This window comes from Ceratotherium simum, chromosome 27 (genome assembly GCF_057802395.1).
Source record: "Ceratotherium simum simum isolate JZ-2026a chromosome 27, ASM5780239v1, whole genome shotgun sequence".
NCBI classification, from domain to species: Eukaryota; Metazoa; Chordata; class Mammalia; order Perissodactyla; family Rhinocerotidae; genus Ceratotherium; species Ceratotherium simum.
The window spans coordinates 29,794,282-29,938,460 of NC_141926.1; the positions used below are offsets into that span (position 1 = coordinate 29,794,282).

The 144,179-nt window shown below is 35.4% G+C and overlaps 2 protein-coding genes across 3 annotated transcripts; one reads left to right on the top strand and one right to left on the bottom strand.

Annotated features, from left to right (window-relative positions):
• Positions 1-1,984: 1,984 nt before the first annotated feature.
• RBM11 (RNA binding motif protein 11) lies at positions 1,985-14,190 on the bottom strand. Of its 2 annotated transcripts, none has more exons than XM_087418198.1 (5): positions 13,879-14,190; positions 10,218-10,380; positions 8,551-8,623; positions 4,536-4,632; positions 1,985-2,868 (listed from the first exon to the last, which is right to left on the bottom strand). In XM_087418198.1, exons 1-5 carry the CDS (start codon positions 14,134-14,136, stop codon positions 2,578-2,580), a joined length of 882 nt encoding a protein of 293 aa, XP_087274324.1. In that variant the 5' UTR covers positions 14,137-14,190; the 3' UTR covers positions 1,985-2,577. The 2 variants fall into 2 exon arrangements, with proteins under 2 accessions (XP_087274324.1, XP_004440800.1); XM_004440743.3 differs by having other exon boundaries at positions 14,041-14,186.
• Positions 14,191-19,382: 5,192 nt separating this feature from the next.
• On the top strand, positions 19,383-80,127 carry LIPI (lipase I). Its single transcript, XM_004440727.3, has 10 exons — positions 19,383-19,491; positions 32,446-32,831; positions 35,066-35,174; positions 37,357-37,458; positions 45,388-45,477; positions 46,453-46,620; positions 48,565-48,669; positions 58,790-58,901; positions 64,719-64,895; positions 79,995-80,127. The coding sequence occupies exons 1-10, from the start codon at positions 19,383-19,385 to the stop codon at positions 80,080-80,082; spliced, it is 1,446 nt and encodes a 481-aa protein (XP_004440784.2). The 3' UTR covers positions 80,083-80,127.
• Positions 80,128-144,179: the final 64,052 nt, after the last annotated feature.

A 144,179-nucleotide genomic window follows, 5' to 3' on the forward strand; every position in this document is an offset into this window, starting at 1 on the left:
AGTCTTGGGATACAATTTTGGAAGTATTGGCAAGAGAGATGAATCTCACTTTCTAATCACTCATAAATTTATTAGTATTTAGCTATACAAAGGAAGAGGTTGACTACATGTCAGTGTCAAATGTCCCCGTACCCGGACAGTGCTAAAGAAAGTGTAATAATTCTTAATCCTTTTCTGTCATTAAACTCTAAGCAGGTAGCCAAAAACATTATTACATCAGAATTTTATAATAATCATGTTACAATCAAGTAGTTATTGCTTATAATAACTGCATTTAACGCTAAGATTTCAAAGGTGATATACTTGTCTTAACAGCTACACATTTGAAATCATAGCTCAGGATGCGTCATTTCAGCAAAGATTTCCAGGGTGTGTTTCACACTCATCTTTTTGATCAACTTTAATTCTAAGTAATTTTTCTCGTTTTGCCACTGCCTGATGCATTACAGAAACTCATTAAAAAAAAAATAGTGACTATGAGAATAAAAAGATGACTAACTTTGTTCTCAAATTCCAAGCTTCTTCTAGCATTTGAAGTAGAATGTGTATGTACATACAAATAGATTTTGAAAGTGGTGAATTAAAATTGGAAAAATAAAACCCTCTAAGGCAAATAATTTAAATAATTTTTAACTCAAAGACATAGCATTGGGAAAATTGATAATTTAAAATTATATAGGATTGTAGATGACATTAACATTTTAAGGGAAGTTTTATATTTTCTAGCAATGAAATATACCAGGGTAAATAGCTGAATTTGCCTTCGTTGGTTCAAATTTGTTGACATGCTAAAGTTGATATCCAGGTAATTCCTGCCTGTGATGGAAGAAGTTGCAAGAATTCCTTGCAGTTCTAAGATATTAGTTCATGTAACAGTATTTCAATATAATTTTCTTATAAATATGACACTCTTATTTGCTAAGAGATATTTCTTATATACATATTTCCTATAATGCCAATTACAGTGAAATAATTTAGGGCTAAGCTAAACTGTAAGGTATAAGAATTGAAGAAAAGGCTGAGGTGAAGTTAACGTGTTTAAATACATATTATTTTCTATTTACACAGAAACATATTTTTCCCTTTGGCATGATTCTACATTGCAAAAATGTGAATTCAAAAAGAAAAAAATGTCATCTTTTTTTCGTTTGAATATTCAAGAACATAAAGGTATACACATCCAGCTACAACAAGCAGAATTTAGTTGCATGATTCTACATTGCAAAAATGTGAATTCAAAAAGAAAAAAATGTCATCTTTTTTTCGTTTGAATATTCAAGAACATAAAGGTATACACATCCAGCTACAAAAAGCAGAATTTAGTTACATGATTCTACATTGCAAAAATGTGAATTCAAAAAGAAAAAAATGTCATCTTTTTTTTGTTTGACTATTCAAGAACATAAAGCTATACAGATCCAGCTACATCAAGCAGAATTTAGTTTTTCATGTTGATCAGATGAAGATAGACTAATATTTACACTTAAAACTCTACTGCATTGTATATTTATAACCATAAGTTAAATTCAGTTACTCATTTTCCTAAAAACATCTTTATTATTTTAAATAATAAAGATCTATGAAGTTTTATGCAACATGCAAAAGAAATATCGAAGCATGGCTTTTCCTACTGAATTGGGTGGTTAACTCTCAATGAAGTTGCATGATTCTTTCAATTAGCTTTAGTAAATAATTATTTTCATGATTCTAGTCTATGATGAGCTACGAAGTTAACAGAAATGTCCAAATAAACCATTAATTTTACATGTAGTCTATTTATCTTCTAAAAATAAATGAACCAGAAATAGGAAACTTAATTTGATGATAAATATTAAATATCATACATTAATGAAATATCGTTCTATTTATCATCAAGATTTAAATATGTCAAATATACCCTCTCAAACCCAGTTGGCAAAAGAGGTGGATAATAAATACTGATACAGCCAACTAATTTTCATGAAATACAATTAATATATGAGAAGTAAAGAGGCAGATATTCTTATTTATATACAATCATGTAAAAAGGAAATGATCCAAAAACTAGTCCCATGATAATCATCTTTCCTTTGGTATCACTCTCATATATCCTTGTTTTATGAAATAAAACTGTAGGAGAGTAAGGCTCAGAAACAACGTATTTAGACACAAAAAATAAAATGTTAGTAACAAAGGAAACTAAAGCCTGCTTATTTTGTCTTCATTAGGAACAACATGCAACTCTTAAATATTTGCACTAGTTTCATTCAGAAAATCCCACTCCACTTCCAATCTCAGCCTATTTTACAGTTGAGGGTTATAGGCGACAATCTAGGAGAGCATGGTGCCTTATCTGTAAGTGCAGAGTAAGTGACTTTTGATAGTTTAATGCAATTTCATCATCAGTATTAAAATATAACAACTCACAGTGTATTTCTTGTTATCAAGACAAAAATTGAATAGCAAATCAGATGTCATATTATTATATATTTCAAAAAAGACAAGAAAGCCATGAAACTGGTCATTTAGTAGAATACAGATTTTTTTTCTTTTAAGAGAATTATGTCCTGTGTAGATAAATTTCATCTGAAGGTAATACTAACATCTTTTCTTCTTCTTACACTTTCGAAACTTTTGGCTATTATATTCTTTTCCTCTACTGTTTTCTGAGCTACTATCACTATCACTGGTTTGTTTTTGCCTCTTCCGTTTATTCATCTGATAAATGTCAGAGTCACTTGGTGGTTGGTGAGTCCATTCGTAAGAGCTGGGTCCAGCCTCAAGATCTGGAACGTGGTTTAGTGAGGAAGACACGGATGCGCTATTAGCAAGTGGTGCTGTCATCTCATAGTAAGGAAGCTGCAGTGCTGGATTATATGCTTGCCACTGCTGTGAAAAAAAAGACATTCATCTACCAAAACAAGCCCCAAAAGTTAAGAAAAGAAGTTAACAGTTTACATGCATTATACACATAACCACAAACCCTGTGTCAGTATTAGAAGGACAGTGACTTTTGACAGCAGGGACGTGGTAGTTTCCTTAAATGGTTAACAGAAAGATTCAAGGTAGTGTATAGCCCACTACAATAGAGATTAGTGCTGTCCTTTAGAAATACAACGGAAGCCACATATGCAGTTTTAAATCTTCTAGTAGCCACAATATGAAAATAAAAAAGAAATAAGTACAATTAAATAACGTATTTTATTTATCCCAAAACATCCAAAATACTGTCATTTCAATGTGTAACAAATATAAAAATTACTAATGAGATATTTTACTTTCTCTTTTTTTATACTAAGTCTTCCAAATCTGGTGTGCATTTTATGTTCACAGCATATCTCAATTTGGATGTTCAATTTTCATTTAAATACTTGATGTGAATTTAGATTACATACATTTTACAGTTGAAAAAGATTTGTATACCCAAGTTCTTTCAAATATACTTAAAAGTTTCCCAATAACTTAACCAAGTACCTGTTTTTAAATTTTAATTAAAATTAAATAAAATTAAAAACTCAGCTCCTTAGTCTCACACATGGCTGACGGCCACCGTATTGTACAGCACAATTGTCAACTCTTACGATAAGGAGACACTTCCTTGTTTTTAACTCAAATTTCTAACTATTCAAAGTAGATTCAAGACAAACAGAAATAACATGAGCTTGTCTGTGTGTGTGTGTTACTCTCTTCTCTACCAAAGATAACAAATGATGGGAAGAAGACCTTGAGAGTTTCAGATAAGAACTGGTTGTTTACTAATATCTTACTATAACAAAGAAACGTTTTTTCCAAAAGTTAAATTATCAATTTTCCTTATGTTTACAAAGTGAAAATGGCTATTTGAAAAATCTGAAGCTCACACGTATAGTGGATGTTTGTAAAAATCATACCCTGTGAATCGGCATACCTATGTTAGAGGCCCACATCTGTCACTAATGAATTGTATAATCTTGGGCTTGTTGATTAATATCCCTGGACCTCAATTTTATTATGTATAAAAGGGAGGAGTTGGAAGAAAAAAAATTTCCTAAGTTCTCCTTTAACAATAAAGACCATAATTATGATTTTTAGGTCAGAATCATATTTTTGAGAGTCTTTAGAAATCATGTAGTTTACTCTACCAATTGAGAATCTTTGCCTTTAGTTAAAAAAGAGAAATGTATTTTTAAAAAAATCATGTGCAAAAGCAGTATATTTGTGATTAATGATTACATTATATACAAATGCGTCACTAAATAAAATTATTCAATTCTAAAAAACGTCTTTTATAAAAGTCATTTAAATGAGAACCCTCTACTCAGATTTTACTTGGACCCCAGTGCATGATGACTACCATCTGCTCCTTTTCTGTTGACACACTGGCTGTTTGCTGAGGTACTGTGTGTGGGATTTAAGATGATCGTGTTGGAGCAGACTGCCACTGGGGGACAGCGCTCAGCGCAGCTTCTGCCTGCATCTCAGGTTTAGATTTGAGCACCATTAAGTTCCAAGTAGTTTCCATATTCTTCACAGTTCGTGTCATATCGTATATTGAACCAAAGGCATATCAAACTTACCATATTCTGAAAGAAAAAATATTCTTGAGGTAAAGCTGCATTATTAAATGGAAAGAACTGCATGGGAAAGGAAGATCTGCCCATGATTTCTTCATTTCTTTGGGGAGATAAAAGAAGTAATAAAAAGTTAAAATTCCTACACACTCATGGCCTTTTTTCTTAAAAAAAAAGACAGCTCTTCATAATTACAAAAAAGAGCTTCTCTGAGAGAGCTCAGTTAACATTAATTAACTTGAAACATACACACATAAATAATCAGTTATTATACTGATAATGTAGTGACATAGCAGTACCTTAAATCTTATTAATTACTATATATTTAAATCTCAATATTTAGAGTCAGACTTAGCTTTCTGATAGAAAAATGGTAACCAATGTTACAGTTATACAAAGACAAAGACCACTTACATATGAAAAGAGCAAAGCAAGTCATTAATAATCACCCAAGGTACATTCAATCTTTTAGATATAAAAAGTCAAAGAAAGGTAGAAATTTTCCTCAATTTATTTTTGAAGGTATCTTCACTGTTTAACTGTAAAAATTATGCTCTTTTCTAAATGGACTGCTGATGTTAACGTGAAGACACATTTGCTGATTTCTTCCACATACTAATTAAGATAATAAAAATCCCTAAAGACTGCTGTGTCCTAAAGTTTCATTTATAAGTGTGATATTCGCTTCTATGAAGATGTTCAATAAACTCCAATGTTACAAATACTGGCTAGATTCGCTAGCTAGTCTTCATTAGTCTTCTTGCTCCATAGTATTCCATCATTTTAATGCTACTACTACTAATCCTTAGGACAGGAAGGGTCCTGTGGGGAAGAGTGAAATTAACACAGGCAAGTAGAGGCAAGATGCGGGCAGGAGGACAGAAGACAGGAAGCAGTCAGATGGAGGCGGAGGTCCCAGTGACAAGTGGTGAGAGTGGCACCACAGAAGCCAGTGGAAGAGTGAATTTCATTAAAGAAGGAATTAGACAAGTGTCAGTTGTTACAGAAGAGTAAACTGGATAAGCATTAAAGCCACTGAATTGCTGGTCACAGGGTTCCTGATAACCTTTAAAAAAGCAGCTTCCATATACCACAGAGGTTAAGAAGTGAATAGGAAGTAAAGATGTCAAGGATGAAAGATTCATCAGTGAAAGGAAGGGGAAAAACATAACACCCTGATCTGGAGACCGGGTTCAGGAAGACCATAAGATCTGTGTGGGGTACGAGATAGTAAAGAAACAAGACAAAAAGTGCAATGAGGTTAGAGAGTGGGGAAGACATGACCTCAGTAGTAGAGGTGGGGAGATTAGCACCGTTACGAAAACAGCTACAGATTCTCTAAAACCACTGTCTTCCCTATGTGAATCTTAGGGTATGCATAGTTGTCTGCATAGAGGAAACACATGTAAGACTTATGAGTTAAACTGTGTCACCCCAAAATTTATACAGTGAAGTCTTAACCCCCAATACCTCCGAATGTGACCTTATTTGGAAATAGGGTTGTTGCAGATGTAGTTAGGTAAGAGGAGGTCATACTGGAGTAGGATGGGGCCCTAATCCAACTGACTGGTGTCCTAATAAAAAGGGGAAATTTGGAGACAGATGTACACAAGGAGAAGATGAAGGCAGAGATCTGTGTGATGCTTCTACAAGTCAAGGAAAATCAAAGATTGCCAACAAACCAGGAGAAGCTACGGAACAGACACAGAACAGATTTATTCTCATAGCCCTCAGAAGGAACTAACTCTGCGGGCACCTTAATCTTGGACTTTCAGCCTCCAGAAATGTGAGACAATACACTTCTGTTGTTTATGCACTCTGTGGTACTTTGTTATAGCAGACCTGGCAAACTAATACAGGGACTATTTATTAAAAACATAAGGTATAAAAGGCAATAAGAAGCACAAAAACCCATTTCCAAGGAAGACCAGTGAAAGACTAGGACATGACATGTGCACCATTTTTCTCCGCACGAGACTTCTAGGACACGGTAACCTATTCTCATTCTTCCTTTATAATGTAACAAATGCTAGAAGAATACGGCACCACCAATGAAGTGTAGTATTATGGAATATACACACAATTCTGACTTTATATCCTAGAACTTGTGATGATTTAGAGTGTATCAAACATAAGTAGAGAACACAAGAGACACTGCCATCTTCTAGTGCCTTTCTTCCTCTGCCCAAATCCTGGCAACAGCTTGTTCCTTCTTAACTCCTGAGGAAAAAGAGGTATCTTTTCCCACTAGAAAAAGAGGGGAAGCTCTTATATTATATATATGGCTCAATTCATGAGTCTATAGTGGTTCCCCTACCAAGCAGTAAATCACTACCCCTTCTTGCTAACATTTGCTGAAAGTACTCATTGAACTCAGTATTTTAAATACCTAGAATTTATTATAAAATTTGATTTTCATAATAAGCTTTTGAGGTATTACCCTCATTTTAGAGACAAGGCACAGAGTGGTGAAGTAACTTGTTTAAGGTTGTACCGTTAATAAAGTGGCACAGACAGAATTCAAATTCAGGCACTCTGACTTCAGCACCTACTTTCTTAACATCTCCTGATTTCACTGATATAGAAATGCTGGGCAGAATGAAGATGTTCAGCACACTGTGTTTTATGTGGGGTGTAATACTTCTCCTAAAGATAAACCTGGGTAATTGCCAGTCACAAGAGTCCCCTCTCCTATGCCTCAAAGGGATATATAATTAACAGGGATAGGAGGTTCAGCTATTGTTAGTTTACTTGAGAATATTCAGTCCTGCTACAGGAGACAAGAAAACAAACAGGATGGATGAAACTCAGAAGAAATGCTTGGAGTAGTAGGTAAGCTAGTCATTTACGAGAGAGTGATGAAACTGTGTTAGGGACAGAATAAGTAAGTTACTTGGGAGATACAGGCAGAATTCATATTATATACTAAACACAGATAGTAAATAGGTTAGTAGGCTGTAAGACATGCCACAGATAGATTCAATAGATAATACGATGGTACAAATAAGAGTGTTACTTACAGATAGGGAGGGAAGGAAATATCAAGTCCAGATCAGGCCACCTCCAGGCTAACAGTTATGCTTTGCTCTAAGAAACTCAGACAAAACTTGTGGGCATCTGGCAGACTAACCTGCAAGATACTTCTGTGGCCAGGTGTATTTGCCCCTATGTCTCTTTCAGAGCAAGTGAGTGAGACTGGCTCCAGGAATTTTCCATCTGAATGGACAGTCTTACTCAAACCTCAACTCTAGTCCTCATAACCACACTATCAGTGAGGAAGGCTGATGAGCAGAGAGAGATAGGGCATATGAATATTAGCGTAACCAGAACTCAGCTAGTATGGCCCTTCTGCCCTATAGTGCTAACCTATCCAACATCTTTCCTTTTGCTTTACACTTTATCTTTTAAACTGGTTTAATAAATGGTGTGATTCAAGCATCTTAATTTGATTTGGGAGCCTTTCTGTTCCATGACCTCTGGAATAACTTGCCTTGCAGGCTACAGTTACATCAAGAAATTAGCCTATAAAAAATTATAGAATATTTTGAAAATTACCACAGAGAAGTTCTAAAAAACAGTAAAATAAATAATAGAATGGCTTAATGTCAGAAGGTTTAATTTCAAGCCTAGCACTATCACTTTTTCATCTTTGTGACCTTGGAAATTGGTTAACTTTTGCATCTCCATTTATTTGAATATAAAATATGGATAACAGTATCTCTATGATCCATCACAATGAGACCCTGGATGCTTAAATGATTTAATAGCTATGAAAAGCATATGGTAAACTATGAAGAACACTACAAATATAAATCTCTCCCACCTACGACTGAAAATATTAAGACTGAACTTTAAACGAAATTATTTTCCATTGCTTTTCATGGTTTCAGAAAAATGAATTCCTTAATTTTATCGTGTCTAAATAGTAAGGTTTTACAATAGTCCAGAATATATAAAAACTCTTCCTGGCATAAGAACGTATTTATTTGCTTTACCTTTATGAAAAAATATTTTTAATTACCTGTAGCTGTGTGAATTTATCTTAACACAGCTCTCAAAACTTTGGTTAGCTGGTTCAGAAGAGCGAGAACTCCCTTTAAAAGAAACAGAATAACAGATTACTTCATGGTACAGTTTTTTGGAGTTCTAATATTAAACCATAAAAAAACTCCAAACCAGGGGCCGGCCCAGGGGCGCAAGCGGTTAAGTGCGGGCACTCCGCTGCGGTGGCCCGGGGTTCGCCGGTTCGGATCCTGGCCGTGCACCGATGCACTGCTTGGCAAGCCATCCTGTGGCGGTGTCCCATATAAAGTGGAGGAAGATAGGCACGGATGTTAGCCCAGGGCCAGTCTTCCTCGGCAAAAAAAGAGGAGGATTGGCAGATGTTAGCACAGGGCTGATCTCCTCACACACAAAAAATAAATAAATAAAATAAAATAAAAAAAAACTCCAAACCTAAAAGAACGAAGTATTGATTAAAATTCCATACTCATAAGATACATGAATGTCTTTGATCTCCCAAGTAATATTTACAGATTGTTTACATTACTATAAATAACTGAATGATAATCAAGCTTTGTCCAAAGCAATGGATGTACAGAAATATTACATTGACAAGGGACCATATAAGATATATGATGTTGTTTTGTTTTGCTCTACACACCTGTAAACTTAAAATGGCAAATTTGCCTCCCGTGTAGAAAGCATGAGTTTTCTAAACTGCACTGACAAAAGCCAATGCAACCTTACAGAGGATGCTGAGCGGCTGGCTAGGGAAGTCTCAGAACATAATGTCCTGGCCTGTTCTACCAGCCTGTTTGAGTTAACCGGACAGTGCTTGAGTGCATGAAGCAGCCAATTTTCCTTCCAAAGACATTAAAAAAAAATGAAACACAGAGAGAAGCATATTTCCTTTGCAACAAGGCACTGTTTTGTTATTCTTATTTATTTGTTTTTAGTATAGCAAAAGGAATAAAAAACAAACAAGGGATACATCAATAAGCCTGAATCATTTAGAAAAGGGGGGCAACATAAGCACTGCCTCTGTCAGTCTCCCAAAACGTGAAAGGGCTAGAGTATCAGTGCAGTGTTCTCTGGGCATCTAATCAAAGATAATCAGTTTTTGACGTGCAGGAAAAGGCATTTGAGGCCATTCACGTCAGGAAGCTTTCCTCCACACTATTAAGGGTCACTCTGCAGCTGCCTTTGGCCAGCTGCTCTTACAGGGGCTGAGATCCAGGGCCATATGTATAACATGGTTGCCCTAGAAGGACTAAAGCACATACTCTTTTTTCCAAAGAGTAGGTATTTAACACCATACATTAGCAACGACAAGAAGATCAGTAAATAGCCTTGCCATATAAAAGATGAAGTTGTGTGTCCCCAGTTCATTTAGATTTGCTTAATTTATAACAGCCAATAGCAACTACCATAGCTACTTGCTGGCTGATACTAAGATAGAACATTTATAATCTTAATACAGAAGAGATGCTACAGAGTTGGCAGCGTAGTCGGCAATACTAATGAATTATATACCTTTATGAATTAGACACGTTCTGGGAAGATTTGATAGATCCAACAGGGGCACTTTTTTGATGTTATTCTATATAGAGAACAAAATGCTTACACCTCTGTGAACACCACCAACAACAAAAGACACTTGGAAGATTCATCAGTGATGGGACCTACCAAATCGATACTGCACATAAATCGGTCTTCCATATAAACGGATTCCATTCAGCAAAGCTATGGCATAAGACACCGATTCTGGGTGTTTAAAGCAGACAAATCCAAAAGACTTCGGCTTTCCTTCTCTGTCTTTGCATATAGTCACTTTGGTTAATGGCCCAGCCTATAAGAAACTTAAAAATTATTTTCTCATAAATCTAAAGTTTTTTTATACTCAGAAAATCAAGTATATTCAACTTTAGACTAAAAAAATCTGTTAGCAATAACAGCTTTATGTAGCTCTGCTAATAATGCATTCTCCTAACAATAAATATCATATTTTATCATAATTTCCTGGTATTTTCTGGCTCATCAAGAAACATTCAGGGTATTAAGAACAGGAAATTCTAGGTAAGAGTTCCAAATCTTAAAAGGATTTTAAGCATAACTCTTCTGTTATGCTTAACAAAACAATTTAGAGAGCATTTAAACCTAAGATTAAAATACTACTGTGTCTCCATACATGTTAACAGTGTATTAACTCAAACATAAATTGAAATGACAAAGCCAACGTAATAACTTGAAAGGACAAAGCCAACGTTTGTTGAGTTATCACAAAAAAACTATTAACATTATATTGCAGCCTAACTTTTTTCTGTCAAGATGTTTTTCTGTCAAGAAATGTTTTGATATGTTGAAGACTTTTAAGTAGGTGCATTATTTATAATAGTGAAAAGTTAGAAAGGCTCTAAATCCAACTAGAGAATATTTTTCCATGGTATATTATTAAAATGGAAGAAAATAGCATATATTGAAAATATTCACATTGCATCAATAGTAAAACCTATAATTAGCAGTACAGAGTAAAAAAGCAGAGTCAAATATTCTAAAAAACAGTGTTAATTACAACCAAGAAAATATTTACATCTCCAGCATGATAGTGATTAGTGGAGGCACTCACAAAGACTTACAAACAGCTAAGATTTAATGGTGAAATGGCTCATACTTTTTAATTGTACAATTATTAAAGATTGATTGCTTTTCTCTGTAGAGTTGGATAAATATATTAAGAAATTGCTTTAATCTAAAGAAAAATGTTAATTATCATCTTTAAAATGACGCTCTATTTTAGGATTCAGTCTTTCTCTTCTCATTCTCTGCTTTCCCAGGGCCTAGCTCATCCTCCCTTCTAGCTTCAAAGACCACCTCACCAACAAAGCTATTTTTCCTACTCATGCCTCATTCATGGAGACAGTCTCCTAGAGACCTCCCTGTGACTGTACTTCAAACTCAACATATCTGAAACTGAATTTTATTATCTTTCCCCTTGAAGTCTCTACTCCAGTATTCCTTAGTTAAAAGTACAAAGATCTTAAACCTTACTTTCTCACTTCAAAGGATAATCAGAAATTTGAAAGAAACTAGTAAAAGGATAAATATACAGTAATAAAATAAAACCAATTTTAACCAATACTTTTCCACTACTAATATTAAATATATGAAATCCCAAAGGGACAGAACCCACTTAAATGCTTTGAATTTTACAAATTCAAAGCTATGCCAAAGCATTTTTTACGATGAAATTCGACAAGACTTGCTTGTGTCAACAATCACATCATCTTATAGTCTTTTTAAAATCAGAAGGAAACACACAGTATTGCAGTTGTCAAGATTTGCTAGGTTTTGCTGGGTTGAAGCCTTTCTAAAAGATACCTCACTTTAGCAAATCCTTCCAGAATATAGAAGAACCTAGGAAAAAATTAAAACATATGCTTGGTTGCCTGATCTGTTAAAAGAGATGAACATTTTGTTTAGGTAGAGACTACGAAAAATGAGAAGATAATATATATATAGTCTTGTAAATCCATACAACTGATATAGATCCCGTTCCTACTGACTAGAAAATGTATGTGCATGCGGGTCTTCATGCCTATCCCCATCCCCCTCACCAACTCTCCCCTCCTTTTTGGAGGCTAGACATGAAAGAAGTCTTCAGGAGAAAAAGAACTGTAAGTTTTTTTATTTTTGTCTTTTCCCTCCTTCCTTCCTTCCTTTCTTTTTTTAGAGTGGTAAGTTTCAAATGCTATTGGGGAAAAAATAACTATATGAAAAGAGAAGCATTAGAGCAAATTAAAAAGAGCAAGTTTAAAAAGATGTCAAATTAGAAGAATAAGCATAGAAACCTTAAAATCAACAATATTTTCAAATAATAGGAAGGGTTTTTTTTTTTTTCTGGTGAACAAGATTGACCCTGAGCTAACATCTGTTGCCAATCTTCCTCGTTTTGCTTGAGTAAGATTGTCCCTGAGGTAGCATCTGGGCCAGTCTTCCTGTATTTTGTATACGGGATGTCACCACAGCATGGCTTGACCAGAGGTGTGTAGGTCCGCACCCAGGATCCAAACCTGCGAACCCAGGGCCACCACCCAGGCACGCAAACTCAACCACTATGCCACCAGGCCAGCCCCTCAAATTATAGAGAGTTTTATGTCCAGGAAAGGAAACTGTGTTCCTGGAGGGAATTCTCTCTATCAAATTGCATGTATCTACAATTAACAGAGAGGTGCTTTGGTTTAGGGACAAAGGTAGGGCCTTTCCAAAACTAAATAAAGAACTCCTTTCACTGTGGGACTCCTACTGAATCCTGGAAACGTAGCTTTGCTGTTGTCTCCCTTGGAACTTGCCCTTTTCTGACAGGAGAAAGTCACTCTTTCTTGGTTTCTCTTGATGTTAGTATTAGTATTACTAATTACTAGTATTACTAATTACTAGCTGGCAATTAGTATTACTAATGGTAGTACTATTAGTAGTAGAAGCAGCAGTCTCAGACACAGTAAGTGCCAGGCTCAATTCTAACTGTTTTACCTGGATTAGTTTATTTAATCTTCATATCACATCATATTGTAGATAGTATTGATCCCATTTGAGATGTGAGGAAACTGAAGCACTGAGATATTCATTTACTTGCCCCAAGTCACAGGGCTGACATCAGAGTTCACACTCTAAACAACTTTGCTATACTATGTATCCCTCATGGTAATTAACTTTAAATTTCCCATTTTAGAAAGACCAAAGGCTGTCTCTTACATTTGTAGGCCCAGTACCTTACTTGGTGTTTGGTGTCTGGATCATTAAACGGTTACAAGAATGGCTGAATGAGGGTGTCTCCTTAGCAAGTGAGACCTAGGTGTGTACAACAGGGGAGTTGCTTACAGGAGACAGGAGGTTTAATCCTGGGAAGACCAGGTCGCCAAAAATTTCCAGAAGGTCCTCTTGGTATGAAACGAAGGCAACTGGCCAGGGAATCAATTGGTCGCAGTCGCGATTTGGCTGCCCAAATCATCTCAAACCTCATTTATCATATTGGAGTAAAAACACTCGCCACATAAAAGGCCTTGGGGAATAAGTAACGTATAGGGAAACATTTTAAAATCTATACCTCTCATTTCGCGGGACGTAAGGCGTGAGGGTGCTTATTACCTGCAGGAAGACAGTGACAGGGCTGTGTCACCCCCCCTCCTCCCCTCACACTCAAGGCCCAGGCAGCCTCCGCGAAGCCCTTACTCAGGGCTGGGGCTTGGGGGTAGCTCAGTTACTGTCCACCCCCAGGACTCTGCAGCGGGGGGGTGGGGAGGATGGGGATGGGGCGCACACCATGTCACTTCACTACCCAGCTGCTCACCTGGAGACAGGTGCGCCAAGGCGGAACTAAATTAAAACCAAGGCATAGGACGGGGCGGGAAGCGGGCCGGCTCCGGGTGGTCCAGGTGCGCCCTGCCCCTCCGGCTGAGCTTCCGGCTCGACGCGCCCCGCCCCTCCGCCGCCCCTTCCCCGCCGCCGGTACCTGAAGGAACAGCTCGTAAAGAATCTCTTCCCGCACACGGGCCTCTAAATTCCCCACAAACACCGTCCTGTCGGCCTCCTCCTGAGCGGGGAACATCCCTCCGCTCTCGGCCCGAGGATGGAGGAGGCGCCGAGACCCCGCCCCCACTCGCCGCTTTTACTGCGCCGCCCGGGCGAGGGGGCGGGGCCGGCGACGAGCACGCGCACGCCTGGGGCGGAGCGAGGCTGCGAGGCCACGCCCCCGGCGCCCCGCGGGAACCGCCCACCACGCCGCCGCCCCGCCCCGGATCCAGCTGGGACCGTGGGAGAGTGAGTAAGAGTGAGAGACGTTAGTGTGCCAGGGCCTTTGCCCTCTTCCTTGTGGAGTACCCTCCATTTTCCCGGGCACGACGTTATTACTTGATTCTGGATTTATTCAACCAACATTTTAAATAAAATGTCTATGGAGATGATTTAAGACATACTAACTGCATTACCGAAGCTCCAAGGCTAATGGGGGGAAAGATTAATTTCTTTGTTTCCAAAGAGTCTGTGAATAAATCATTAGAATTTTAAAATTATATTCTTTATGAAACGACTTTTTGGAAGAATGAATGCATGCATGCATGGATAGGGAAAAAGTAGAGTACTAGAATTAAAGTTTATTTACCTAGGAAGCGCTCCTAAAGAAGGCTTTGAAAATGGCCGTAGAAGTTTTAGGTGGTACCAAGGAATACCAAGAAGAGTATAGCAAGTTTTGTGGCTGAAGCCGGAATTTTTGAGGATGGCTGTTGGGCGCTTGTAGCAGGATCCACTATGTGTACTATGTATCAGGGCTGTACTTGGTATATTGTGTACCAGGGTGAAGAACTGCTTCTTACCTGAGGAGGATTTAAAAAAAAAACTAAAAACAATAAAGATAATTAAAAGAAAGAGGGAAGAAAACTTACTGAAAATCTCAGTACTTTGATAAATCAATGATCAACTGTTAAGTTGGCTTCCTTTCTGACGATACCCTATGTCTACTTAGGACCCTGAAGTCATCCTGTAAATGTCATACAAGTAATCAGGACACCATTTAGCCTTTAGTTAGGCGTGGTGATAATTCATTTTGAAGTGAAGAGCTATGCTTTCATTTGGCTGGTGGACCCAAAGCACCATCTTTTCTAATGAAAAGGGACACATGTTTGGAATCCTGGTTTCTAATTGAACTCTGACATTACTTAATTTTATGACTTTAAGTAAGTAATTTCACTTTCTGGAATTCAAGTCCTATTTCTTAAGGGATGGATTGGACTAATATAATTAAATTCATTTAATAGGTATTGTCTAAGTGCTTACTGTGTGCCAGGCACTGTCTTTAATCCTTGGGAAACAAAGGTAAGGATAATGATCTGCTCTCTGAAAGTTTACAGAATAATGAGAAAGACTACATATAAATACAAAGTAATGTGTCAGTAACTTCACTAGTCACCTTCAGTTGATGTATTCTGAGTCTGTAAGTACTGCCTCTGTTTTTTCTTTCTTTCCTCTGTCATCAACATTGTTGTAGAGTAGGAGGGAGTTAAAGAAACTAGAACATTGTAGGCGTACAACAAATATATATTGATCAAGTGAGTGGATACCTGCAAGTCTCTATTATGTGTAGATCTATTGATTTTTTATTTATTCATTTACCGCGTAAATCTTATCCAAACCAACCTATTTCTTCTTAAACTTCCCCTCAGACACTGCCTATCTGGGAGATGCATCTTTAGGTTTCACTGTAAAATATGCAGTGCATATATATGATTGTGAATGCTCTAAACCTTTAACTATATTTGTAAATAATTAATGATCATATTATCTTGCTATATTGAAATTGCATCATTCTTTGTCTACAAATGTGTATGATTCTGGAGTTCTTATCACATCCTCTTTTCTTTTGGCAGTGTGTAAGTTTATGGGGCTTGTACTTGTAGAGTACTTACTTAATGTAATTAGTTCTGAAAGTCAGCTCATGCAGTTAGCTGTTTGTTCAGATTTGACCTCAAAATATAATTTTTCTAATGTAAGTGTACTTTATTTCCTAACTCATATCAAATGCATGCATGGTAATAAACCTAGCAGTAGCTAAAAAATAATTCACTTTACTCTCATATTTACTGGACTGTGAGTCACATATAAGGTTTAATGGATTAAATATATGAAACACTCTGTAAAGAATTAATCTTTCCTCACTCACATCAGGATGTCTTTTACCCCTAACTGTATGAAGACATCAAAAATGAAAATGTTGGGCTGGCCCCGTGGCTTAGTGGTTAAGTGCGCGCGCTCCGCTACTGGTGACCCAGGTTCGAATCCTGGGTGCACACCGACGCACCGCTTCTCCGGCCATGCTGAGGCGGCGTCCCGCATACAGCAACTAGAAGGATGTGCAACTATGACATACAACTATTTGCTGGGGCTTTGGGGGAAAAAGGAGGAGGATTGGCAATAGATGTTAGCTCAGAGCCGGTCTTCCTCAGCAAAAAGAGGAGGATTAGCGTGGATGTTAGCTCAGGGCTGAACTTCCTCACAAAAAAAAAAAATGTTTACATATAAATATATATATAATACATAATACTATATCTAAAACTATAAACTATGTTTATATATATATATTTTTAAAATATGTATACACACACACACACTCACAAAACTAGAGCGCCTTTCTCCCCTTCTTTGCCCAGCTGACTCACTGTCGTCTGTAGTTTGGCTGAGGAGCATTTCCTGCAAGTCTTCCCTGAACTCTGCACTCTAGATTAGCTGGCTGCCCTACCTGTGTGATGCCACAGTTTCCTAGGTATACCTTTTTCAAGCCCTCCTCACTGGGAAGTACTATGGGATAAATATATCTTAGTACCTGGGGCAATCCTTGACTCGTCTGTGGGTGTATAATAAATAGTTGTTGAAATAATACAGTTTGAATAAATGAATGTCTCTACTTTGTATATCCAATGATGAAGTTATGCCTGGGAATCTGTGAATGCTTAATAAAAGTTTCATAACTGAATAAATGAATGGAGAAACTTGGTAAATTAGTGTTAAGGGACTCTAATGGATGCTTTTTTAAAAATCGACCTCACTTTTGTCTTCATTTTTTTTCTTACCCTTATTTTTTCTTTATTCTGATTTTCCTAATCATATTTTTCCCAAGTAAATATAGCTTTTTCGTTTTACTTTTATTAGATGTTTATTATAAAGAAATATTTTTAATATTTAAACAAAAAATAGAAAAGTGAAAATCACCAGTAAGTCTATCATGCAGAGGTAAACATTTGTAGGAAGACCTTCTCAACTTTGACTTATACATATATACATGAAACATATTTTAGGAAAATAAACCTTGCTATACATATTATTTTTTAGCTTTCCTTTTCCCCTCTAAAACCATGTAATGGAGGCTTTCTATACCAATAAATATTGATTTATCCACATCACTAATTTTAATCCACAGTATGTACATAATTAGACTAATCTCCCACGATTAGACATTTACATTGTTTCTATTTTTTGGCTGTTATAAAAATACTGAGATGAACCTCCTTGCTTATATGTCTTTGTGCATGTGTGTTAGTATTTCTGTAGGAAAGTATCTTGGATGTTTAATTGCTGAGTCAAAGGGTAAGATCATTAAACATTTTGACATATATTGCTAAATTATACAAAAAGTTCATGCCAAATATATTCTGATAAACAATGACTTCCCCATCTCAATAAATACTACTCAACTACCTATTATACTTACCTGTAAAGTGCTAGAAGCGTGCCTGGTGCACGGGGCTCAATCTGTGTTATGTCTTCGTCATCCTCATCCTCATTATCACTTTTATTTTATTGTTTATAGTGTGTGCATGTCTGTAAGCTTAAAATCATTTTTTATATCTAAGGAAGACTAAATAAGTGCATAAATAAATATTGTCTTACTAAACTATAGCCATTTTATATAATATTTTCGTTCCTTAATGTTTTTCTATTTAATGCAATGACAATAATCCCAACTTTCTCACTATTGCCAGTAAGTAAAAAATATGAAAGTGAAATGTAATTTCATATTTTGAAACTCTGTTATGTAAGTACTGTCTTAAATGCCAAGTTGATATTTTCAATATGAGCTCTTTAGAATGGTAAAGATGAAAATAATGTGCAGGATTCATATTAGAGTGTCACATCAGAAGCATAAAGCAAAAGGAAAATTCTGTGTTAAATAGCAAAGACTTATTTAAGTTGAGTATAAACTTGTTAAGAAGAATCTCTTTTAACATGTAAGACAATTACATTATCTTTCTTCCCACATTCTGAAATGATGTGGTTTATTTATGTCTTGTTAGAGAAGTAGTTGTTAGAGCCAAATGATGTAGAAGGACCTAGGTTATTTGGTGGTCTCCAGTCAAAATATAGTGTTGGCACCCTTTTAAAAATGAAGTCTCACATAAAGTCCCCAGAGATCAAACAGGTTAAAATAATGATGAGGTTTCATCAGTAGTTAAATTTTTCGTGATTTTTAAATGAATACCTTATTTTGGTTGTGGATCTTCTGAAACACCTCCCCAGACCTCAGACTAGTTTCTGCTGATTGATGATGTAAATTAAATGCTTCTGTTCGTAAAGTATCTTTGGAAATTTATGGAGACTTGAATTTCCAAAAAACAGATTTAATTTTTGAACTTAAAATGCATGTACTTAGAGGAATTTTCTATTTTCTTTGCCTACTAAAGTCCATTGCTTGAAGGAAAAATTAAGTAAACGTGAAAAGAAAACTTATAATAATTTAAAAATGTTTGTTATATTAAAAACAAAAATACTTTTTATTTTCAAATTGCAGATCTCAAGGGACAGGCTAGCATTTTGAATTTTAAAATAGCCACTGAGTTTGGGTTGCAAAATGACATAAGCATGCAAGGGCTATATTTTATACTTGCCAGCTTGATGGATATGGATTTCATCATTGATTTTATGGTGTATAAAGACAGCTTAGTTTGTAATCAAAATGAACATACACCACAACTTTTTCTAACTCTTTCCATTTCTAGCATTTTCTAACATCACATTTGCTGTAGGCTTTTAACAAACATATTCTTCCTGACCACTTCTGAAATCCTGAGGTTAAGAGGAATAAAGAAAGATAGAATTAGCTTTTTCTTTCCCTTAAATTCAACCTGTGTAGCTGAACGTTTGTGACTTATTACAGTCTTTGACTTAAAAATCCTTCTCACAACCACAAGCTAAATGAGAGAAAACGAAGTACTTCACCTTTTCAACAAACAGGGAGGAGCGAAAGGTCAAGGGCCTTTTACACCAAGACCTACCGGACTGTGACAATCTTACCCAAGAGAAACCTTAATGAATTGCGCTATTTCTTTTCTGGCGAATCCGAGTGCTTCTTTTACTTTTATCAGATTCCAAATGAGAGTTTACATTTTTCTCTGTTTGATGTGCTGGGCAAGATCTGGTAAGAACTTAATAATTTGATTTGTCATAAAAAATTGGGTATAAAATAATCAGTCTGGTCTGTATTCTGGGGTAAAGAATGCTATGACATCATAATATGAAAAAAATGTACTATGATTATGGGTGTTAATTACATCAAACAAATTAGATTATTCTGAGGAAAGACTGTGTATATATGTATGTGTGTGTGTGTTTGGTAAATTGTATGTTCTGTGTTTTATTAACTTTTCAGATAAATAGTAACTAGAAAACCTTTTACAAGAAGATGTAAATAGAGGAAAAATAGACATATTCAAGAGAAAGTTAGAATAATTCAGAAATAAATTAATTCAGTATTTTAAAATCATGACTTAATAAATATCTTATTTCAATTTCATTTGTTCAAATAACCCTACTTTTGAGGAAAATTTTTATGTAGGTAAATTGTCAATTGCAAAGTAAAGTAAACATTACTACAACTTTCTCTTTTTTTTTGTCCTGTTGTGCTAAGGCATAACAAAAACTGAAACTGGTTTATGATAATAAAGTAGAACTTTTATTTTCCTGGTTTACTGGTGTATGGTAATAAAGTTTACTAATTTTAGTAATATCATTTACTACTTCATGGTAATAAAGTAGAACTACTTGTTCTACTTTATGATGATAAGAAAAGTAACAAATTTAAAATTCATGATGAATAGTTTTCTGTAGGCTTTTTGCCAAAGCCGGTCATTTTCTTTGTTTTAAATTTCTTTTTAAAAAAGTTCTTGAATGTATACTTGAATAACCTTAAAATATCAGCTAGAAGTTCAGATTATTTCTTGTTTCTTTTCAATTGGATATTTAAGCTAATCATAAATTCTGAAAATGTTTGAGTCTTATATTCAAATACAGAATCTAAATGGTACTAATATACAATTTATTTATATTTTGGAATGTAATTATTTTGCAATAATTTTGATATTAGTATCATTTATATTTGGAGGTTTCTTGATAGACACTTTATGTTTGTGTAATGTATATAATAGTGGCATCTTAATTTGAAAGTCAGAGAAATTTGAAGTCTAGGCCCCTAAACTTTGTGTCATATCATAGTTGACATCATTTTACATTATCTTAATATCGTAGTTTATACTACAAACTTATGTGGGAGACTTTCTGAGATTATTGTTTTGATTAGTAGTTAGTTAGGCAGTTGCCTAAATTTTCAACTGGGAAAACTCAGATATAATTGCTAAGTATGTTGCCATCTCTGTTGACCAAAGTAGAATATCAGACCTGTTAGATAATAATGACAGTAAACAGGAAATAAGGAAATTAAAGATTTGGTGAATCTCAAAATCATTCTTAACCCATGGAAGCTCTTCTGCTTTCTCTCCTTTTCCTTAAATTCCGAACTGCCGAGGAAATTTTCTGTAATTTATTTCATATAAGTATGTTTTATTCAAATTATACATGCTCCTCTCTTCTCCGCTAGAGATTCTAATATGTATCTCTTGGAGGGCATGTGTTACACTCCTCAACGTGAAAGTCATTACATGATTACATCTGCCTTCAAAAAAGGAAAAACATTCTGAAAAATTGAGATTAGTCATATGTTTTTAAAATTTTTAAATAGAATAAAATGGGAGTGGAGAGGTAGCTGAGCAAACTATATACAAATATATATCTATATGCATATATATTCAAATAATATGCATATATATTCTTAGTATAGTTTCGGGTTCATAGTAACTGCTTAATGGCAATTGTGTTGTTGTTATAATTATAGCAAGAGTCAGCAAATATTTCTGTAAAGGGCCGGATAGTAAATATTTTAAGCTTTGAGGGCCATGCAATCTCTGTTACATCTGTTCAACTCTGCCATCATAGCATGAAAATAGCCATAGACAATTCGTAAACAAATGAGTGAGGCTGTGTTCTAATAAAAATTTATTTATGGACATTAAAATTTGAATTTATTATAATTTTCAAATGTCGCAAAATATTATTTTTATTTTTGTCAACCACTTAAAATGTCAAAACCATTCTTAGTTTGCCACCAGATTTAGCCCACAGGCCATAGTTTGTTGACTCCTGTGTTCCAGTAAACTAGATGAGATGTTAAAGATAGATGAATTCATCTTTCTCATTTCACAGTTGAGGAAAGTGAAATTCCAAAAAATGGAGTCATTTTTCTAAGATGATAGAACTTACAATATGTGATATAGGACACCTGGGAATCTTGTTTAAAATGCAGATTCTTACCCTTGGACTGGAGATGATTCTGTAAATCTAATAAACTCCCAGGGGATGCTCTTGGGTTTGTTGACAACATTGAGTAGTAAGAGTATAGAAAGTTATACTATACATAGTAGGCTGTTTGTAGGGCTATGATCTTTTCAAAACCCATGGAATTCTGAGCTTACAGCCTAAACAAATTCATCATTAATTTTCTTTAAATTGTATAAAAATCTTTCTGATGTAACTAGCAATTTGTTTCTATTGATTTACTGAAATCAGATGCCCACAAGCAACTTTAATTTATTGTGCCAAAGTTTCTTTAATGTAAGGGTGATGTGAAAGAACATGAAATTTGCAGTTAAAAGACCCAGATTCAAGTCCTGGTGGCTTATTATCCTAGGCCAAATCACTTAACCTTATTTTTAATAGAAATAAAAGTCATAATACTATCTCTCTGCATTGTGAAGTTCAAAGGAGATGATAACATATATCTGTGACTTGGATAATTATAGACAATATAAATGAGGTTAGAGTAATCCAGTGTTTCCTTCCATGTGCATTTGCTCAGATAATTTCCAGATGTAGAGCTTCACCAGTGTGGCCCGTGGGCTGTCTGTATCAGAATGGGTTATGCGTTGACTGAGTTGCAAGACAGAGTAACTTCTCTCAGCAGTTTACCAAGAATGAAAATAGGTTTGAAATCTAAGAATGTTACAATAACATGAGTCATAGGGACCATTTGTTTCAATTCCTTCCCTTTAAAGAAACCGGGGCTCAGTGATGAGAGGAGAAAGAATTTCCTGAGTCACAAGAGATGTTTGAGAGAGGCTAGAGGCACTTGGGTCTCAACTGCCCGTGTCCAGGGCACGTCCAGGGCTCTGGACTCTGTCCATTTTGATCTCCTTTTCCTCTTCTTCACAGCCATTGTCCCTATAATGGAAATATATTTCAGAGATATAGCTGAACAACCTAGAATGATTATTCCTAACTTCACCACGTCTTTGTTATTTTTAACAATTTTACTGCTTCTGTAATTTGAAACCTAAGATTTTCGACGAGTCATTATCTTCCTACGTATTTGGCAATAAAATTCAATATTGCGCTCCTGCTACTGAATTTCAAATCACAATAGAGTTACTTAGTCTAGTCCTCAGACCTTCAATTTGTTAATTTTTTAAACAGGATTTTAAAAAATCAATACTTATCTGTTCTAGATATCTTCACCTTTTTGCTGGTCACATTTTTTGCTATTATCATTTTTTAATTAACTGAAGTCTATTTAAACCATTTTTTCTTCATTATAAAACTAAGAAATAAGTATTTCAGATCTAAAACACTCAGAAAATATTAAAATACAGAAAAATAGAAAGCACAGCAAAATATAGAAAAAAGAGAAAAAAATCTATTGTAATACCATCAGCACAAACAACTGTTAAGTTATTGGTTTATTTTTTACCAGTTCTATTACAATAAGTATGTGTGTGTGCATGTGCACAAATGTGCGCCTGTGTTTATAGTGTACTGTATATATGCTGTATTTTATAGATAAAATTACAACTATACATGTATATGTTTATGGACTATATAGATTTCTTAATTGCTGCATAGAGTCCCCATCTTATGGATAGACCATAATTTATTTTTCTAGTCTCTCATCACCATATATTTAGTTGATTGCTAAATAATCACTTTTAAAAACCCTGTGATATACATTGGTGTTAATGGTCAATGACTATAATGGTAAAAATGATATGGTAATATTATTTATGGACTCTTCATTTGATTTTAAGAAAGTTGAGCACATTTTAATATGTTTAAGCACCATTTGAATATTTTATTTTGTGAAATATCTGTTTATACCCCTCACTTGGTATTCTATTGGGGTATTCTTTTTCTTCATTTATAATTCTTCATATGTAAGTATATTAATTCCTTTTCTACCTTATATTGAAAATATTTCCCTAGTTTATTTATTTATTTTTCTTGTCTTTTGGCTAGTTTATAGTGTTAAGTACAGAATTTTTACTTTTATGTGCTGTGAAATCAATTGGTCTGATACTTTACATTTTCTTCCTTTGTTTTTATCCTGAAAAAGTCTTTCCTCAATCTGAGAACATGTACATATTAACTGTATTTTTCTTCTAGTTCATATAATTTTACTTTTACATGGAGTGTTTTAATATAACTAGAATCAAATAGTTATCCTAGCCATTGTTTATTTTAAAATCCATTACCTTTGACTACTTTGAGTTACCATAGTTATCATGGATAGTATAGTATATTTCTGGGTGACCCCATTCTGTTTCATTAATCTGTCTATCAATTCTTGATTCAGTTTCACAGGCCTCTTTTTACTCGATTTATAATATAAACATAATTTTAATCCTGCCGCCTTATTGTCTTTAAAATATTATTGATTTTTCTTGGGTACTTTTCCCCTCCCCCAAGACATCTCATCAATCAACATATAAAACATTCTCTGCATCCCATAATGTTAACTCCTTCCAGTTAATCCACTTCCCACCTCTGGCTCCATACAACCCTGATGTGCTTTCTGACACTGGATTAGATATCCCTTTTCTAGAATTTCACATAAATGGAATTAAACAATATGTACCTTTTTGTTTCTGGAGTCTTTTGCCCAGCATAATGTTTTTGAGATTCATCAGAATTGTTGCGTGTATAAGCAGCTTATTCCTTTTTATTGCTGGGTAGTATTACATCATATAGATACATCACAACTTGTTTATCCATACTCTTGATTGATATGTAGCTTCTTTCCAATTTGGGGTCTTTATGAAAAAAACTATGAACTTGTTATACATGTTATGGATAAATGTTTTCATCTATCATGGGTAAACAGCTAGAAGTGAACTTTGGGTCCTATAAGTGCATATTTAACATTATAAGAAATTATCAAACTGTTTTCCAAAGTATTGTATCATTTTGTCATTTCCCTCAGCACTGTAGGTCGCTTCAAGTTGTTTTACATCCTCACCAATCCTTGGTTTTGTCAGTCTTTTTCATTTTAGCCATTCTGGTGATTGTATAGTGGTCTATTATTTTGGTTTAATTTACATTTTCCTGATGACTAATGATGTTGAGCATCATTCTTGAGCTTAATTGGCCACTAGACCATCTCTCATGAAATGTCTTCAATTCTTTTGCCAATTTTTACAAATTGACTTGCCTTCTTATTTTACGTATATTTGTGTGTATACACGCACACATAAACACACACACATATGCTGGATACAGGTACTTTATCAGATGTACATATCGCAAACCTGCATATTCATATTCTTAGCAGTGTCATTTTAGGAGTAGACATGCTTCATTATGACAATTTCCAATTTATCACTTTTTTCTTTTCATGCTTGCTGTATCTTATCTGAAAAATCTTTGCTTACCTCAAGATTGTTAATATTTTTTCTCAGTATTTCATACACATAGCCTGTTGCCTGCCAGAGAATAAAGCCGAATCAAAGCAAGCAGAGCTGAGAGAATGAGAAGGAGAAAGGATGGGCTAGGTCTCTTTTACCCTAGAGCTGGTTTAGCTCCATTACAACTAAGTCTGACCCTTCTAGAGTCTCTACTGAATGTCCCTGCTGTTCGTTAAGGTCTTTCTACTCTGGCTAGTTGGAGCTTCAGTGTCTCCCAGCACATTGTGACCTTTGGAGTTATTCAGCTCACAGCTTTTTGTGGAGTTTCACCGTAGGCGTGCTTACGTTTGTATCCAGCAGCAGACGTGAGGGGATCTGTCCGCAGATTTCAGAGCTCTGCCTCTGCATAGCTCCTTCCTTTGTAGCTCTCTGCGATACAAATTCTAGTTGTTTCAGCCCCCCTAAACTCAAATTCAGCTCCCTAAACTCCAGTCTTTCTCCTCCCTAAACTTGGCAATACCGCCATGCTCTCCTTGGGTTAAATCTGACTCCGCTGCAGTCTGGAAACCGCCTCCAGCTGGAAAGCTATTAGATTATAGGGTTCAAATCACTTGTTTCTCTTCTTTCAGGGATCACAGTCCTATGCTTCTCGTTGTCCAATATATAAACTTCTTTTTTCCATATATATATTTTTGTGTGTGAGGAAGATTAGCCCTGAGCTAACATCTGTTGCCAATCCTCCTCTTTTTGCTGAGAAAGATTGGCCTAGGCTAACATCCGTGCCCATCTTCCTCTACTTTATATGGGATACCACCACAGCAAGGCTTGACAAGCAGTGCGTCGGTGTGCACCTGGGATCTGAACCTGCGAACCCTGGGCGGCAGAAGCGGAGAACGCGAACTTACCCGCTATGCCACTGGGGCGGCCCCCCTTTTTTCCATATATTTTATCTAGTGTTCAAGTTGTTTACAGAAGTAAGGCAAGCCTGGAATCAGATATCCATGATGACAGGAATTGGATTCTGTAAGTTTTTGTTGTTGTTTTTTTCTTTTAGTTGTGGTAAGACATACATAAAATATTACCATTTTAACCATTTTTAAGTGTACAGTTTAGTGGCATTAAATATATTCGCATAGTGTGCAACCACTGCCACTATCCATCTTCAGAATTTTTTCATCTTCCCACACTGAAACTCTATACACATTAGACAATAACTCTCCATTTTCCCCTTCTTCCCAACCCCTGGCAACCACTGTTCTACTTTATGTCTCTATGAATATGACTACTTTATGTACCTCCTATAAGTGGAATCATACCATATTTGTATTATTGTGACTGGTTTATTTTACTTAGTATAATGTACTCAGAGTTCTTCCCTGTTGTAGCATGTGTCAGAATTTCCTTCCCTTTTAAGGCTGAATAATATTCCATTGTACATTATGTATATACCAGATTTTGTTATCCATTCATCCATCTATTGATGGATACTTGGGTTGCTTCTATCTTTTGGCTATTGTGAATAATGCTGCTATGAACCTGGATGCGTAAATGTCTCTTTGAGTCTTTGCTTTTGATTCTTTTGGGTTTATATCCAGAAATGGAATTTCTGCATTATATGGTAATTCTATTTTTAATTTTTTGAGGAAACGCCATACCATTTTCCACAGCAGCTGCACCATTTTACATCCCCTTTAGTAATGTCATGAAGTTTTCTCCTTAAGTTTCCTTCTAAGAATTTTATAATTTTAGCTCTGTGATGTCTTGATTTGTCTCTTGTAAGAGTTTTGGACTTAAAGCCTGTTTTCTCTGTTATGAGTATAGCCATCTCTGCTCTCTGCTCCCTCTTTTTTCCCCCAATTTTATTGAGGAATAATTGACAAATATAATTGTATATATTTAAAGTGTACAACATGATGATTCAATATACATATACTTTGTGGAATGATTACAAATATCAAGATAACATGTCCATCACCTCATATGATTAACTCTTTTTGTGTGTGTGTGATGAGAATGCTTAAGATCTACTCTCAGCAACTTCCAAGTATACAGTATCATATTAACTATCAAGTATACAATATCATATTATTAACTGTAGTCATCGTGTTGTATATTAGATCTTTAGAACTTATTCTTCTTACAACTGAAAGTTTGTACTCTTTGACCTACGTCTCCCTATTTCCCCATCTCCCCCTTGCCCCAGCCCCTGGCAACCACCATTTTATTCTCTATTCTATGAAATTGGCTTTTACTTTTTAGATTCCACATATAAGTGATACCATACAGTATTTGTCTTTCTCTGTCTAACTTATTTCACTTAGCATAATGTCCTCTAGATTTTTCCAGGTTGCCACAAATGGCAGGATTTCCTTCTTCTTTGTGGCTGAATAATATTCCATTGTCTATTTATACCACATTTTCTTTATCCATTCATCTGTCGAAGGACATTTAGATTGTTTCCATATCTTGGCTATTGTGCATAGTGCTGCAGTGAAGATGGGTGCAAATATCTCTTCGTATCCCTGTTTTCTTTTGGTTACTTTTTGCATTGAATATCTTTTTCCATCCTTTCACTTTCAACCTGTGGATGTCTTTAGATCTCAAGTGAGTCTCCTGTGGATAGCATATAGTAGGATGCTGCTGTTTTTTATCCATTCTGTCAATCTATGTCTTTTGATTGAAGGGGTTGACTATTTATATTTAAAGTAATTACTGATAGTGAAGCACTTACTTTTGCCATTTTGTTGTTTTCTGTGTGTCTTACAGCTTGTTTTGTCTCTCATTTCCTCCATTACTGTCTTCCTTTGTGTTTAGTCGATTTTTTTAGTGACACATTTTGATTCCCTTCTCATTTTCTTTTGTTTATATTCTATAGTTATATTCTTTGTGGTTATCATGGGGATTACATATAACATCCTGAAGATAGATGATGATCTATCTTTAATTGATACTAACTTAACTTCAATAAAAACAATAAAGACTTGAATAAAAACTTAACTTTCACATGAAAAACTCTACTCCTTTACAGCTCTGCTTCCCTCACTTTATGTTATTGATGACACAAATTATATCTTTGTATATTGCATACCTAGTAACATAGATTTATAATTATTTTTGTGCATTTGTCTTTTAAATCTTGTAGAAAATAAAAAGTAAAGTTACAAATCAAAATTATAATAGTACTGGTTTTTATATTTGTTCATATGTTTGACTTTACCAGGGAACTTTTTATTTTCATATGACTTCGAGTTGCTGTCTAATGTCCTTTCATTTCAACTTGAAGGGCTCCCACTAAGGGCTCCCTTCCATGTAGAGCAGGTCTAGTGGTAATGAACTCTCTCAGCTTTTGTTTGTCTGGGGATGTCTTAATTTCTCTCATTTTTTGAAGGACAATCTGGCTGGATATAGAATTCTAGGTTGAAAGTTTTTCTCTTTCTCCACTTTAAATGTATCATCTCACTGGCTTCTGGCCTGCAAAGTTTCTGCTGAGAAATCCACTGATAACCTTATTGGGGATTCTCATAAGTTTTTGATGCCTAGAACACTATTTTTCTTTCTAGTCCTAAAATCTACCATAATTGAGTCAGTTCAATGTTCTTTAAGAGTTTTACAATACACCAGTTCAACTTTTTTGTATCATATGAAAACTTTATTTTCTTTACCTGATATTAATATTACTGGTGAAATTGATTATATGATGTCACAATAAAGGTAAATAAAACAAAACAAAATAAAAGCCCAGCCCCTCAGAGGCATTTGACACAAAGCAGTTATTACTCACACTTGTGGAGTCAGGTGGGCATTGGGTGGGCAGCACTGCTCGTCTTAGTTCAGTTCACTAGCATGTTGGCTGTTAACTGGCTGTCAGTCAACTAGGGAGACTAACACAGCTGGAGAACTAAGCTCTTTTACATCTCTCTCTCCTCTTCTATCAGGACATCTACCAAGGTCCTATTTTCCAGGGCAAGCTGTATGTTTGTGCCCATATCAAGAAGTGGGGCATTGCCCCACTTATGGAAGAATACCTCAAAGTTACAAGGCAAATGGCATGGATTCAGGGAAGGGTGATGAATTGAAGTCATCATTGCAATCTAGTACGTCAATCTACTTTCCTTTTATTTTATTTTGTGTGGAATATACTTACCTCTCTATTTATTTAAAATTTCCTGTGTGCTTCTTTCAAATATCTTACAGCCAAGTTTCATTTTGTATGAAAACTCATATTCTTTGCTTTTTAATAGGCAGGCCTTATAGAGTTATGTAACTATTTATATATCATATATATTTTTTCTCTAGTATAATTTTATCATTTTGTTTTATGCTTTCTACTTTCTATATTTCCTTTATAATTTTCTTTTTGTCTTTTGCATATTTATACTGTTTGCTATACTTTAATATTTTTTAGTGTGTAGAAAGTTATATGTACTATTTTACATAGTGCACTAGTTAACATTTAAGGTTTTCAATATCTTTTCAAACCCATTCTTATCTATTTGTTAAAATTTTAAAAATTGGCATCTTTTGGATCCCCCCACTAAGGAATTATTGTACTATACTTACTTCCTCTATACTCCTTTTAACCTACATTCCCATCTTATTAGTATATTGACTTATACTAATATTTAAATATTCTTATTGAATGTTGAACAAGAGTGATTTTGATGTTAACATTTATATTTTACAAGGTTTTATAATATTTGCACTTATGTTGGTATCTAACTTGTTTCCATGCTCACTTTCAATCTTTTTATACTGTGAATTTCTGTGGATCTTGTCTTCAATAAATCTAGCCTTTATTGAACAGTGACGATATCGGGAACTGTACTGTCATTGATGAGTGGTGCACTGTAGGAAGGGTATAAAATTATTAGGCCACAAACTTTTCCACTTATAACCTTCATTCACTGCACTTTTATCTGTCTGATATATTGTTTTAGAATACAAATCTGAAGTCATCATCACTTCATTCCTTTATTTATAAACTGGATTTTCTGCCTTGATATTTCTAGGATGTTTTTCTCTTTCATCGAAACCCAAACCAGTTTCTAGGAAGTCTCTTGGTGAGTCTGATTCACGGATTTTCTCTAGAGTGTGATGTGCTTTTTCATTTTGCACACCTTGGTATACAGTTATTTCCTTAATTAGTGTAACTGCTACGCTTTTCCCCCGTAAATTTCTCCCTCCCCCCCAGGAGAACACCAATGATTTTTAATTTGAATCATCATTTCCTGTCCCATATCTATGTTTCCCTTCATAATTTTAATCTCTTTTTTCCTTCATTTCTTACTATTAGGTATGCTTTCCATGTTTGTTTTAGCATCTATAATATGAATTTTTATTCTGCAGATGTATTTTTACTTTTCCTGAATTGGAGTATCTCATTATTCTATGTTTCATCTTATTCTATTGTTTTTTACCTCAATAAATTTTCTTTTAATGGCCTCCTGCTCCTGTTTTTGAGACATGATTTTTGTTTTTTGCATTCTAATGGGGGTGCTATAGAGTTTTCTGCAATTATGTCTACATCTGGTAATAGATAATAGATTTCTCTGTTGATTGTTTTGGGTGATTTCTTTTCCTTATTTTATCACAGGGATCCTACTCGTTTATTCCTCCTTACTCATTCTAGGGCCAGGTAACATCTACCTTGGCTTGGAGTGGACCAGCTGTTTGGATGTATTGACTGCACTTGGCCTTCTCAGAGATTAGGTCGTGGGAAAATGGACGTGCAGAGTTCCCTACACAGTTTGTACAGTGGAGTAAGCATTGATATTGCACTGTGGTTTGACTTATTCTGCCTCTCCACTTCCTCATTCCCTGAGAACTGATGAAGTATCGGAGTTTTTCATTTGTTCATGTATGTCTCACCCATTAACCTGGAAATTGAATGCAGGTCTTGCTTCCGCTTCATTACCTTTCTCCTTTATCTTCTTCTAAATAATTGTGGCAATATCACATATATACTTTCCAATCTAGAATGATTATAATTAATGCATATTTTTATGGATTTATCAAATATATATTATACATTTATAGTTTTAAATATATATTTATGTATATTAAAATATATTTTTTTCAAATATGTATATATGTAGTTTACTTAATCACATTATTATTTCTGAGCATTTAGATCACTTAGATTTCTCCATATTAAGATAATGTATATTCGTTTATTTTTTTATGTGTTTTTGGACAAGTTTCTTAGGATTAATTCTTAGAAGTGGAATTACTGGTGTAAAGTATACTAACATTTTTGTGAATTTTTGATATATGTTGACAAATTGTTTTCCCAAATCTTCTTGCAAGTAAACTCCCAGAAGCAGTACAAGCGTATGCTCTCATTAAAAACAATATTTTAGGATTATATGCTTATTTTGAAAAAAATGTAAAATTCTGAAAAACTATGAAAAAGAAAATAAAAAGCAGCCATTGTTTCACTGCCTAGCAATGACTATTGCTATTGATTTGGCTTGGTTATTTCATTTTCTGCCCTACTTCCTTCCAGGATAGATGGATGGATGGATAGATAGGAAGATAAAGAGAGAGAGAGAGAAAGAGAGAAAGAGAAAGATAGAATGCACCCATGGATGGGACTATTATATGATGATATTTAAGGTGTTTTAAATTTTTTCAATCATTCATACCCTTTGATTACTGTCTTTACATTCAGTACAAATTGTTTATTTCATTAATTAAATCCTAGAAAGAAAATCAGGAAGAATAAATATTTTTAAGATTATGTGTGTGTGTGTGTACCACACACACTCATAAAATTTCACAAGGTTGTTGTATCAACTTAGACTCTCAGCATCCATGTATATGAATATTTGTTACATTTACCCTCACAAGTATTGAGTATTACAAGGATTTTTCCATTTTGTTTAATCTGATAGGAAGAAATGATACCTTATTGTTTTGATTTGTATTTATTTGATCATTAGTCAAGTAAAATATATTTTTTCTTATCTTTATTATCCATATATAAATATTCTTTTGTAAAATTTCTGTTATAGTTCATAATCAATTTATCTACTTTTATTGGTATGCATAGCACTTTATTAAAAATATTCATGATTGTAGTCACACTGTTGCTATTTTGTACAGACAAAAAATAATTCTTAGTTTTTAACAACCACATTTATTTCTATATTTCATTGTAAATTTTAAATACTTCTAGTTTAAAAAGTCTTTTTACATAATCAATGAATCACTTTAAACATTGTAGTTGCTCAGTAAATTATGTTGAAGTACTAATGAAATGAACTCCTTCCCACCCTCCAAATTCAATTCTGTTCTTTGCAACAGCAGCAGGAATTGAATCGAATACTATCCCCGTATGTACTCAGCTTGACTGACTTTTTTTATTTCAGAGAGTAAAAGACCATGCCTTGAATTCTCTCAGCTGAGTGTAAAGGATTCCTTCAGAGATTTGTTTGTTCCCAAGATGGAGATCTTCCTGATGATGTATACAAGGAACAACCCGAACTGTGCTGAGCCGCTGTTTGAGCAGGGTAACTCACTCAATGTTAATTTCAACACAAACAAGAAAACGGTCTGGCTTATTCATGGATACAGACCAATGGGCTCCACTCCAGCATGGCTTCAGAACTTTCTAAGGATTTTATTGACTCAAGATGATATGAATGTAATTGTAGTAGATTGGAACCGAGGTGCTACAACTTTTATTTACAATAGAGCGGTTAAAAACACCAGAAAAGTTGCCATGAGTTTGAGTAAGTGCATTCAGAATCTTTTGGTAAGTCTGGAATTTTATGTATTATATATGTTATACGATCTACAGTGTGCTATGCAATACCTCAAAATAAAATAAATACTTGTTTCCCCTAACCATTAAGAATTACTACTTTTATATGCTAACGTATGCAGCCATCTTTTCTTTCTTTGTGTAAATGGATAATCTATACCTAGACACGTCCTGTCTTATTTTTTTGAAATTATCTTAAAGACTTAGTTATTGCATTTTATCTTAAAATCTTTTAAGATTTTTATTTTTTTAACTTTACCTATACTGACTTCAGGATGAGGTACTGACTCTATATGAAGAAAGGGGCTAAACTATATAATCATTAGATTCTTTAGATATCTTTTCTAAGGATGGCTAATATGTTTATAGTAAATCAAATGTGAATTGGTAAAAGTTAGGAAAAAAATAGCTTGGAAAGTAGCATACTTCTGCCAACCTTGGAGGCAGTTCTCAGTTCCATTCAGATTTTTCTAGTATTTAGGTCCAGGGTTGGGATGGGTCAGATAAATTCAGGCCAGTTCTAGGTCATCTGTAGTTTGACTGATCCTTGTTTACCAAGTCAAACCCTGTGGAGATCCATGTCTGTTCTATAGAGAGGTGGTGGTGATATCTGATTTGGGGGCATTCTTGGGCTTGAAATCTGCCTTTGAGTTATGTTGTGCTGAACTTCCAAGCCTCTGCTGAAACTGAAGAAGCATAACAGATCCAAGAAGCATTACATGTAGTGGTTAGGAGTCAGACTGGAGGAGTTCAAAGACCAAATCCATCTCTTATCATCTGTGTGATTTTGAGCAATTGCTTAACCTCTCTGACACATTTCCATATCTACACATTTTGGATAACAAAACTTTATCACAATATTTTATTTAAATATTAAATGCAATTAATTCTTAACCAGTACCTGGCATATAATAATCATTGAATAAAATCAGCTATCATTATTATTTTTCCATCCCTAAATTTGGACAAAACCAAACCATTCCTTTGGAGAGACAGGAGGTAATTGATTCACCCGTTGTAACTGATGGTCTATAAATTGCATAATTTATTTGTCCTTATCGCAGTGGTCTTTTCTCTGACTAATAAACATGTACCTCAAAGTCTGGGAAATGTGAATGTTAAATAGAGAAATTTAGGAAAATTTATAGTATTAAGTAAATTTCAACAGTGCCTTTGCTTGCAAAGGCTTTATATTAAGGAGAAGGGATGAAAAGATCGGTCACCAAAGTTGAGGGTGATACTCCCTCAGGTTTCTGGGCATTTCTCTGAGAAATTTGAAGAAAATTATCACTCCGTGCCTGATAAGCCTCAATCTAATTTCTCATTAGTAGTAAATGCTCCACATCTTTCCACAAGCCATCAGATGTGTCACTGTGTAGAATGGACCATGACCTTCTTCCTGAGAGTGTGCTGGAAGAAATTTTCCCTCATTTAAGCTCCTAATGGACCCTGGGGCTGAAACTCTAAGAAGTGTTCATAACTTTGGCTTGAAAGATTGGACTCCATCACTCTCCAGCTTGCGATCTGGGGAAACCACTTAAAATCCATGAATCTCATTTTATCATCTCTGAGGTGGGGATGGTTATTCACCCTGTTTAGTCTTCCTAGAGTTTTTGACACAATCTGATCAGATAAAACAGGGAGGCAGATTACTGTATATTTTGGAGTTAAACAGACCTGGACTTGAAGTCCATCTTTTTCCCTTGTAGTAATAAATATATATGGTTTTATGCAACTTGTTATCAAACCATATTTATTCAGCATTTGATAGTTGCCAAGGACAGTTTTAGACAATAGGATAAAAATAAATAACTCATAGGACTATTGTAAATGTTAAATATAAGATTTATAAAGCACTTATCAAGGTAGCTAGCACAAAGTAAGTGCCAAATAATATTTAATTATTTTGTTATTATTATAAATTGCTTTATTAATTAAATGTATGTATTATTTTGCATATACTATTCCAGATAATAGATGACAAAGGTTTTTAAATTTTTAAATAAAAATTTAATGGTATTATTAAAAATGTATAGAGGAAAATCAAATATCTTATGGAAAAAGTTGAACAAAGACATAGTTGTTTTGAAATTATAAAACCTCATTCCCTATCTCCCAGAAATGGATTAAACCAGAAAAAATAATGAATTTTGGAATATTGATGCACATGGCATAATTTGTGATTTTCTGAAATGAAAATCGTAACATTGCATTTTCAATTGCAGAAGCATGGAGCATCTCTTGATAATTTTCATTTCATAGGTGTGAGCTTAGGGGCTCATATTAGTGGATTTGTTGGAAAGCTATTTCAAGGTCAACTTGGAAGAATAACAGGTAAAATATTTTTGATAAAATTAATATTTTAGCATGCTTTTTAGCATCAGAATTTACTTTAAAATTTAACAGGTATAATAATTAAGCAATAAAATTATGCACATTTATAGTTTTCTATATTATATTCAAATGCTAGTATTTGTTTTAGTTACACTCTAAAGTCTTGGTTAGTTCTTAACAGAGCTTAAGTTACCCACATAGAAATGGGAGGAAAAAATGAATTTCTGCAGCCTCATGTGAGTTTTAAGGACACATTATTGTAACACTCCAGAGGAAAATTTGGCCCATTAAATATAAAACTTTTTAAATGTATTACAAAGAATAAAAACCATGTACTTAATTTTTACAAACTTTGATGTATTTCAATTGTTTAAAAAATTTTACTTGTATGCCAGAAGAGAGTAGGAGTTGGTATAGACCCTTGAGGGATTCTGATCCCAATTCCCCTCATATTTCCGTAACAAAGTTACTACATCCAGAAAGCTTAGTAACCAAATAGTGCTGACATGAATTTTCATGCTTCCTTTTAGGAGTGGTAGTGATTTTAGAACTAGAAGGATAGTCTCCCTCTCCAACCAATTTAGCTTTTAAACGATTATTGAGATCTATGTCCATAGAAGATTTATAATAATTTCAAGTATTAATAAAAGGTAGCAGAGTCTTTAGTTAAGTTAAGCAGAGGAGGAGGGGAGAGGTGAATAACTTATATAGACAGATAGTGTCTTTACAAACCTATATATACCCTAACTTACTTACTCCCCTCAGTTTTAATATTGTTCCCATTATACAGATGTGAAGACTGAGGTTAACTGAATCAATGTAGGAGGGTCAAAAATTTAGTAACCGTGAGCCAGAATTTACACAAAGGTCTCCAGCACCCAAAGCCCATTCTCTTTCAACCATCACACTAGCTCACTTTTAACTGGTGATACTCCTACTTTACTTTAAGGTGTGTTGAATCACATATTAGTCCAGTTTGAATGGTCCCACACACTAAGCAAAAATCAGGGTTTACAAGGCCAGCAAATGTGGTGGTTCTACATCAGAATAATTTATAGGAAGAGAGAAGTTTTTGCCTCATTTAATCAAGTCGACTAAATACACTAGAGATAAGAGAAGGGCCTGAGATGAGTAACATTATATTTTACTTTTTAAAGTATCTTAAGGTGATTGTTTCTTCCATTGCATTAATGTCTCAAGGCATGAATTTTATCTCCTCTTTCCATTTTTTTGACAGTCTCCAGGATGTCATGAGCTTAGAATTTTTATTTAGAATTTCAAATATACCAGAAATAATATGCACATTCCATGGAACTTTTTTTTTTTTTGTGAGGAAGATCAGCCCTGAGCTAACATCCGTGCTAATCCTCCTCTTTTTGCTGAGGAAGACTGGCTCTGAGCTAACATCTATTGCCAATCCTCCTCCTTTTTTTCCCCCAAAGCCCCAGTAGATAGTTGTACGTCATAGTTGCACATCCTTCTAGTTGCTGTATGTGGGACGTGGCGTCAGCATGGCCAGAGAAGCGGTGCGTTGGTGCGCGCCCAGAATCGGAACCCAGGCCACCAGTAGCGGAGCGCGCGCACTTAACCACTAAGCCACGGGGCGGCCCTCCATGGAACTTTTAATGTATTCTTTTTAAATGTGTGTGGGAAACTTTTGTGAGAAATGAATAATAAGATAATAATAAATATGTTTTATCTCACAGCCCAAATTGAATTTGACACCTAAAAATCATTTTAGACCTATTGATAGATCCAGGATGAACTAGTGAGGCATGACGTTCAAGACAGCACCAGGATGATATTCATTTTTTTCCCTCCTAAGGAGTAGTAGTAGTTATTTAGTATTAAATATAAACTTACTGCTGGTTTACTCCTAATTGCTTCTTAAATAAAAATGCTCAAAAAAAAAACTACAATATTTTGTTGAGGCATCTCTAATGCGGCTTAACACTAGATTGTTGATAAACTCTGAAGATTGATAATAAGTATTATTCAAATAATAAAGATACTTGCTATTAATCCAATTTTATTTACCTTTAGATTTATTTTTGGACAGGTTTAAACTAAAACTGTATAGGTTTATTATGTTTATAATGTAATAATAATGCAAGCGTATGATCTAATGGACATTGTAGTAGGACTTGATTAATATATTGATAGTTTCTTTTTTGAATTTCAGGTCTTGACCCTGCTGGGCCAAAATTCTCTGGAAGACCATCAAATGGCAGATTAGATTACACCGATGCAAAGTTTGTGGATGTCATCCATTCTGATACCAATGGTAACAATGCAGGATTTATTGCTTAATTATTTGAAAATGAAAAGGAGATGTAGACATTGGTGAAGAGGAGAACATAAGAGGAGAAAGAGTAGTGGATGAAGTGATGTTAAGTCTATAATTATATAATGATTATATTTCCCACAAGCAATATTTCTTGAAATTAGTGATATCCTGTGGTGTCAAATGGCCCTCTTTGCCTTCAGCTTTCCTCCTGAGTTTCAAGAACTGTCATGTCATCCTAAAAAATTGAAACTTGATTTTAAAAAAGTTCATCCTCTTCATGCTATTGACAGTTTTATTGATTTGATCACAATTTCCCCCATGCTTAACATTCCTATGTGATTTATACAAGGTTACTATTCTTTCTGCTCATTTTCTTGCGATGATGTATATCAACAAGAACTGAGCACAGGGTTTCAGGCACAGATAAAGAAGACCTTTCCCTAAAGGTAGGGAAATAATTTCTCTATTGTTTTTATATCTTCCTGAAAATGTCTAACGGAGTATTGATAGTTTTGTCCAGAGTACACTGGACAGACACTTTCAAGGAATAATTTAGACAACCCTTCCTGATCCCCTTGCTGATTTGAAACTGATGATACTAATATTTATTGAGCACTTCCTACAAATCAGGTAGTGTTTTAAGTGAGTTAATTATGAAATTCTCCTAAGTCCCCATGAGATAGGTAAACATTATCATCCCTTCTTACTGATGGGGAAGCTAGGGTCAAGGTCACAAGGCCCGTAAGTGGCAGAGCCAGAATTTGAAATCATATTTTTTGATTCTAGTCTGTACTTCACCAGTGTGTTGCTCTGATTAACGGATCATTTATGTGTGTTGTGGTTGTGGGCATGGGGAGGTGTGGTGCTAAGATAGAGACAGGAGGAAGTGACACTAAGACTGCTCCTATTTCCCTGTTTCCTCAGATTTCTTTTCTCTTTGGTCCATGTTATTTGCTCCCATATTCCCCTGAATTTACCTTGTGGTGATCCAGACCAATGTTTTTGTGAGAGATATAAATGCCATAAATGCTGTAGATGACAATTTTTCAACTTCTATGTCTATGTGCCGATGGACTGAGCTTATAATAGGAAAAATCCTGCCCCTTATTTGGAATCTAAGTTCCCCTGCTTCTTACAGGGAACCAATGCCTAAAGATTCATGGTTCTAGTATGATACCGCCAGCCTCTCAAGTCTTCTTTATCTCTATATCAGCTTTAACATTTACTTTTATATCAGTTTAACATTCCCATACACAGCACGCCTACTGCCCAATTACTCTGCTGTTCTTTGTCTGAACTGTTCTTTCTGAAATCTCAACTTCAATTCTGCTATGGCCTTTTGAATTAGCTCTTCATACTTTTTATTATTTATTTATTTTTTGCCCTGTTGACTTTTCCTAATAAACAATTTGAATTGTCTTATATTCTCAACATCTTTTGATGACTCAAGCTATCAGATCTAACTTGCCACTAGATGCCACATAGTTGGCACCTTTGATCTTTTGATGACTGTCACAAATGAAGAACACGGATTTTTGACACTGCATATTCACCTCTCTCAAGGAATTTCCAAATGAGATAGTTGGGGTCAGCACATACCCAGCAGACTGCCTTTTCCTTGAATACAAAGTAATGAGTACATCTTCTGTTTGCTAGTAATTCTTGTCCTGATTCAGTTGCATATGTAAAAGAAGCTATGTGGCATTCCAAAATTGTGGATTAGGTAATTTGGACAGACTTTGATGGTGGGATATCAGGGAAAAATTACCAGTCTAATATCCATAAAATAGAAAAATTCCAGGGAGGTGAGCTGGTAATTTGGAATCACTTTTCTCATGGAAGTTTCCCTGATGCAGAGAGTTTGGGAAGTGCTTTTGAAATTCTCATATGGGGCTTGTAAAACATCTCACCCCAGAGGACAGCACTATAAGAGAAAGCGTCAACTTGAAATAAACCAGCCTTTTTATGATCTATAACCAAACTTCTAGTACTCTGAAGTTGTCCAGAAAAATCTCATTTGTTGAGTTTTGTAAGGAAGTCTTGGATTGTTGGACCTACTAGATGTCTGACAGAAGCAAATAATAGCCCTCTCTGTAGGAAGATCACATCATCTTTGGTCTCAAATTATTTTTACAAGCACATTTAAAAATAAATGTCCAGCATCCAAATAAAGGTGACCAGGCACACTTGAAGCAAGACAGCATGCATAAGAACCAACAGAAACAATAGTCAATAGAAATAGACTCATATGCCTCCAACTATTGGAGTTATTATACACTGGCTATAAAATTATGCTTATTATTTTTGAAGAGGTAAAAGATAAGACTGCAAATATCAACAGAGAATGAGTAAGCATAAATATGACCTATTTGATAAAAAATAATAAAAGTTATTAACCTAAAAAGTAAAATAACTGACATTTATTGAATGGATTTAACAGAAAATTTGAATCAGGTAAAGAGACAGTGAGTGACCTGGAAAATGGGTGAGAAGTCTATTTCTAGAATGAAGCGAAATGATACAAAAGAATGGACAATACAGACAGAGAAGTAAGAGATATATAGGATACCAATGAGAAGACCAATCATGTTTCATTAGAGTCCCAGAATAAAAGGAGAGAAAAAGAACAGAAGCAATATTTAAAGATAATATCTCAGAATTTTCAGAAACTGAGGAAATATAATCAATGCAAAATTTCAAAATTCCCAATTAATTCCAATCTGAATAAGTAAAGAGACATCCCCACTGAGACATATGATAGTAAAGTTGCAGAAAAGATCACCATCAAAGCATACAGCTTAAAATTGAGTGAATAAAAATGATCAGACTTACAACTAATTTCTCAACAGAAACAATGGAAGCCAGGAAATATTAAAATGGTATTTTCAATATGGTGAAAGAAAATAACTGCCAAGTTATTTGGCAGTACCCCAACCTGTTTCAGAGAAAAAAAATGGAATAAATATATTTTGTTTCAGACAAATCTACACTGAGAGAAATTGTCATCAACAGAAGGAAAATTATCCTTAGATGGTGGCTGTTCAGGAAGGAAAAACAGTGAAAATGGTAAAATATAGTTCAGTCTAAATGGATATTGATGACATAAGACATTTTTATTGTTTTATAGGACTTAAAAATATGTATAGAATTAAAATGCATTACAAAAATAACATTATGTGAGGTGTTAAATGAAGTTCGAGCATTCTTTGTCTCTTTAATTGTATGGAAAAAAGATTAAAAAATAGTCAACATTTGATGTTCATAAGTCAAGGTTTCGTGTTGAATCGCTAGGGTATCCAGAAAGGAGAGTAAAGGAGCGTGTAACTGCCAAGCTAATGGAGGAAAGAAATGGGATAAATTTTAAGTCCAAAAGAAAGCAAGAAAGGAGAGAAAGAAACATATAGAGCAGGTGAAGCAAATAGGAGTAGATAGTAAGATGGTAAAATTAAACCCTACGATACCATTAAATGTAAATGGCCTACATGGTCCAGATTAAAATATTATGGTTGTCACACTTGGTTAAAAAGACAAAAATCCAATTATGTATTATTTATTAAAGACATTTATGAAAGTAAAGAAGCAGAGTGTTTGAACCTAGTAGAGTGTTAAACAATATGATCTGCAAATATTATCTGCTAAAAGGTGGTAAATCTATATTAACTTAGACAAAAGTGGTTTTGTTACAAAATTAGTAGAAATATGGGGAGATTTTAAAGTGGTAAAACTTTCAACTCACTAGGAAGATATGACAATTCTAGTTTGCGTGTACCTAATAACATGGCTTCAAAATACATAAAGCAAAATTGACACTATCATATTGAAAAAAAAACATGATAACTGCACAATCATAGTGGGATATTTTAATTAGCAAAATTGATCTAATGGACATTTATAGAACAGTACATCCAATGTAATGGATGCAGTGTTTACATTCTTCTAAAGCACACATGGGTATTTTAGAGAAATAGAGTATACACTGGGCCTTAAAAATATTCTTAAAAATTTCAAAGAGAAAAAATCATAAAGAGTAATATTTTCTATCTTCAATGAAATTTAAGCAAATAACAAAAATATTACTAGAAAATCCATATATTTTTGGGAGTTAAGAAACACATTTTAAAATAACTAATGGGGAGAGAATAAATAATAGTGGAAATAAAAAATATTTTTAATTTAATATTATTAAGGTTACTACATATTAAAATTTGTTGGATTCAGCAAAAGCCTGACCGAAGTAAATGTCCAATTTTTAATACAGGTATTTTACAAGGCTGAAAATCAAGAAGCATCTATCTTGAAAAATTTAGAATTAAACAAAATACACCCCCAGATATGGAGACAGAAGCCAATAATAAATATACAAAAGAAATTAATGGAATAAAAATATGAATTAGAAGTGATGAAAAAGCCAAAAATTTGCACTTTAGAAAAGATAAAATTAATTAATTATTTTAAAATTTATGTAGTTTTTACCTTCTTTCCATAAAATGAAAGGGACATAGAATGTTTGAACTTTATATATCACCCTCCAAATTAATAAATTCTTGGAGAGAAAAAAACGAAAGGGCAAAGAGAGAAGACACAATTAATATCAGTAATAAAAAAGGAGATAGTATTACAGATAATACAGTATTAAAACAATCATATTGGGATATAATGAACAACATTATGCAAATATGAAAATATATGATCATATGATATGATATATAAAGTAGAAAAATTCTTATGCAAAAGCAAAAGCATTTACCAAACTGACAAATGAAAAGAGAGAATCTGAATAGTTCTATAACTATCAATGAAATAGAAACTGTAATTTAAAGCCTTCCAACAAAGTAAGTTCCAGGCAATTTTTTCTTCTCTACCAAACAATTAAGGGAGAAATAAGATCATTTTCACAAAAACACTTTCAGAGAATAAAAAAAGATAGGAAACTATTTACAAACTTTTTAAAAATCCATCATAAACTTATGTCAAAATTTCAGAAAGACATTAAGAAAAGTTGCTGGACATTTTCTGTTATAATCATGGGTGTCGTATCACTGATGGAATTTGGAAGACTTTCTTTTTAAGATTGGGAACTGGACAAAGATGCATATTACTGTCATTGTGAGGTAGCATTTTATCAGGTGTCTTAGCTAGTGCAGTAAGGGGAGAAAAGTAATAAAAGATATAAGAATATGAAATCTAATTTTGAGATGGTGTGTTTGGATATATAGATAATTCAAAAGAATCTCCAGATAATTTACTAGAATTCATAGGTGAATTTAGCATGGTTGTCAGATATAAGTCATATATACAAAATTCAATTCTTTCTAATAACCAGCAATAAGTTTAGTTAGCAAATAAAATTCTAGAATTATACCATTTTTCGTAACATAATATGTCAAATAGCTAGGAATAACTCTAATAAAATTATGCAAGAGTGCTACACAGAAAACTGCAAAACATTGTAGAATATAATTAAAGTAGACCTAAATAAAAAGGAAATAATCCACACATTTGAATGTGAGTATTGTAGACATGTCAATTCCTTGTAAGTTGACTTATAGATTCAATGCAATCTTTGTCAAAAGCCAACTTTTTAAAATAAACTCACTAGCTAATTATAAAATTAATATGGAAATGCAAAGGGCCCAAGTATTGCTAAGGTACTCTTGAAGAAGAAAAAAGTGCAAGGATGTGTTTTTCCAGATAGCAAGTCTTATAAAATGAAAGTAATGAAGATAGTGTAGTATTCGTGTAAGGGTAGACAAAAAAGCCAATAAAACAAAATACAGAGTCATGAAACTAACTAGATTTATGATAATTTTGGTACTGCTGGACGATGTGAAAATGATTTTCTTTTCAAAAAGTGGTTCTGTGTCAGTCAATTGAGTACTCAAATTGAAATAAAAATCTCTAACTCACGTAAAACACAAAAATTCTTTCCTTATGGTGTGTATACATCTGAAAGGAAAAACAATAAATATGTTTCGAGCTATTATTTTAAAAATCTTCATAATATAACATAATGTATTTTTCCAAAGTGTGCACAAAACTCCTAACCCAAATCAAAAGATTAAAATATCTGATTATGTTAAAATTGAGAACTTCATTAAAGAACACTTTAAGAACGCTAACAGCAAACCAAAAAAAAGCAAGAAGAGATAACAAACCACTATTACAAAAGAAAAACTCCAAATAGGCAATAAACACGAAAAGTTCTTAAAATCTTTGCTAAGCAGAAAAATATAAATGAGAATGCCATTGAAATACCACATGCCTACCAGAATGACTGAATTAAAAAGCCTGACAAGATCATTTATTGGAGAGGATGTAGAACGACAGAAATACTCATACGTTGTTGGTAGGAGTGTAAAGTGGTCCAATCTCTTTGGACAACTATTCAAAATTATTTATTAAAATTGAAGAAATTCATTTTCTATAACATAGCAATTCCACTGTAGGTATATAACCAATAGATATGCCTTCACATATGCATTAATGTGCATTCAAGAATGTTCAGGCCAGCCTCGGTGGCCTTGATACAAATAATTATGAATAGTGGCCTAGTAGTTAGGTTCTGCACACTCCAGTTCAGCAGCCCTGGTTTGGTTCCCAGGCTCCTACCTACCCCACTTGTCTGTCAGTGGCCATGCTGTGGTGGTGGTTCACGTACAAAAAGAGGAAGATTGGCAGTGGATGTTAGCTCAGCAAAAAATAAAAATAAAAAAGAATGTTCATAGTATTAACGCATATTAACTCCAAATTTGAAATAACATATGTCCACCAGAGGAGGTTGGATAAATAAGTTGTAGTATGTTTATTTAATGAAATACTATGTAGCAATGAATGACCATAAATAAATGACTGCATTTACACTTGACAATGTGGTTTAATATCAGAAACATACTAATAATCGAAAGAAGCCAGATGCAAAAGCATACATGAAATATGAGTCAATTTATATGTATTTCCAAAATGGGCAAATCTAAACTCTAATGTTTTGGGAGGCATCCTTAGAAGGTAAAGAATAGCAAAAAAAAAGAAAATGATTTTATTAAAAGAAAAGATGGTTGCTATTTTTAGAGGAAAGAGAGAATATGGGGATTGAGTAAGGGCACACTGGGGGCTTCTAGGTGCTATTTCTTTATTTCTTGACATAGGTGTGGTGGATAAGTGGCTATTTGCTTTATAATAATTAATCTTGGCTCACTGCCTAGCTTACATCCTTTGTGTCTTTGCTCAACTCCCGGCTCCTCAGTGGGAAATTCCCTAACCAAACTACAATTGTGTATTGCTTTCTGATGGGGATACATCCTGAGAAATGCGTCGTTAGGCGATTTCGTGGTTGTGCAAACATCATAGAGTGTACTTACACAAACCTAGATGGTATAGCCTACTACGCTCCTAGGCTATATGATACTAATCTTATGGGACCAGCATCGTATATGCAGTCCATTGTTGACTGAAATGTCATTATGTGGTGCACGCATGACTGCTTAAAAGTGCAACCTACCACCCTCACTAGGTCCTTACTGTCCCCTTATTCCACTTAATTTTTCTCTACAGCACTTATTATTATCTGACACGCTGCATTTTAACTTGTTTATTATGTCTTCCGACCATGAGAATGTAATTTCTGCTACAATAAGGATTTTTGCCTGTTTTTCTTTTTCACTTACATATTCATAGCGCCAAGAACTGTGATGGTCCTATGGTAAACTGGTGCCTGGTAAATGTGTTAAACTAATGAAACATAATTTTCATGAGAAATTAATTTAAAGAATTAATACGAGAAAAATTCATCTTTTTAAAAATAGCATTTATTTTCCATTTAAATTTTAAGAGTCACATTCAATGGATTTTATAGGAGATTTTGTATTATACAGGTGTTGCTGACCTGAATATATACACTTTGTGATTCTTGGGTGCTTTTTTCCTCAGGTTTAGGCATTAAAGAACCCTTGGGACATATAGATTTTTATCCAAATGGAGGAAAAAAGCAACCTGGCTGTCCTAAATCAATTTTTTCAGGTATACCAGTAGTATTTCTCAAAATGAATTACGTATGATTCAAAATGATGAAAGAAAACCAACTTACTTTTTTCCCTCTTAATCTGTGGGCAAGGTTTTGATTACCATTGCCCATGATTCAGGAGAGTTTATTGGTGAAAAATGGTTTAATTTGATCCTTCTCAGTTCATAAAGGTTACCAAAAGACATCCTATTTGGTCATGGATGAAACCGATTACGTTATAGTTTCAGCAGTTTTAGTCTATCATTTTAAACATTAGGAGAAGTTATAAGTCATTGAAGAAGCAAGTGTAGCCAAAGTATTATATAACACCAATTTGGTCTCAGGATTTAATCTTTACCGTCACTGTAGTACTGTACAAACAAAGATTCATAAACTCCTGCACTTGGTTGCTCTGTACATAAATAGCTGAGCAACAGCTCCAGGTGTGGAATTTGGCTCACTTCAGAGCCTTACTGAGAAATGTTGTGAGATTGGCAGTGGCAACTGGTCAAATAACACATCTCTAAAGGCCTCTGCAGCTAGAGAAGTTTTTTCAAATGGATAAAGACCTGAGAAGTTGGGAAAGGAAAGGAACATGAGAAAGTTTTAGCTTCACCTGGTTTCATAGTCATCTCTGACACTGAGTAGAAATGTTAGGGGTGTGGGGTTAGAAGGGAGAGATGTGTACACTAGTTATTAAGTGTGGTAGCACTATGTTTCAGAGCTTGTTAAATTATTAAAAATAAACATTTTGTGGTGTTATTACTTTAGAAAAATTTCTTATAAACTCATGTAAAAGACATACTAAATTTTAGTTTTCGATGGTACTCTTTGTGTAGTTGCTTGAGATAAAATTATGTATTGAAGTCAACACTTTAATATTCATAAAGTACACGGTATTAAGTAGAACTTAATCTTTAGTCTTTCTCTAATATACTTGAACTTGGCTTAATACATCTACAATTCTTTTGCTTTATTTTTAACACTTAAAGGAATTGAATTTATTAAATGTGACCACCAGAGAGCAGTTTACTTGTTCATGGCAGCTTTGGAAACAAACTGCAATTTTATTTCATTTCCCTGTCATTCATACAAAGCTTACAAGACTGGTTCATGTGTGGATTGTGCTGGCTTTAAGACAAAATCCTGTCCTAGGCTAGGTAAGAGAGATTGTTGTAATTACTATAATTCTTTGTGGAAAATGAATAACATAATTGTGTTAGTATTTTCTGCTGGAAGCTTTCATATTTACTTGTGAATATGTTAACATTTTATGGAAAAATTATCTGTGGAACACCAGAGAAAATAGTTCGTTTCCTACTTAATATTTTTATATTAAATGAGAAGGCTATTTAGTGAGAGGAACTTGATCAACTTCCTTTCTCTGCTTAATGTAGTGGGCAAATTTGGTAGTCTCATGATGATCCTTGTTCTTGATATGCAAAAGGATCTACTGTCTATCATCCATCTATATTTCCACTGTAAGAAAGAGACTTGTGTGTTCTTCCTGGCACTGAGGGCTTTTTTTTTATGAGAAGTCTTAGGAGCAAGTGAAGAGGTGTGAACCACAGTTAGCTATTAGCAAGTAGACATGACTCATACGCGGTTCACACCTTCTAAATTGATAAAGCTTGGTAAAAGCTGTCAAGTATTGCAACTTCTGATAACTAAAGCCTGCCGGTAGGAAATTATACAGAAAACAGAATCCACATAAAATATAATGTTAGAGCTGGAAAGAGGCTATTTGTTCAGGGTTTTCCAAAGAGAATACCAGACCCCAGCATGTAATGAACATGTAAACATCTGATCAGTATCGTGACAGGATCTGCCAGAAATGTTTCCAAAGCTCGGTGAAATAGGCAGCAGTTACAAAGGCTGAATTAAACAGCCTCCTGCAGTTTTCTTCAGCAGGAGGTTTATACCAGCACATGTAGAGAACTCCTAGGAGAGGCATGCACTCTGCAGGCTTTGCCAGACTTATTTTCTCAAGAACCCCTTCTGTCCACAAGGCATCTTGTGGGACTTTTCTTCAGACCTCTTGCTGGGAATTGCTTTTCTAGTCCCATTTATTTTCCATATAAAAGAGAAAATTGTGGCACAATGTGAACATATGGATTGCTTAAGGGCATAAGTGAGAACTCAAGTTAAACCTCTGAATTCTCACTTCGGTATTCCTTCTACTGTATTCAAATCTCAAATTTGGAGGTAGCAATATGGGAACAGACAAATACGTGACATGGGAAACATATATATAGGTATGTGTGTGTATAATACATATTACATATGTACAAATAGTGTATGTATCTGAAATATATATATTATATACACAATATATGGTGTATACAGATGCTATCTAGAATATGTATAGAATATATATAATGTATACACATGCACAGAATATCTGTATGAATGTATATATAGGAGAATTGGGGGCTGTACTCATGGAGCTAAATTTTGTGTTCAAGTTTTATCTAATCCATTTATTCTGCTGAATTTACTAAAAACAGTTATAAGTAAAATTCTGAATTTATAATATAGTAGTAAAAACTGCTACAAATGGACTATAGCCGTATGGAGTACGTTAAACTCTGTTAAGATTTCAGGGAGTGGATTTATTTGTGATTCTTGAATTTAAGAGTTATTATTGTAATTAAAAATAAATAGAATGTGGGGCTGGCCTGGTGGCGTAGTGATTAAGTTCGCATGCTCCGCTTCAGTGGTCTGGGGTTCGCAGGTTCTGATCTTGGGTACTGACCTGCGAAGGGCTTATCAAGCCATGCTGTGGCAGGTGTCCCACATATAAAGTAGAGGAAGATGGGCACAGATGTTAGCCCAGGGCCAATCTTCCTCAGCAAAAAGAGGAGGATTGGCAATGGATGTTAGCTCAGGGCTAATCTTCCTCACCAAATAAGTAAGTAAGTAAGTAAATAAATAAATAAAATGTGAAGTTATTTGAAAAATGATTTTTAACTTATAAAAATCCACAAATTATTATTATAATTTTATTACAGTACATTGATCCTTTAGTTCCTTTAGTCATTTGAAATTTTTGTATGCTATTTGATGGAAGTCCAATTTCTAACATTCTGTTTCTCAAATCTCAGGTTATCAAGCTGAGCTATGGAAAGATGTTTTAAAAGAAAGAATAGACAGAAGCTCTCTTAGGACCTCTGTGTTCTTGGATACCACTGGCACAAATCCATTCTGTAGTAAGTTGTTAATAGTTTTAACAAATGAACAGATTATTTGTTTTATATACTCCTTTATATTTTGTCCAAAATGTTCTTTCTACTCACTCAAGTTCCATCATACTCTTTCAAGGAACTTTAAAATTTGCTAGACCCAGTTGGACAAATACAAGTAAGGACTTGATTTTTTAGATAAAATGAACACATGCTTTGTGTAATATTTTCCCAAAGAAACAATCAAAGTCCTTTGTTTCTTTCCCCAAATTTGCATGATTACCCTTCCCACCCTTAGAGTTTTGTCAGTGTATAACAGGTTACAGAGTTTAAGACATCTGTCTATACTATTAACACGCATTTGGGAACTGAAACTAAACTATATAAATACAAAAAATCGTGGGTAAATAATAATCCTTCTAACTAGACTCAGTTAGACAAGTCTAATTAGAGTCAGTTAGACAAGAGGAGAAATTTGGAAGAACAAAAGATAATCTCATAGAAATGTATTAAATAGTTAGATTTATGAGGAGGTATTAAAGAAAGCAAAATTATTCTGTTTAGTGGTGAAAAGCTGGAAGTGGTTTATAAATAAAATAAATTCTATTATATGAAGAACCTTGTGAAATTTCCAGTCACTGGCATTGACCTGGGTTACTGGAGGATAAGTATTTAAAATAGATTCTCATATTTAAAAATAGTTTAGGTCAGTTATGTTAATATTTTACAGTAACAGTTGCTATCACTTTTAAAATACTATAATTCTTTAAATATTAGTCATGTGTCTTATCATTCAGAATTGGGCCCATCCATTTTTTAAGATAAAATTTTTATTGAGTTAAATTTAGATTCCCATGCAGATAGAAGAAATAATAGAGAAGGATCCTGTGTACACTCTATCTGGTTTTCCTGAATGGTAAAATTTTGCAACACTGTAGAATAATATAATATCACGACCCGGATTTTGACTTTGATACCATCCATCATCTTATTTGGATTTCCCCACACATTCATGTGTGTGTGTGTGTGTGTGTGTGTGTGTATTTAGCTCTATACAATTCAATCACACATATAGGGCTATGTATCTACCATAACAGTAAAAATATTGAACAGTTTCATCACCACAGTGATTCCTGGTGTGGTACTTTTATAACCACATATACCACACTCCCATCTCCCGGCACCAATTAATACCTTCCTAGAATTTTGTCATTTTGAAATTGTTATATAAAGGGAATCATTCAGTATTTGATCTTTTAATTGGCCTTTTTTTCACTCAGAGTAATTCTCCGGAGATTCATCCATGTTGTAGCATGTATCAATAATTCATTACTTTTTGTTGCTGAGTAGTATTCCATGGAATGTATGTTCTACCATTTGTTTAATCATTCATTTGTTGTAGGACATTGAGATGTTTTTAGTTTTGGTCTATTATGAATAAAGCTGCCATGAATATTCGTGTACAAGTTTTTGTATGAATATAAGTTTTCATTTCTCTATTATAAAGGCCCAGGAATACAATTGCTGAGTCTTAAGCTAATTGCACATTTAGCTTTATGAGAAATTGACAAAGTGTTTTTCAGAGTGGCTGTACCATTTTACATTGCCCCCAGCAATGTATGAGTGATCCAGTTTCTCTAATTTCTTACTAACATTTGGTGCTGTCATTATTTTTAAAGTTTTATCCATTCTGATAGGCATTTAGTGATACCTTATTGCAGTTTTAATTTTTATTGCCCTGATAGCTGATAATATTGAATATCTTTTCTGTATATCCTCTTTGGTGAAATGGGTGTTTGTGTCTTTTGCCCATTTTCCAATTTGATTGTTTTTTTTTGACTGTTGAGTTTTGAGACTTCTTTATATATTTTAGATAGTGGTCCTTATTGGATATTTGGTTTGCAAATATTTTCTCAGTGTCTGTAATTTGACTGTTCATCTTCTTCACAAGGGCTTTTGCAGAGTAAAAGTGTTTACTTTTGATGAGGTCTCATTGATCATTTTTTCCTATCATGGAACATGATTTTGGTGTCTAAGAACTCTTTGCTGAGCCCTAAGTCCTGAAAATTTTCTCCTACAATTTTTTCCTACAATTTTTTCCTATAGTTTTATGAGTTACATTTAAGTGTGTAATCCATTTTGATTTAGTTTTTGTTGTAGGATGTGAGATTTACGTTGAAATTCTTTTTTTTTTTTTTGCCTATGGTTGTTCTTTTGCTCTTGTACCATTTGTTAGAAAGGCTACCCTTCCTTTATTGAAATGCTCTTGCACCTTTATCAAAAACCAGTTAAGCATATTGGTTTGGATCTATTTCTGTTGGGTCTATATTCTGTTCTCTATTCTATTTCATTGATTTTTGTGTTTATTCCTTTTCCAGTACCACATAGTATTAATTACTATAGCTATATAGTAAGCCTTAATATCAGATAGAGTGACTTTCCTCCTTCTTCGTTGTGATTATTGTAGATATTCTAGGGTATGTGCTTTTCACTATAATTTAAAAATCAGATTTCCTATATCTACAAAAACTTGACTGGGATTTTGATAGAAATTTCATTAAATCTCTAGATCAATTTGGGGAGAACTGACATCTGTATCACATTGAGTCTTCTGATTCATGAACATGTTATGTCTCTCCATTTATTTTGATTCTTTGAGTTCTTTCATCAGCATTTTATAATTTTCAGCATACAGATCCTGTGCATCTTTTGTTACATGGACAGCTAATTATTTCTTTTTTTTGTTGAGTGATGGTAAATTATATTTTAAAATTTTGATATCCCCGCATTCATTTTTACTATGTAGAAATGGGATTGAATCTTTTGTATTGAACTTGTTTCCAGGGACCTTGCTGAATTCACTTATTATTTCTTGGATTTTTAAAAATAGATTTCTTGGAATTTTCTATGTAACAATCATGTCATCTACAAATAGAGAAAATTTGTTTCTCCCTTTCTAATCTGTCTGACTTTTATTTCTTTTCCTTGACTTATTTCAGTGGCTAGAACTTCCAATACTGTGTTGAATAAGAATGGTGAGAGCAGATATCTTGCCTTCTTCTCAATCTTAGAGGGAAGCCATTCAGTTTTTCACTATTAAGTGTGATGTTATCTGTAGGTTTTTTGTAGATATTCTTTATAAAGTTGAAGTAATTCCTTTCTGTTCCTAACTTGCTAAGAGTTTTTCTCATAAATGTGTGTTGGATTTTGTCAACTACTTTTTAAAAATCTTTGATATGATCATATGATTTTTCTTTAATTTGTTGAAATATTGGATTACATTGATTCTAGAATGTGAGCCAGCCTTGCATTCCTGTAATAAATCTCACTTGGTCATAGTGCACATATTTTTTATACATTGTTGGATTTGGTTTGGTAATATTTTGTTGAAGACTTGGTGTCTAAATTCATGAGAGATGATTTGTCCATAGTTTTCTTTTTTATACTGTCTTTTTTCAGGTTCTGTCAAAAGAGTAATGTTGTCTTCATACAAGAGTAACACAACTTCATAAAATGAGTTGACAAATGTTCTCTCCTCCATTATTTTCTGGAATATATTTTGCAAAATTGGTGTTAATTCTTCTTTAAATGTTTGGTGGAATTTTTCAGTGCAATCATTTGGTCCTGAAGATTTTTTTGGAGGGGAGATTTTGAGTTACAAATTTAATTTCTTTAATAGTTATAGGGCTACTTAGATTATCAGTTACATCTTGGTTGAGTTTTTGTAGTTTGTGGTTCTCAAAGAATTGGTCCATTTCTTCTAAGGTGTTGAATTTATTAGCATAAAGTTGTTTGTACTGTCTTTATTATCTTTTTAATGACTACAGGATCTGTAGTAATATCTTCTATTTTGTTGCTAGTAGTGGTGATTCATGTCTTCTGTCTTTTTATTTTTGTCTGTGTTGCTAGACATTTATCAATTCTATTACTTTTTTTCAAGAACTAGCCTTTTGCTTAATTGATTTTCTATTGCTTTCCTGTGTTAAGTTTCATTGATTTCTGTTTGGTTCTTTATTACATCCTTCCTCCTGCTTTCTTTGGATTTATTTTGTTCTTCTTTTTCTATTTTCTTGAGGCAAGAACTTAGACTGTTGGTTTGAGATATTTCTTCATTTCTAATGCTATGAATTTCTCTCTTACTACTGCTTTAGCTGTATCCCACATGCTATGATACATTGTATTTTCATTTTCGTTCAGTTCTATGTATTTCTTTTTGAGACTTCTTCTTTGGCCATGGGTTATTTAAAAGCATGTTGTTTAATTCCACAAGTTTAGAGAATGTCCTGTTGTCTTTCTGTTATAGAGGTCTAGTTTGGTATCATTAGGATTAGAGAACAAACTCTGTATAATTTCAATTATTTTAAACTTGTTGAGTTTTTTTTTATAGCCCAAGATATGGTTTGACTGGGTGAATGCTTTATAGACACTTGAAATAAATGTGTATTCTGCTTTTGTTGATTAGGTTGTTTTATATACATCCATAAGATTCTGTTGGTTGGTCTCCAACATCATCAACTCATTACAGCATCAACTCACAGTCAAAAATCTCATGTAATCTCATAAGATAAAAAATTCCAAATTGTATCATTTAATTGTAAATTTGAATCAGATTTGGGTGAGGTTCTAGATAGAATCCATCCTTGGGCAAAATTTGTCTCCATTTGTGAGCCTGTGAAACTCAAGAATCAGGTTACCTGCTCCCAAAGTACAATGAAGAGACAGGCATAGGATACTACTTATAGACATTCTTGTTCAAAAGGAGAATATAAGAGGAAAATGGAGTCAATGGTCCCAAGCAATTTTACAGTCCAGTGAGACAAATTTCATTTGGCTTCAAGGCCTGGGAATAATCCTCTTTGGTTTATTCCCCCTGGATTTTACCCCCTGAGTCCACAGTTCCATATTCTAGGCTCTCAGAGTCATCCTTCTTCTTATTTTTTATTATTTTTGTATGAATCGTAGCATATGCTTGCAGCTGAATAGTTTTATCAGCGTGTTTCTTTTTTTTTAATGCTTTTTTTTTTAATTTCTTTTTCCTCAAAGCCCCAGTAGATAGTTGTATGTCATAGTTGCACATCCTTCTAGTTACTGTATGTGGGACGCCGCCTCAGCATGGCCGGAGAAGCCATGTGTTGGTGTGCGCCCGGAATCCGAACCCGGGCCGCCAGCAGCGGAGCGTGTGCACTTAGCCGCTAAGCCACGGGGCCGGCCCTATCAGCGTGTTTCTTGCCTGTAGAATTTTGGAGGTCTCACAACCTTCTTCATTTTGTACTCTCTGTCCCCAGTCCAAGCTGGCAGTATTTATGCTGCTACAACATTCTCAGTAACCTTGTAGATCTCCATATATGTCACAAAGATTCATTCCAGTAGACAAGAGGCTCCTCCAAATATCTTTTCTAGATAATATTACCTCTGTTTTTGTCTTTTGCTGAGATGGTTGACGGAATCTATGGATCACACACTTAATCTTTTCAAAGAGCCTTTTGTGTTACTGAATACTCTTTTTGATCTTTCTAAGACAAACTATTGTCCAGCCATACACCTAGGTTTTTCTCTAGAGCATGATTGCCTGATGGTGAATCTCTTAGTTTTAGCATCATTTGCAAACTTGATGGGATAAGGATTTTTCAAATCTTCAAGTCAGGATTTGTTTTTAACACTTCTATCTCAATTTATGTCTTTCCTTTCGCATTTCACCATAAACACCAATAGGAAACAAGGCCACACTTTCAACCCTTTACATAGAAATCCCATCTGATAAATGTCTAATTTCTTTATTTACAATTTCTGCTTTCCACATAATTTCTGGACATAATTCCACTAAGCTTTCTGTGACTATGTAGCAATAATTCTTTTTCTTCCAGTTTCCAATAACATGCTCCTTCTGAGTCCTCACTAGCAGATTGTTAATATCTACATTTCTACTAGGAATATGTTCAAAGTAGTATAGATTTTTCTATCGTGCTCCTCAAAATTCTTCCATGTTCTGCTCATTGCTAATTTCAAAGCCACTTCCTCATTCTTAGGTATTTGTTATAGCAGCATCCCACTCTTCATACCAAAATCTGTATTCATTTTCTGTCACTACCATAACAAATTGCCACAAACGTAGTGGCTGAAAAGAACACAAATCTATTATCTTACAGTTCTGTATGTCAGAAATCTGACACAAGTATAACTGTGCAAAAATCAAAGTGTCAGCAGGACTACATTCCTTTCTGGAGGCTCCAGGGGAGAAATTTTTGAACTTCTAGAGGCTGTCTGCTTTCCTTGGCTTGTGGCCTCTTCTTCCACAATGGTGGGTTGAGTCCTCACACTGCATCACTTCAACCCTTCTTCTGCATCACATCTCTTTTTCTGATTCTATTTTATCTTCTTCTGCTTTTAAGGCTTTGTGATTACAATCTTTGTGATTACATAGGATTTACTTGGATAATTCAGGATAATCTCCCTATTTTAAGGGCAGCTGATTGGCAATCTCAATTCCATTTGAGATCTTAATCATCCTTTGCCATATAAAGTAACATATTCACTGGTTACAGAGATTAGGACATGGACATCTTTGGGCAGGTCTACCACAATTACAATATGCATATGTGATTTTTCATAGTCTAGTGGTATCAACATTTTATCACTTCAAGTGACATGTGGGAACTTCACTTTTATTTAGGTCTCTTCACATTCTCTACCTTTAAATATCATTGTCTTGAGTATCAGATTGTGTGATAAGTTTTGTTTCTGTCATCAAATATGATTTATAAGATTCATGAGGTAAAGGATAATCTATTGTATGTACCCATTTTTCTTCTCTTCCCATTGATCCCTCTTTGTTTCTGATGCTCCAGGATTATTTATTTCATCAATTTCTTTCTGTTAGAAGAAATTTCATTCTTACAATATTTAAGAATGAGTCTGCTAATGGGAAATTCTTTTAGTTTTGCTTTGTCTGAGAATATCTTTATTTCTCATTTATCCTGAAAGGATAGTTTGGTTGGATATAAAATTCAGAGTTGAATTTTTTCTTTTAGCACTGAAAAATGTTGTGCCATTTCCTCCTGGTCTTTGTGGTTTCAGAGGAGAAATCTATTGTGATTCAAATTGGTGTTCTTCTGTAGGTAATTCATTATTTCTCTTTGGTTGCTTTCAAGGTTTTTTTTTTCTTTGTTTTTAGTGTTCTGAAGTATAATTATGATATGTCTTGGTGAGGATTTCTTTAATTTTATCTTGTTTCAGATTCACTCAGCTTCTTGAATCTGTTTGTTTCCTTCAGCAAATTTAGAAAAATTTCAGCCATTATTTCTCTAAATATTCTTTCAGCCCCACTCTCTTTTCTCTTCTTGACGCCCTGATAATGCAGATGTTACATATTTTCTTATATTCCTGTATATATACAGGTCCCTGAGGCTCTGTTCATTTTTTTTCTCAGTCTGTTGCCCTCTGTCTTTCAGATTGAGTGGCAAATTTATCTGTCCTCAAGTTCACTGATTTCTGTTCTCTATCGTCTCCACTCTACTATCAAGCATATCCAGTGAGTTTTGTATGTTACTGTATTTTTCATTTATGTAATTTCTACTTTGTTTTCTTTTATAGCTTCTATTTCTTTGCTGATATAGTTCTATTTCTTTATTTTTTTGCAAGAGACTCTAAATGACTTTGAAGAATTTTTATGATGGCTCCTTTAAAATCCTTGTCAGATAATCCCAGCATCTGATTCATCTCCATGTTGGCATTAGTTGATTGTCTTTTCTTACCAAAGTTGTGATTTTCTTTGTTCTGGGTATAATGGGTAATGTTCAATCATATCCTAGACCTTTTGTCTATTATGTTAGAATTTGAGTCCTATTTAAATCTTTTATTTTAGCAAGTAGTCACATTGTTTAGGTTTTGGCTTTATGAATTCTGAAACTGTGATTCTTTCAATATATCAAGGTTCAAGATTGTTATATTGTCCTGGTGACTCGCTTCTTTTTTGCTTTACATAAAAATGCGTCTTGCCTCACAGACTATTTCATTGGATTCTGTCACAACAACAATTGGCCCCATAGAGCCTTTGAATCTTGTGTCTTCTATCTTTAATGTTATGTTCTGTAGCATTTTATTTCACTTTTTATTTAATGATCAATATTTATTATGAATGTTATCATTACATCAGATACTCACTTATATTTGCCAATTTCAGTTTTCTACATTTTATCTTGTCCTCTCCTCCCTTCTCCACTCCTTCCTTCTGGGTTTACCTTTTATCTTGCTGAAATATATCTGTAGTGACTTTTCACAGTGCTTATTTCCTTGAAAATGTCCTTATGTTTCTCTTACTCTGGAATGTAAATTTAGTTCAGGATAGAATTCTACATTGAGAGTTATTTTCGCTGAGCACTTTGAAGATATTAATTCTTTTGCTTTCAGATAAATTTATTTTTTTCATTTATTGTCAATCTAATTGTTCCCTGCAGATAATCTGGAGTTTTCTTCTGGTTGAATTTATTTATTTATTTATCTATTTATGCATGATTTATTGTTATCATTTTCTAGTCTCAATGGTCAGTCCAAGTATCTCTTAAAAATTAAAGAAAAATATTTGTGCTATTTCAAAATAAAGATTCATGTCTTCTTTTAATATAGAAAACTCTCAGCAGTCAGCTCTTCTTCAGAATTCTCCCTTCAGGGCCTGTTGGATTCTTTTTTTCAGAACTTATGTATCATAATGGAACATTTTTTATGTAAATTTGGGGGGTCCTTCACCAAGTGATGAGTGTAAATTTAAATTTCATGTTACTTGGAGTTTTATTTAGTCTCAGGGAACATTTTTTTTCCACCAAAGACCCACGCACAGTCAGTAGGAGGAATTTTCCAAGTTCCTCTTTCAATGATGAAGCAGAGAATTAAGGTCCCTGACATTTTGTAGAGATTTTAATTTCAGTTCTATCACTTAGCATCATGTCTCCTGTTCCAGCATGGAAGTTGACACTTCAGGCTTGGTCTCCATGCTCCACTCAGTTCTCAAGTCCCTTGGGGGTCCAGGGCTTCAGTCCTTCTTATAGCCTTGACTTTAATTTCTCTTCATTTCTGCCTCTTAATATTTCTCCTTCCTTCATCTGAATTTGGTTGTGTTTTTAATTTATAGATCGTACACCCAGAATTTCTGTGTGCTTATAGCAGGATGTGGGCTTATTCTGTAATATCTCAGTATGTCATGCTGGCAGGAGTCATCTAAGTAGGTCTGAACACCCATTTTTTTGGGTAAGGTGGACCGAAGTGTTTTGTCTAAAGCTGGGCAGTCACTTCAAAGTGAGAAGTATTTGTTTACATATCTTGTGTTAGAAATTGATGAGGTCTAGTCATAAATCCATTACCTTATTTGAGGTAGTACTAAGCATCAGGCATAAGGCAAGAAGTTACTCTTGGCTGTTTAGTAGCAACATTTGACAGTTAGCATGCACAATTTTAGTACATATATTTCTCACAAGAAAATTTCATGCATGCCATGTTCTGTTTGTATACATTGTCTTCTAGGAGATGGTGCACAGTACTTGGGAAAACTCACAGAGAGTCAGAACTTTCTGTGTAGCTCAGACAATACTGTCTGAGCTCAGACAGTATAGGTGTGAGTTCAGCATCCTTGCCTCTGAAAGATATACTATACTAATTTTTACTAGGAGCATTTTGAATAAAAACTATGAGCTCACTCTATATAAGATTGTTTAATTTTGTAGTCCTTCCCTAACAACCAGTGAAATCAGGAATTATATTTGTCAAGCAAATTTAGCTAGGACTATTAATCAGATAATTAAGGAACCTTATCATATTTACCTTAGATGTGCTATTGAAAAAGAAAAATTGTTTTATTGACCTAAATTCTGAATTTTTTTTGTTTGCAGACCCATTAGTATTCAGTAATTATTTGGCCAACCCTTCACCATACCATGACTGTCTGGAAGGCTTTTTCATTCTTCATTTTCAAGACTAGTTAAAAATTGACAAGAAGTAAAGTATATTGTCCGTGTACCAGATCAGTGCCTCTCAATATTATTTGCATATTTAATATGTGCCTAGATTACATATGTATGTACAAACATGCATATCTGCATATGTACCAAAACAAAGTTAAAAAATAATGTGAATTGCATTATATATTTTTGTTTTGTAGCCTATTATTTTGTTCTCAGTATAATTGTTCTGGATAAAACTATGAAGGATGGCTATATTACATTTAAATTATTAAACCAGATTGGAATGGTTGAAAAGCCAAGGCTCTATGAGTAAGTATAATTTAGTATTTTTTTCTTTTATAAACTACATGTTTGTTTTCTTGAGTATCCACTTTGGAAGATAATCCAAATAGGGTAAATTTTCTATCCAGCAAGTCTTGAAATGTTAAATATTAAAAGGATCTCAGGTGTTACATTCTAATTTATTCATTCTATGGAGAAAGATACCAAATATGAAAGAGACTAAACAATGTGTTTATGTTATACAGCTAGCAACTACAAGAGTTAGAAGAAGAGACATTTTTTTTCCCCTCTTTTGACTCTCATTCCAGTGTTCTTCCTCTCAAACCATCTTGCCTTCTAATTCTCTTTAGTTTTCAGGCAGTGTTGTGTTCACAGTGATGTGAATAAATGTCTCGTGACTTCTGTCAATAGAGTGACACAATTTCAGTATTTCAGAGAAACACTCCCACACACAAATCCCCCAAATAATAGGAGAGGATTCTGTTTTTTCTTAATCTTCCATTTAACATTTATATATGTATATATGTGTAGATGTGTATACATATTTTTAGTTATGTAATCATCTCAAAGAATATTCTCGGGGCCAGCCCTGTGGCTTAGCGGTTAAGTGCGCACACTCCGCTACTGGTGGCCTGGGTTTGGATCCCAGGTGCACACCGACGCACGGCTTGTCCGGCCATGCTGAGGCCACATCCTACATCCAGCAACTAGAAGGATGTACAACTATGACATACAACTATCTACTGGGGCCTTGGGGAGAAAAAAGGAAAAAAAGGAGGAGGATTGGCAATAGATGTTAGCTCAGGGCCGGTCTTCCTCAGCAAAAACAGGAGGATTGGCATGGATGTTAGCTCAGGGCTGATCTTCCTCACAAATAAAAAAAAAAAGGATATTCTCAGCTTGAATTTGTTGAATGTCTATTTGTGTGTTTAATAAATTCTCAAACTAGAGAGTTCATTTTCTCTTAAACAAAAGAATGATATAAAGGTGCATGTTACTATTAAAATTGTGGTTTCCAGCCTGCTGTGCTAGATTTCTAGAAATCCATTAAATAATGTAACTGTTTTCAAAAGGCTCCTAGGTACCATGTCTAGTGATGAAATCAAAGATAAACTTTATTTTATTGTCTGTGGGCTTACAACAATTTGGTTTAAGTTTAAACTGGCTCCTGATGACATGATTAGAATTTCAGGAGGAACAGCTGGTATATCCAACATTTACTGTTGTCACAGTTTAGGTGGTTACAGTACCTGAACTGGCTAAATCTGATGTGTGATGGACCTCAGACTTGACTACCTTGTAACATCCAAACTTGTGCAACCATTAACAGTGAACCAGGAAAAAGTCCTTGCATGTTTATTTATGTGCACTTTAGTATCATAAACAGTAGTAATCGTGTATTTAATTTTACAGTATTATTATGAACCCTTAGTTAAAATCTAAAACAACATAAAAATATAAAATGTAGCCGTAGCTAATAGTACATGAAGTTTGTTTTGTAGATTAATCTTGAAAACCTTAGAATCCACAAAGAAAATAATAATAAAAGAAGTCCATGCTGACAAAATATTGAGGAGCTCTGTACTGAAGTAACACAAAACAACTTCCTCATGGAATACCATGATCATCCTTGAAAATAATATTCTGGGTTACAAGTCAGGCAAATTTTTTAAAAATTTGAGATAAACATATTTTTAATATTAGATTCTATAGATTTAATCTTGTTAAAATTAATAAAGGCATTACAGATAATTTAATAGTTGGATAGACCTTGTAATGAGTGAGCACCAATTATTTTTGTTTTCTCCCCTTTTTCAACTTCCTTTCAGTCACCCAAAGAAGAAGATAAAAGAAGTTAAACTAGGATTTTGATCCAAATTCTTCACTTACCGTCTTTCATTAAGAGAAACTTTTAAGCTCTTTCCACCTAACTTTGAGCACTGATTGAATATGTTATGATAATAAGTAATATTAGTCCATATAGTTTATTACTTTAAATTGCTTAAAATCATGTATATGTGTGTATGTATATACATATGCATATATATATACGTGTGATCCTTTATTTATTCTTCTCAGGCACATGCTTTGTTAGCTTTTGAATTCACTCATTCGATAAGTGTTATTCAGCATCAACCAAACTTATTCAGGCATTTCACCAAATAATGGGAACCCAAACTAAGATAGTAGTGTTACCATTTTCAAGGACATCACAGAATACCGAAGGAGACTAATGCATAATTACAGCTCTGCGTAATGAGTTTTATAGTAGCATAACACTTATGTGCTGTGGGAGTACGGAGGAAGAAGCAAGGAAACATTTGAAGAGGAGGTATTGTAGTCAGGGAATGAGGACAAGGTGCTTTCAAAGGCGTGGAGCTAGGAGAGTACCTGAGTTCAGTAATAGAGCACAGCCTGCCGTCCTAGAGCAGTAGTTTGAAATTTGTTCAGAAGGCAAAGAAATTGTGTCTTGATTTCCTTTACAAACATCATGTTCTATGCAGAACACCATGAAATATTGATGCATTTTATGCAAATACTTGAATTAGTGCATTTTTCATGAAGGAATATAAAATATGGAACACAGATGCATGGTAAGTCTGTCCATCTATGCCTGGCCAGTGGCTTTATTGTTTTCTATTAATAATTCTTTGCTAATAAATTTAGTCATGTATGGGATTTAAACTGTTTCAGATGCCAGGGAAGTCAAGACTTTTAAATGATCTTTTATTTCTTTTTTCAAAATTAGAATAGGAACGTTTGCTTGCTGTAGAAAACATGAAGTATTATACAGTAGAAAATGAGAATCATTTATAATGACAACATCCAGGGATATCCACATTCACCATTGGGTTTATAACCGTTCCTCCTTCTCCTCCTCCTCCTCCACCTCTTCCTTTTCTTCCTTTCTTCTTCTTGTACATACCGCTGTGCACACACACATTATTGTTTTTTTAGAAAACTTATGATCTTATTGCAAATGTGTTCTGCATCTTGATTTTTATACTAAATGCTATAATGTGATCTTTGTTTTCTATGTTACTAAAACTCACTTCCACATTGTAATATAATGCCAAATATATTAACATGCCAATGTAGAATTTTAAACGGGATGTCAATATTGGATATTCATTCAGGTTAGAATAATTTCCCAGATGGATGAGTGATGGGGAGATTAGAGTGGAGCAAGTCCAGAGAGGTGGCTATTGTAGTAATTTATATGAAAGATGATGGGGACCTGGACCAAGTCAGTGAAAGAGGGTTTTCAGGGTTTAGAATAGATGTGTTTTTATGCTTAATTAAACATGTGAAATTGAAGGAAAGAAACCAATCTAAAGTGACTTCAAGTTTTAAGCTTGGTGACTATTTAAATTATGGTGCCATTCACTGAGCTAGGAGATACATGGAGAGGAGCCAAATTAACCATTTAACAAAAATTCTTGAGAGCTTCTATACGCCAAGAACTGTACGAGAAATTAAGGATAAAATTTTGGACAAATTAGATTTCTGTAGTTACATAATTTCAGTCTAGTGCAGCAGATAGACTTTACAAATACGTAATACAAATAAAATGATGATGTTCATCATTCCTCTATTCAAACAATTTTTAATGAGTATCTGCATTGAGCTAGGCACTGTGCTAAGTGCTGAGGATACTGTGATGAGAAAAACAGACATAGTCCTACCCTCGTTAAGCTTACAACCTAATGAAGGATATAAAGATAATCACGTAATTATAAAGATATGCAAATACAATCTGTCCATGAAAAATGTCTTTAGGCAAATTATAGTGTGCATGGAAACATAAAATAGGGGATGTGAATTATAGGGGTCACTAAAAGTTTCTTTAAGGATGTTTTATATTAGTTGAGACCTAAATGATGAACAGGAGTTAGCTCGCTCTGCTACATTCCAGGCAGAAGGACCAAAAAAGGCGAAGATCCTTAAGCAGGAGGGAGCATAGCCCGTTTCAGGAACTAAAGGAAGTTCATCATGTCTGAACTTGTAGGACATGTTCCAGGATTTATATTTTATTCACTGGCAGATGAAAACCACTGAACTGTTTTAGTTGGAGCAGTTTGGTTGGGGCCAGGATTGGATTTTTATTTTGGAAAAACAATTTGACCACAGTGTATTGGAGAGGGAAAAGACAGGATGATGTTGCAAGAATATAGACAAGGGACAATGGTGTCCTGAGATACAGTGTTTGTGGTAGAGATGGAAAAATGAGGCTGGATTCAAAGCAGATTCAGGATATTTCATAGATAAAGGCAGGAGGAATTTATGATAGATTGCATGTAGAGGTTAAAAAGAGAGGATGGTATCAAGGGTGAATCCTAGTTGTCTGGCTTGGGCAATAGATGGCGCTGCCATTTAAAGCAATAAGGAAATTTGAAAGTTTTAGGATTTTTTTTTGGTGAGAAGTGAGTGTTGGGGATGATGTCATTTAGATTTGAACCTACTGAGCTTTAGACATCCTTGAGGTATCCAAGTAGACATGCTGAATAGCAGTGGATAAATGTGTCTGGATCTGAGCAGACAGGGCTCAGCTGGCAGCAGAGACTTGGTGGTCACAAGCAAATAGTTGATATTTGAAACCATTGGAGTGGATGTGAATTTGTGGGGGAGACAACACATTCCCATCTGGGTACGTTGACTTTGAAGTGTCTCTGAGAAATCTAGATAAGCTCTTGGGCAGAAATTAGAGATATGACCAATGACACTATATTCTCTGAAAGAGGAGGTAGTAACTCTGCCAGGAGGGAGCACAGATGGTCTTTGAGGGGAGTGATGACATCCTTTTATGGGCCTAGATGATTTGAAGAATCAAAAGGAGGGAAGAGCAGGGACAAATATAAGATACACAAATGCTGGGTGCCCCACTGGTGCTCTTTAGCTGTTCTATGTCGAATTGTTGCCTTTGCTCAAGCAAGTTGTTGTTGCCTTGATGGAGGAAATTATTTCAACAGATTTTTAAAACATTTCCTTTCTCTCCTCTTCTCTTCTCTTTGCTTCTCTCTTTTTCTCTCTTCCCTCCTTCCTTCTTTCCTCCCTCCTTCCCTCCCTCCCTCCATCTCCCCCCACCCTGCCATCTTTCTTTCTTCCTCCTCCTCTTCCTTATCCTTATTCTCCTCCTTTACAGTTCCCTTTGGAGTCGAGTAGACCCAGGTTGACCTAAATGACTCCAGGGCCTCATATTTCTGGCACATAAGGATGAGGAATTGATTAGAGCGATGAAGAGTATTGACATGGCTGTGTTTGCATTCCTGCTTTGCATTCACTAGCTTAGGAAAGGCACTTGTATATTCTGATGCTCAGTTTTCTCCTCTGTAAAATATAGGTGCATTGTAAATTCTCAAGAAATTATACTTATTAAGTACTATCTTTACTATTTCTTTTGAATCTTAGGCTTTTATAATTACTCCTTTAATTCACAAATATTTGATAAAGTGTGACAGAACAACAAAGGATTATTATTTGAGTACCCAGTCTATTCAAGGAACTATAATGGTTGTTCAGGGGTCTGAAAAAAGAAGCAATAGATGACTTCTCTAATCTTAGACAAATGTACAATCTAGACACCTGGTCAAAAAAACAAGATGTACCACTTTTTTCCCAAAAAGTATCCCCAAAATATTTGTGGACGGGGAAGCATATATTATTATTATTTTGTTTTAAATTTCTGTTTGAATTATTTTAATAAATACCTTAAATATTTTATTGTTTAGCCTTTTTCCTATAAGACTGTTTTCTGTATCCTGCATTGTTAAGATCATATTGATTTTAGAGTTAAATTATGTTTCAAATTACTAATATGCTGAGCATATCAAATTTTCTGTTTAGGAAGAACAAATCATTTTATAAACTTCAAGAAGTCAAGATTCTTGCTCAGTTTTTAAATGATGTTGTAAATGTTTCAAGCATTGGTTTGGCATATTTTCAGAGCTCAGATCAGCAATGTTCCACATGCAAATACAGCATCCAGCGTCTCATGTTAAAATCACTTACATATCCAGAAAGGTAAGAAAACTTAATTTTGATTTCAATATGTTATCTTTTAAACTTGAAAATACGTTTGCTAAGGAATGGTTTAAGAATTCATGTACTCAAATATCTGTTTATTGTGTACTTTAGATTATATTTTACATAAATATTTGAATATCTAAAAGGTACAAAATGAATTTTTTTTTTGCTTGGATGAAATTTATTTTGGAGTCCCTTTACCCAAGCAAACAAAAAACACACACAATCATCTCATAAGACACAACAAAAATGAAAAAAAATGAGACAAATGTCTGCCTTAGAAGTTGATGAATAATTTCTATATATACATATATATTTGCAGAGTATTTGAGAGTCTTTTTATATAGTCCTTTGGATGAGCTCCAATGGCTGAAAACTTTGTAATGAGACATATGGTCATAGAAGATAGACGTCATTATGACTTTCAGTGATCTTTTCTATCTCCCAAATTTGTTACTCTTTATTTGGGAAGAGAAAAGAAGTCCTTTTTCATCTGCTATGTATAAGATTCTACAGATCACTGGAGATTCAACCCCAAGAATATACTGACAGGAGTGAGGCTCTAACATATATACAATAACAGCATGAGGAGAATCTGACTCTACATTTTAGTTTTACAGTCACCTGTCTTGGTTTATCAGTTATATCACAAATATCACCATTTCAAAAAAATGTGACACCATCACGACTGTGTGGGTACAATTTTCTTGAAGACAATAGGCCCTAGCAGTATTTTTCATGCCCATTTAGTATGCTCTTCTTGATTCCATGTCCTCACAATTGAAGAGGTTTCCCCACTATGCATGCCCTCATGGTTTTGATGTACAAGTTCACCATAGCAGAATTCATATTTCCACAAAATCGCCCCTGTGAAAGCACTAAGAACCCTTAAATGGGTTCTTTAAGAGCTCTTTAATGAGTTGATCATCTGTCAACTTGGATATGTGAGTTGTTCCAACAGTGAGCATCAACTGAGAGCCAACAGCAATGGGTTTGTGGATTGCCAGAAATCTCTCTTCTTTAGTTGACTGCAATGTTTCCTCTTTATTTCTCTTTATTTCCTGTACTTATATATTTACTTTCCCAATTACCTTTCTATGATGTTGAACATAGTAAATAAGAATTTTTGGAGAATAAAAGTGATAAAAATTACAAATGATAAGAATATGCATTTAGGGCCAGCCCTGGTGACCTAGTGGTTAAGTTAAGCACACTCCACTTTGGTGGCCCAGGTTTGGATCCCAGGTGTGGACCTATCCCACTCGTCTGTTAGTGGCCATGCTGTGGCGGTGGCCTCCATAAAACAAAAATGAGGAAGATTGGCAGCGGATGTTAGCTCAGGGTGAATCTTCCTCAGCAAGAAAAAAAATGAATAGAACAAGATACAAAAAACTGCATTAAGTGATATGTACATTTAAAGAAAAGAATATGCATTTGAATAAACTCTATATTAACAAAGAAGAGTTGGGAAAATTCTTTGAAGTGTAGGTTATTTTGTAACTTTTGGTATGAGAATATTTAGTCATTCAAAAGTCAATAGGTAAGATGTCTTTATAATGGAAAAAATCTAGGAGTAATTTTACTGTCCTTTGCCTTTGATTGAAATACTTAGAAAAATACCAAAATATATGGATATTTTCAGCTAGGAATATTGGTAACATCATTCCTTGATGAAATATACCAGAGAGAGAGAGAGAAAGTTTAGGGGATCACGTTTGAAGGACTAGAGCTGCAAGATTTGTGATCTTCAACTGATCTCTGGATGTATTATGTTAAAGATGCAAAGCCTCTACTAAACATAAGAATAAAAACTATATTTGTAGTCCCCAAAAGCTAGGTTTTAAAGATGCCAGGGTTGTTGCACCATTATATTTCCCTAGTCTCCCCCATTATTACTTTTCTCAGCATAAGGAAGGTGAGTACGAACAGAGAAGTCTGGAGGTTGTAGCTTTACATCCTCTGTTTCTGGCACTTAAATGTAAAGGATTCACGTTGTCCAAAAATAAAGTCTTCTCACTATGTATCACAACTGGAAAGAGAAACAGAAGAGTTTCCTCCTCAGTCAGGATGAAGCATATAATGTAAGTGTTGACCAGACACCAGAAATTTAGCTAGAATATTTTACATAAAATAGCACATAAGATGAGAGATGAGAAAGAGATGAGATGAGAAAGAGATAAGAAAGAGAAATTTAGTTCCATACACGTGGACAGTAAAAGGAACCAAGGGTAATCCACCCTTTGTATATACGGGCAAATGACAGGGCTAGATGCTCCTCTCATCATTTAAGTAGAAGTGAAGAGAAAAACACAACAACAACAATCAAATGGTGCCTAATTCAGCATCAGCAATTTAAGAAAGATCTTACAATCAAGATTTAAAAATAAGGTTGACTTTTTAAAAGGTTTATTACGGGAAATACATAAAACATTGCTTGTTGCTCTCAATAATATTTAAGAAAGCAGTAATTCATGAAAGAACAAGTAAAAAGAAAGATGATGAGACAACTGACTATGATTAAAAGGGAGTTGACTGAGTTAAGAAGCTAAAGTTAACATCAAATTTAGTATCAACATTAAAAACAAGAAAGAGTAGAACTGGTCAATAGTGTAGAAAACTCATTTTATAATAACCTACAAAATAAGGTGATATAAATAAGAGAGTAGATTGGGGAATAATTATTGAGGAAAAATGATTGAAATGCAAAATGTAGATACCTAGTGTTGCTGAAGAGGAAACACAACAGAAGAACTAATTGCAGATATGATAAAAGAAAACTCTCCTCAACTGAAGAAAGGAAGATGCAGATCTCAAATTGATAAGATGAACTAAGAACCAGGAAACTAAAAGATACCAACATTTAGACCCACTTTTGTATATTTTATTTTTAAAATTTGGCAATAAAGATATAATTCTGCAAGTATTCAAAGAAATCTTCATGGAGTGGAAGATTCAATGTAGCAATGGCAATTCTTATTAAATGCACTTATAAATTTAACATGACTCCAGTCAAAATCTAAGGGAGATATTGCTTAGCTCTTCCTAATTAATTTGGAATAACAAATTATTGAGATGAGCTAAGAAAATTTGAATAATGAGAGTAATGTTTATAACTTTAACTGTGAAATGGTAAAGCAAATTCCAAAACAGCAATAATTTTAAAAGTTTGATACTGGTAGAAGCATATTATTGCAGTTTAATGGAAAAAAATGAAAACTCCAAAACATAATTTTGTAAATGGTACAAATAACCTTTAAAATAATGACACAAGAATAAATGATTGGCAATTGAAAAAGAGTTTGATATCTTATTTGTAATAATTTAGAATAATGTGTCAGTTAAAACCGACTATTACATTTGACACTAAAAGGAAAAGCAACTAAAGCAAAAATAAAAAAGTGCAACTACATTAAACTAAAAATCTTCTGCACAACAAAAGAAACCATCAACAAAATGAAAAGGCAACCTGTGGAACGGAAGAAAATATTTGCAAATTATATATCTGATAAGGAGTTAGTATCCAAAATATATAAAGAACTCATACAACTCGATAGCAAAAAACCCAAACAATCTGATTTAAAAATGGGCAAAGGAACCGAATAGACATTTTTTCAAAGAAGACATACAAATGGCCAACAGGTACGTGAAAAGGTGCTCAACATCACTAATCATCAGGGAAAGGCAAATCAAAACCACACAAGGTATCATTTCATACCTGTTAGAATAACTATCGTCAAAAAGCTAAGAGATAAATGTTGGTGAGGATGTGGAGGAAAGGGAATGTAAGTTGGTATAGCCAGTACGGAAAACAGTATGGAGGTTCCTCAAAAAATTAAGAACTACCATGGGTCAGCCCTGTGGCTAGTGGTTAAGTCTGGCATGCTCCGCTGCAGCAGCCTGGGTTTGTGGGTTTGGATCCCGGGTGTAGACCTACTCGTCACCCATGCTGTGGTGGTGACCCACATACAAAATAGAGGAAGATTGGCACAGGTGTTAGCTCAGGGAGAATCTTCCTCAGAAAGAAAAAAAGAAAAAAAATAAAACTACCATATGATCCCACATTCCCACTTATGGGTATATATCCAAAGGAAATGAAAACAGGATGTTGAAGAGATATTTGTACTCTCATGTTCATTGTGGCATTATTCACAGTAGCCAGGATATGGAAACAACCTAAGTGTCCATCAACAGATGAATGGATCAAGAAGATGGGGTGTAGGTGTATATATATATTATTCAGCCACAAGAAAGAAGCACATCCTGCAGTTTATGACAACATGGATAGACATTGAGGGCGTTATGCTAGTGATATGTCAGACAGAGAAAGATAAATACTGTATGATATCACTTATATGTGAAATCTAAAAAAGCCAAACTCATAGAAACAGAGACTAGAACGGTGGTTACCAGGGCCTGGGGGATAGGGGCAAAAGAGAGATGTTAGTCAAAGAGTACAAACTTCCAGTTATAAGATGAATAAGTTCTGGAGATCTAATGTACAGTATAGTGATTATAGTTAACCATACTGTATTATATACTTGAAATTTGCTAAGAGAGTAGATGTTTTTTTTTGTTTGTTTGTTTTTTTCTTGGTGGTTTTTTTTTTTTTTTTTTTTTTTGTGAGGAGGTCAGCCCTGTGCTAACATCTGCCAATCCTGCTCTTTTTTTGCTGAGGAAGACGGCCCTGGGCTAACATCTGTGCCCATCTTCCTCCACTTTATATGGGACGCTGCCACAGCATGGCTTGCCAAGCAGTGTGTCGGTGCGCACCCGGGATCCGAACCAGCGAACCCCGGGCCGCCGCAGCGGAGCGCGCGCACTTAACCGCTTGCGCCACCGGGCCGGCCCCTAAGAGAGTAGATCTTAAATGTTCTCACCATAAGAAAGAATTGGTAACTATGTGACGTGATGCATGTGTTAGGTAATGCTATCATGGTAATCATTTTGCAATATATAAGTGTATCTAATCAACACATTGTATACCTTAAACTTACACAGTGTTATATGTCAATTATAGCTCAATGAAACTGAAATTAAAAGAGAAAAAGAAAGGAAAGCTTACAAATCAATAATAAAAGAATGAATGCATTGAAGAAATATATCACCACAAAAGAGAAAATTTACAAACTATGGAAATTATCTTCTGAGAGCTTTTTATTTTATTTTTTATTTTTATTTTGTTATGTAAATAATGTGTAATGTTGAAGCTGTAAACAAAATACACTTTTTTATAGCTGTGGACATTCTGCCGAGTGCCATTACTGCCAGAGATACCGCCACCCTACCTGTTTCACCAAGTGGCTTACTCATTAGAGAACTTTCCCCTGCTGCTCAGAGGTGGAGCAACAGACCAGCTCCTTTCCCTCCTCCCCTGCATTGTTTAGCTGCCTTTTTTGTTATTGTTGTGGTAAGAACACTTAACTTGAATACTACTCTCTTAACAAATTTTTAAGTGCACAATACAATATTATTTGCTACAGGCACAATGTTGTACAGTAGATAGAAAACCAGCAAACAAAAACCTCTTACTATTACAAAACACAGAAGACCCAACCAGAAATCCCTAAAGATAAAGAGGCCATGTAGCCACATGTATCCGAAAATCCCATGGCAGATGTGGCTCCTGGCTTGGCTGCATTCAAAGGACGAGGGAGCAGTTTTGTGCCAGCTCTTGGTTCTGCCATTCACGTTGCTTCATTCTCAGTCTTCATGGTGCCAAGTTGGCTGCCAGTACCTTCAGCCCACTTAATTCCAAGTTCAAATCCCATAACAAAAAAGACAAAAAAGTTTTATAGTCTCATTGCATCTCACTGACTTTTGTTGGGCAAATTCATATTTTTGAACCTTACACTGTGGTCAGGGAAATAAGTCCTTTGATTGGCATATCCTTAACTGTGAGATGAGATGAGATCAAATTCATCCAAAGTCTATGGTTTGAGAGTGGAGTAAAGAATGGAAAGGGTAATATTACCAGAAAGGATAATATTACCAGAAAGGGCATAAATGCTTGGTAGCAAAAATAACAGGCTACTAGAGAGAGACTGACAATATTTAGATAAATCAGGCAAAACATTAATTAAAAGTGGATTATTTGGCTTGTAATATATCCTGTTAAAGTTAAATATTGATTTAACTAAAAAAATATGCAATATAATTCTGACTGGCTGACACAACTTACCTGTGAATGAAAGCAACAGATGAATAGCTAAGCTGGAGAACTCAAATTCAGATCTTTCAAGATCTGGATACTTAAAACAATTTGGGGTAAGTTAGGTTTTTTAAATAGTTATGTATATTGGTCTGCATGGCTACAGTGTAATATTTTGTCTGATAATACAATGTGAGATTGAACAATGAAGTAACTCCTCAAATAATTTACTACAATGTATCATGGAGAGCTTATGTATAAATTTAGACACGTCCTTTTTCAAATTAATTAAATATTTAAATCTGTGGTTTCATAGCTTTGGCCTGAATCAGTTACTTACCTCATGATAACTTCTCTAGTTATTTAGTATTGCATTTTAGTTCAATAATTTCAGGATTCTTTTGAAAGTATCATACATGAGACTTAGATTTAATGATAGAGTAAGTGTTTGCTTAAGAACAGCCAAAAGAGCTGTCTTTAATTTAGAGAGTAACCTCAAGAAACTAACTTACAGTTATATTATTTGTTCTGAAACCTTTAACATTTCATTTTTGTCTTTTACACTGCATGGCTAACGGGCCAACAGTATTTTGGGAGAATGTGGGGCTTGAAACTCTAGACCTTTGAAGGGTGTTTAAAAGTAGCAATTTTGGCAAAATTACTTTACATTTTTACAGTTTGTTCGTCCTGAAACCTGTCCCCCATCTTCACTATCCACGCCCCATTTTTTTTTCCTGGGTCCTCAAATGATGGTCTCTACGTCAGTGTAATGGTGAGATGCGATACAAACAAAGAACTCCAAACAGTGTCAACAGTGTGATTGTGAATGTGTGTTTCTATGCGTAATGTATGAGCTATGCCCCATATAGGAAAAATCCAGTGGTTTTAGGATGACTGGAAAGGGCTTTTCTTTTATCTACCATTAGAGTCATTATTGAACAAAAAGGTTGTTATACCTAGATATTTTTAGAGATTCAATATTTTAATTATCATATTAGGGGACAGGATATTTTTATTCATCTTCTACTTCTAAAATTATTTGCTTTAGATTAAAATTTTTGCTGCAGTTATATAAGAATTTGTTAAATATTTGATAATTAAAATAAGTGATTTTCTTTTTAAAGTGCCTAAGTTATTGTGACATAATTTTAAGTGGTAATTGTATAATTGGACAATGTTATCAAGAATTTTCAGGCTGTATCATAAAAGCCTCAGTATATATATTTCCACTAGCTATGCTGTAACATACAATTACAGTTATTGCATAAATACACAATAATCAATACAAATCTTAACAAAATTTGATTAAAAGTACAATACAAGATGTATATAAATGTATTCTTTCACAATCTTAGTCTTTCTTATTCATAAAATGGTTAGTTTTCTTTCTACAGTTGTCTTGTAATTTGTGGCCTACTATATGTAAAGTATATCTAATATATGTAAAGTATGTATTTGGCTGATAGTAAATGGTCAATGAATAGCAATCTTTTTCTCCTTATTTTTCTCCCCTTCTCTGGTTGGTCCCCAATTTAACTTTTCTTATACCTCCTTTTATCTATAAATTCACAGATCAAGCAACAGACTCACCAAGCCAATAATTATATGAAACAGATTTGTCTATTTTGCTGAAATAATTCATCAATAAAATGCCTTATTCCCAATACTTCTGTAAAACTGTAAGTTTCATTCCCTAACCATACAAATACTCCTCGCTTCTTGTAAAATTTTCATTCGTTACTACTTTCTAAACTTCTCACACAAACTCTTTACCCACTTCTACCACACTACCCACTCTGATAATGCAGTGATCCAAATCTTTACCCAACAGAGTTGTTGGGGATATCGGAAGACTCTGAGCAGAGCTGATTAAGAATGTTAGAAAAGGAAATCTGCATTGATTGCAATTTCATCTCATAAAGTGGAATTTATCTGCTGAGCTATTTGCTGTAAACAAAATCTAACCTTCTCCTCTAGAAAGGTAGTACCTAAGGAAGGGATTTTTAGTTTTTTTCCAAGGTGCGTGCTTTGCATGATGCACGTGATTTAAGAGAAAATTATTGGGTACCAAGGATTGATGACTCCTTTGAACATTTGGGCACTAAAGGGATATCCCTGAGAAGTTTTTTTTTGTATTAGTGAACTGCTTTCAAGATGAATAGTAGTGACTAAGTTTGTTTAGCTTCTACTACCTTCCAGATGCTAGTTTTGCAATCTTTGCAACAACTCTATGAGGTAAGTATTTCTTTGTTATTAGTAAGGAAACAGAAACTCAGAGGTTTTAAAAAACCTGTCTAAGGTTTCTCAGCTGAGAGGTGCATTCACAATGATTTGAAGACAAACTTTTCTTGGATTTTTAAATTTTTTTTGCTTGTTTGTTTTTAGTTGCTGTTATTTTTTCAGGAATAAACATTTTTCACTAATTAATGTGGTCAATTATTCCCATTGTGGAACATTTGGAAAATTTAATTCATATGTAATTCTACAACTAAGAGATAACAACTATTAATATTTTGTCTTACAACCACACACATTACAGTTGAATCATGAATTTAATTATTTACATTATATTATAAGCAGGCTTTCTGTGTAGAATCATGCAGCTTACCCACTGCGATAGCTTCAAGGGTCACTGTTCACATAGATAACAATGTGCACATAATATACTTGGAGCTGTGCAACACCATGAACCTGGTTATAAGCAAATTTTTCTTTCTAACTATAAGTTAATGGCTGACATTGTGTTCTGTCTTTTGTGAAATATTCAAATTAGTCTTTCCTTTATTGTTGGGTACTTTGTTTTTTCCCAGTATTTGCTTAACATAAACATTGACTATCTCTGCATAGACAACTATCTACACTTTAAACAATTTCCTTGCTTTATATTCATAGAAGGAACATCAAGGCGGAGAAACATTTTCAAATATTCCACCTCACCACATGATGTTCGTACCTTGATACAAAATGCTGGTGAGCCTACAAGTAGTCATCGCCCTCTTCACGCATTTCTCTTCTAAAAGTCACTTATTGGAAGGGGAAAGGGAAAGGAAAGGCAGAGAGATGTGTCTACTATTATATTTGACTCACTATCTTCTTAATCATGTATTACATAGACAAATGTTATATACAATGCATTCGTTGGTTAAGTAAGAAATAGGGTAAAGTCATTGGGATATGCTAAAGAGCCAAAAATAAACAAAATATTAATAGTTGTTATCTCTCTTTTAATGTTTATGTAAAATCTAAACAGTGGATTTGTTGTTGTTGTTAGTGCCATTGATTTGATTCTGACTCCTAGTGACCGTGTGGACAGCAGAGCAGAACCCTGCCTGGTCTTTTTGCACCAGCCTCTCACCTTCCAGTGCTGTACCAGACAAAGCTCTGCTGCCATTCATAGAGTTTTCATGGCCAAACAGTGGCTAGACTATGAAACTTTATTAAATTTACAAAATTTAGATGCAATTATTTCTACTCAGGGAAAAAAACCAAAATACATTTTTGTGGGTGGTTAGCAAAAACATCCCTGCTGGCTGAGGATGCTAACAGATGCTTGGATGAAATGTATGCTTTAAGTTTAATTACCTAGATAACTGCCATAACCATTTAGTTGCTTTTCCTATTTAGATCTGTCCATACAGATAATGTGCAATTAATGAGAATTAGCGCTGCTGAAGTATTGGGAACCTGAGTTATAAAAATGTGATGCCTTATGGTCCAGATTAAACTGTGTATGCGCTCAACCAGTAATTATCTCTGTAACAAACTGTGATAGAGACTACAACATGTTTCTCCTTCCAGGCATTTCCAGTAGAGTAGGGCCTTTGAATTTAGGGGCTGAGAGGAATATGCATGATGGAGATGAGCTGGGATGACCACTTGAGAAAAGTTGGACTAAACTTTTAAAAAGCTACTTTTAAAAACTTAACAGTAAAATGTACTCTTTTTGGTATACAGTTCTATGAGTTTTGATAAATTCATGGAATCATGTAACCATCACCACAATCAAGATACAGAACATTTCCATCAATCACAAAAACTGCCCTGTGCTGCCCCTTTATTTTTAATCTTGGTCCCTGCTCCCACTCCTGGCAACCACTGTACCTAGTTTTGCCTTTTCCAGAACATTATATAAATGGGATCATATAGTATGGAGCCTTTTAAGTATGACTTCTTTCATTTAGCTTCATACATTTAAAACTCATCATGTTGTTGCTTATATCAATGGAATGTTATTGATAAATAGTATTCCATTGTATGGATATACCATAGTTGTTTATCCATTCACCAGCTAGAGGACATATGGTTTGTTCACAATTTTTGATGTCTGTCTAAGAATAAAGCTGCCGTAAATATTTGCATATAGGTTTTTATGTGAACGTAAGTTTTTATTTCTCTTGAATAAATACCTAGAAATGGGATTGCTGAGTCATATGGTAAGTGTATGTTAAAATTTATAAGAAACTGCCAAATTGTTTTCCAAAGTGACTGTATATTTTGCATTCCCACCAGCAATATATGAGAGTTCCATTGCTCTCCTGAACCAAAAACTGCTCGAAGAAACCTGACCATTTTTTTTGTTGTTTGTTTGGTTTTTATTTTTGCTATTCTAATAGGTGTGTAGAGGTATCTCGTGTTTTTAAGTTGCATTTCTCAAATGAGAAATGATGTTGTTGACCTCTGTCGTTTAACTGAGGATATTTACATCTTTTAATTTAATGTAATAACTGATATGTTTGGGTTTAAATCTGTCATCTTGCTGTTTTGTTTTCTATCTGTCCCATCTGTTCTTTGTTCCCATTTTTCTCATTGTCTGCCTTCTTTTGGATAAACTGAGTAGTCTTATAATTCCATTTTATCTCCTTTGTGGATTTATTATCTATAACTCTTTGTTTTATTATTTTAGTGGTTTCTTTGCAGTTTACATTATATTTTTTAATTTATCACAGTCTACCTTTCAGTGAATTTTACCACTTCACACATAACATGTGAACCTTATAGTAGTATAATTCCATTTCTCCCATCCTAGCTTTTGTGCTGTTGTTGGTATACATTTTACTTGTACATATGCCAAAAACTCCGTAATACATTGTATCACTTTTATGTAAAGAGTCAATATATTAAAGAGATATAAATAATTAGGAAAATTCTTATATATTTATCTATATAGTTGCCATCTCTGGTGTACCTCTAACCTTTATGTAGATGTGTGTTTTCATCTGGTATAGTTTACCTTCTGACTAAAGGAAACTATAGTTTCCTTCTTTTAAAATTTGTTTGTAGTGTGAGTCTGCTGGTTGTGAATACTTTCAACTTTTGTGTGTCTAAAAAAATCTTTGATGCCTTCATTTTGAAAGATAATTTCTGTGGGTATAGAATTCTAGTTTGACAGTTTTTTAATTTCAGTACTTTAAAAATATTGCTGTACTGTCTTGTACCATGCATTGATCCTAATGAGAAATCTATTACTATCCTTCTTTTGTTCCTATGAAGAAAATTGCCTTTTTTCTCTAGCTGGTTTTAAGATTTTCTCCTTATCACTGATTTTAAGCAATTTAATTACACTGTGACTTGTAATTTTTTTCATACTTATTGTGTTTGGAGTTTCTTGGCCTTTTTGGACCTATGGGTTTATAGTTTTCATCAAATTCGATCTAAATTTTCAACTATTTTTTGAAATATCTTTTTCTGTGTCCCCTCCCTCTCCTTTCCCCTTAGAGACTCTAATTTCAAGTTTATTAGGCAGCTTGAAGTTGTCCCACAGCTCACTGATGCTCTGTTAATTTTTTAATTCCATTCTTTCCCTGCATTTTATTTTGGATAGTTTTGTTGCTATGTCTTCAAATTCACTATTCTTTTCTTCTACAATGTCTAATCTGCTATTAATCCCATCCAGTCTATTTTTCGTCTCAGATTTTGTGGCTTTTACGTCTGGAAGTTTGGTTTAGGTCTTTTTATATCTCTTATGTCTCTACTTAACTATTTGAACACATAGAATGCAGTTATAATAACTCTTTTAATGTCCTTGTCTGCCAATTCTCACATCTGTCCTAGTTCTGGGTTGGTTTCAATCGGTTGACTCTCATATGGGTCCATTTTTTTGCTTCTTTGCATGCTTGGTAATTCTTGATTGGATGGCAGACATTGTGTATTTTATTATTTCTGTGCTCTATATTTTTGTATTCCTAAAAATATTCTTCAGATTTATTCTCAAGGTGCTGCTAAGTTACTTATAAACAGCTTGATTCTTTCAGGTCTTGCTTTCAAGATTTATTAGGCAGGCCTGGATTAGTGCCCAGTCTAGGGTTAATTACTCCCACTACTGAGGCAAGACCCTTCTGTGCACTTTACTCAGTGATCTGTGAATTATTGGTTTTTCCCATCTGGCAGGTGGGAACAGGCACTTGTGTTAGAGCTGGGAACCTTATCCTAAGTAACTTTTTAAAGAATATTAGATGTATAGATGTGGTGATATGTGGTGCACAAGCCCTAGGGAGCTTTTTCATGTTAAGGAAACACGTACATTTCTTGTAATTTGGTATATAATATATATGGATTAAAATGAAAAACTAGATTGTATTTGAATTTTAGAGAGATTTTTCTCACCTTTTTATTAAGCTTTATACTTTATCAATGAAATTTGTTCATTTCTGCTAATTTTCGGTAAGCAAGTATTGAAAATGCCATATTCAGTGCTGTTTTTGAAACTAAAAAAATAAACATATAATATTCTTCTTCCCATGGTAGTTCAACATATATCATGAATTTTCTTCTAAATTATAGTTTTTTAAAATTTTTATTGCCTGAGGAGAAGGAATTATTAATAACATAGAATAAATAATGTCAAAATTAGAGTCATGGCGGTGGAACTAGATAGGCTTTTCACAATGTAAAAACAAAGAAAATTAATTTTTATCATACATTTTGGTGAAATTTAACTTTGATAAGCATTTTGAACTTGCCTAAACTGTTGTATTGCTTGTGAAGGCTTTGTAAAATGTTGAATATTTAATAAAAAATAAGCATTTACTATATTATTGATTGAACATATTTAATGGTAACAGGGTTGCAAGCTTTTATTTTATTGTTGAAAAGGAATAAAAACACAATTGCCTTAATCTTGCATTATAAATATATAAACAGAACAGTTACTTAATGGCTGAGGTAATTTATCCATTAATAAGTCTAATGACACACTTGTCCTACTGTGACAAAATGAGGTGGATCAGGGAGATCCAGAGCATTGAAGGCACATTTGGTGAATGAGGGATGTAATAGGATAGATAAAGAATTCCCATAAATATATATATATATTTATATATTGGGGAAGTGGTAAAGTCATTCCTTCACTTATTTCTTAATAATGGAGAAAGAATAATGTCTGATTTTTCAATTATATTCCGATCTCTGATAACTTAACAAAAAGCTATTTTTGCTAACTTCTAAACACCTTATGAGATTTAAGTACTATCATTTTACATTTATTGCCATAGTTTTAAAATTAAAATTCCAAGATGCTTTTATTTCAAATGGAAAATACTGTAGTATCCTATATCAGTGTTTATAATTAAAGATAAATATGTCCATATGTTATTGCTTTTAAACACAGCAGATATAGAAAATTGGTTTATTTAAAAATTGAATAATTTAACCTAAAATGCTATTGAATGTTTTAAAAACGTTTTCAATGGTGTCTTAACCAAACTAAAAGGAGACTGGGAACAATGTATCTCTTGAACCAGAGCAGTACATATGTCAAATAAAGATGAGATGCCAGCATCTCTGCAGTTGAATTGCCTGCCTTTCCTTGATTAAGTTACCATTGCTGATACAGGAAATTTCCATTTATTACTACCATTTTTTTCTTTAGCTCCTTTCCTGAAATTTTTCCAATATTTTCTTATTCTTATTGATTACTTTTTTTTTTTCTTTGCTTGAGGAATATTCTCCCTGAGCTAACATCTGTGCCAATCCTCCTGTAGTCTGTATATGGGTCGCCACCACAGTATGGCTAATGAGTGGTGTAGGTCCGCACCCGGGGGTCCAAATGCATGCACCCAGGCTGCTGAAGTGGAGTGCTCAAACTTAACCACTACGCCACCAGGCCGGCCCCTAGTTGATTACTTTTTTTTTTGAAGGTTTTCAAGACGTTAACAGGAAGATAAATAGTTAGACAACATGCCTGATTCAGCACAGTGACTTCACCTCTCAGAAATCTTTTTTTTTTTTTTTTGTGAGATCAGCCCTGTGCTAACATCTGCCAATCCTCCTCTTTTTTTGCTGAGGAAGACTGGCCCTGGGCTAACATCCGTGCCCATCTTCCTCCACTTTATATGGGACGCCGCCACAGCATGGCTTGCCAAGCAGTGCATCGGTGTGTGCCCGGGATCCGAACCGGCAAACCCCAGGCTGCCAGAGTGGAGCGCGAGCACTTAACCGCTTGTGCCACTGGGCAGGCCCTCAGAAATCTTTAAAAACACAATTTCTCCAAGTTATAGAATACTCTTGAAATTATTATTTCCATTTTAGTAGGTGGCAAAGAGGATTGATTAAATCATTTTGGCAACATTTGTCTATGTAGTTCAGCCTAACTCCTCCATGGTGGCTATCATGGTAGAAAAAGTGGCCCAGACACTAAGAGTTGAGTTCAGGTTTCAGCTATTTCAGTATCCAACAATATCTCCCATACAGTATAAGTATTCCAATGACACAGCAAGGAGAGAAGAAGTTGAAACACAGATAATTTTTTATTTCTCCTAAATATTGTGTCTACTTCATCCCTACATAGCCAAATGAGACGGAGTGGAAACTGTCCTATAGTTTCCAAGTCCCTGCATTTGGAGAACTAGTTAATTACAGGCATAGACTATTCTAATATTTATGAGAAGAAAATAAACTCTGCTGTTTGACTAATAGTTATTTTCTCTCTCTCTCTTTTTTCTCTTTCACAGACCACCACTTTGCGTGTATAATTTTGTACTTAAAGAAAGTGAGGAAGTATTTCTCAATCCAAGCACATGCATATCAAAGGAAATATAAAATGCCGTCTTCCGTTAAATGTAACAACCTGTTTGTGAATTAAAGAACTTGTAAATAGAACAAAGTAATCAATATTTCTTTTACAATGCATTGCTCAATCTGGGATTCAGGTATTTCTACTTCTTCAATAAGTTTTTAAGAATCAAAAATATAGAAAATTTTAAAAATGCATACGGTAAAGCATTCTGAATATATTCTAAAAGCTGTTTATTTCTCTTTTTTCCTCAATCAAATGTTTATCATTGAATGTCTCCCTAAATTACTTATTATTAATAGATAATATGTTAGAGAAAAAGAGAAGCTTATTGCTTTAATGCATTGTGTAAACAGTATCATTCTCCACTTCTCAGACCACAGTAGTAACATAAACGAATATTTTTTAATTGTAAATTTGTCACTTGGAGAAGTTAGTTGGATTAATGTAAATCTTGTAAACATAAATACACCTTCTGTTTAGTGATCTATTTGGAATTTTTGTGATGCTTTGTAAATAAAGGCTTTGTTTCTATGGAGGACAATAATCTATGGGTCCATAATGCTTAAGGTCAAATCTTGGGTCCAACACTCACTAATGATGTGACCTTGAGTAACTAAATTTACCTTACCATGTTTCAGTCACCTAAAAATTTCTGTGAAGACTGATTCAATACTTTGACTAGTATCTGCCCATAATGATAATAATAAAAATAATAACTAACACTTACATACATCACTGTATTGCTGCTCAGTTTAGTACTGTCTATATATCATTTCATTTAATCCTTACAAAAACCCTATGGAGTTGGCCTTTTTATCTCCACAGATGAAGAAACTAAGGCACAGAAATGTTAACTAACTTACCCAAGATCATGTACAAAATCAGAATTGAAACCTAAGAAGGCTGGCTCTTGGGCCCATGTTTTTAACCCCTATGTTAACGTGCTTCTCCAAAGTTCAATACATATTAGTAGCTATATTTACAAATAATCACATTCAAAATAATAATATGCATGTCCTCGGCATTCTCTCATTAACCTGTTCAGTCCAGGAATTCCTGGGCCTCAGCTCTCTCTCACTTATGTCTGAACGCTCCCAAGGTTTGTTTTATGTATGTCTCTAAACCAGTCCGTCAGCTACAGTCACAGTCTCTATGCTTTTGATTTCCTGCTGTGTTAGTTTTCCGGATGGCTTGAACAACATAAATTTATTTTCTCTCGGTTCTGGAGGTTAGACGTCCAAGATCAAGGTGTCAGCAGGCGTGGTTTCTTCTGAGGCCTCTATCCTTGACTTGCAAACGGCAGCTTTCCTGCTGTGTTCTCACATGGTTTTTCTTCTGTGCGTAGTGTCTCTTTTGTATATCTGAATTTCCTCTTTTTGTAAAGACATCAGTCAAAATGGATTAAGGGCCACCATGGACTCAATTTAATCACTTCTTTAAAGACCATATTTCCTACTACAGTCACATTCTGAGGTACTAGGGGTTAGGAGGGACACAGTTTAGCCCATAACACCTGCCATGACTCATTAGCTCCACAGTGATCACCTTTGCCTAATAAGCCATTTGAAGGTGAATTAGGGCCATTGATGGTGCCCACTGGAAAACACTGATATATGAAGACCCTCGATGTATTAAATGTTTGTTCCAGGCAGAAACAACTAGAATGCTCTTCACTTTTTGCCTAGGGATTTAAGCAGTGCTGCCTGCACCTCTACTGTCTGACAGGCCTTGAGAAAACTCCTTCAGTTTCTGCTGTAGCCCTTCACTCCACAGGCCTCTGACTCCAGTCCACAGAGATAGCTTCTCTCTCCTCTGTCACTTAGTCATTTGCTCACAAACTTCCCACATTCTTAAACAAAACCACAAACTCTCATGTAATTTCATTTTTCCAATTAATTTGCCAGATATTCCCATAAAATTTTGATTCTCAGTTTGTGACATTAACGACAGTTAAAATTAAATAAAATGCACTATAGATATGTTACTAGGAGCAGAAATCCTCCTCCAGTATTCCTGATTGCTTAGGGCCTCTGGATAACAGAGAAACAGTAACCAACTTGTGTCATAGCGTCTTAAAGGACCCCATACCCCTCATAATAAAACTTCCTTGCCATAGCTGATAGAATCTCCCAAGGATAACTCGAAGACATAAACTTATAAAATGTTCATAGGTTCTGTATTGCAGTATCTTTTCCAGTATCCTAATTCCTTCCACTTTTTTTTTCAAGATAAGGGTTAACAAGAAAAGGAAGCCTTTGGAGCTTATCTATCTTGGTGGTGAGGGAAGTAAACTCTTCTGACCCTCAAGTTCATAGTCTTCAAGCAATATTTTTAATCATATTTGTTTTTTGCAAATTTGTGGACATCATAGATCAAAAATAGAAGTAAGAGGAAAAAAATGTACTTTCTCAAAGACCGTAATGAAGTACAGGTACTCTATAGCAATTACCTGGGATAACAAAAGGAGCACATACTCATTATGCACAAAATATGTTACGCCAGACTGCTTTGAAGACATGATGTTCTGAGTCAGATACAGAAGGAAACAGAGAGATGAGGTGTTTAAATTCTTTATCCTTCAGGATGCCTACTTGGCATGGGTGACCGAATCAGACTTTCAAAGTCCTCTCAACAGTGTAGTTTAATTATTTTAAGGTTAATTTTAGGATTTATCTAATTAAATAATATATTCACTATTTTATTTATGTAACTTCTTTGTGTTTCCATTGAATGATACACTTTATATTTAAAAAAGTAAATCACCAACAAACCAATGAATCATAACTTTGTTACCTATGATGGTCAACTGAAATAACAAATGGACATAATCAAAGGCCAACTGGATTTTGTTTGTTTTAGTAAACTACACGTTAAAAAAATAAATTGCATCATCCAGATAGGCTGTGTTATCATTCTAATTTACTAGATAATTGTTTAATTGTGTGTATGTGGCCAATAGAGATGGCACGTTATGTAAGAGTACTTACAATTAGTTATATTCATAAAGGTGTTGTTGTGGGTCATAACATTTATGGCTTATACATTAATACTGTTTTTTCACATTATTATAATAATAAGGGCAAATACATAATGAATGCTTACTATGTACCAGTCTGTGTTTTAAGTTATTGAATTGCAATCTTTCATTTAGTCCTTACAAATGCCCTATAAGTTATGTACTTTTATCACCTGTAGTGACTGAGGGGAGAAAAAGAGCAAAAAAATTCTTTGGACAATCGACAATACTTGAAAGATATGTTTGCTGTGTTTTGGTTGTTATCTATTGAGTATATAATAGGCATTATGTAAATGTTTGTGAATGAATAAATAGATGAATGGGTGAACAGGAAGTCAAATCCTCTGGAAAAGCAGCATAGGACAAAAGGGGGAGCCTGGCTCTGAGAAACTGTGATGTGGCTGGTGAGTGCCCACCAACTCCCATGGAGCTTGCTGAATGTGACCATCCCAGCAAATGTGCTGGTTTTCTGGTGTGTGCTTTTAGGATCTTAGGATGAAGACATCACTAAAAGTTACCAAACACCCGAGTTCTGCCCCAAGACAATACAACTTGCTTCTCCAGGTGGCATAAACAACATTGTCAGAGAACATTAGGGGATGACTTTGGAGTTATGAAATGTAGGACTTCAAAGCTCAGATAACATTTTCATTCATAATTTCTTTTTTCCTATGAACATGTGGTACATGAAAAAAGAAAGAAATATGGGAGGTGAACAGCTGGTTATGCAGATGGTGTGGATGAATTGAATTTGGATTTCTGTATCATGGCTTAAGTTTCTGGAATGCAAGGCTCTTGGCTAGGGGTAGAATTATATCTTGCAGGGACACGGAAGAATGTGTTTGCATGTAGGCTAGTAGTCATGATTAAAGTGCTTTAAATGGAACACAGTATTGCAGAAAGTGTTTGAAGATTCCAAGCAACACATCATTCACCCAGATTCACTAGAACCCTCTTGAATACTCTTCTAGCTTTCTGTTTGAGCCCCATCAGCACCTTCCAGTTCTTAACTCAGATTTGCCCTCACACCTTCCTTCTCACTTGGGTCCTTTCTTGGGCTTTTCCTTGGTTAACTTCTTATCTCTCACTTCTTCCTTTGCTTTTGCCTCCTCTTCCTGTTTCCCGGAGATGCTATTTCACGTCTCTGTTACAGCATGTGGTATTATAACTCTTTGCTTACTTGTCTGTATCCATCACTAGAATGGAATCTTCCTGAGAGCAGAAAATTTTGTATTATATATCTTTGTATTTTCAAGGTCTAGACAAATGCCTGGCCCATTTTAGGGGCTTCATAAATATTTGTTGAGTGATAAATGCAAAATTAAATAAATGAAGCAGTGAGTTTCTTTTTAGCTTGGTGGGGGAAGAGTGGGCAGAGACCAGTGATCACAGGCTATTTAGAAGAACAAAATGTTGCAAGTGGTTCTGGTTAGAAATCAGAGAGTTCTCACAGTACAAACAATTTAAGATTATCTGTCTGTTCAACTCTTTTGTAAGAATGTAGTAAAACCAGATTTTAATATTAGATAATGTCAGTCAAGATAAATACATTATTTAAGAATAATTGCATTTAGAACTGAATTAAAAACAAATTCTTCCACATATATCGTTCAAGTACTAAAACATTAACACTCTAAACACACAGAAGAATTACAAATTTCAGGTTTTTCCTTAATAACTCTCTGGGAAAAAGAGATAATTTGAAGGTAAAAAAAAAGTCTGCTGCAGGCATAGATTCTGAAATCATTGGACCTTTGTCAGCTGAGCGTGTCATAAGTTTCCAAGGGATTTTTTACTCTCCAATATTTGTTACTGTGGCATTACTCTTTAACACTTGGTAAGAGAGATGTTTAATTAGGAAAATTAAACATCTTTAACTGGGAAAATTTCTATGGAAAAAGTTTTTAAGAGGCTGGTTGCCAAAGTGAATGAAGAAGCTTACTCTTAGCGGAACACTCTTCGAGTGGGGGGATATGAGAAGAGAGAGAGTGACAAAGAGAAAGAATTAGAATTTATTAACAATACATTTTATTTTAATGAACAAACTAAATGTAGTCTTGGAACCATGTAACCTAGGTCACTGCCCCCAAGAAACTTTCATTCTGAAAGACAAGATACAGTTTCTGTTAAATAATATTACTGAACATAGGGGCTGTCTTATTTCAACCTTTGTTTCTCATAACCTGTACCAAAAAATAACATTTGATCAATATTTATGGTTTTGAATATGAGCACAGTTTTTAATATAGGGTAAAGAAAAATTATTTGGACAATACCCTAGGGTTGTGTTGATGGCAACCGACAGTACTGGATTCACTCTTAACTCCCTTCCCATTGAACAAGTCAAGAAAATACACAGAGAGAATCTAGATTTGAAAATCTCTGCAGTCTAGTTAAATTAATCACAATCTTCCAAACTTTAGGAGGAAATTATAATAATCAAACACAAATGGGACATTGAGGCAGATGGTTGAACCGAGAATGGGTGGGAAGAGGTTGACCCACTGCACTGTGATTTCATTTCACTTTCCAACCAGAGGTATATGGTCATTTATCTACTGGGAAGTAATTACTTTCTGAAAGCAAGAAAATTTCCACTCTCCATTACATTCTTCTCCATTATTTCACTTTCCAGTCATCAAGAGCTGACAAATCCAGGAAAATTATATTGTTGGAAACAAATATAAACAGGCAATGATGGCTTGCCACCTATGGTACATTGTTTCAGGAATGGCCCACAATTTGTTCAAATCTCCCTGTAACCATTCCTATAGATAACTCCATCAAGTCCTGACCCTGGGCTTGAACATGTGTCTTACTTTGGCCATTGGAACAATAGCAAATGTGACACAAGCTGAGGCCTGAAAAGTACTTGCTGCCATTGGATACCAGAGACATCATGTTAAAATGCCCAAGTTGGGCTGCTAGAAGGATGAGACACCAAATGGAGGAGAACTGAGACACTTCAGCCAACAGGTGCTGCCCAGCAGACTGACCACAGACACAGAGATTGGCAGAATCAGCCCAGACCTGAAGAAACACACAACCCACCCACAAAATCAGGAACTATATAAAGTGGTTTTTGCTTTAAGACACTGTTTTGGGATAGTTTGTTATGCGGCAAAAGTCAAGCAATATACTTTCTGAAACATGAAATAGGTAGAGTATGGATGGCAGCAAGAAAAACTAGGTGCTGCTTCTAGAAGGATGGGTTACAGAATGTGTAACTTAGGCTTGTCTATACAGGCATTCATTCATCCATTCATTCAACAATCAAACGTGCGTTGAATATTTATTATGTGCCTGATGTTTTGCTGGAGACACAGCCATGAGCAAAAGAGATCAGGTTCTTGAACTCAGTGAGCTTAATTTTCAGTGGGAAAAGCAGAGAATAAACAAGGTAACAAAAATGTAACTTCAGAGAGTGATGGGGTAGTGAGAAAAATAACAGTGAAAAGAGATAGTGATATTAGAGGGATTGAGTTACTTAAAATGGTCAGGGAAAGCCTCTCTGAGAAGTTAATGTTAGGGCAGAGGCTTGGATGCCGAGATGTAGCCATTCATGCAAAGAACTGGGGAACAGCATTTCCAGCACAAGGTACAGCAAGTGTAAGGACCTGAGGAATGAAAGCATGTTGGAGGAATAGGAAGACGACCAGTGGAGCTGGGAGCTTAGCAATCCAGAGACAGAGTTGTAGGAGCTGAGGTTGGCGACATTGGCAGGAGCCAGATTTTTAACATCTTCTTGGTCATGGTAATAGTTTGGATTTTATTCTAAATATATAAAACCATTGGTATGATCCAAGCATGAGTGTAACAGTGTCTGTGTTACATTATTGAAAGGGCATTTTAGGTAGCCAGGTAAGTTTGGAAGCAGGGAAACCACCAAGAGGGCTGAGTGATCATGGTGGCTTGGTCTATGATGGTCTTGGTGGATGTAGTGTTGGACTCAGCTATTTTGAAGGTAGAACCATGACCATGCCAACTTATTAAATACAGAAGATGAGGGAAAGAGAGGGCCAGTATGACCTCATCTTAACTAATTACATCTGCAAAGACTCTATTTCCGAGTAAAGTGACTTTCTGAGGTTTTGGGTGTACATGGATTTTGGGGTGACACTATTCAACCCAGTACAAAATCCAAAACTCATCTCAAAAGTAGAAGGAAAAAATAAAACTTTACTAATCTAGAAATAAAATGGAACAGTTTTAAGATGATAAAAAATATGTATCTTAGAGCAACGGTTTTCACCTAATTAAACACTGTGACAGCCAAGTTATTCTTGATGAAATTAGAATCAAGGTAAGGAAGCCACTTATCACTGTTGTTAGTTATTTTTATTTGGAAATTTTGCCTAAAGCAATAAAATGTGAAATGGAAACAAATACATATAAAATTGATAGACAACAAAGAAGATATATAAATATATATCTTATATAACTATATTATATAATATACTTTAGTAGCATATTATATTATGTATATTACTACCATCTGCAAACAATGCTAATTTTGAGTCTTCCTTTCTAAAGTTATTAGTAGATGATAATACTGTCTACCAACAAAACACAGTAAAATCAGCTACCCTTATAACAAATAAGAATGCAGTAGAGTGGTAGGATATAAAAGAACGTACAGAAATTAATAACTTCCCTATACTATTAGCTGGAAAACATTGAAACCACAATTGTAGAAGAAATGTAATTCACAGTGGCCATAAAGTATAGTATACCTAACATGTTATTTTGATGAAACATTGATTTTTTTCTGTTTATAAACATATCAATTGTAGAAAAATGGAAAAATAAATAAAAATGAAATTCAAAAATCATAAAATCTTATCCCTCAGCATTTTTCTTAAATTTCCCTTTCTCTCGCCCTACTTCACTGATTTACTCCAAACATACATTAAAAATTTTTGGATCGTATTTGTCAATAACTTAGAAGGGTTTGAGATGTTACTGTACTTGCAAGCTAACAAGTTATGCTGCCACAGTTTTATGGATGGAGGCTGAAGACATAAGATTTCTGGCTCAGAGAAAAAAGAATCTATTGCTCATAGCAACAACATAGCCAGAGTGTACAGCTCTCACAGGGCAACACAAAGAGGACCAAGTGGTGCTCACACTGCGCTGCGGGAGAGCTGCCCCGAGCTGAGGGAGCTCAGGTATTTATCATGCCAGCTCACTTGCCAGGACTTTCCCCCAGAGGGAGACATCATCTATACTATAATGGACAGTAAGCAAGCCTCTCCTTTGCTCCAGAAGGAGACACTATTTCTATATTCCAAGGCTGTTTTCTATACAGACATTCTTGAAAAAATATTCAAGAAAACGGAGGTCAGTGCTTGCAAATTGTGCAGAAATGAGAAAGACCCAAGAACTGTATCCCCCAATCCTGTTTTATAAAAGCCAATTCTTTTTACATAATAATATGCCTTTAATATGCTATCATATTCTGAAAGGGTATTAAAAATTACTCCAATTTCTAAGTCTAGAAGGATACTATGGATTTAATTTTATTTCGTACTACTTGAAACAGTAATGATTGTAGTAAGTATCAGTTATTAACTTTATAGGATTAAGAAAAAATGACAATAATATTGTGACAAATAATGCCAGTCATCATTCCTAGTTGTAATAGTGAGTGTGGTGATTATTTCCTGTTATAAAACCGATAGTCAACAAAGAAAGAGATTAGAATAAATGAATTCAATGATACATTTTCAAATGTAGGTGGGGTAAGTGAAATTGGTTTCTGAGAAAAAAGATCTCAACAGAAATGCACAGGAAGCCTCATCCCTTAATGGCAAGAACTGCCTGGACATCAGAAGACCTACTTCGGCCAGAAGAACTCTGTAGAAGTCCTGGAGATACTAACTGTTATGGTATTAGGAGCAATCAAAGTTAAACTCAACGTAGAACACGTTCAAGCCTACCAAGCAAAAAGTAAGGAATGTAGTCCAGGGGTGTCCTCTCATCTGACCCAAAAGAGCCTAGGAATGAGATTATTTTTCAAACATTTGATCAAGATTGTGAATACTCTGCCCACTTCCTTTACGTTTTACCAGATTGCTTGCATCTATTTATAACTGTGGAAGGAATGTACAAACTACATGTTTAGGCATAAAATGTTGTGATGAATAAATTTATAGGACAAAAAATGCTATGCCTCTATCACTGTCACTACTTCCTCCTTGAAATCTCATTTTACAAAATAAGCTACAGAAGGAAATGGATTGTCCGTCAAGACTCCCTGTCCTAAGCATTTCTGAGTGCATTTCCACTGAACTGGAAGGTCTAGGATTCTGACTGTCTTGGAGGATGACTCCTACAACAGGGCTGTGGTGACTGAGAGTGGTTTCAAGTCCAAGCCTGGGAGCCAGTCTTCCCGAGTTCAAATCTCGAATCTGCCACTTACCGTCTGTATGCTTTTCATTTGACTACTTAAGCCCTCTATGCCTCAGTTTCCTCAGCTGAGAAATAGTGTAATTAATCATACTTTCTTCACAGGGTTGGTGTGAGGATTAAATAATTATAATCTCTAGCACATAATAACAGAATACCCAGAGATATAATAATCATTATAACTATTCCCTGCATGTGTGGTAGAGGCAGGAAGCAGGACATTGGTCATTGGTGCCAGCTACTTCAGAAGTTAAAGGGCAGCCATGCTGTGTGGACAGTATATGTCAGTACAAGGTTGTACTCTGAGGTATTAGAAGCTGGTCATTTGTCTAGATTATAAGCCAGATGGTCTCAGTTCAGATAGTGCTTGAAACATTTTCTTTTATTAAGACTTTATTTTTTTAGAGCAGTTTAAGCTTCACAGAAAAATTGAGGGGAAGGTACAGAGATTTTCCACATACCCCCTGCTCACACACTCGCAGAGCCTCCCCCATTATTGATATCGATATCGATGTACAGAGTGGTACATTTATTACAACTGATGAATCTACATTGACACATCATAGTCACCCAAAGTCCATAGTTTACATTATGGTTCCCTTTTGGTATTGCACATTCTATGGGTTTGGACAAATGTATAATGACATGTATCCATCACTATGGTATCATACAGAATATTTTCACTGCCTTAAAAATCCTCTGTGCTCTATCTATTCATCCATCACTTCTCCCTAGCCCCTGGCAATCACTAATCTTTTTACTGTTTCCATAGTTTTGCTTTTTCCAGAATGCAATATAGTTGGAATCATACAGTATGTAGCCTTTTCAGATTGGCTTCTTTCACTTAGTAATGTGCATTAAAGTTTCTTCCATGTCTTTTCATGGCTTGGTAGCTCATTTCTTTTTAGCACTAAATAACATTCCATTGTCCGGATGTACCACTGTTTATTTATCCATTCACCTACCGAAGGACGTCTTGGTTTCTTCCAAGTTTTGGCAATTATGAATAAAACTGTTATAGACATTCATGTGTAGGTTTTTGTGTAGACATAAGTTTTCAGTTCTTTTGGGTAAATACCAGGGAGCACACTTGGGGGATCATATGGTAAGAGTATGTTTAGTTTTGTAAGAAACTGCCAAACTGTCTTCCAAAATGGCTGTACTATTTTGCATTGCCAGCAGCAATGAATGAGTTCCGGTTGCTACACATCCTCACCAGCATCTGGTGTTGTCAGTGTTCTGGATTTTGGCCATTCTAATATGTGTAGTGGAATCTCACTGTTGTTTTAATTTGCATTTCCCTGATGACATATGATGTTGAGCATCTTTTCACATGCTTATTTGCCATCCTTATATCTTCTTTGGTGAAATGTCTGTTAAGGTCTTTTGCTCATTTTTCAATCAGGTTGTTCGTTTTCTTATTGTTAAATTTTAAGTGTTCTTTGTATACTTTGGGATAATTCCTTTATCAGATATGTCTTCTACAAATATTGTCTCCCAGTCTGTGGCTTGTCTTTTCATTCTCTTGGCATTGTCTTTCAAAGAGCAGAAGTTTTTAATTTTAGTGAAGTCCAGCTTATCAATTATTACTTTCATGGATCGTGCCTTTGGTGTTGTATCTAAAAAGTCAGGACCACGCCAAAGGTCATCCAGATTTTTTTCTCTGTTGTCTTCTAGGAGTTTAATAGCTTTACATTTAGGCCTATGATCCATTTGAGTTAATTTTTGTGAAGGGTAAAGTCTTTGTCTTGATTCAGTTTTTTGCACGTAGATGTCCAGTTGTTCTGGCACCATTGTTGAAATGATGATCTTTACTCTGTTGTATTGCCTTTGCTTCTTTGTCAAAGATCAGTTGACTGTGTTTATGTGGGTCTATTTCTGGGCTCTCTATTCTGTTCCATTGATTGATTTGTCTATTCTTTCACCAATACCACACTGATTATTGTAGCTTTATAGTAAGTCTTGAAGTTGGGTACTGTCAGTCCTTCAACTTTGTTCAACTCTTTCAATATTGTGTTGGCTATTCCTTGAAACATTTTTTAGAAAGTGTATCTCTAAAGACTTGCTTTTGCAGCTTCTAAACTTTTCAAACACTCAAGTGTTCCTCATGCAACTCCTTGAAAGGAATGGGGTTACTGTGTACTTAATCATTTCAATCAATCTCTTCAATAAGCTTTCGTCAAGTATGACCGGTATTTGGAATACAAAAAGGGAAAAGTTTGAATTCCTAGACTCAAGGAATTTACATTCCATTCGGAAAGCTACCTGTATAAACATATGTTGCAATATCATGTGATGATTGCAGAAACAATGATTATCCAAGGTGTGGTGTGGAGCAAAGGCTGAGTATCAGCTGCAGTGGAGGAGGTTAGGGAAGGCTTGACTGATAACAGACATGATTAAATTGGTTCCTGATGGATGTTTAGGGATTAGCTTATACAAAGAGAAGGAGCTATGGAAGAGAATGTTGCTTGGTACAGTTGTAGGGTATGAGGCAGGAAGGGAGAACAGATGTGATACAGGTGGGTCAGATTACGTAAAGTTTTGTATATCATAGAAAAGGAATTATTTTAGTCAGGAGCTATTTAAGATTATCAAGTAAGGATAGGGCATGAGCATACTTGTGTTTTTGAAAAGATACATCTCTCATATGCCTTATTGGAGATGTTGTTACCAACCCCTCTGCTGGAGCCCTGACATATCGAGGTAGGATAATAAAGGGAGATCTCAGAAAAGCAAGGAAAACAGAAGATGGAGAGATTCAGCATAGGATGCATTGGAGTTTTGCCACGACAGCCTGGCAAGAGCAAAAGAAAAGTTCATGTGTTGTGTAGAGGTGGGCCTCTAATGGGGCATAATTTTCTTCATCCTTCTCTAAAACGTGTTGAGACCTCCTTTCTAGCTCCATCAAAGGGAAAACCCTAGTGGAAGTCCTGTAAGGGGCTCAAACGGAGGGAAGGGCAACACAAGAGAAACAATTAAGGACCACTCTACGTCATCCACTTCAAAATCGTATGGGTTTCATTTTAAAAGTACGTATAATAGACTTTCTTTTTGGTAACAGCAGGGACATGAGGAATATGGCAGGTTGAATTGACCTACTTAGTAGAGATAAAATCTGGATGGTACCTGCTGTTTCAAGGGCTACTAGCGGAAGTGATTTGCAAATCCATGCCTGCCAATCATATCATGAATGAGTTAGATCCATTATTCTCCAGGCCCAAATTTCATCATACCTTTGCCATTCCTTATCCAGAATAAGGGTATTTTTTGTTTGTTTAGTTTTTTTTTACAATAGAGATCATGATAAGGGGTTTTAAATGTTATTTTTATTTTCTCTTTCTTCCTTGGAAAACTGACTCATAACTATATGTATCTACTTATATCCCTGGGTGGGAGAGGGATGGAGGTTAAAGATCTCCCAAATTTTCCCATTGAGAAGATCCAGTTTTTTATGTGAGAAAAATTGAATATATATATTGAATATATGTTATGTTGTGGGTAAAAGTCAAATATCTACTTATAAGATTTATTAATTATACATATTATGTAAGACAATATACTGACTTGGAAATTCTCACATTTCATGAAACAATTTAATCAAACTCTTCACATGCATTTTTTGTATCAGTGTCTTTTTTATCAGTTAAGCCCCCTTTAGAGGTATCTAACAGGGTTTTCTAGGTCATAGTCTTCCTGTCTATCTGAGTTGTCTAGTTATAGAACTTTTGGAATCTATATATATTGTTGTCACAGGGAATTGCCTATTGCTTGTTTAAGAGTTTCTGTCTCAATATGATGCAGAATTAAAATGCATTAAAAGGACATATATCCAGACTTCCCTGCCCTAGACTCAAAACTATTACCAATTTCTTGTATATCCCACTGAAGTTAAACTATTCATTTTAAGTAATCATTAAATGCCATGTTTAATTGCAATTTTGATGTCACATCATTAGGAATAATTATTGTCTTTAATAAATTTATTTTTCTCCTTTTTTTGTAGCTTGACTCTGATGGGTCTATAAAACTGTCTCAAATTGGGGTAAAAGAGCCAGGCCTTTATCTGCCCACATTGACCAGTCTTTGGATATGGGCTGGCCCCGGGAAGGGGCTGCGAACTTGGATGAGATGATTTTATTCCACTGTGAGCATTACTGCTAGGCGTCAGCCGTCAACACTCCCAGGAGCTGGGAGGGTGATGCTTTAGTCCTGAAGAAGGCGTCTGGGTGGCAGAGTGTAGCCTTGGTAAGCAAAGGCAGAACGTGGGGGATGGATGGTGGTTAGGCGTTTAGTGCTTGACCTCTGTCCACACAAGCGGCTCCTGGCCTCTCCTTTGTCTGTTTCTGCATGGCTTCCTTTAGGCCCACAAGCTCACTGCTGCTACTTGACCATATTTGGAGTGCAAAAATCCTCTCATGAGTCTGCCCATAGTCCCTTCTGCCTAGACACACTTGTAGCTATTTTTTTTCTGGGATCTTTCCATCTCCTGGGATATTTCTGGGGAACTGCTCCTAGGTCGCCTCTGCTTCCCTCTGTTTTCCTCTCCTCTCAATGGAGGAGAAATGTAGAGGTATGGGGAGGGAATGTAGAGGTATGAAGAGTGGGTTTTTCTTTTAATCTGGGGAAAATCTTTCTCCTTTCCCATTTATATAGTCTTTCTTACTCAGCAAAATACTTCTATCCACCAGTTCTATAATCCTTCTAAAGTCTCCCAAAGGCTTAAGCCTCTAGAAGACAAAAGTCAGAAAGAATTACAAGTTACTACTCCTTTCCATGAGTTGCTTCCTTTCTATTCCTCTAAATCAGTGAGCCCAGAATAAATTTGATCCTAGAACTGGGGTAAAGGACCTAGGAAGAAAAAAGAACCCTAAAAATTAACATCACAAAAACATTACAGTCACTGTATTTGCACCATAGAGTGGTGAGGAAATGAAAAGAAGGGGATGGTTTCAAGAGATACAAAGGAGAGAAAATCCACAGAACATTATAACCCTTATCATGTTGCATTCAAATTATTTACAGTATGGTTTCTCCATTAAACCTTAGTTCCTTAAAAGTAGGGATTAAATATTTTCATTCAGCATCTAGGGATAATTGGCATATAATAAAATCCTGTGTGTCTTATTCAAATTTTAATAGTGTCTCCAAACTTAGCTTATCCTAGTCAATTTCTCTGGTTACCTAAAGCAAAGCTAAGCATTTTCTCTTGCATGCTTTCAGGTATAGTATATATACCTGTACTACAGCATTTGTGATTTTTCTTTGTAATTGTTTGCTTACATCATCTATTTTCTGCATTAGATCAAGAGCTCTTCAAAGCCAGAAGACATGTACTATTCATCTTTCCATTAGTGATGTTTACTGATTAACAGAGTCTTCAATCTGGAAGTGACATTCATAGTTATAGTAATGTAGACAACAACTTAAGTTATTAAGTTCTATAATGTGCGCCACCGACACCTCAATCTATAGCAAAATTTAATTGATTTTTTCAAAGCAGAGAAGTGGGTTGTATATGTTAGAAATATATCCATTTAGTTAGTTAAATAGTGAGATGGGTTTAAACTTTAAGCTCCCTGGAACACCTACCTAATCAGAACTATTCATTATCCAAAGGTTCAATATAAGCAAGATATATATATTTAAATCCCAAATTACATTAAGGTTTTATTTCTTTTTTATGCTATTATGAGTTGGAGTCTAGAGAGTATAAGATACAGTCAGGTTTTACCAGTAAAACATACAACACATTGTCACAAGAGGGCAGCCTTTTAACATGAATTGTTCCTCAATCTGTAGGCATTCCTTGAAATTTTGAGGCAGTTGCTTTAATCCACACAACTAAATAATGATAAAACAATACAAAACATTCAAGCAGATGCTTTGGGTTATGTGGTTGTTTTTTTCATTACTGCTAACTAAAAATATTTTAAATCCATAAGGAAAACAAGGACTGAATTGTCTGATGTAGAAAGATAGGTTTCCACAGATTCTGCCTTTTAAACATCAAGACAGTAGGTCAATGGCTGAATTGAGTGTGCCATAATTTTACATGACCAAATGTGAATTCTTCTCTGACCTACCCGAAATTCTAACCCAGCAAAGGCAAGCTGGAAGCATCCAGACTGATATATTAGCCAAGGGCAAATGAATGCTTTGCCCTTAGTATGCTTCTAATTTTTAACCTCCCAAGAGTCTAAGACACAATGCTATTTGGATGTATTGATAAAGAGTAAATTGCAAGATGTCTTGGTGTCTGGCTGGTCTTGATCTGTTATACATACGGAAAGCACTCTCAGATGGGCGGCATCAGCATCTCTCTCTGCACTCCCCCTCCCCTGTCCTCAGAATAGAGTTACCTCTTCCAAATCATGTGTCCTTCCCAGGAGCAGCCCACAGTGCTCTAAATGCCTTGCCCTACCTTGCCCCCCCTTGCTTCAATTTGGGTTTCTTTACTTACTGAATTGGAAACTCTGGGAGTAGAGCCCAGTCAACTGTGATCAATTCTCCAGATGATTCTGACTGAGAACCACTGTCATGCACGGCATAATGACCTTTCCATCAGCAACGGATGGCATATATGATGGTGGTCCCATAAGATTAGTACTATATAGCCTAGTTGTGTAGTAGGCTATACCATTTAGGTTTGTGTAAGTATTGTAGGAGAGTAAGAAATTTTCCTCTACCCTTCCAGGTTCTTCTGGCTGTTCTAAGAATTAAATTGACATGAAACAGATTAACAGGAGAAAAACAAACAAAAGTTTAATAACATATATACATGGAAGAAACCCAGGAAAACCAAGTAACTCCCCAAAATGGCTGAAGTCTTCACTTTAAATACCATCCTAGCTAAAGTCAAAAGAAAATTTTGGGGATGGGGAGAGTCAGGGACTTCAAAGGGAAGGAAGGCAATTCACAGGTAGGTGAAACGGAGCAAACTTCTGGAAAACAGGTGTTTGGCCACACAGAAACAGACGAACACAGAGGATAGCCCTACAAACAGGCTTTTCTAGGTTCCTCTCTGTTTTCCACCTAGTTCATGTTATGCTAAGGTGATAGCTTGCTTCCTGAAACAAATTTTTTTGTCTGAATTCTTTTAGACAATTAAGGGAGAGGTAATAAGAAAACCCTTTCTGAATCTTTTGTTTCTTAAAAATAATCAGCCTAAAATAATCCTCATGTTAAAGAGATACATTTTGGGATGGCAAATTTTGTCCCCCTTCAGTACACTCTGTAACATTCTTACAACGACACAGTCACCTAATGATGCATTTCTCAGAATGTATCCTCATTGTTAAGTGACATATGGCTGTACTGGCGGCTACTGGCAGAGAGCAACCAAGGGCCAAATCCCTCTGTGTGGTTTAAAAACTCATCTAGTGTTCAACCTTAACCTTAATACTTCTTTCCTATCCACAGTCTGGTCCTTTTGTGCCCGATCCCTATCACACACTATCTGTAGGCTATACTTGCCTCTCCGTCGTCCCGACCTATGGCAGAAAGGATTGAATGAGGTCACATTTGAAGTTTTATTTCTGCATCATTTCTGACAGTTATGGGGTATTTCAGTTATGATCATGGGCTACCCCATTTGTTTCCAGTTCCATGCCCTTCCTCTCTACCACTCTCTACTTTGTAATTACCTCGATAATCTGGTAAGTAAGTTTCTGCCCCCAAAATATTCATATTCCTGAGTTCCTGATTTTGGTAATTGGCTTAGTAGTCCAGTGATTTTCGCTGCCTTGAAGCCCTAGAATACAGCCTTCTGCCCTTGTGTGGACGTTATATCAAAGCCAGGCCTTCCCTCTTTGCCCAGCTTGGTTCGCAGTAACTAGATTTGCCCCACAAAGTTCCAAGATAATGCTCATGGTTCAGGGCAATTTCTGGGGTTGATGCAAGCTGTAAAATAATCCTGCTTAAATATGAATTATACTGTAAAAGGGAAGAAAAGAATTGTTTTTCTTTTCTGATAGATCTTTAATTGTTCAGCTGTGCTCACAGGTGTAAAGCTGTATTAATGTGAACTCAAACCTGTGTAATCTTGCAATGGTCGAATCTTCTGTCAATGGTCAAATACTCTGATATCTCGGAATATTTTCTGTGCCATCAAAGGTGGATTTTTTTAAAATGTTTTGATTAGAGTTTATAATTTTTCCTCTGCATTTGAGTTAGTCAGATGGGAGCTACTACCACATCATTGTAAGTTAACCTTTTTGTATCATCTTTTGAAAAACCTCTCTATATTTAAGGAATTTTCCACGTTGTAAATCCCTCTATACACAGGGATAAAAATCAGGGCTCAAATTCCCAATTTACCTTGTAGGCAGATGTGCATACAAAACTTAGGCTCAGTTAATCAGATATACCCACACATTTTGAAAATGAGAAAAGTGATAAAAGGCAATGTTTGTAGATATCATTTTAGTTGATGCAGAGAAGAATAGCCATAACCAACTTTCACTAAGAATGCTGTCTTCAGTGATTGTTTGCCTGTGGTTAAGTGGTTAACTTCATGGCATAAAAATGGAATTGGTGTGGTGGTAATGACTGATTCTGATAATTATTCTGGGTTTTGTCTTTTTTTTTTTTTTTAATGCTAACTCACCTTCGTTTCTGCTCTTGCTACCTATAGAGTATATTATACATTATACAGTATATAATTATTATATATTATACAGTATATAATCTCTCTATACACTTTGATTCTGGCTTTTGTTTCCTAGCTTAAACTGGGTATTTTTTTTTTTGCTGAGGAAGATTCACCCTGAGCTAACATCTGTTGCCAATCTTCCTCTTTTTGCTTGAGGAAGATTCACCCTGAACTAACATCTATGCCAATCTTCCTCTATTTTGTATGTGGGTCACCACCACAGCATGGCCACGGATGGGTGGTATAGGTCTGCACCTGGGAACTGAACCTGGGCAGCTGAAGTGGAGTACGCTGAACTTAACCACTAGGCCATGGGGCTGGCCCTTAAACTAGATTTTGATGGGTAAAATTCTCACTTTTGAATGAAAGGAATGGCTTTGGTTGATATTAGACAGAAATAACAAAGAGAAAAATAAGGAAATATGTTTGTCATCTTATAACATTATATCAATGGAACAGTGAAAATTCAATAATCCTCTTTTCTAAAAAATAGGAAGTTTCTACTGTTTCTCATTATCTTCAAAGCCATATCATTAAATGAAATTTCTACCTCATGAAGAATTTCCGGAAATATAAAATACTTAATAGCATAAAGATCATTAGGAGGAAAATGGGTAGAAGATTGAAAGAGGTAAGCACTGTGTGGTAATCTAGATGGGACACAGTTGTGTGCATGGAGCCTTAATACTTTCTGTCATGGCATTTATAAAATAAAAGTTAGGTTCTTGTGAACCTGCTAATTAATATGACTTCCATAGACATTTCATTAACTTAAGCAGTGTAAGTTTCCTGTAGATAGACTGCATGTGTTCTCATCTTTAACCTTTTCATAATGTTCCCTAATTACGGATTTCATCGATTCTTAATAGCAAAGAAAGAGTAGTGGTTTATAAAGTTATGTTCTAATTTGTTTTTTACTAATATATGAAGTGATTTTGTCTTTCATTTCACCTCCAGAGCTAATTATACATTCTAGGTTAACAAAAATTCCTGATCATGCTATCATTTGTTTAAACTTTACAATGAACTCATTATTTCCATTTATTACTAGCCTTCATTACGGCAATGTGTGGCTAATGAAGTCTCAAAATATTTTTTGAGAGGTTAAAGAGTACCTTAAGTAAATGCCAACATTAATGTATTTACATGAATTTTCAAAAAAATTTTCTTTTTAACCTCAAAGGACCCAAATGAAGTTAGGATGCAAGTACTCTCCAGTTAATAAAATTACAAAAGTTAAAATGTATTATTTTATTTTTTTCTCATACTCTGATGGCTATAAGATTTTTTTAAAATAATGAAAATGTTTTATTTTTAAAGGCTGTCTAGTGTCTGTTTTATTCAAAGGGGTGAGCTGCTCATTTTAGCTAGTTGTTGAAATTTGAGCACTCTTTCTCTCTTTTGTTTAATACGCTTACTGACCAGTCCAGCCCTCCAGAGTTACTGGTGTATAGGAAATCATAATCAGTAATTAGACATATATATAAAGCAGACTGCTTTCTGTAGCAACCTTTGTACTTATATTATAAATCCTATGCAACTGGACACTGATTGCTTCAATTCATAAATCGTGAAATACAAATGGAAGCACTATATAGTAACAACAGCATATGATTTAAATTATGCAAAACTTTTGCTTTTGAAGAAAATTCCTCTAAAAGTGCTTATAAATTAATAGCATGTAGAACCTATAAAGAGTTGTCTATGGGTGAATAGACAAAACATCCGTGAATAAAACGAAGTTAGAGATGCATTTATTCTATGTGTAATATCTTTATGTTGAAGAGTTTCCAGAAATACGTAAAGCTGCAGGGCACTGATCATGAGGAAAAACAAGGGATGGGGTGGAGGTGAAAGTGAGGAACAAATAGAGATAGGCTCTTAAGTGGAAATGTTTTTGTAAGAAAATTATCAGGTGGGCGGTAATTTCAAAACTTGATGTTACCAGGTAACATTTCCTGAAGGTACCACAGAAGATGATGGATCATGTGTTTATCACGCCAGTGCAACAAGCAATCAGGGCTGTTTATTGGAGTCTTGAAGGTTGATAGTGGATGAATTATTTATATTTATGTTAAAAGTAATAACCTTAATTTTTAGGGAGTGTGATGACTTCCTGGAAATATCCTCCAACAGATTTTCGGGGTGTGTCCAGTTGACAAAAGCTCAGCTCCAAATAGCTACCTCCACCAAAGTCTGTAGAACATTTACAGTTTGATTTTCAGCAAATTTCAAGTTCTACTATCCTTACAAGTTTATAAGATGAATGCCTCCCAGGATAAAATATTAAGTTGTAAAATTAATTGGATCCTACAAGTGAAAACCCGGGCCACCATAGTTCTTCCTTCTTAAAGATTAATTTTTATGTCTCTTCTTCATTCGTGTCCTTGTAGGTGGAGCAACACTCTTGAGACCTTCTCGTGAGACCCAGGGCCACCAATATAACTGCAATGTATAACTAATTAGCCCACCTGCAGGGGGCTGGTTAAATTATATTGGAAATAATTTCCCCATTTGTATATCCTGGAATAAAAAAAAATCTAATAGCATTTATAATAGAGTATAAGCTTAAAAACATATTTTATTAAATTTTACAAAGTAAAAAATACGTATTTCAGTCTCTCATTTTGAAGTTTGATGGTCTGTGTTGTACAGTGAATGTGCCAATGGACAACAGTTGCATATTAATAAGTTTATGCAAAAGCTTTGGGACAGGTCCAGCTCTAGGTAAAGTTGTAAAGTACATGATGCTTGTGCTCAGAGTTTCTTTCTCTCCCTTAGAGGTAATCCACATATCAAAAGATATATGGGCTGTGGATAGAGCTTCTCAAAATTGTTGATGGCAAATGTGCCATGCATAAGCAAACCTCAGTACCCTGCATTTCCCATCAGTCTAAGGGCAACAATTGCAGTGCTGGAGGTCATTCTATCTCCACACACTCTTGTACATAGGAAGACCAAGGAACATAGCTGGTTAAGATGTGTCCAGGTGACAAGACATATTTATTTACTAGTAAGAAATTTATTATTCTCACTGTGGAATTCAGTAAATCGATTATTGGTGTAGCAATAATCGAGAAATAAGCAGAATCTTAACTCTACCTTATTAAGGCAAGTATAGTTAGGGGTCAACCCCAAATTAGATCATTGGACACACAGCTATAGATAAGGGCACTCGAAGGCACTAAACCGGGTTATAAATATTCAGTGGTATTTTCTATACCTTTAGCAGCCTTAGCAGCGGAAGGTGCAGCCCAGAAAATCAATAGATATGGAACTGTTCAAGAGGCATGAATGGTACCTGCAGTTTGAATCTTTCAGACTCAGGTTAAGCAGGATGCAGGGTAGCCCATTTATCCTGTACCAACCCTTCATCATTTGTTTTTTTGTCTATGGACTCTCCCTTTTCAATGCTTTTTAGATGGATGTAGCCATGGCCACTCTTGGTGTTGGTGGAAAATGGTGCCATTCACTGGCCAGTGTCTATATCACCTCGCTGAGTGAGCCCCATTTTTTGTTGCTCAAAATGACAATTATGACATAATCAAAAGCAGTAGTTGGGAAGGTAACGTAACATGCTTCTGCAACAACTGATGGAATGACTTGGAAGCAAATGTGAACAAGTGAAGATTCGAGAAAGCTCTTCAGACAGTTTGGGATCCGTGGAGATACTAAGTGAAATATCCAAGAGTTGGTTATGATCTTGCAACTGTGCTTCTATGTGGTTCTTGTGATAAACAGTTGTTTCTATTTGTGATGGAACTATAGTGTGCATTTCCTGTGAAGTTCCCATAGTATTATCCAATAATGGAAGAATTAATTAATGGTAGTGTTGAAATGCCCATTGTGATTTCAACAACAAAAAAAGATATTTGCTAAATTCTTATCACCTGAAATGGGAGTTGACTTTCTTCCTGCTCTCATGGCTGTTCTCCTGAAATGCTGCAGCTTTCTGAGAACCTGGAATCTCTGATAAATTCTGGAATTCTCTATTGCTACATAATGAAGATAACCTGGTATCAAATGAGGCAAAATATTAGGTTATAAGGACATGTGCTTTCTTGTTAATCCCTAAACAGAGCAGGCATTGGACCATTTTGAATATTTCTGCAGTTAATATGGGTCATGTTTTTCTACCTATTTACCTTAGAAGACAATATTTAGTTTGGAAGATGTTCTTATAATATGTGATGTGAATAGTAAGTGAAATTTATGAGAGTGTATCTTCCAGCATTTTAATCATCAAATCCAATGCAATCAAGAAGCATTGTTAGAGGCCTTCTCTGACAGCACTATACAGATAGATATAAAGATATAGATATAGATATATATACACATATATATGATTCAGTAGGATGTAATGTAACTCACAGTAGTCTCAAACCTGTTAGAACAACACAGATTCCTTGGCCTTTCCCCTAGACCTCTGGGTTGGGGAGCTGGGGATATGTATTTCTTTTGCATGTCCTTCCGGGTTATCCTTATGTAGATTTTCCATGGGCTTGTATTTGGGAACCATTAACAAAAAAAATCATAAGAATTCCTATGCTCAAGCAGATTCCTCCAGTCTTCCATATACGCCAGGGTAATTTTTCCAGACCAGTGTTCTGCTTTTGAAATTGTAAATTTTGAATATTGACTGACAAGTATAATCCCGTAAAGTAACAAAGTTTTTTACACAGGTGAACTGTGTTTTGTGCTACAGTCTTACAGACTCTGAATCACATTCACTCCTCTTATGATCTTTTGTTTTCTAAGTTTCAGGGCAAGATTAAAGTCTCTCTCCTATATTACGTTCATTAATCCAAATGATTAAAGCAAACTATCTGTTTATTAGAAACACATACTTTAAACTCAGCATCTAAGACGTGACAGCCTTTGAAAAGGCATCAATTTAATCTTCATAGTATTTACAACTAAATTTGCACTCATATTATTGGTGTTAATAATATTTATTTACATTTTGTGAGCACAATGATAAGTGTAAATAGTGTACACATAGTGGAAAACAACCTAGGCACCCTTGGTAAACCTATAACTCATCTGGTGTTAGCAGAAGTGACTGGGTATAATAGCAAGACACCTGCTAGTTAAAAGTTTTGAGCAGTTTTTCAGACAGAAAAGTATGTTAATCCAGGGAGCAAAGTAAATAGAGGTCAGTTAAAAGATCAAGTTTTTGATTATGAGTTTTGCTTAGGTTTCAACTAAGAAAGAAATATAACACTCTGAAATAATTTCTCCTTATCTTTCTGGCTATTACTTCTCAATCTTTTGTGAAAGCTACCACCAGACACTGGGGTCATCCAAGAACTATGGGTCATACTCAACATTTATTTTTCTCTCTACCCCAGTACATGCTTGTACTCCGTAGCCCATCTCTCTCAACTCCTTAACCTCTCTGTAACCCTTTCTTTTCATCTCCACTGATGGTGCCTGATTTCAGAATCCCATGTTATTGGAAGTTTTGCCTCATTTCTAAACATCTTCCACACTGCTGCAAGAGTTCTGTAAGACACACGTCTAAGCATGTCATTCTTTTACATCGACTCCCTCTGTTTTTCTACAGCCCTAAGGAAGAAGTCCAAATAGCTTAGCATGTTATATGGACCCCATTGTGATACAATTTAGTTCCCTTTGTAGCCTTCTCTCCTACTTTCTTTTCATATCATTTTCTCCAACCATGTTGAGCTAATGAACTTTCCTATATACTCTCACGCTTTCTCTCATCTCCAAGCTCCCTTGGCCTAAAGAGATGTCCCTTCCCTACTATCACACTCATATCATCCTGTAATTTACTTCTAATTTTTTTATTTTTCTGGGTACAGTGCAGTGTCACCACTTTCAAAATGTTTTCCCTGATATTTCCAATCTGAATTAGGTACATCCTTATCAGCTTCAAGAGACTTACTATTCTACATCTTACTTGCTTGTTCCTGCATCAGGCTGGAAACTAGCTCCTTGTAGGCAGGGGCCAGGATTTATTTATTCTTATTTCCATAATGCCTAACATAGAGCCTATTGTCATCTACACATTGTAGGACCATAATTGCTGAGGACATACACACATTGTAGGGACCCATAAAGGCTTGGAATAAATGGAAATTTGAGAAATTGGAGGAGTCAATGAATTTGGAATCTCTGTGTAGATGAAAAGCAAGAGTAGAAGTGATAAGGGGCACCTTAAACACTGGGAAGTGTAGTCAGAAAGCCAGAAATTGATCCTAGGTGCTTAGAGGTGAAGAAGTTTGGACAGAATAATTAAAGCTGTAGCTCTGGGAATGGAGTGAGTAACAGAGCCCTGTAACCAGGGTCAGGGCTGGCAAGACAGTCAGGGAACTGTCATAGGATAAACAGAATTCGGGATTAAATGGAAGACTAAGCAAGAGGCTAATATCCTGTGGATGACAGACCCAAAATGTGTTGAGATAGGACTAGATGCCACTGTCTTCAAAGAAGAAGGTATTTTTGCACCAGGAAGGAGGATAAGTCTGGAATGTGATAAAAGATAAATAATTACATTGTAATAGGATCTGAGAACCTAGCAAAGGCAAAGAAAGTTGATGGTAACCTCCACTTTGCTCACTGACAATAGATTTTTAATATCTTAAAAATTGCATTTGAAGACATAGTCAATTTTACCTGATAGCTATAGGAGTCTGCTCAGCTGTGGACCTCTGATTTCTGACACCTCTGATTGGATGTTATTGGTATTCTCTGAGGCATGGGAAACTAATTCACGTGGCCAAGTGACATAGCTGTAGCTGTATGAGCCAGGCAATAACGATATTATAATCACAATGATAATTTACATATAACAGATTTTACAAGTGTTACTTTTTAGAAAGCACTTCAAATACATTATTACTTTATATTGTTTCCCCTTACTGCATTTGTCTTTCCTGTTATTGAACTATCATATCTGCTGACTTCAGAAAATGTCTCTTCCCAACACTACTCAATCATCTTCTTCCCTTTGTCAAGTTTTTTTAAGTCTTGGGTCTCCAAGAGAACATTCCAGACAAGCCTCATCAGTTTCCAGTCACTGATTCACCATTGTGATCTCATCCTTAGAGGCTTTCCCTTCCCCTTCTCAATTTAACATAGCTTTCAAATATGCTTTCCAGTAAAATGGAGTTGTTTATACGGTTTTGTATTTCTTCCTGTTGGCTTTATAAGCATTTATCCATATTGACATTGATTTCTATCAGGCCATGAACTACTCAAGATGAAGAAAATGGTACAAGATGGCTAATATTTATCAAGAGTCAGGTACTCTTCTAAGTGTCCTGCAAGCTTAAACTAGTATAATACCAGCTCATAAGAGAGGCACAAACTGATACAAATGTAAGGCACAGGGAGGTAAGGGAACTTTCCCAGAATCACACAGCTACTAAGGGGATGAGCTAGAATTTAAATCCAGAGCCCATGCTTTCAACCATCAATTGTACTTCTTTCCTAAATTATGCTCTACTAGTCAATGACTTCAAATCTCAGCTATGCCACTGATTATCTGGGTGTCACTACGACTTACTCTCTATATGACTCAATTTCCTTGTCTGTAAAACGATAAAGCCAGTATATACCTCATAGATTTATTTTAAGGATTGCATGAAATAACACATGTAAAGGCTTTAGAAGGAACTGGAAAATGGTAAACTTATTTTTCTCAATAGTATAGCAATGTTGTGTATGGTTGACGTTAAGTGAATTTGAGCTCAATGGATGAATGAAATGTTAACGCTTTTTTTTTTTTTTTTTAATTTTTTTTTTAAATTTTTTGTTTATTGCAGTAACATTGGTTTATAACATTGTAAAAATTTCAGGTGTACATCATTGTACTTCTATTTCTGCATAGATTACATCATGTTCACCACCAAAATACTAATTACAACCCATCACCACACACATGTACCCAATTATCCCTTTCACCCTCCTCCCTCCCCCCTTCCCCTCTGGTAACCACCAATCCAATCTCTGTCCCTATGTGTTTGTTTATTGTTGTTATTATCTACTACTTAATGAAGGAAATCATACGGTATTTGACCTTCTCCCTCTGACTTATTTCACTTTGCATCATGCCCTCAATGTCCATCCATGTTGTCACAAATGGCTGGATTTCATCGTTTCTTATGGCTGAGTAGTATTCCATTGTGTATATATACCACAGCTTTTTTATCCATTCGTCCCTTGATGGGCACTTAGGTTGCTTCCAAGTCTTGGCTATCGTGAATAAGGCTGCAATGAACACAGGGGTGCATGTACCTTTGCAAATTGGTGTTTTCAAGTTCTTTGGATAAATACCCAACAGTGGAATAGCTGGATCATATGGTAGTTCTATCGTTGATTTTTTGAGGAATCTCCATAATGTTAACGCTTAATAGTGTTCAACATGTTATTAATATAGCGTTAATAAATGTACGTATTTAATTGTTGATTAATATTTATTTTGTTTTTTAGTGTTTTTCTTTTTGTTTTTTTGGCCAGAGACTTTTTAAGTCTCTTCAAGAGTGTATGCATTTCTTAGGTTTTGGTGGAAGACTTTTTATAGAGATCTTTTGCTATGCTTTCCTTAGTAAATGCTAAATTCCATCATGCAGAAGAAAGAGAGTTTTGTTGTTGTTGGTACAATGGTTTAATATTCACTTTTATTCCCTGTGTGGTGCTTCTGATTTAACTGGTGTTTAGAATAAAGCTCGCTACTCATTATCTGCTTTCGTAATTGCAAATTTGTGTTTTAATATCTTCTACACATATACTGTGCTTTTCTTTATTTTCTTAAATCTTTTACTGTCTCATAATCATAGCATGTGAAATCTCATAAAATGTTATTTGGGGGCTTGCTGGAATGACATCTACATAATAATGGCTCAAGTTTGTAGCATCCTTAAAGCATAATAGGAGAGGGAATTCATAGCAGAGTAATAAACATCTCTCTTTAGGGTCTGTATTTGTGATTGGTATGACTTTGCTCCCGGACGGCAGTTAGTAACACAGCATTATGACTGTGTATAAAAGGATTAAAACAAATAAGTAAAAAAACAAACCTCCTTTTAACTTCAACACAGCATTATTATAATTTTGTCATCAGAATCTGAAGTCTGCGAATGCTTGACTTGTAACCTCTTAGTTTAGCTTTACAAATGGCATAAACTGATAGGATTTTCAGGGCATACCTGGGTGAATAATCAAAATCCAGAAGAACGGTGCTTGGACACACCTTTAGAAAGTGCTCTAGCTCAGTCGTATCAGGCAAAGAATCCCCATTGGCTGTAGGGCTCTCTACCTCTTCCTATGGAAGTGGCTCTGTACCTACAGCTGAAAGTCAGGTGGATATTTATCACACATGACCTGCAAAGGGAAAGAGTTTAAAAGAAAGTGCTAAATTTAATCCAGAGAAATGCCAAGTCAAAAAACAATGAGCTTTCCGTATCTTCACGTATAGCACCACGGGTGCTATTCTCAAGATGGCTTAAATTCATTAGAATTCTGTGAATAATTAGAAAAGTCATCATTAGTGACATTCAAGCAAAATCTTCCTGCTCTGTGAGCCCAAGCACAAGGATACATGGTTTCCTTTGGATATCACGGAGGCAATGTTTACCAAGTAATCAGTTGATTTTTCCCGTTACGTTCACGTGTCTGTATTATAATTTAGAAACTGGAATTACCCAGTAAAGTCCACTTGTTTTGTCAAGTCTCTCAGAATTTCAGAGCCTGAATGCTTGCCTATATTTTTGCATGAGAAATGAGGATCTTTGCCTAGTTAGGATATTCCCATTTCCAAATTAATCTAATTAAAAAAATCAGACAGTTTTTAGCCTTCAATATATTATATAATTCTCATAATAGCAGAATACAAGTAAAGCATTTTAGATAAATTTATAATGAAGCTAGTAGAAATTATTTCTAAGACCAAAAATTATTACAAAAGAGATCTCTGCTATTAAGGATAAAGCTCTCAAAAATGATCCAAAGTGGGTAATTGTGAGTTTAGGTTGGGGGGAGATAGTATTAGATTCTCACTGCTATAAAAGAGTTCAAGTGTCAAATAAATGCACTCAATGAAAAAGTCTTCTAGGAATGGTGTTAGAACCAATGTTGGTGATTTTGAGGGAATCATGAAGAAGGATTGAGATGCTAGAAACCTGAAGATAGGTAACTATCCCAGGTTTAATAAAGAGGCAAATGGTGAATTCCAAAAATGCTGTATTCAATGAGCTTCATATTGATCCTGAGCACAATTTCAGGAAGGCCCATTAAATGGGTGTTCTGAAAGCACTTAGGATGAAAAGCTGGCAGTAAAGATTTACTAAGAGTGAGTCATGCCAAGCTGACCTCTATGACATTGTTACCTGACTGATAGATAAAAGTAGGCTTTTGACATAGACAATCTGGATGTTTCCAGGGTAAAGTTACTGTGGGGCTACAATTGCGCTTTGCCTCTGTGCACAACTTCTCCTAGGGCCAATTCCTGAGGAAAGGATGGTGGTTGGCCTTTGATTTAGAAATTTATGTTGGTTGGCAAATAAATAATAAAATAAAATAAAATCATAAACTATCCTTTAAGTTGCTCTATGCTCAATTATTAGATGATATGAATGTGTCCTTAACAGGAAGCACAGAAAGCCCACACTGCAGACACTATTATAGAGATGACTTTTTTACAGCCTTTTCTATTTAATGTTCATCAAAAGACCTATTAACTTACCTCAGCAATTCGACTGCCAACTACTTGAAAACAGGGACCATATTCTTTTGTCTCAAAGTCCTTATCAAACATGTGTCTTTCACATTATGGGGGCTTTAACTTTTATTATTTGATTGTTAATTAATAACAAGTGTTTGTCAATTAATAACAAGCATAGTGTTATAAACCATAGAAGACATGCTTGTTACCTTCATAAGAGACATTCTTTATTTCTCCGGTTCATAGAACTCCCATTTCATACAGGAACTGGACATCTGGGTGCTTCAGTGGGCCTTCCTCACCCTTAGGATGAATGGTGATAAATCTAAGCTAGTGATTCTCAGCTGTATATGACCCAATACCTCCATTCATAACAAATTCTTGAATGGCCCCTTCATTACTCTAAGATGTTAGTGAAAACATAATGTATGTATTCAAATCATTAAAAAATTAATATAATGATGTAATTAATATAAAGGAGAAATAATTTGAAATCAATTTATAATAAAAAATGTATGTAGTTGTGTTAAAGCATTTACATATTTAAGTACAATGGAAGGTAATAAAATTTTCCTGTCTGCACCCATGTCTTGAGTCATTGTAAACGCAAAGCTACCAATACAGTGATGCGTATGAGTTTCATTGGAGAACTCAAATACTGGAACTGCCATTCTCGTTGTTGACATCATTGATCTGGCCTGGCACACATGATAGATATCTTCTGTTTGCCCTTCATCCCTAGTGGTACTCCATCATTTACTCTGCTTTTGTCCAAGTAGAGTGACCTATAGTGAATATATCAGTAGGCTCCCTTGCTCTTTGGCTTCTGTTTGTGTTCAAGAGATTGGAGAGAATTTGGCAAGAGCAGTCAGGGATTATTCCACAGGCTCCTTCCCTCCTGGGTCTCTTTGGCCAATCTGTGTCTCTCATAAGAAGTTGGGTGTTCCCTTCTCCTTTCAAAGTGGTTTCTTCCTCTTGATTCTCTCTGCTGCTCCTGACCCAGAGTTACGGTGCTACTTATTGTGATTCCTCTACTCCTATCCCTCCATGCCTTTGTAAGTAGTCTCTTTGTAAATAAATCTTTGTTAAATTATCTCAATTTGAGAATGCTCGTTTTACTTTTTTTTTTTTTTTGTACTCATGAGGGTACAGATCTCTCTTTGAGATAATGCTTTCCTTCAGGATCACATAATTGGAACAGAAACACATTTTGCCTTAACCCACAATGTCATTTCTTTTACCTACAAAATTATCCCATGATTATTGCTTTAAAGATCACTTTGCATGTTTGAAAAGCATTTTGTACAATGTCACATTATACAACCAATATTTGATTATATTATCTTAACTACGTAAATACTGGTTAAATCTATGATGTTCTTTAGTATTGACAGTGACACAAAACACATTATGTGTAATAATACGCTCCTGTTGATTTTTAATGGTCGAAAGATTATGTATATTCAACCTCCTGAATTTTCAATTTTTGATATGAATATTATGGAATCTCACAAAGAAAATAAATCAGTGTCTGATTCTATTCTGGAAACCATGATCTGATCACCCATCCAACAATGTGTGTTAACTTCCCTTCACATCGCACACATATATAATACCATGCTGACTAATGTTGGAAAAGGTGCATCTTCAGTCATGCCTTTATGAAATTGTCAATCTCACTACACCTATGTATTTCGTTTTTAAACCTTTCTTTTCTGCTGTCAGTAAGTTCTTCTAAGAGATAAACAAGCATGAAAAACTAGAAAAGAACCTTAATCTAATTAACTAGCTCCCCTAGCTCTTAAGAATTTTTGTTTTCAAATAACTCTCATTTTACTTCCTTTTCAAGCTTTATTTTTCTTTACCCTTTCCAACATCAGACTTCTCTGTTTTTCTCTACCTTTTTTAAAGAGACACCTACAGTAAAGAAAAAAATAACTATGACATTTCCAATGCAGCCGCAAATTTTGCATGGCTACAGAAAAGAAAGTATTATCTGCTTATAAAGAAAAAAAAACAATAAAAATATGAACCAAGAAAGCACAGAAGGTAGTAACCACATTTAGTTGTTTATCATGGAATCATCTTTATAACCCATCTGTTTCGATTCCACAGAGCAAATTACGAGTAATTAGGAAGTTTCTCTTCATTTTATAGATTTGGGCTCGGAAGCTTGTTAGGACAGTACAGCATAAATTTTATTTACTTTTTTTGGTATTTGGATTTCAACTTGGGTAAATGGCCACTTGGTGGATGATAGAGGCTTGTGGGACATACAGATACTCTTCCTACAACTTGGATAATGTAAATGTTATAGTATATTTTCCATTCGTTCTTTAAAAAAGCACACTTCATTAAAAACGATAGCATTATATCAACAAATCATAAAATTTAAAAGACACAAGGAAGGCGAGGTGTTAAAAAAAAAGTTCCTATGTAAAATTAGTTACCACTGTTGTCTTCAAATATTTTTAACCCCGTTAAAAGTAAGCCTAGTTTTATTCCAGGTGTGTGGCCCTGATGGTACCATAAATTTGAAACATAAAAAAAAAATTATCTCTATTGGGCATTGCTTATATATCAGCTTTTCTAGATGCCAAATTCCTTTTTTAGCCACTATGATGGAGCAAGTCAAGTAGTCAGGAACTCCAGCCTCTGGAATGGTATTGATTGGTCATAATTGAAGCTGGCTGTGATGGGGGCTCAGCTGAGATGCATGATTGGGCAGTTGGGCTTAAAGCTGACCTGCTGGGAGGTTGCCTTGAGATGTAACTCGACAAAGAGAAAAGAAGGTTTGTCAAAATTGCTAAGAATTTTGAACTATAGGTTGTTATGAGTTGAGCTTCCAACACCCATCAAGTACCCCGAGATGGAGAAACAAAGGATGGTGAGTTGAGCATTTAATTTGTTCGGCTTGGTAGTTAGGTTAGGGAAGTTTTGGATAAAGAATTTCTTACTCTTGATTCCTCTACCTAACTCGGGGCCAGTTTGGGGCACGGGCTCAAACAGTGCTGAGATTGAGAGACACAAACTGGCCCTCTGTGGGCCTGGGGAGAGGGCTGTGAATGGCAAAGGAAGAGGAGCCAGGAGGCCAAAAAACCTCACTGCTTTCTCTACCTGTGAGAGGGAAATTGTCAGCAATACATATTAATAATTAATTAGAGGCTTTTTAGAAAGCAAGACTTCTGATAGATACCTTAATAGCTGAAGCCCCTCCCCAGTACTACACACGACCTGTGGACAGATTTTAGTCATTATTAATTATTCATTTATTCAACAAATAGATACTAAGTTCAAAGTATAGTCCTAAGCTATGCAGGGAATTAAATGGAAAAAAAAAAAAAAAATGAAGGGCACTCTCTCTGCCTCATAGGACATTAAAACCCTAGCTGCTAACTGAGAAAAAGAGGGATCCCATGTCATAAACCTAGGCTCCAGCCATGACTGGGACTGTGCTGCTGACCTGTTCCCTCATTCTTGTTCTGGTAACCTGCTTATCCTTTCGTCCCTCCCTACCGCTGCCATGGCCAACCCGCCTGTGGATGGACCTATCTCACCATGACTACCTACCTAGATCTTTGTTGTTTGTTTCTTTTTTGATGTCTGGTTACTTTAGAGCTGCAACTGAATGTGGTTTGGAACAGGAGACTCTGAGGATACGTAATGGCTGAAGCTGTCTTGACTTAAGGACCTTTGGGGAAGGAATTTAGTAGTCAAACTCCTTTGAAAATTTTGTCGGGTCTTCACATATCTGGGGCTGAATATATTGTTGAATTTCAACATCAATGATATTTTTATAGGCATTCATGCAAATCAGTTCTAGTGGAATTTTTTATCCTTCTCCAATAACAAGTAATACATTCCTTAAATTGAGTGTAACTATAAATTCCATATGGTATGTAAAGCTATCTTTTTGAATTACTGCTATAGAATATTCCAGATTGTGTGGGTTTTCAGACAGATGAGGTAATTTTCAAGTATTTTAACATTTTCAGGAAAGTGTTCCTTTCATTTCAGTTAGCAGGACTTTAAAACCTATAAGTTACCGTCTACTAGTTGGATCACTGATTTAATTCTGCATGCCTAAATTTATTTTCCTATTTATCAAATTACCTAGATGCTTTCTCAAAGCCCTCCTATGGCTTTTTGAATATAAAAGAAGTAATAATTTAAGAACTGTGGTTAAAACCAGAATTATATAGTGCAAGTGGTTGTATATTCCTTTCAGGTGGCCATAATGGATACATTTCTTTTTCTTTGTAATAGTTTATTGTTGTTAAAAATAGTCACTCAACCCTGATTTTCATTTAACAGTGTTTTGTGAAGTGAGTTTAGGCAGTGAAAGGGTACCTGCTATCATCTATGGTTTACCAGAAAGAGCCAGTTATCAATCTTGAATGCATGTCTCTAACCATGAAATATTTCTCTAGCTGCCAGGAGTTATTTCCAATTTTGAGATTGAAACAAGGGCTAATTTGGTATGTGTTCGTCCGTAATGATAAACTCACCTGGCATTTGAACTATATAATAGCAAATCTAGAATAGTCCAAAAGAGTTGAATCATTTCTGCTCTCTCAAGAATGTGTATCATTTCCAAGAGATTTAAGAATGAACTGCCTCAAAACCCAAAATAGTAAGTTAAGTCTCCAGGGGGGCCTTAGAACAGGGAGAACTTAGAACAGCCTATCTCAATGGAAGCTTCTCCAAAAGAAAGCCAAATCTTTCAGCCTCTAGATGATGTCTTCCAAGTTGGCTTTCATTGATAATTGGTAAATCTCTGGTTTAAATACACACATCGGATTCCTCACCACTCTCTCTCTCTCTACCAGCTGCCTTTGTGAGTAAAAATTGATGGCAGCAATGCTAGCCTTCATAGGACAAGTGGCCAATTAGGCTTGTTAGGACCAAACGTCTTCTTGTTACTACGTTATCATGGTAGTCTTAAAAAAGTGTCCATAAGCTAGCTACTGTCCACTTTTTTTCCTTTAAGACAATTTTAAATGTCTTATGCTCTTGATTTTTTAGGTTGTATGCTCTTGATTCACAGGTACAGCTTATTTATAAAATAATCATGCCTTGGAATATTTTTTCCTTTGTTAACTTAGCTAGATATCCAAGCTATTCATGTTTTTTAAAATTATCAGAAAAATGATACCCAAATATGGCACTATATCAAGAAATGCCTGTATAACATTAATTTTTGTGATCCTTGAATTCTTTCCATCTACATATTTAATATATCCTTGGATAAATTGCACATAACTATAATGGCAATTCCTGCTAGTCAGAAATATTTGTGTGCTCAACATTTATAATGTGAATTGCGAATGAAAATATGCTTGAGTAGAAATAGTATTCTGCAAATATTGCCCTAATTAGAACTGCTGATTTTCCAAAGGATTGAAAATCTCTACATCTGTCTATATCTTTCAACTTTGGATCACAGGAATAGCTCATTATAATGAGCCTAGGGCCTATTTGATAATTATAATAATTTTAACACTTACTAAAAACTGCTTAGGACACAGCTAATTTATAAAAGGATCTTGAAGTGCAAATTACATATTTTTCTTTAAACAATTAGAGTAAAATATGGACACTATCAATTTACACTCCATATACACAGCTAACTTCAATTCATCGCTAGAAAAAGGGTTTAGTTTTGCAGGTCCAATCCACAAAATGAGGTGTTAATGAGCTACATCTTTAGTCTCACTTTTAAGTGATTTCTTTTTAATCACAGCATAACAGTTTTATCGTTTGTATGGAAATAAAAAACATATTTCATGGTCAAGTTCCTCAAGGAGATCATTTACCTTCAATCATATTCAGGATACACATGCTCTTACAGTAGGGACAGGAATTCATAAACACTTGTTAAATTATGCAGCCATCCTTGAAGATGTCTCTAAATTACATTCCCCTTGTTTTACAGCTAGTTTTCATGTATTCACAAATGAGATACATTATAATTAATGCAGAAGGAAAGCATATCTATAAAGTTTAGAATATAAATAATTTTGCTTGGAAAGAACATACTGAATGAATTATCAAAGCAATTTTATTGGTTCCCCAATTTACCATAGAAGAAATAAAACACACTTAGGAAAACTTCCCAGCACTTAAGTCTATTTAAGGTCTATCTCATATGCCCTCAAGTTCTTCAGATGTTATTGCCAGTAAAAGGAGAGCACCTGATAATAAAACCATTCTTCTCTCATATTCTTCTCCCCCTCCTTATAAGTACACAGAATATAGTCTACATTCTGGTGGGAACACTGTCTCTGTCTCCTCAGAGTGTGTGTGGGTGTGAGGAGAAAATGTTAATTTTGCTTCCTAAAAAGTAAAGTCTCAATGGTTGAAGGCTGATCAGCAAACTTTTCTTTTATCTTCATACTAATGTCTTGCAGTTGCCAGCTGGTTTTTATTTAGATGTTGTGATATTGTGATTCATCATAAATACATATTTTGGTCTTTGTTCATGGTTCCTGGCTCACAGCTCCCAAAACCCTTGGAATTTCCTGAACGATAAGAGCAATGGGAGCGCCTTCTGTTATATTTGGTCTCTCGTCCTCAGTTCCTGAAATAGCTTCAGAGTTACAAAGGTGAAATAGGTGTGTTGTTATTCACAACAAGTGCCTTTCAACCACACCTGAGTATGTTAATGAGGTGACTTTTGAAAATCCCCTAAAGATGGGGGAGCTGGTTGCTGGAGAAAACAACCATGAATAGAGGGTTGGAACCTTCAGTCGCATCCCCTGACTTCTGGGAGGTTGAATCAATCACCAATGGCCAATGATTTAATCCATCATAATCATGCCTATGTAATGAAGCCTCCATAAAAATCCAAATGAGGAGGGGGTTTGGAGAGCTTCCATCTTGGTGAACACATAGTGATTTGGGGGAGAGTAGCCACTCAGAGAGCATGGAAGCTCTGTGCCTGGTCCCATATCTTACCCTCTATCTCTTCATCTGGCTGTTGATTTGTATCCTTTAATGTCTATTGTAACAAACCCATAATCTAGTGTGTAAACAGGCTTCCTGAGTTCTATGAGCTGCTCTATCAAATTAATTGAACCCAAGGAGGGGGTCGTGGTAACCTTTGACTTATAGCCAGCTGGTCAGAAGCATAGGTGACAACCTGGACTTGTGATTGGCACCTGAAGTGGGGGGCAGTCTTATGGGACTGAGCCCTAAACCTGTGGGATCAGAGGCTATCTCCAGGTAGATAGTGTCAGAATTGAGTTGAATTGTAGCACACCCGGCTGGTGTCAGAGAATTGCGTGGTGTGTGGGAAAAAGCTCATATGTCGTGGCTGGCCAGTGGTGTGGAGGTTAAGTTCGTGCATTTGGCTTCGGCAGCCTGGGGTTCACAGGTTTGGATCCCAGGTGCAGACCTACACACTGCTCATTAAGCCATGCTGTGGCAGCATCCCACATACAAAAAATAGAGGAAGATTGGCACAGATGTTAGCTCAGGGCTGATCTTCCTCACCAAAACCCCTCCCCCCCCAAAAAAAACAAAACTTATACATAGGAATTGGGTGCAGAATCATTAGATGTTGAATCATAAAAGAAGAAAGCTAACGTTTATAAGGACTATCTTCCAGAAATTGTACTGATACTATTTTTTTTTTTTTTTTTTTTTGGTGGGAGATCAGCCCTGTGCTAACATCCGCCAATCCTCCTCTTTTTTTGCTGAGGAAGACAACCCTGGGCTAACATCTGTGCCCATCTTCCTCCACTTTATATGGGACGCCGCCACAGCATGGCTTGCCAAGCAGTGCGTCGGTGCGCACCCGGGATCCGAACCAGCGAACCCCGGGCCGCCGCAACGGAGCGCGTGCACCCAACCGCTTGCACCACTGGGCCGGCCCCACTATTTCTTTTAATTATCACACTTATTTTTCCAATTAGTGTTATTGTTTCAATGCTTTGAAAGATTCATTAACTTGCTGTAGATTTCATAGTTTACCAGAGGATGAAACAACAGCAGAACTCAGGTTTGTGGAACTCAGGTTTTTTGGACTCAAAGTCATATGCTTTCATATTTCCATACTGAAGAGAGAAACTGGACTCTTCTGCAACCAGGGAACCAAAATTTTCAATTATAAAAATGAATTATCTTTAAACTTCAAAGGTAAAATAGGTTACAAAACCTCAACTTAAGACCAGATTTAAAAGTAGTGAAATGGGTAGCCAGGACATATGTCTAGTGACATAGTAGCATAAGGTTTCTACGAATACCTGACCAAAAATCTCCCTCATGATTCTCAAATCATATGCACAGCTGCATTTAATGAGTTACATGAATCATTACTATCAGGCTCTGAACTGGATTATCAAAGGAAGATTAAGATTTTCAACAACAAAGTTCTTGTCTAAATAGTAAGAAAATTATATTAAACAGAGGACTCTATTCCCCAGGCAGTCTGGTTAAAGATTCAGCTTACTCAAAGTTATGAAATATGACGGCTGAAAAAATTATGAAAGTTCTTCTAACTTTGTGCTCAATGTAGTTGGCCATACTTCTTCTTGGGAATAAAAAGGGTAGGTTTTCTGTCAAAGTTTTTTGCTACTCTTTTCCTATTTCCATTTCCGGAGCGATCCGGAAAGGGGATGACTTAGATAAAATAGCAATTTTTCAGTTTAAAATTTGAAGTCAAAAATGAAAGTAATTTTTAAGAAATTTTTAAAAAATCCAATCTTTACTGAATCCTAATTGATAAATCTAATCATTTTTCTCATATATTGACAATTTTTATCACTGGCTCAAAGTAACTCTCTCCCACATACTCCTTGTCTTAATTCTAGTTGATGTCAATACTATATTATCATAGATAACCGTTTGCATATCCTAACCTCTCAATTCCTTGAATTCCTCTGCTACAATGACAATGTTTTCCACCTGAAGTGTTTCTACTCACAACACTTCTGACACCAGATATGTGGGGTTTTTCCTCACACCAACCAATTCTCCAGCCTCCAGACATCAACAGGGTGTCCTACAATTCAATTTTGAAATTATTTACCTACAGTTATTGGCATATCCCTCAAGTTATGGACAGTCCCCCAAGACTGCCCTCCATTTTAGACACCAATCACAAGTACAGGGCCTTCCTTACTTCTGACCCACCAGCTATAAATTGAGGGTTCTCACAACTTCCTCCACAGTTTGATAATGCCCAAACTGGGTGTGCTGCCCTACCAGTGCCTCGTTGTGTTTACCAACTCAGAAGCTCTCCAAATCCCACTGTTTAGGAGTTTTTATAGTTTTCATTATGTAGGCAAGATTTATTAACTCATTGGCCTTTGGCAAATAAATCAATCTCCAGTCCCTCTCCCCTCCCCAGAGATCAAGGGGCGGGGCTGAAAATTCCAACTCTCCAATTATGCCTTGGTCTTTCTGGTGACCAGAACCCATCCCGGAGCTGTGCCCCCAGCCACACGGGTCAGCTCATTGGCATAAACTCACGTACAGTTGAAAGGGGGCTTATTATGAATAACAAAAGATGTTCCTCTCACACCTATCACTTAGGAAATTCCAAGGTTTTACGAGCTCTGTGCCAGGAAGTGGGGACAATAACCAAAGATATATTTCTCATTGTATTATAATATCATACCACCCTACCTTGTTAGCTTGCTCCTGCAAGACACACCCTAGACCCATGGTTCTAATTACTACGTGCATCAAAATTGCCTGATAGTGTGTTAAAATACAGATTGCTATTCCCTGTGCTCTAAGTTCCTGAGTCAGTGGATCTGGGGTGGTGCCCAAGAATATGCAATTCTAACCAGTTCCTGGCTGATGCTGATGCTGCAGGTTTAGAGGCCACACTTTCTGAATGACCGGGCAAGACATTATCATTACTTATAACAGCAACTCCTCTACACTCACAATTTCATCCACCCCATTCTCTGAGTTCCTCCTTTAATGGTTTCCTTTAATATTCTGACTTTAAAATCTGTCAGTCTCTCGGGGACCTCCAAATTATTATCTTATCGCAGTAACATTGACCCTCACTCCCCTGATGTCCTCTCTTGCCTGTTTTCCCGCCTAAATTCCATGGTCAATTATTCCCTTGCATATACCCTCAACTTCCCTGTTTTTCTTTTACTTTGTTGAACCAGCTTGGAAAATATCTACCCTGGTTAGATCCAAGTTTCCACCTAATCTTCATCTATTCCTGAGCAACTGGATATATGGAGCAAATCACAAAACACACAGTCTTCTGCCACGTTAAATTTATAACTGAGAATCTCAGAGCTGCCTATAAATCAATCATACTACATATGCCCCACTCCATTCACTCTCTAGATAACAGCTTTGCATCTTCTCCTGTCTCTTAAACCTCCAACACCTTCCCAGAAATCATTCTCCTTTTGGTTCCTACGTCCCTGAGAACATCAAACCAACCAGAAGAGAACTTGAGTCCTAAAACCATTTACATTCACTTTACTATATCTGCACCATACAGTGTGCCTTCTCTCTATTATTACACATGAACTACTGGGCCCCAATCTGTATATTCTCTGATGATCTTTATTTTACAGATGAAGAAATGAGAATGGAGTTAAAGTTACTTTTTTATTATAAGATAGCTTAGATTCAAACCCAGAGTCTGTTTCTAGAGCTGGGGCTCAAAATCTGCATTTGGAAGTAGGAGCCCAGAAGAAAACTAGGTCTGGAAAGGTCCTGGATGAAGCTGCTGACTGAGGGAACAGACACATTTACTACCATCAGCCCCTTAAAATAGACCCTCAGCACACTCATCTGGACCAAGATCAGTCACTCCAGAGAGCTGACTAGGATTTGAAATGTCAAGGGTCAATGAACAAATACTCTCACTCAGCAATTAGAGATAAAAGGCTTAACAGGCACATTATCTTAAGGACATTTAATTTAGAACATAGTTCACTGGCCAAATGCAACTTTAATAATTGTCGGCTACCTGATCATTTCCAATCTATATGAGTGGCAGGAGTGGACAAAACCCAGAGCTTTCCCAGGGGCCTGATATTAGGGAAAATTTTATATTCCAGAGAACAAAAGGGCTCAGAAAGGGAAGGTTAAGGACATAAAAATAAATCTGAAAAATTTTACCTTTTTGATAAAATGCCAGTTCTACGCAAGAAAAACTGATGACTGTGTGAGCATAACTTTGTCATTCACATCTGTCAGTGTTCTCTGCAATATTTTATATAATGTATAAGTTCCTTTTTGACAGTAGTTTGTTAATAAAACGCTGTTTCTGAGGAATTCATCAAAATCTCTAAAAATATTCTGAAAATGCTAAAATCGTTAGTTTAAATTTTAAATCAGACAACTCTGGGTAAAATAACTTTATACAAATGTACTTGCTCTGTGACAATAATGCCATTATAGATATTGGCTGGTGGTTTTGGTTTTATTTCATTTTATAGTGACAAATCTAGTTAAAATCCAGATTCTGAACTGAACTTCAGAATAAGTGTCTCAAAGATATCAATATATATGTAGTCTAATCTTTAAAAAAAAAAAAATCTTCTCTAGTTGTTTCTTAAAATATACACAAGCTCTGACTTTAGTTATACCCTGAAAAATTATCTAGATTTACGTGCAGCTATTGCAAAGCGGAAGCTCTGAATGTCTACTCTGTTTTGGTGGCTTTTTAGTCTTATTGCTATAAAATATTTAATAAAAATTGGTTGACAAATGGAAAATATGAACTTTATGCACTAAATTTTTACTTTGTATTATCAGCTCTTGAAAAATAGGTGCATGTCATAGAAGTGACATTCATTTTACTACATCATAGTATATTTCAGGCTTTTTTATCTTCAGCTACAGGATTTCTCCATTCTTTTAATTATGTTAATAGCCCTTAGTCAGCCAGCATTGCCTCTCTATCTCCACTAATACACAGCTCTACTATATTTCTCCAAGGGATGCATTTCCATAGTTCTGCCTTGTTACAAGTTTGTTTTTTTTTCCTTCCAATTTTTTTTGATTGCCATCCAAATTTTTTTGGCTTTATCAGGGACTTTCACTTTATTGTTTGTCACTTCATTTTTTTCCTAGCTTTTCATAATTTACTACAGTTATACTGCCTAGGCTTTTAATTCCCTTACAGATTTGTTTTTAAGAATTCAAACTTTTTCATTTTATTTTTAGCTCATGATACTTGCAAAAGTCTGTACCCTTTTGATTTTCGCTTGCTTCTTCGACAAATTCCTGTATTTTGTTTTCATGTTAAAATACCAGAAAGGAAAACGTCTCAGCAGCTTCATGAGAGGAATAGTTTATTTGTAATTCAAAAAATTTTACTTTTTGTGAGATATTTGATTAGAGGTTAAAATCTCGTGTATAAATTCCTGAAAAAAAAATCTTAAATTTCTGGGGAGTTGATGGACATTCTTTTTTCATTCTATGTACCACTGGTGCAATATTTTTATTCTCCTACTCAGGGGAAATAGTTAAGAAAGATTTGTTGTTATTAGTAGCATCTAAATGTTAATGCACTCAATTAGATATTATTAAAACCCTATTAAGCAAGTGAACATGGAAAACCATAAAAACAGAAAAGTGTATATTTACCTTTATTCATATTAGACATCTTTTTTCTCTTCTGAAAATAGAATACTCAGTTCTGTGCTGGCATACTGACTAGGGGCGGAGGGTGGGAAGAGGAAAAAAGCCCCGATTTGTAGAGCTTGCCCATTTCTATGGTACAAACACTTCACCATGGTCAATTTCAAGCTACTAGCAGTTTAACAACCAGCTCACAAAATTTCTGAAAATTTAATAATCAGCTCTCATAAGCTGGTACAGGCCAGCACAAACAAGCTCCAGCACAAAACTTAAACTGGTTATTAATTTTTAGTAGGTCACAGATATCTTTGAACATATATTGATATCTATGACCTTTAGAAAAAAAAAGCTTATATACAGATTTTGACAAAACTTTGCAGTTCCACCCATGGATCCCTGTATAAGAATCCCCTTTCATGTGTACTTGTAATTTAAAGAGTTCAGAATTTATGATTCACAGATGATCATTTATAATTTAATCTCAACACTTTGGCTTTTATAATTTGGGAGCCAGATATTCAACTGCAGCATTAGCAAATGCATTTCCTCAGAGAAATTTAGGAACAGTCCAGGAAAGGTGCTTTGGTCTCCAAATAGCATACTCCTCTTCTTCCTGAAGCACACCATGTAAAAAGCTAATTTTGTTTCGATAATTATAAATGATTTTTGTACTTCCAATTACTAGTTATCTACTTTGGGACTCTTTCTCATTCTATGTCATTTCTATCAGATAACGTGAATAAAGAAGAACTTTTATCGGCATATTAAAAAAGCAAATTTTTCCTTTCATATTTTGATAATCTTGTCAAATCACAAAATCGTAAGTTAAATTTAGTGAATATCTGAAGTTTTCTGCTCTATAGTTATAAAAATAAATTCTAGAATTTGTCTCTGTAAACAATAGTGAAAAGAGAATGTGATGATTCTGCATTGCTGCTTCAATGGTTCTTGGCTTACAGTGTATCTAATTAAAAGGCAAAACTCTCACTTTCAAGTTTTATATGCAGCAATGGCCTGATTAGCAAGTAAATTCTCTAACCCATATAATCTGCAGTTGTTACTGCACAAAATTGGGGTTTTCTGCCCGATGCGCATAAAAGAGACAAGTAATTATGACCCCAGCCTTTGAGGGGAGAAATCACCTTTTTATTCTGCAAGATTGATCTCCAGGGAGACATGAGGTGTGTGCCCTCAGATCTGTCTCCCCGATTCAGGATTTGGGACAAAATTTAAGAGGTTAGGGAGAACAGGTTGGCACGTGGAAATGCTGGTGGGACAGGTTTCTATTGGTGGGCTTCAGGTATTTATGGTAAGCTTTTAAACGTTTATGATGAGGTTCTAAATATCTATGATGAAATTGGAAAGGAATTTTAACACCGGATTTTCCCGAATGAGGGACCCCTCGCTTCTGATACTAGTCCTGCTTTCAAGTTCCGGTCGCGTCCTGGTCCTTGGGTTCCATAGAAGGAGGCTCTTTGGTTCCCAGGTCATTTCAGGTCATGATTTCTTCTTTTGTGCATGCCTTGGCTACGTGACTTTGCAGTTTTTCTGAAAGACAATCCTTAATCACTTTGATAAGAGATGGGGTCTGTTCAAACTGGCTCTAAATGGGCCCATGGTTACACAGTCAAGAAACTTGTAAAAAAAAAAAAAAATCACTTTAATTTCATTGCTGATAAGTTTGCGAATTTAAATCTCAACTTACTGTGATGAATTTATTTACTTTGTGCTGACGCGACAGTATCTTGGGGCTTTGTTTTCCAAGTCAGTTCTAAATCTGCAGTGTATCAAAGTCTCCTCATTATGCTTTGGATGTTATGGTAGATAAATGGTATCTTCACAAAGATACATTCATTCTGGTATTGAAAATGCCTACTTAAAATTCTGCATGAATAGTTTTATTGAAAAAATATGTAGACAAGCCATTAATTATACAAAAAGACTTAGAACAAATTCTTATAAGAAGCATAGCATGCTTTCCATTAAATGTATACATTTTATACAAAGTTACTGAAAGTCTTCCTGTGCTTAAATAATAAATCTTAGAAATTTAACCACTCTGCTCCCCCAAAGGTAATTTTTTTCTATGATACACATAGCGCATCCTAGTTTAAATAACTAGACAGTATTTTCAGGGCATTTTTCTGTTTCTTAAAAATCTAGTTGCTGACAGTAAGTTGCTCAATTATCTTCCTCAATTTCTTTGTTTTGTTTTGTAATTATTATTCTATTTTGGTTCTCCTTTAGAATTGTGAAATATCTTGAATCAGAAAATGCAGAGAATATGTAAATGAGTGAGAATGCATCCTGTCATAAAACTGAATCTGGAAAAAAGTATTTGTTATAAATTATACCTTGAATTTGAAGTACAATTTTATTCAAAGCACATGAAGCATTTTCTAGCTCATATATTTCACAACAGTGTAGGATTTATTGTTCTTTTATTTGGAAGGAGACTTAGCAGATAAATGATCACTTTATTTCTTACATTTTTAACTTTGATATTCTAAACTTGTCAATTTATACAGATTAATGAAGAGTCTTTACATGTAAAATTCACAATCCTTTTTTTTTCCAGTTTAAAAGTACAAATAGTAACTACCCTTATACTAACAGGTAAAGGAAACTCAAAAAATACAATACATTTTTAGTTGGCCAAAGAAGAAACCCATAAACATGTCTTAAAATTATTAATATCTTGAGGACCGAAATGGATTGAAAACAAACATTTCTAGGGAAAAAGACTAAAAATCTAAAATATTTGATAGGTAAATTCCTCTCTGCTATCAAATGTGTGACTAGCATGGCCTTTCAATAAGTGCTAAATTTTTCTGAAAATGTACTAGATGATAAAATTTGAAAAAAATCTGCTTCTACAAATGTCGTTCTTGTGACTGGTATGAGAGAATTGTTTAATTTATTAGTGAACTCACATTAAGAAATCATAGTTAAATCCTTACTAAGAAGCCTTAGAGCAGCTTGTTGTATATAAAAATGAGCCATATTGCTTATTCAAATTCTAATTAGAAAATTCTCTTTACTCCCTCTTCCCTGAAAAATGCACAGGCGCTCTGCAATCCAGGCCAGTGTGGGAGATCAAGATTTGGTCACCCTGAAATCTCTCTCTTTACCTTGATTGTTTTCTCTGAGGGACATTTGACCTCCCCCACTAACTGCCTAAAGAATTTGACATGGTGGCTCCTTCCTGGAACAGATCTTCTATCATGATGGCTGTAAAGATAATGTAGGATAAATGTTACAATAGGAAAGGCACCAACAAGCCCATCTTATCGGAAGTTCTGTCTCTCTGGCCACATTCTCTGGATGGGCCTGCAAAGAGTTGCCAGACAAACATTTACATTTATAAGGGAAATCTCCATTTGTAAAGATATCTCCCTCTCTGTTTTGAGAAGAGGGGGGGATGGCCTCATTTCTAGAGGCTTATCAATGTGGAAGGTGAGACCTTAAATCTGCATAATAACCTTACTCTTGTTTACTGTGCTTTAGTGGTAATCTCCTGTAACTGACTCCCCCCACCCCCAACATCCTCCTTTGTCATTGGCTGAACATGGTATTTAAGACAAGAATTTCTGCTATTGTGTTGAGAAACGCAGTGTCCCTGCTTTCTCCCATGTATATATGTTATTAAACTTGGTATTATTTTCTCCTACTAACCTGTCTTGTTAATTATTTGGCCAGCCATAAGAACTTTAAGGAAAAGGGCAGAGGGAGATCCTCCCTCTTTCCCCGACACCAGTAAATCTTCTTATTTACTATCACTTCAGATACCCAAGACCAGGAATATATCATTGCTTTGCTGAGATTCCCAAAGAAGTTTTTCAGGACAAAAGAATGAATATAACATTAACTGTTTGTTGGCTGGTACTTTGCATTTTTTTCTTTTAGCCATTTCACTCTGCTACTGAAAAATGAAAGTTATAAAGATGTATTAATCACTCATCATAAGTCAGGTATCGTGGTATGTATATTGGGGGAGTAAGGATAGAAAAATGAGTAATCCACAACCATTGAACTCAGTTTGCTTGCAATTGATCCTATATGCCCTGTGGCTAAATCTTGGTAATGTGGGGGACAATCCCAAGTGACATGAACATTGTCCTTCCCAAGATGCCTAGTGCCCTCCACGAAACGTTCCAGTAACTTGATTCCTGGCTCCGTTTGTTTACAAACTCGAATTTCTGGGGTTTTTTGTTTTTAAGTAAATGAACATTGGCCACTCATCATTTAAATTCTCTTATTTTTATGCTTCTGTGATGCCATTTTGCTTGGCTTTTTATGCCTCTAAAGTCACACATCATTCTTCTTTCTAGCCTTTTCTTAAGTCACGTATTTTTAAATTCTGATGGCCCCCCTCCAGGAGCTGGTCCTCCATTCTCTACTCTTATAATATATACTTTCTGTGAGTGATTTTATTTACAGCCGTGGTTCATGTAATTTTATGGCCCTTGAATCTGTACCTGTATTTTCAACATCTCTTCTCAGCTAGAGAACTTAAATGTGACTCCCTTCTGGATCTCTCCAGTGGGAAGTCCCAAGTACTCGCAAATTCAACATGTCCATTATTGAACTCCTCATCTCCACCTCTTGTCCCTGTCGGGGGAAGAGGGAGAATCTCCCTCCGCCCTCTTCCTTAAGGTTCTTATGGCTGGCCAAATAATTAACAAGCAGGAGAAAATAATACCAAGTTTAATAACATGTATACATGGGAGAAACTCAGAAATGAGCACAACTCGTCCTTCTGTCTAAGCTGCTTGCTTAAGTATTGCAGCTAAAGGCGAGGAACATGTTGGGGGTGGGTAGTGGCCTGGGACTTCAGAGGGCAGGAGGACAATTCTTTTCGGGGTCATCTATAGATAATGTGGTCAGGGAGAGACAGAGTTTTTGATAAAAGGGGCTTGGTGCCTTTCCTATTATAACCTCTACCCTACATTATCTTTACAGCCATCATGATAGAGGATCTGTTCCAGGAAGGAGCCACCATGTCAAATTCTTTAGGCAGTTAGTGGAGGAGGTCAAATGTCCTTCAGAGAAAACAATCAAGGTAAAGAGATATATTTCAGAGTGGCCAAATCTTGATCTCCCACATCCCATTCCCATTCCCTCTGCTCCAACCTGTTCCTCTTCCTGCTTTCCATATGCTGTTATTGAGATCACACACCTGGTCATCAAAGCCAGACATTACAGCTTCACCATCACTCCCTATCCATTCATCTCACCCCCGCCCCAGTTGCATTCAGTAAGTTCTCAAACACTCTTGATTTTACCTCTGAAATCTTTCACCCCTGTCTATCCTCATTTCTTTTGCTATTGGTACATCCCTCATCACCTCTCACCTGGACTGTATTATATACTCTTATAACTGGTCTTCTTCCCTTTTCCAATTTTACTCCTCTATGCTCTATCTTTTTTATACCGCTCTGTCTCTCAAATCTTCAGAATGAAACCAAGGCTCTTATTCTGAAATGCAGGCTCTTCAGGATTTAGAGATAGCAGCTATCAGCCATGGCTTTGCATCTAAAACACCTGGGAAACTTAAAAAACACATGCCCCCAGGCTACTTTGCCTGAAATTCTGATTTAATTGGTCTGGGGGAAGGATCTATGCAAATGTATTTTTAAAACACCCAAGGGATCCAAATATGCATAAAGAGCTGAGCATCTCCAAGTCAATCTTTTCTTACTTGCCCTCCCTGACTTAGGGGCCTGAATGCTCCTTCTCCACTTGCTCAGGACTTGCGACTTTGCACACTTGATTCTTGGCCAACAGACTCTATCTTTTCTACCACTCTAGACCCCCTTCCTCGGTAATCTGCTTACACTGTATTCAAAACATCTGAAAAGTCAGTGACACTAACACACTTTCAAATGAAGCTACAAATGCCCTTGATATCTGTCATTTTTAATATTGAAATATGTACACTTTATTGTAGTTGTTATATTTGTTCTGTCTCCTCTGCTAGGCTGTGAGCTCCTTTAAGAAGGGAATGTGTATTATTTTGCTCTGAAGTTCCCGCTCTGTCCCATTGCCTGGGACAGAGCAAGTACTCATTAAAAGATTTTAAAATTGACTTTAAGGTATTATTATACAAGATAGGAATCAGTACGTGATATTATTTCAGGTCAGATGATGTCAAAATAATTCAGAAAACTCTAATCCACCTCTTACCACCTTCCCAGCCTCCCCATCGTCTGGCATAGACTCTTAACTGGTCTGTCTGCTTTTAGATGCTTGTCCCTCTGCAGGCTTTTCTTGACACCATGGCAGAGGGATCTTCCAAGATGGAGCATTCCAGAGATTTCCCATCATGATGGTAAGGCTCTATTTTGGCAACTTCCCAAGAGGATTCCCCTTGCTCATCATTGAGCTGCAGACACACCAGCCTCTTTGATTCTTCTTCATACTACCTGTGCTGATTGCACCCCATCAGTCCCTCTTCCCCACTCATTATATTTTTCTCCCTTCTCTGCCCTGCTGGATGCACTTTATGTTCTAATCACTTGGACTCCTTTGCCTTCTGGTTTTCTCCTGGGTTCAGCAAATAGCAGGCCAGGGCAAGAGATTGGAGGACTAGACAAGAGAGAGCCTGGGGTATTTATCCCCTAGTCTTCCTCTCTAACATCATCTCAGCATGGCTATGTTTCTTTACAGCTAAGCTCCTGGAGAGAACTCCTCTTCTAAGCCACTAACTCTCTTAACCAGGTTCCAGTGACATTGTTTCTTCTTTTTGCCCCGTTAGATTTAGGAGTGTTAAATGTTTCTCATGGTTTCCAGTCTTTGAGTGTCCCTCACCAAGCCTTACTATTTCCAAATAGCCCTTTCATTAGATTTCTTTAAGTTAACCTTTTCTCATGTGCCACCTGCTTCCTGCCAGCACATTGATCTATACGCATATCACATGTGCTTCCATCTCAAGGCCTTTGTACTTGAGGTTCATGGTATCTGATAGGTGCTATTCCTAAATATTTGAATGGCTCATTCATTCACATCATTTATCTCTCTGTTCAAATGTAATCTCCTCAAAGAGACCTTCCCTGGTCACGTTACTGAAAATAGCCCCTCAGCCCAGTCCCTTCCACTTTATCTGGATCCCTGCTTTATTTCCTCTATGGAATATCTTACTATATTAAATTATCTTATTGATATTGTTTGCTTACTTGCTCATTCATTCGTTCATTAATTGACTTCTACTCTAGAATGTTTGTTCCTTGAGAATGATGCTGACCCCAAAATTGGTTGCTCAGAAAATTTTTAAAAGTTCTTTTTCATTAAATGAATAAAAGTTACTTTTATTACTGAAATTTCAAGAGTTCAGTTCTCGCACAATTCTAATCATTTTCACTGGTTAGATTAACAAGTTCTTTGCTCAGTTTTATTTGCACTGTGTTCATCAAATTATTTTACTCGTGTTAGTGCTGCTTAAATAGCTATGATAGATATGTAGTCACAGGTTAGCATAAGTTAGCATAAGGGAAGCCATCTTGTAGAAGGGAATCATGTTGGTGCTATAAATAACCCTGATCCACAAGGCACCCCTTTGTTGAGCCTGCAATGCTTTAGTTTACACATAGCCTGGATAAGTCCACACCTGCTTGTGAGCAATATGCACGCTCTGCTACTTTCTCAGCCTTAGCTTACACATAGACCTCCTTATTGTGATAAGACAGTAACTTTTTGTTCTTCAAGTTTTCCCAGGAATGTAATGACCTTCAGAAAGAAGCCCCTATGCTGGTATCTATCGCCAGTGACAAGAAAAAGGGATAATCCAGCGTCTCAAGGACTAGAACACCAGATGGTCACATTCCGAAACCTCCCCCCTTCAGCCCATTTGCCCTATATAACTGTTTCAAAAGTTTGTAGTTTTAAGCTGGTTCTTTATGGACACTAGTCCGCCATATTCCCCCTTGCTAGCAAGTTGTAATAATAATAAACTTTCTCTCCTACCACCTTGCCTCTGGACTATTGGCTTGTCTTTGCAGCAAGTACAGGACCCCTACTAGGCGGTGACAATTGGTAAGATTTATATGCTAATACTTTGATTGGAAGCAAAAAAATATTTATGTAAATATCAATTGTCTATAGCTCTATTTTTTCAAAATCTATTTCAAAGTGTTTCATTACACTTCACAGGCATTTAAATGCCTTTATCTTCTATTGAGTATCCTTGGGAGGATATCAGCATTGCTTCTTCAGGAGATTAGGAAAAAATTAGGCAGGTAGAAATAAAATGATTTATGTCATGTGCTTGGTATGACTATCCATTCCCTTCTTTGAGAAATCCTTAACCCCTGCTTCCTCGGTAGTACATCAGTTTCCTTGTACTACCTGGTCTCACGCTCTTATTTTTTTTAACTGAACACTGAGCCATCTTGTTTTGTTACTTCTGAGGATTCTATTAACTTGCATTTACTGTCATCATTTTACAAAATTCTGGTCTTAGCTTCCTGATAATTCAATGTCACTCACTCCTAGGCATTTCAACAATACCTTGTGAGTGGCTAACTTTGTCAACTTCATCTTTAGACTGTCCCTCTTGTCAATTCCCAGGCTCACTCTGTATTTATTTGAACACACTTGAGCATGAGTGCTAACACTGTGAGTACTGGAAGGAAGTTATGCTCATTTTTTTTTTTGTGTGTGTGGAAGATCAGCCCTGAGCTAACATCCATGCTAATCCTCCTCTTTTTGCTGAAGAAGACCAGCTCTGAGCTAACATCCATTGCCAATCCTCCTCCTTTTTTTCCCCCAAAGCCCCAGTAGATAGTTGTATGTCATAGTGGCACATCCTTCTAGTTGCTGTATGTGGGATGCGGCCTCAGCATGGCCGGAGAAGCGATGCATCAGTGTGCGCCCAGGATCCGAACCAGGGCCGCCAGTAGCGGAACGCCCCCACTTAACCGCTAAGCCACGGGGCCGGCCCAGTTATGCTCATTTCACCACTTGTTAGTATCAACTGATACTAGTTAGTATCAATTAAATCAAAACCACTGTTTTGATTTTTCTGCTTGGATACTTGGATTTTGTGTGCTTGTTTTTAACTTTTTTTTTTCTCTCTTAAACCTCAACTTGCAATCTATTTTTCTTGTTTTTCTTTACAAATAATGTCTATTCTAGTTGTCTTTCTTTGCTTTTTCCATCATCATTATTCACATCTAAGGCTTGGTCACCTATTTCCTGAAGCACTATGATAACAATAAGGACAGCTAATACTTTATTGAGTAATTACTGTGTGCCATGCAGTATCTGAAGTATTTTTCATGTCATTTCAGACTTAAAAAAAAAAAACTTCATACCTTTCTGACTATCTTTACCTGATGAAATTTATCAGCCCTTATTTGACCTTTAGAGGATACTGACTAAAATTAGTCAGTTATAACGTGAAGCTATAAAAAATCAGACCTGATGGTTGAAATCATTATAATTATTTTTATAATATCATTTGAGATTTAATCTCATATTACAGATTTTTCTCGACTTACAATGGGGTTATATCCTGATAAACCCATTGTAAGTTGAAAATATCATAAGTCAAAAATGCATTTAATACAGCTAATCTACTGAACATCACGGCTTAGCCCAGCCTACCTTAAATGTGCTCAGAACGCTTATATTAACCTACCATTGGGCAAAGTCATCTAACACAAAGCCTATTTTATAATAAAGTGTTGAATGTCTCAAGTAATTTATTGAATACTCTACTGAAAGTAAAAAACAGAATGGTTGCATGGGTACAGAATGGTTGTAAGGGTATCAATTTTTTACTCTTGTGATTGGCGCTGACTGGGAGCTGTGGCTCGCTGCCTCTGCCCAGCATCATGAGTATCACACCACATAGCACTACCCCAGGAAAAGATCAAAATTTAAAATCCAAAGTACCATTTCTACTGAATGCAGATTGCTTTCGCACCATCCTGAAGTTGAAAAATCATTAAATCGAACCATTGTAAATTGGGGACTCTCTCTATCTCTAAGCTGGTATGCACCCTCCTTACACACACGGATACTACACCTCTCGACAATGTTAGCCCAGTGCTATGTTCAAAATACTCAGTCAAGAAAGGGTGGCTACCGCTTAATTTTCTACTTTCAGTCACCCTTCCAGTTAGTCCTGCCTATCCATAGTTAGTAGAATAGTTTTACTATTTACCACTTTACCATCGAAAAAATATTGCATTCCTGAATTATGACCTTGTCCACATCTCTGACCTCACATCATTATTTGGATGCCCACGACACTTGTTTACCCATGACTTTCCCTTATATTTAAAAAGCTCCTCCTAACAGCTTTTTAACCATGTTCTTTTACTATATCCACGCCAACTGCGTGTGTGTCTTCATCTCACAATATTTAAGAACCAAAATCCACCTTAGGCTGTAGAATGACTTCATCAGGATTCTACATAATTATTCAGATCATGAAATCACACAACTTTGAATATGGAATTGGGAGGCCCTTAGAGGTCATTCAGTAGAAAACAGATCTCCTCTGTGACATTTGTGAAAGGTGGTCTGCTTGAATCCTATTAAACAAAAAGTACACAACTTTGTAAAGTAGTTGGTGTGATTACTACTAATATTCTTTATGAAATGGCTTTTATATTTTGAGATTAATTGGCTTTTATGAAACTTGTAGATCTTTCTTTTCTCTCTTAAACCTCAATTTTCAATCATTTTTAAATTAAATTAAGAGAGCTACAGGGCTGGCCCGTGGCTTAGCGGTTAAGTGCGTGCGCTCTGCTGCTGGCGGCCCTGGTTCGGATCCCGGGCACGCACCGACACACTGCTTCAACCATGCTGAAGCCACGTCCCACATACAGCAACTAGAAGGATGTGCAGCTATGACATACAACTATCCACTGGGGCTTTGGGGGGAAAAAAATAAAAATAAGTAAAATCTTTAAAAAAAAAAAAAAAGAGCTACAAAATTTCTAACCTGTATTTGGCAGCCTTTAAATATGCAAGGACCAATTTCTTATTTTTTTTCCTTTGGATTAAATGTGGACTATCCTAAAGTTGTCTACATTTTTCTTGAATTTTAAAGCACTTATATTTTGAAGCATTAGTTCTTGATACTTGCATTTTGTTAGCATCTGCCTTGAAATCAGTGACAGAAAATAATTATAATCAGCTTGTGGTCTGACAATATACTAATCATTCTTTTATGATGCAATACTTTTATCAATCTTACTACAGCTTTATCCTTGTGTTCAGTATTATTAGTAGAAATTTAGCTAATGGTGAACTAATTCATTCTGATCTTTGCAAAATAAAATACTAAGTTTTTCATCCTATATTCATTTATTCATTAATCTGTTAATCCATCTAACATTTATTATTAAATAAATTCTAGTTAATAAGTACTATTATAGCTGCTTAGGATACTGAGAAAAATATAAACATCTTGTACTTACTATATAGAAGGAGAGTGAGACAAATGAACCAAAACTGACACAGCACTGTGGCATGTGTTTCAAGTGTGGCTATCTTAAAAAATACTTACATTTCATAAACCTATATATGGAACTTGATGCTTGTTTCTACTAAATTTGGTTTTATACACTTAGGCATATTACTTTTGAATCTTGGATTAAATAACCCAACATATATTTGCAGTCCATTCTTCATCTGTGCCATTGATAAAAATAATGAATAAGCAAAGTCTAAAGGATAAGGGGTACCCTGAGTTGTTACTAGAAACCTCTCTCCAACATGACAAAGGAATAAGAACAAGGGTATTTAAAACACATATTGTCAATAAGGCAGATGTATTAGAGTTCACCAGAGTTCACCAGAGACACCAGAGAACAAATAGGATGTATAAAATAGGATATATTAAGAGATTTAGCATGAGGAGTTGGTTCATGTGATTATAAAGGCTGAAACTCCCACCGTCTATTGTCTGCATGCTGGAGTACTAGAAAAATCGGTGGTGTAACGTAATTCCAGCCTGAGTCAGAAGGCCTGAGAACCAGGGAAGCTGATAGTGTAAACTCTAGTCTGAGGGCAGGAGAAGAGGAGGAACTGTGTCCCAGCTGGCTTAGACAGGCAAAGAAGGAATGAATCTCCCTTCCTCAGCTTTCTGTTCTCTTCAGGCCTTCAATGGATTGGATGATGCCCACCCACACTGGGGAGGGCGATCGCTGAATCCACCAATTCACATGTTTCTCTCACGCAGAAACACTGGCACACACACAAACAGAAATAACGTTTCATCTGGGCACCCTGTGGCCTAGTCAAGTTGACAATAAAATTAACAATCGCAGCAGGGAAAATCAGTATGAGCTTGAAATCCTTTTTCTCTACACAGTTCACTTACCGTATTCTGCTGTACAGACAAAATCAAAGTATTCCTTTCAGAAATAACATTTACCAAATTTTCTTTTATTACGCCTATTGTGACAAAATTATGCCGTCGCTCTCCAAATCTGCCTGATAGTCAAGGCAATCTGGTATAGTGGTCAAGGGTATCAGCTGGTACAGTGGTCAAGAGTGTCAGCTTTATTTCTGGGGCTCTCCAACCTGACTGTTACCAAGCCAAGTTCTCAGGACACAAAATGAGACTAACAAGAAGGCAACGGTTGTCCCTGAGAAAGCACGCACAATCAGTGGGGACCCGAAAGCAAATTCACAAGTCACAATTCAAAGATCTAATTCTCACAAATGTCTTTTCTGTGACAATCTGAATTTGGAAAGGAAAGGGTAATGAGAAATTTTACCATCCTCTCTCCACCAGGCACCAGAGATAAAGATCTGGGTAAGAATTCTCACCCTTTGCAGGCTCCTGCCAGGTTTCCCAGGATCCTGTCTGCAGGCTGTGGAGCGAGTGGAGTGTCCCAGTGGGTCTCATCTTGGTCACCAGAGACTGTAGAGGAGGAAAAATAACTTTCCCGCTACCTTTCATGGGGAGTGCTTGGCTGAGACCCCTTTTTCTCTAAGGCACCTCCTAAATGGATGAGCTTATCTAGGTTCAAAGTTCTGCACTGTGGCCACTGTAATTCAAGACGATCTTTGGTAAATTTAACCTGCTTGTTAAGCCTTAAAAGAAAATTTATTTGTCTGAGCCTCACACTGGACCCAGTCTGGTTTTTAAGTTAGGACCAGTTCAACTCCAGACTTGGTCCAGTTTCTAAGTCGGAACTAGATTGACCGACTGCGCCCAGTCTCTAAGTCGGAACCAGTTCAACCCCGGACCAAGTCTGGTTTCTAAGTTGGACCCGGTCCGACTCTGGATCCAGTCCGGTTTCTAAATAGGACCTAGTCCGACTCTAGCCAGTTTCCAGATCCTGTCCAGAAAAAGATATGCTCAAATGAAGTCTGAAAGCTCATAATGCAAAAGCTGCAGAGCTAGGATCCGAGAGGGACTCACCCATCATCTCCAGAGGCAGCAAGAAAGCCGCGAGCTCACGGGACTCAACAGGTACCCCTATGGCTTGTTGCTCACTGCTCCCAGGCCACTGGGGGCCTCCTTCAGTTCCTTCTCCTAAAGGCAGAACTGTTAAAAGATAAACTAAGGCATATTAAAAATTTTAAGAGTTTATTTGAGCAAAAATCGATTCAGATCAGGCAGCACTCAAGCAGATAGAAAGGAGCTCTGAGGAACCGTACAAAATGAAAGAATTTTATAGGCAGCAGGGAGCGGGAACAAGTTATATTAGGCAAGAAAGCGAGTTGGTTATTGCAAGGTTACTTTCCTTTAGGGGATGGCAGGGTCTATCAGGCAGATTGCCTAACTAGTGCTGATCAGGGATTCCTGATTGGTGCTTTAACATTCCATTTCTGGGAAAGCAGAAACTGTAATTAAGTCTTGGTTTGGTGATGAGGGGCTTAGCATAAGTGACTCAGTTTGGATACTTTTTTTTTTTTTTAACAGTTATTATTTTTTTAACCTCTTCAATGAAAACAAAGGCTAGAAAGAAAAGGCTAGAATGATGGTAAAGTTGGGTCCTATGAGGTAAAGAGATGAGTCATGATAATTCCTTTGGCAAATGAGGTCCAAAAGTAGAATCTGGGTTCTCAAAATCTACTTCCAGAGCAGAGAGATAATGAAAGTTGAAAATGCCATAAAATTATCCGGGAGGTCAAGTGAGTTTTCTTTTAAGTCCATAACTTAAAAACAACCAAAGGAATTGATGCTTTTCTTTGTGCAGTTATCTATCTTTGAAGTTAAGCCATTCTGGGTGCAAATTCCTTTGAGTCTTGAGGTGATCATGATGCTATTTACTCAGTCTTTCCTCTAGGTTGACACAAGGTTATTTTAGTTCCTCAGACTAAAATCAATGTCTGGAAATATAAAGCAGTGCATTTTGTGGTTGCTCTAAAACTAATTTTCAGCATTATGGAGTAAGTAATTGCGTATGTGGTCCTCCGTATACTTGCTCTTTTGAGTAGCATATCTCATAGTTTGCTTTCTTTTACTTTTCAATCTACACTAAAATTCAAACTGCTATCACTGGGTCATACATAATCAATAAAATAGACTAAAAAGCTATATTAAGTAATTTTCTATCTCTGAACTGTCTTTTGGGAACTGTATAATTGGTTTGCTTCACTAGACAGTCAAATGCATGCAAATGTGTTTAGTGGTCATGACTTTCTTCCAGGTAGTCCCTTGGGTTCATACCACCAATTCTTTTTGCTTTTTTAGGTAGGTGACTTCATATATTTTTAGGCTTTCTTTGTATAACAATAGTGACAAGAAAAATAAATGTTCACCAAGGAGTCAAAGATAATTGCTAGGCCATTATTTTAAATAATAGTTAACCACAGGACTCTGTTTGGGGATGAGTACAGAAAATATTTTGAATAATTCCTTTTTTTTCAATAACACTTTGAGGGGTTGAATGTATTTTTTTCTTCTTAAGTATCAGTTAAAATAAATTTTGCATTCTTTCTGATCTTGGGGTTTTGATGTTGTATGCAATGAACTGAAACATTGCTTTACAAAAAGAAATCTTTATATAGTTGACAGCTTTTAGGTCTCTGAGGAATCTCTTCAATTAGTGTTATGTTCTGGCTCCCCACAGTGTCAAAATTCACACAGAATTTGAGATGTCCTAGAAACTGTATCTAATAAACCAGGAAAAGCATCATAAAATACTTTCCTTAAAATAAAAAGAGAAAAAAATGAGTTCCTGCATAAAGTATGTAAAAGCAGTAGCCTAGAACCTGGCATTTAGTTGATTCTCAATGAAGGTATGTTATCTGAATCAGCTAACCTCAGGTTATAGGGCTATAATTTTAATTAGATATACCAAAACCTACCTTGACTTTGACCCATCTTGTCTGATTTTTCCTCAAGGGCATCTGGGAAAATCTTATTTCTAGGGGAGGAGATGCCATCCATTAGATATTATAGATGGGAGTCCAGGGCGTCCAGGGGTCATGTAGGATGGACGGATACCCAGTGTGGAGAGGAATGGATAGAACCTTCCAGGTGAGTGTCAACCTCTATCTGTGGAAGGTACAGAAGGTGAAGACTAGAGAAGTTGAATCTGAAGGCCAAATGATGAGCAAAGTGCTATGAATGATATTAAAATCTTACCAAAAAAGAAGGATTACAGTGAAACACAGCATAAAATAGGGAACAGGAACAAAGGAGGAACAATCAAGGAGAATTCTGTTTTTGAGTTCTCCAAACTCACTTTTATTGGTTGCTGATTGTGTGATGTGTGGTTAAGAAGGCCTGGTATAAAGGCACAATTTCTATGTGTGCAGTTTCCTCCTCAGGCTGGAGTGACTGCATATCTACTCCCACCTGCTTCAGACAGGCTCCTGCTCAAGCAGAATGTAGAGCAGAATGTTGTTGCTTACAGTGCCATTGATGCCCGGATGGCTTAAGTGGTTTCTGAGCTCTACCTTGATCTACCCTCTGGCTTCTTTAGATTCTTTGGTCTTTCCTTCCTATGCCTATGTCCTTCCAGTTTTCCTGATTTTTTTGCCTAATTAGATACACTTCTTTGTCTCACTTCCACGTCTGGCGTAGCCTCCATTCCTGGTTGCATACTTGCCTTTTCTCCAGCCATGTCTTGATCTCTGCTCTGTGTATTGGTCCTGACTGCCCATTCCAGTGGTCAATTTATCTACAGCCTCCATGGGTTGAATGTCTCCGTATGTGGCTCACTCTTGGCTCTTCGTTCATTTAAAGAGCCTACTGTGTGCCAAATTTTATTTTTATCCTACTGTCTAGCTAGGAAATAGTTAAGCAGCAGGCATGAAAAACATTCTTTCCCTTTATTGGAGTTTGATCCTTGGGAAAGTAAGTGACTCAATCAAACCTACTTGTAAACCTACTAATGACAGACATCCTGGCAAACAGACTGATGGCGTTTGCTGGTGGGAAAGTTCTTATCTTGGGAATGCTTTTGGCAAGAATTGCCTGATTGTCTAGAATTGCCAACAGCAAAATAATGTGGAATCCATGGATTTATGGGGCATGATTAGCTGCATACAAAATGGTGACATTTCGTATCAAAAATGGCTCCTCCTGTGTAATCGATGTGGCTGCATATGTGTTCTGGGGACCACATATTTTAATCTGTGCTAGGGTGCATCCTGATGTGTAAAGAAAGGGCTTGGACAGTCATATTGGTGGTCTTAAACCTCTCTTTGATTTGTCTTTGTCTCATGATTATTTTCTTGAAATTATTAGTAAATCTTGAAATGGATAACCTCTGATTCATATAAGACTGAATATACAATCTAATTCTTTTTTCATTATTGCATTCACCCAATATCCTTTTGCTATTATTCATCAGTGCACACAGTTCTAGGACTGAAAATGTATTTAAAATCTCAAGAAATGAGATATTTTTGTTATAAAGTTTCTGTCATAAAACAAAGAAATCAACGTGGATAAATGAAATAACTTATTTGAAACACTGAAAATCAGATCATGGCTCTTATTTGAAGTTATTTTTAGTATATAAATTCTATAATCTCTCTCATAAACATTCATCCACAAAAACTACCTCTTGTTAATATAGTTCCTAAAAATCTACCTTTCCTGGCCAGCCCCAGTGGCCGAGTGGTTAAGTTCGGCACACTCTGCTTTGGCGGCCCAGGTTCGGTTCCCAGGCGCAGACCTATACAGCTGTTCTGTCAGTGGCCATGCTGTGGCGGCAACTCACATACAAAAAGAGGATGATTGGCAATACATGTCAGCTCAGGGTGAATCTTCCTCAGCAAAAAACAAACAAGAAAAACTACCTTTCCTTATCTTAGAAATCTAGGAAAGTTGTAAAACAAAATTATTAAACGCATTTTATGTAAATATAATTATACAATGTAACATATGGTAACATTTAAATATTTCTTAATCCAAAAGAAAGTAAATTGGTTGCGACTAATAATTATTGGATATCTACTAAACTGTTGGACCATGTTGATGTTTTACAGGTTCATTGAATCTCATAAGCCTCCTAGTGTTTTCAAGAAGCAATTATTACTTCTAGATAAGGAAACTGATTCAGAGAAATTCGATAGTATTCCTCAATTATATTCAGTAAATGACAGAGGTCAAATTCAAAATCAAGGCTGTCTAATTCAATAGCCATGCTCTTTTTGCAGTAGCATGCTACCTAACATAACACTTATATAAGTATACATTATCAGGGAGTTAACTTGGAACGGTTTTGCTTTGGATTCTATACCATTAGTAGAACACTTAATAATAATTTTATAGTAAATGACATTGATTTTTAGTTTAAAATTCAGAATGATTGTTTCACTTTTAACACTTTAAATATGTATATAGCTATATCTGTTTATTACTGAATCAAACTGTTGAATTAGTGTCAACAGAACATTATTCATATTAACTTTGTTATTAATTTTAAGTTATTGATTACGTGGTTATACGTGTATTGAATTTGTCGTATAGCTCCCTAAGAGCTGTAAGCATGAGGGGTTTGATAGAGTTTTCTGTTTGGACACCTGGAAGAAGAATTCAAACCAACACTAGGAGCCCACGCACATTTTATTTTTTCCTTTTAGAAGGGTTGATACATTGAAAATTTTGGAAACAAAGATGGAAGTCCCTTGTGCTTTACCATTATGTTGGCCAAAGCTAAGTGGTTACAATTTGGAAGGGAGTAGAGTGCTTAGGCATTTTGGGTCTTTTGGTGGTTATTTCTTAATGGAAAGCAGTAATCTTGCCGTGAAGATCTGTTTCCCAAACTTGCACACATATTTGCTGGTGTGAGTTTCTTGGGGCCTGATTAGCTTTGGGCCCTCCCATGAGAAGTGAAAGATCAGGTAATGGAAAATAATCACCTAGTATTGCTATTAATAGCCCCACCCTCAACTTCATCCTAAAATTTATACAAAAAGTAAAAAAATAATCAGTCTATATTCTTTAGATGAGAAGTTGAGGCATACAAAGTTTACTTTACCAAGACCAGGACATATGGCATGCGTTGAAGACCAACTACATGTATGGGGAAAGAAGAAAGAGAGGTTAGAAGGACAGAGAGAAAGAGAAGACTGTATCTTAAAATCTGACTTGGAGATGGGAATCATATTTAAGAAATGGGATTCTTAATTCAATGCCTTTGACTAGTAAGAGTTTGAGTTAATCTATCAGCTATTGATTGCATTCAACCTACATTCAATATTTCTTCCACGTATGGTCCTATTTCATGTGAATGTTTTTTCTATTAGAATGAATTAGTCTGAGGGAAGCTACCACCATTCAGAGTTGAGTTATCATTTCAATGTTAATTTCAGTAATAGCTAACTTAGTAGTGGTACTTTAAAATTCTTATATTTTTAACTCTATGAAATATTACAGTGTTTCAGAGAGGTAGATGCTGGGATTATGCCCATTTTATAGATGGAGAAGTAGAGGAATAGAAAGACTATGTAATTTAAACAGGCAGTAGGGCCAAATTCAAACCTGGCAATCTGACTCTCACGTACATGTTCTTGGCCAATATATTCTGTAGCTTCTTGATGACCTGGTAAATGACCTTTACTAGCCCACAGCTTGGCTTTTTAAAAAAACCTCATTAGCAAACATATTTTTGGGTGATTTAGATTAAGACGTGTAGTCTAAAATGGTTGCTATTAAGGAGAATTGATTGTCTAATGCCTGTGTCATAGCCAGTTCTTATTCAGCAACTAAAGATGATTTGGATGCCAAAGATTGAGCAAATAGTGCAAGTCTACTAGCGACCTATTTATAATAATACTATTCTTAGGGCTGTACATAAATATTTTATACTCTGTTATAATATGTTTTTATGCTCAATGTATGATGAGATATTTTATCTCTAATATAGTCTGAATTAAAGTTAAGTTCTTATTTTATACTGGAAACATTTTAAATAAATTGAATTATTTTTTCAAAGCTTGCATTTTTTAGATTAAAATATTACAGTAATGATGATTTTATGAGTACGAATGAAGACTGTTTAATTTGAAGTTGAGTAGAATAATTGGGAACATGTACACACAGAAGCAGCTTTATTCTTAATACTATATAAATCACTTGATATAGTTAGCTTTTGACATGATTGGAGGTGTTAGCACCACTTTAAGTGTTTACTAAATCTGCATCCTTATTGTTAAAAATGGGCTATGTATGAAATTAAGAATGGAAATCTAATCATATTGTATTTTTCTTACATGTATATCGTATTTTGATTTTTATATTTATAATTGATTTTATCAAGTCCTGCTATTTAAAAATAATTACCATATTTCTTAGCTAATAAGAAAGGAGAAGCCCAATCATAAGTTAATTATATTTCCCAGCAGTAGTTATTTCAAAGTATTTTGTCAGTATTTATGACTGATACTCAAATGCACCTGTGTATTCCTTACCTCTTAATTTTCATGGTGGAGTCATCAAGTTAAGCTTCTTTCTATTGAATTTCTTATTTGTGGTGGGTAGCCAGATGTATCTTTTTCAATTGACTGAATAGCGAGAGAGAGACTCACCCACACTCCTTCTGCTAATATGATGATATAGCAAGAGGAGAGCTTATAAAGCAGCATGTGTGGTATCATGATCAGATTCTTGAAAACATTATAATGCCAATGAAAAACTCAATGAAACTTAAAAATGTCCTCACATTTAATGTATTTCGAAGTGCAAGTACATTTCATTCCTCCACAGAAGTGTCATATCACGGCTATGTTTTCACCACACCAGTAGCTGGCGAGCATGTACTTCTAAGTCAACTCAGTAGTTCCATCTGTAGCCAGTTATTTCTATATCAGCTGCTTGGTTGTTAAAATTACTTAGCTGATGTTGAAACAGATTATGTTCCTCATTCTGTTAAATAAATTAATATATGTAAAGCATTTCGACCAGTGCCTGGCATACGGTAAGTAATATAGAATGTTGTGGGTTACTTTTTCTTTTCACAAATTTAATTGGTTCTTTGGCAGATTTTAAGATGAAACCGTTTAGCTAACTTTCTAGATATAAAATATTATACACACACTAACACGTCATTTAAATATTTCTGTCAAAGTAATAACCATGAATTTATTCCAGATTTCAACAAAATTGTTTATATACGTTTTCAAAACATTGCTTCCTACGACAATCTCATTATAAATTTTACTCCTTATACTAGAAATAAATAAACCCCTGAGGTATTACCTTATGTAAATTTCATAAAACATGATTATGCACTTTAGGTACAGCTGCTTCTGTTCCACAGACAGCACACTGTGGGGGTGTTTGCCTTGTAAACCTATGAAGTAACTTTCAAAACCTTGAATAGCTAACACTTTCTAGATGTCTACCTTAAAAAGAATGCCTTAAATATCTTTATTTAACATTTCCCTTTTTTTAGCAATAATCATGGTGTGTGTGTATGTGTGAATGCTGGAACTCGACGTATTGTAATATATAGGAATTCGAAAAGACCCATGTGGACGCTTTGAATACTGATGAATTGAAGGAATCCTGCTTTGTACTAGTCAACATGAACTATGGCTCAAGTAAGCAAGAGAAGGACTATATTTAAATTTTGATTGACCTCAAAATTGTATGCCTAATGGAAAATTACTAATAAACTTGATATCAAGAGAAACCTCCTCTAATTTTTATTCTTTTTTCTCTGAAAATAGTCTATATATCTATATTTTTTTTTTGGTGAGGAGGATCAGCCCTGAGCTAACATCTGTTGCCAATCCTCCTCTTTTTGCTGAGGAAGACTGGCCTTGGGCTAACATCTGTGCCCATCTTCCTCCATTTTATATGGAATGCCACCACGGCATGGCTTGACAAGCAGTGTGTCAGTGCGTGCCAGAGATCCGAACCCCTGGCCACTGCAGTAGAGTGCATGCACTTAACTGCTACGCCACCGGGCAGGCCCCATCTATATTTTTTAATATTAAAATTGTAACGCTCAAAATAGTTGCAAAAGTCTAGTCCTAATACACTTTTTAGTATCTGCTAAAGTCAGTTAAATCATTAAAATATACAAAAAGAGAAATTTAACATGGAATTTTATTCTTCATCCTCATTTTAAAAAATAGTTATTCTCTAGTCACAAGACTTTAGTGAAGTAAGGTTAGGATGCCCTTGTTTATTGCTAATCTAGGCTATGCTTTTAAAGTAAATGACTCATTTGCCATTTGAGATCATTTTAAGGCTAGCTGGGCTTCAATAATAAATGCTAATAAACAAAAAGCCGTTACAGCTAAATTTACCTTTACCTTTTTTCTTTCTAAATACATATCATGATGTATGAACTTAAAAGATAAAAAGAATACATGGTCTTATCTTAAATTAACAACAGAATTTGTTGTTAATGGGTGGACTTCTATAGGCCCAGAAGTAGATGGATTCTAAGATCTAAACAATCAATATGTAAGGAAACAGACAAGAAGATATGAGCATACCAAACTTAGCACTTTGTTTTAAGTCTATAAGGACCTATCACTTGGGATGGGATTTGTAAGAAAACATCTCATGAGTGGAAATTCAATATAAACTGTCATTTAATATGTTGCCAATAAATAAAGGAACCTCCCCAAAGGTCCCCAGGTAAAAGGCAACCTAAAAAGCAATCAATAAGATATAAACTAAATTGTAAACTGAAAATTGACATTTCCTCTGCAAGTGGGTTAAAATGAAGCAGGGGAATGATGTCATTGAGGAGAAAGAATAGTGCCAATGTGGGCACAATCATTAAAACTTGGGCCTGCAGTTCCGAGGGGTCTAGACTGTGCAACTTTTTACCTGTGTGGCATTGGCCAAGTTGCTAAACCTCTCTGATCCTCGGATGCCTCAACTGTAAAACTGAGCTATTAAAATTCACCTCACAGTGTTGGTATAAGAAATAAAGAAAATGAAGTACTTAAAGTCTTGGGCACACAGTTTTTGTTCAATAAATTGAAGCTGTAATTGTTGTTATTATTATAACAAAGAGTTGACATTGAACATATTTTTCATTGTGACTCTAATAGTGACCAATTATCTTTGACAGTGGTTAAGGCTGCAGTAATTTAAGTGATGAATTTTACATCTTTTTGTCTGCAGAGGTTGACTGTTCTTTTTCTGCTTCTCCTTAAACTTACTCTTGGGCCTGCAGCAGCACTCTTGCAAGTCTCTTATATCTCCCTGTATCAGCTTTGGCCTCCTTTTAATCTGTTCACCCTCTGAAAGAGATGGCAGATGGCTGGTTATGAATTCTTCATTGGCTTCCTGTTTATTATGAGGGTAAAGGCAACTCTGTTCTTCGCATTGACAAGGCACCCTAGTCTCCTCTGGTTCATTTTTGGCAAATTCTAGTTCCTTTAAGCCTGATAT

Excerpts from the sequence above, each read along its gene's own strand:
- RBM11 (XM_087418198.1), bottom strand. The coding sequence starts at position 14,136 with ATGTTCCCCGCTCAGGAGGAGGCCGACAGGACGGTGTTTGTGGGGAAT. Across the intron at positions 4,633-8,550 it reads ATAAATTCACACAGCTACAG|AAATGAAGAAATCATGGGCA; the intron begins GTAATTAAAAAT and ends ATCTCCCCAAAG. Across the intron at positions 2,869-4,535 it reads ATTTTTTCTTTCAGAATATG|CAGTGGCAAGCATATAATCC; the intron begins GTAAGTTTGATA and ends TTTTTTTCACAG.
- LIPI (XM_004440727.3), top strand. The coding sequence starts at position 19,383 with ATGAATTGCGCTATTTCTTTTCTGGCGAATCCGAGTGCTTCTTTTACT. Across the intron at positions 37,459-45,387 it reads CATCCATTCTGATACCAATG|GTTTAGGCATTAAAGAACCC; the intron begins GTAACAATGCAG and ends TTTTTTCCTCAG. Across the intron at positions 58,902-64,718 it reads GAAAAGCCAAGGCTCTATGA|GAAGAACAAATCATTTTATA; the intron begins GTAAGTATAATT and ends TTTTCTGTTTAG.